At 42.4% G+C, this 130,980-nt stretch overlaps 1 protein-coding gene across 1 annotated transcript; it reads left to right on the top strand.

Annotated features, from left to right (window-relative positions):
- Window positions 1-30,519: 30,519 nt before the first annotated feature.
- Window positions 30,520-63,311, top strand: UGCG (UDP-glucose ceramide glucosyltransferase). Its single transcript, XM_042787973.1, has 9 exons — window positions 30,520-30,841; window positions 52,083-52,224; window positions 54,741-54,843; window positions 55,728-55,829; window positions 56,227-56,339; window positions 58,234-58,412; window positions 58,832-58,918; window positions 59,386-59,575; window positions 60,913-63,311. Exons 1-9 carry the CDS (start codon window positions 30,744-30,746, stop codon window positions 61,081-61,083), a joined length of 1,185 nt encoding a protein of 394 aa, XP_042643907.1. The 5' UTR covers window positions 30,520-30,743; the 3' UTR covers window positions 61,084-63,311.
- The last annotated feature ends 67,669 nt before the right edge of the window (window positions 63,312-130,980 follow it).

The following is a 130,980-nucleotide window of genomic DNA, read 5'->3' as shown; positions in this document are numbered from 1 at the left end:
CTGCTCCTTCAAGTTTTGGATTAGCTACTATAACTCAGAGTGGTTTTCTGTTACATTGTATATGTTTTTTTTGTTGCTGTTGTTGGTTGGTTGGTTGGTTTTTTTTTGTTTTGTTTTGTTTTGTTTTTGTTTTTGTTTGCTTGTTTGTTTTTGTTTTGTTTTGTTTTTGTTTTTTTTTTTCCCATTCCTTTCTGTTAATTTTAAATTGACACTGTAGCAATTACTGCTTCATCTAGTAACCTGTACAGATAGACAAGAACAAGTAACAGCTAAGGTCATGTGCAGATTGGATTTCTAAAACTATTTGGATAATAATAAGATGTAAAGATACTTACATGCAAAATTGTCAAACCTTCCTAAGTTTTAATATATAAGTGAGATATTTTAGAAAATCCCCTTCTAAGGATGCCAAGTTCTATCTGTCAATTCTTGCTGTCTATGTCAGCTGAAATGTTTTTGGTCCTTTGCACATAGTGATTGAGAAGATGTGCCATCAGTAAGTACAACCTCTAGAAGAATGTGAATAAGGAGCTTTTGTGCACTTCCATTTTACCTGAATTGACTATTTTATTGTGGACAGGGGAAGAAAAAGGAAAGGCACTGACTTTGTTTAGATATATACGTAGCTCTAAGCATAAAGGCCGTTTCACTGTTGTCCACAGAACTGGCTTTCAACTAAAGGGCTTATTTGAACTGAAGCCTGTATAATTAGATTTCATCAGCAAAAGTACTTTCTGGTGCAACTGGCTTGTAGTATTATCATGCAAATGATGCAGAGGTCTAAAACCGGATCCTAACCATAACATCACCAAGCTGGTTTGGTGTAGCAAACACATTGCAAAAAACAATTGTTACCAAAGGTAGGAGTAAACAGTGATTTCTTCCTATGTTTTGCACTGCTTTTATGCATCATTCTTCCTCTTAGCATGGTGCTGGGTTTTGGGAGGATTTTTTTTTTTTCAGAGATTTTTCCACAAATAAGATATTTTACAAAACAAAGAGAAGCCTGAACATGTGAGCTACATTGATGTATGGTCAAAAGTTCAAACTGAGGAGATTAAAAGCTCTGAATGCAACTAGATACCCATTTGTTTTGCTAAGAAAAAAGCAAACTTCATCATTTTTAAGCCAGATCATCATTTTGTTGTCCTGACTCATGACTTTATTGGTAAAATGGGGCAATGTATATACAGATGTATTTAACTACATGTCTTGATATTTTAAAAACAAATTAAAGATAATCTGCAGCATAGTGCATTTGGAAAAATTCCAGTTTGGAAAGTGTCCCGAGTATGAGCTTTCTACATTCTGAGTTTTGTGCTGTATCCTGTATACACACATCAGCGATTTTAATAGCAGCACAGCTCATATAATCATAAAGGTAGGCTGGTGTCTGAAGGGTGACAGGTCTGTGCAAACTGATAAGTGTCATTTGACATGATTTCCAAAGAAGACAGGTGAGAAACATGAAACATCCAATGTATTTGGCATTTATTATTTATATAATATCTGGAATTCATTATTATTTATATAATATCTTAGATGAAGGCAGTATTAGACAGGCCAGCACAGTAGTTTCACAGTCTTGTCACATAGATGCAACTTGGATTTCTAGGTGGAGAACTGATGAGTATCACCACATTCCCTGAGCCCAGAATAAGCACACAAGATCCAAATTTCTCCAAAATTGTCCACTCCATTTTCTTCTGCTCTTGGTTCTATTTTTTTCATAACTAGCAACTTGCTGATCAAAATCTTGTATGCATTTGTGCCCTACCAGGCTACAAGTGCATTCCAGAAAACTTTTTGCAATGCTTTTTACAATTAAGTATAAGAATGACCCTTACAATTTAAGTATTCCCTGGCCAATGTGTCCCCTGCTCAAAGGGCTGTTATTTACTCCCTTTATATTTCCAGAGTGAGTAAAAAGATGCAAGAAAACTACTGCAAAATAACATAATCTGACAATCTTTAAATATACAGATGTCACTGGGAAGAGCATAGAGCCTGCAGGACAGCTGAGAGATTACCTGGGTTTTCATGATAGGGTCTATCAGAAGCACAGCATTCATGTAATTTTAAAAATTATGTGCTTCAACTGAACAGAATTAATACAGGAGACCAGGTAGGAGACATGGACTCTTTTTTTCTCCTATAAATATAGCCAATTCCTCATGACAAAGAACCTCATTAATGAAATACTGAACCTTCATGTGCCGTGAGAACATGGAAAGCTTGTACTGGGAGGAAAGTGATCTGGAGAGTTATTTGTCATAAATATAAATTCTGATGTAATCAGGATCAGAGACGCATTGAGTCATATTTGTCCCTGGAGTCAAACCAAGGAAGAAATTTTTCTTATTAGCATGATCCTGCATTGGAGGTACATTTGCATGGTCTTTTCTTACTTCCAATACAAAGGTGACCAGGCAGCACAAAGAACTTCACAGTGTTGAACTGTGTAACTGTTGCTAAGAGAAAATAAAACAACATTCAATGAAACTCTTAATCTAACTGAGCCTTTGGTACTAACTGTTTACCCAGATAATGCTATGTAGCTTCTGCAGATGGTTTTATGTCTGGTCAGTTTACCAACATAGATGTGTGTATCTGGAGAAATGCTCATTTTGAAAAGAGCTATGAATCTGATTGGGAGAGTGTGGTCAGGAATTAGCAACAAGCAAAGGAAAAAGAATGCCAACATTTTAACATCTTGTATATATTCTCTCTTTAAGCCATAATTATGGGAGTGTTATAATGGCAGCAGATGAAGCACAAAGAGATGACAGATCCTGCGCAAGTGTGTGCCTGTGATTTGGACATCCCCGCAAACTGCAGAAAGTTTCAGGTTTTCTTAGGCCTTTTGGGAGATAGAAACTCTCCAAGGAAACAGTAAATATGTGATTGTGAAATACTTGCTGTAAAAAAAGAGTATTTACTGAAAACAAAGCAATGAAAGTACTAAAAACATACAGTCTTTTAGCCCAGACACTTAAGACATAAAACCTGCATACAGTTAGGAGGAAAAAACCCATGGTGGGAATTAATGAACAATGAAAAATACAAGGCATCATGTCACTGATCCTCAGCCTAACATTATATCTGCAGAATACTGCAGGAATCATCACAGCATGCTGTTTTCCAGGTATAAAAGAGTCCAGATGAAGATCACAACCCCTACTATTCTCAGAGCATCCATCCAGGATTTACTGAAAGCACCACTGAACAGCACAGTGAATGACCCCTCTGCTGAGGCACACTGATAAAAATTAACATTTCCTTCCAGTGAGAGTATCCTTCTCTGATTTTGCACTGTGCAGAAAGTTGCTCCAGCAAAGCAGTACATTTAGCATCTCTCCACCTTTTCTCCCATATTCTTTCCCATATTGTGGCAGGGAGGTTGTATGACAAAATAGTTTGAAGTGTTGTCACTGACTGTCGTGGTTTAGGCCAGGTTGGCAGCCAACCACAATGCAGCACCTCTCTCTCCCTTCCCCTCCGGCAATGAGAAGGGACAGAGAGCCAGGCTTGGGGTTCAAGATAGGACTGGGATGGGGAAAAATTCCCCTTTATGGGCACGAGCAAAAGGCAGACTCGTTAGGGGAAGAAAAAAAAAGAACATACATTTATTACAGACACTAACAACACATAACAGAGTAGGACAGTGAGAAGCATTGCCACATCTTGAGAACACCTTCCCCCCACCCCTCCCTTCTTCCCGGGCTCAGCTCTGCTCCCGATATCTCTACCTCCTCCCCCAGTGGCGCAGGGGCAGGGAATGGGGGGTGCAGTCAGCGCTGCCACTTCCTTCATCTTCCGTGAGGGGAGTGTCTGGAACTTGTTCCCCCTGCTCCATCGTGGTCCCCCTCTCACAGCAGACAGTCCTCCACAAACTTTCTCCGACTTGAATTCCTCCCATGGGCCGCAGCGTTCCCCACACTGCTCCGTCATGGGTCACTAACTTCCTCCGACTGGATTCCCTCCCACGGCTGCAGCCCTTCCCGAGCTGCTCCGGCGTGGGACTCCCCCGCATGCTGCAATCCTCCCAGCACTGAATTGCAGCAGCGGGGCTACCTTCTCCCATGAGACCCCGGCCTTCTTCGGGCACAGAACCTTGATTATTCCGAGCAGGAGCAACAGGCCATAAATCAATGTCTGCTCCACCGTAGATCTTCATGGCTGGCGGGGGGGGCCGCCCTGCCGTCTCACCACAGGGTACAGGAGGGTCTCTGCTCCGGCACACCTCCCCCCTCCTTTCTTCCTCCGTTCCTCCACTGACCTTGGTGTTCATGCAGCTACAGCAACTCCTCCTCAGAAGTCCCACTGCCCGTCACCACGTCCCTTCTTAAATACGTTATCACAGAGGTGCAGCTGATTGGCTCAATTTCCCAAACAGAAGTGGAGCTGACTTGGAGCTGGGGGAGCTTCGAGAAGCTTCTCACAGGGGGCCGCCCCGATAGCCCCCTCCCCTGCCACCAAAAAACTCCACCACTCACTTAACCCAGGACACTGACCATGCAACTTCTACAGTTTCTCTGCATGAAGCATTTATAGAAACACACCTTGACTTGAGAAACATCATGGGAAACTCTCTGACCACCTCTGGAACTTGGGCACTGTCCTGTACACCTGCATGCCCAGTATTAGGAAATGATTGTATGCACTCCTTGCAGACACCGGTATAAGGTAGTTGTCATTACCACCCCTCATCCAAGAAAGCCAGTGGTACAGATTTGGTCATGATTATTTGCACATTTGTGACCAACAACTCTTGGAGTCTCTAATGTGGAAAATCTCAATCTGGATCAGAATCTATTAGTTTGTCCCATGTGAGAGGACTGAGAGGCTCTCCATGCTCTGCTTGCAGCCTCAAGAAACACATGGTTGTGACAGACTGCTGATGATTACCAGCTGAAAGATTTGAAGGCCAGTAAGGACATTAGGGCCACCTCATTAGCAAACCCTGTGTAACACAGAATCAGAGGACCTCAGTCAGTGAACAACAAGCCCTTTTGTTTTCTGTTCGCACTTTCAGATCATTTCTGGAGGTTAACATGGGTGACTGAAGAGTTATTTTCCAAGCCCCTGACACCTGGGACAGCTGCACTCCTCAGAATAGGAAGAGAATGACACAATTCTGGATATTTGCTAAATGAAATTCCAGTCTGACATTGACCTAGCCTATCTCCAACAACCACAGATGATCTCTTACTGTCAGAAGATGGAGAGGGATTACCCCACACATATTAGACAGAGCCTTTTTGTAAGCACACAATGATGAAAACAATAGAGAGGAACGATACCTTCTCCTGATCTCTGAATTTAAAAAGCTGTTCACTGCTTCTAAGTGCAGCTTAGTCTCCTGCTTGAATACCAATGTTTTTTTTTAAGCTGTATTTCACAGCACATAGAGTTTTAGTGAAAATTACTGTATCTCAGATGAAAAGGAAACCCCATAGAATTCTCCCAGACTAAATTATTGTGAAAAGAATTACTTTTTACTAAAGCAGATAGAAACAGAAATGACCCAAGATTACTAACATTTTTTACTAATTCCCATTTACTTCTTAGGTCACATCAACAATTTGAACTTTCTGCTGTATCAGAAAGGAGGTGAAACACAGTGCATTAAGTTAAAACCAGGACATGAAAGAAGACAGATGCTTTTAGGGCTGAGACATTGGGCTGAGGACTCTGGGTCATATTCCAGCATTAGCTTCCTATGTGGCCTTGAGCAAGTCACACAGAGTGATTCATCCCATCCCGCTATTGCTGAAGTAATGTCTAATTCAAACTGTTTGTGTAAATTACTCCTGAAGAGAGGGATTATTCACACGTATTTAAGTCAGGCTGTATGCCCTTCTGCAGATGTATCTCCCTCTCCCTGCATTTACCAAAGAAAAAGTCCACTGGCTCAGTTAGAAGAGATATTTTGCTTGTGTGTGATCAGATGTTGGCTATATGAACCTAGGTCTTAGTTAATTGTATTATTTTTACATTTTAGTTTAAACTAAGTTTATTATCTACAAAACTGTGTGGTTAAACTATAGTTATTCTTTTTTTCAGCTTGTCTTCTCAATATGGCATGTGCGGTATCTCTCAAAACAAAACTTCTAAGGGGTTAAAGCACTAAAGTCAGATAAATATTGGCAACACTCTCTCTGACTCTTGTAATGAGTGCTGTTTGTCTTAAGTCTGAGGTTCTGTAGTCCTGTGGTTACACTGAAGTCTCAGCTTCTGCATCAATCAAAAGTAGGTTTATTTGTTGGTGGAGATCATTAAAAGATAAATGATCTGAAAGAAATGGTCAAGCTAAAAAGAATTTAGATGGGATCATTCTCTTTTTTTATTTATTTTTTGAATCCCTTGGGTTGGAAATAATGTAGTCCTCACTGAGAAAATAGATTTCAATCAGGCTCCTGGCTGTGATGACAATGTCACCTCATTATCACAGAATAGGTGGATTCCAGCAACTGTTAAGAGCCAGGGTAGGTGTGTTTGGAACAGATTTTTGCTTGTGGCTCTCTTCTTCAAGTACTTACTGTTATGAAGGTCACTGAGAAGGGAGAGTATCTTCCTGCTTTGACTGCTATCAACACTTAGATCAGCAGGGCCTTAGTGTCACCAGTAGCTGTGGGGAAAGACCATGTCAATGCAATAAGATGTCCATATAAATTACATATATGGCATGTGCTCTGGCATAAACACAGGAGATCTTATGGGAGCATATCTGACTGCAGAGCAGCTGAAGCAGTTCCACTAGCTAGCAACCTCACCTCTGATCTGCAGCTGGTGGAACCCTGTTGTAGGCACTGTGGCAGGATATACAAATCCAGTGCATTCTTTCCAGTCATCTGCACTTTGGGGAAAATAAAAGCTCTATAAAAATGAAATATTTTTACCCCAAGTCTGCTCCCTTTCACACTTACATACCCCATGTATTGTCTGAAGAACATCTGCACAGATTTTTACACCTGCTTTTGCAGTGGAACCCGCACAGAGAAAAGCGTGAGCTGAGAACCATTCTTGTGTGCACACCAGCAGCAGGTACATGCCTCTGGCACCACCAGTGCTCAGCTGCCCAGATGACAAGGAGTTGCATCCCAAGTCTGATTTACTCTTCTTTGTAATTTCTTGCTGTCTGGAATATGGCATTATAAACATTAAGCCCTTTACAGCAAGGGCTGTCTTTCCACCCTTTGTCAGTGCAACATCAATCATTGTGGCATCCCTATCCATGCTTGGAGTTTCTATTACCCAGTATGCAAATAGTAACTAAGAAGAACAGTAAGTGCTGCCTGTCTGTCTGTCTGCTTTCTTCCTGTGTGGCGGCAGCTGAGATTTTTTTGGTGTTTATGTCTGTAGTTCATAAAGAACTGTGGAATCCTCCCTTCTTAAATAGCACTCTATGACTCTCAAGTAATATATTTTTCAGAATTTTGCCCACTTTTTAACATATCATAGTTTTAGTTATGAACAATGGCAACCATTCTTGTCTTGGATTAATCTGTAGATAAAACTGAATACTACAGAGCTCACTCAAGGGGTAAGAATTAAGGACACCATGCACTGCATGGTCATCTGAGGCCACGGTGACAGTGATGACAGTCAAACCCTGGAGCAGTCCGTGACATAAACCTAACATAAGCTATGCATGACCAGTCCTCTGACTACAGTCCCCAGGTCTGTCAGAGGTGTTACACCCCAGGTTTACTTGTATGTCATATGAAATGGAAGTCACGTTGACAAGACTGTCATTGAGCCAGGCCCCTCCTGGTGACGAGCCAGCCCTGGTGCAGAACAGGAAGATAGGTAAGCTGCTATTCAGGGAAGGAGACAGAACTGAAGGATCCTAAGCTTAAATTTACTCACAGGACATAGACATGTCTGCGAGCTCAGCACTTAGAGCTGACATAGGTCCTGCCCAAGTCCTTGTAACAGCAAACAGTGAAGCTGCCATTGCTAAATTTATTTATATTGAAAACCATAACTGGATATATTTCATTATTTTCTAATGTTTTGACAGAGTAATGTAATGGCTGGAAGGAAGAGGTCACATTGCCCAGTCTCCACAGTATGTATCACATGAAGAGTAGAGACATAAGGACTACAGACTGGCTACTTCTTCTTAACTGTTAGTTTCAAAAGCAGCTATTTGGGTAAAAACAAAAGCAGCAATAAAGATTGAGCTCAATCTCACTAATGGGTGTTGCTATGGAAATGAGGAAAATACGCTTGTTCTTAGAATTACAAGGACACACAGGATAATGGCAAAAAAACATACAGTGTAACAACCTTCCTTAAGTGGTTCCACGATATTAGACAAAAATATGTAGGTCTGTGTATAATTCTTATCCCAAAAGCCGGTCTGCTGTCATCTGCTTGTTCTCTAACAGTTTAGCATGGGCACTTCAAGCATCAACTCTTGCACAATCATGACAGAACTGCAGAGCTCCTCTTAAAACTGGGGCTCAGGCAGCTCTCCTATAAGCTTTGTATTGTTTTCCCCAGTGTTTCCATGGGAATCTGTGACTGATGCTGGTAATTGAGAAAGGAAAGATTCAGAAAGTTCAGCTAAGCCAGTTTGAAAGAGCAGTTGCAAGCTCTTCGTGTAGCCTGGAGAGGACAGAACAAGGGAAGCTTTAGTAGGATATGGTGGGAGATATCATAGTCTTTTAAAATTAAATCTGTATACCACAAGAAATAAGTTATATATTTTTAGCATATTGGTCCCATCAGTCCATATAGGGCAAAATTCTGCTGAAAGTATGTAGCACACTTATGGCTCCATGCATTATTAAAACTGAAATATTAAGGACAAAATTTACTTTACTGGGCAAAGTGCAATAAATAGACACTGCACATGAAACTAAGAAACAGCAATGCATCCTAAGCTTTGGCCATAGCATGGAGAAACTGTGCCTGGATACAACCAGGTTTTCTGTTGCAATATACTGTATTTCTTGGACTCTTGAGTGCCAGGGATGACATCCATGTATATTACACTAGCCCCTGCTAGGTTGCTGCCAGTGCTAATGTTGGGCTTCCACATTAGGAGTACATTTTTGCCCAGAAGAAACAAAAGCTGGGGCAGGGCATTCTGAGGCTCTGTTTGCTGGCAGGGCTTTCAGTCCTACTAAAATTATTACCCAAATGTTGCCTCTGAAGTACAGAAAACAATGTATCATGACTTGACAATAGACAAGGACAAATCTGCAACTTGAAATGTATTCCTTTACTAAAAATACATACATAAATGAACAAACAGCTCCATGGACTGAATCATTCTACTAAAATACAAAAAAAGGGAAACTACTTATTCTCAAAGATAACTTGCTAGTTTTGTACAGTATATTTATTAAGACCATACAGTTGTATCATGGAATTTTATGAAGCACTAGTTATAATATGAAAATTGAAAACCACTGTTTTTACTGGTGAATTTGTTCTTGTAATATTCCTGGATAAACCCTACCAGGATTAAAGGAAATCCCACTAAAAAGGTATCTAAGGTACTAGCTTTCTAGCAGAAACTAGTTGCTAAGTTTTGGGGAATTATTTGATTTCTGCCTTCCTGGAAGGTCTCAACTCTGGCAGACATAAACTTCAGAAAGAAATATATTTGGCCAATGTAGTTCAATACATTCGCTACCACATGGAGTGACCACTGCACGCCTTTGTTCATTAGGCATGGCTTGGCACATTAACCTGGTTTTGCCATGAAACAGACTGTAAGGCAAGAAATTGCAGTTCTACCCTACTCTGTTGCTGGTAAGATGCAAAGATGAAAACAGGAGTGCAGAAGCTCACAGCTGCTAGGATTTCTTCCTAGAAAAGGGAGCAAAACATCTGTGAGAAGAGTGATGTTACTATCACAACTTCAAGCCAAATTGCTGTGCAGGTGCCTCTACTCTTCAGTAAGTGTCAGGTGGTTTAAGAAGTCCATCACCAAGGTAAACGGAATGATATAAGACAGGTTTACACTGAGTGAGGAATACTAATGGAAGACTTTGCACTGATACCATGAACTTGCTTTCAGACTAATTTAGAGTAAATCTTGTGCTGAATGTTGCTGTTGAGTGCCCCTCTCACAGAGAAGGATGATGGTATCGGGGGGTCTGGAGGGAGACAGCCAGACTGTTAAGTGGAATTTAACCAAGTGCTGATCTCACTGTCTAACATGAAAAAAGTAATTTTTCAGAGATCTCACTTACAGCTCTATAAAGCAGATTAAAGCTTTTGAGATTCCTTTCTCTGAATGTGACTTTCCCAATTGTTCAAAAAACTGTAAATAAAAATAAGACCTTAATTGTCATATGGCCTTAAGCAATCCATTAAATTTTGTATCTCAATTATACTTTCAGTAAAATGGTGATAATTGTACCTGCTTGCATCACAGAAGGGTTGTGAGAATAAATTATTGTTCATAATCAGCCTGGAGGCTGAAAAAGGATGCCTTTTAAACATTCTAAAAGGGAAGGGAACAGTTAATGTTAACATTCACAAAAAAAATGAGCAGAGGGAGGTAAAGATCACAGTTAAAACTTGCTTCCCCGGGGTGCTTTCTACTGTTTCCTCACGCAGCATAGTAATCCCTTCAGGACAAAATAAGCCAGGCACATGAAAACAGTGCTAAGACACTCCTGGCAGAATTTCCAGTGCAGGCCGGCACTGCAGTAGTGTCTGCTCATGGCTTGTCGGGATCACTACGTGAAATGCACACAAGAGTGGGGGTTGTTATACAAGTGAAAGAAGAGAAGGCAACTCATCTGTTTACTGTTGCTTAACATAGGTTTGGGCAGTATTCTTCCCAGGCCTCCTTGAACACACCCTGGTACCTGGGAACACTTTGATATGGAGCAGTTATGAGATACTGTGATCAATGTAGTTCTGCTAACAAGCTGTAGCAATATTTATAAACTGTAGAACTCTATAGATAGTGATATGCTTGGTAACAGGAAACGGGACACGATTGCTTCACCTCTGCAATTAGTGAAGCAAGTTTCTGCATGTTCATACACCCTTATGCAAGCAAGAAATGGATGGAAACATGCTACTGTCACCTGGACTCATCAAAATGCCATAGAGACAGTAAAGTATCACAAGGCACTGGACAAGATAAAAGAGCATAATATGCACTACCTCCTCTTTTTCTAAGAGCTAAGATTGCAAAATATATTGCATAAATACGATCATCTAACTTTTAAGAAGGTTTGTCAGAAATCAACTATGTATATAGAAGAAGGCGGCCATGGAGTGTTAGCACTAAAATATCACCTACCATCTGGGGTGGAGCTTAGGATGCAGTGAAAAAGCAGGGTCTGGGCATAAATTTGGAGAGCTTTCTTAAACATATTTAAAGGCCTGACTCTAAAGACACACAGACCACATAATTCCAGGACTCAGATTAATGGGGAAAAGCTTCTGTGGGGTGACAGCAACTGTGGTCATGGTGACAGAAAACCAAAGTTCTGCCCTGACAGAAGGATTGGAAACAAAATCTATGCCATTCTGAACTGACTGCAAATTAGTACAGCGTTTTAGTCCTGTCTGTTGTGCAAAAATTAGTTTTTTCTAGATCTGGTACACTTAAAAAAGAGAGAATGAAAGTGAAAAAAAACATAAATGGATATAAGTTGTAAGAAAAAGTAGGAAAAACAAGTTGAACCTTGGGGAAGGAGAGAGAGGTTTGTTTTCTGCCGTGTGTATTGCTGATGGCACGGTTGGCACAGCATGCATCATAATCACAGCCATTAGAGATACGCAAGTGTATTCCTCAGATATCCTCAGTAAAGCTCTTAGCCAGTAATGACTCCTAGTGCTGCACTTCATTACATATTAGCAGAAATATGTAATTCTGTGGGCCAAATATTCCTGCACATTGCTGTGCCAGCAGGCCCATTCATTTTGGTGAGAAATCCAGTTTGCAGAACAGTGATCTGGATTTCTCTGTTTGGTAAGATGCACACACAGTGCTTATTGCAAGCCAGACATACACATGGCCTTTGTAAAAAACACATGTCCCAAACCCATAAAACATGGCTATATTTCCAAACAATCTTGCCACATATTTTTCTGAACTATTTTCTTACAACATATGATTGTCAAGGTTTATAAAGGCTTGCACCTCCCTGACTTGATCCACTTTTCCTGTTGATTATTCTGTAACAGCATTTTTGGGTTTGTTTCTGTTTTGTTGTGGTTTTGTTTGTTTGTTTGTTTCTTAATCATAACATCTGCTTTTTGTTTTCATGCTTTACCACACTTTCATTTCATCCCCTTTTTTTTGTATGGTATCCCTTTTCTGTTTTCAGGTGTGTCAGTTGAGACCTTTGCTCCGTTACGGAACATCTAAGACAAAAATGATAAAACAGGGCTTGAAAAACTCCTGTGTCTAGCCAGGAGAGGATTTCTTCCATTCAGGTGCTTCAGAAGACAGATCTCTGAGCCACGGACCTCCTCAGAAATGCTGCCCTGCAGCAGGCCAAGGCTGGGGATGGTGAGGAAGCTGGGACAAGCTGCATGAGCCGGGGAGGGTCTTACACAGACCTGTAGCATGTAGGAACATGCCAGGAGGCTTTTTAGACTTCAGCTAGTCCTCCAGGACTAAGTACCTAGAGAGTTTACAGCTACCATGACCTCCTTTTTGTCTGGCCCACACCTATGGCAGACAATCTCAAACCCTGTATTTTAAGCATGACTTATGATGTACCTATTTTTATTGTAATTTGTACCACTAAGACTGGAGTGCCTTGGCTAGCTCTCTTTAAAAATCAAGGGCCTGCAAAGGGATCTTAAATGGGAAGTAAAAGAATAAGTTGGACTGAAATGGAAAAATTACTGGGTCATGTAACAAAGTTTAGCCAGTGCGTGCTCTTTAACATTGAACATGAACTCAACACAACACGACTGGACTGCTGGAAATTTCAGCATCAAGCTAGAGTGAGTATTGAGAGCACAAGAGTCTATGTGCCTTGTCAGTAAATGCACATGTAAGGTTCTAAAAGTGAATGCTGGCAACAAGAGAGTTGCTTAGACAGCAGGCTCACTGAGGAGAGGTAGGTATTGAGGTCCTCCAGGCTCTGAAGGTCAATTTAGCTCTTTGAAAACTTTGTTCCCCATTGTGATTTCACTGCTCAAGGTAACTACATAAGACATCAAACAAACTATGCCAAGTCTATCTTGCTGATTTATGGAATATTCAGTCTCATGTTTTAAAACAGGCATCTACTTCCTTCTTATTTCAAGCTCACTTATGCCCAATTCCTGAGGAATAGATCTCCTTCATCTGTGAGATGGCAGTGATCATCTGAGAAGCAAGACAGAGGACCAGATTCAGAGCATGGTGTTCACTATAGGGCAGATGTGGGGCAGCACAGCCAGAAGGCACGGGGTAGAAAGGCCTTTCCAAGTCAGACAGGCACTTTCCTCTTATATCCACATGTGAAAGGATTGAGGTTCATGAGGAAGAAAATTAGGAGTGCACAGATAGTACAGCACACAAAAAAAGAGCGAAGTGTTTGGGGAGCACTTACTTTGCTCAGGGACATCCCAGATATTAGGGGAAGGGAATCCAAAATTTTAATCCATAGACAATAACCTATGTATGATACAGAAAAAGATGTGTGGCTTTTGCAGTATCAGTATCTCCTCTCATATTACCTCTCTAGTTTGGGGATGTTCTCCTGGTGTCCCTCTGGCACTGAGTATGAGCACAGTTCCTGGGTGGAATGGGTTTTTAAAATATTGTTTCCCTCACGATTCCAAGGAGGATACACAGTGCCTCTGAATCTCTGTACATTAGATAGATTTGGTGTTTCACAAGAATGGGAAAGCTGGCTGTTAGACTCCAGTTCAGTAAAATGGGTGAATTAGAAAAGTAAGAAAAGTGCAGCAAGCTTTGGGACTAAAAGGGGAAGGTGCTTGCGATATCTTATGTATTTTAGAAAATAACTGCAGTTTTAGATAATGAACTAAGAAGCAGACCTCAATATAATAGAAGAAAATTATGCTTCATGTTTGTCTCTTAAAACCAAGGCTCAGTTCATTGGAGCTGGCAGGTAGGAACCACGCAATATCAGCAACTTTCTTAGAAAGTATAATAAAGAGATCCTGTTTTAATGAAAACATTTTGCAAAACACTTCAATAACCTTCAGAAACAGTAAGTGGCTTGAGTCTGTTGTAACAAATACTTAATATTTCTCATGTCCCAAAACTGTTGTTTTGCTGTTTACAAAGCTCTGTGAAGCTGCTGACAATCATTTCACTGGTCAGCCAATGCATCCACTAAAAATGCATTTGCCTTTCAGTTGGGAACAAACAGAAGAATGCAGTAATGTTCCCAGTGCAAATGGACATAGAGGTAGCTTTCTTAAGAAGGGTATGATTTAAAATTAAACGTTACTTTAATGGCGTATTAGAAAGTGATTTTGTACCTCTAATACAAAAATACCTCTATAGCTTTGTATGTTTTATATTTCTGAGTACACTGCTACTACTTTCATTCTTATTTGGCTTATTCCAGAATTATCATAACAAAACTGATTCACCTACCATGCTTAAGCATTTATCTTAAGATATGCTCTTGTATTTTATATTCTGTATTCAGAATATTCGTTATGTTGCTTTGGAGAGACTATGAAATGGATTTCTGATGGCCTCTCTGTACTCCACTGTATTAAAATTAACTGTAAGTTAGTTGTAACGTTAATTTCCCTTATTTATCTCCCCCTCTTTATTATATTTGTAGTATCATGGCTAAAATCTGACTAGAAGCTCCTTGAGGAACAGTCTGGTCTCTCTGTAGTACCAAAGCATACAACATACTGAGAGCAGAAGTGAAATGAAATTCTAATAAAGAATCTAGAATATTTTGCATGTAAGTAGCTATGTGAATTATAACATGATAAGATCACTGTCCTGGGTTGAGTGAGTGGTGGAGTTTTTTGGTGGCAGGGGAGGGGGCTATCGGGGCGTCCCCCTGTGAGAAGCTTCTCGAAGCTCCCCCAGCTCCAAGTCAGCTCCACTTCTGTTTGGAAACTGAGCCAATCGGCTGCACCTCTGCGATAACGTATTTAAGAAGGGACGTGGTGATGGGCAGTCGGACTTGTGAGGAGGAGTTGCTGCAGCTGCATGAACACCAAGGTCAGTGGAGGAACGGAGGAAGAAAGGAGGGGGGAGGAGTGCCGGAGCAGAGACCCTCCTGTATCCTGTGGTGAGACGGCAGGGTGGCTCCCCCCCCCGCCACCCATGAAGATCTACGGTGGAGCAGACATTGATTTATGGCCTGTTGCTCCTGCTCGGAATAATCAAGGTTCTGTGCCCGAAGAAGGCTGGGGTCTCATGGAAAAAGGCAGCCCCGCTGCTGTAATTCAGTGCTGGGAGGATTGCAGCATGCGGGGGAGTCCCACGCCGGAGCAGCTCGGGAAGGGCTGCAGGCATGGGAGGGAATCCAGTTGGAGGAAGTTGGTGACCCACACTGGAGCAGTGTGGGGAACGCTGCGGCCCATGGGAGGAATTCATGTCGGAGAAAGTTTGTGGAGGACTGTCTGCTGTGAGAGGGGGACCACGATGGAGCAGGAAGAACAAGTTCCGGACACTCCCCTCACCGAAGATGAAGGAAGTGGCAGCGCTGACTGCACCCCCCATTCCCTGCCCCTGCGCCACTGGGGGAGGAGGTAGAGATATCGGGAGCAGAGCTGAGCCCGGAAAGAAGGGAGGGGTGGGGGGAAGGTGTTCTCAAGATGTGGCAATGCTTCTCACCGTCCTACTCTGTTAGGTGTTGTTAGTGTCTGTAATAAATGTATGTTCTTTTTTCCTTCCCCTAACGAGTCTGCCTTTTGCTCGTGATCATAAAAGGGGGATTTTCCCCCATCCCAGTCCTATCTTGAACCCCAAACCTGGCTCTCTGTCCCTTCTCATTGCGGGAGGGGAAGGGAGAGAGAGCTGCTGCATTGTGGTTGGCTGCCAATCAGGCCTAAACCACGACAATCACATTCCACATTTGTGAACTGCATTAATTGTAGCTTTGGGAATGATTTTCCTGGCCCTCAGAAGCAGATAAAAACTAGGAACATTATATCTAAGGAAGGTTGTTGGTGTTCGTTGTGTTTAAGGAAATAATCTTTTGAGTAAAGGTTCAATTCCATATGTGTAAATAAAGTGGGAAAAGATTACAAACATAAATTAGTTCAGAATGATCAGATGTGAAACAGCCTATATTTCAGACACCACAGTGAGATTCATGAGAGACGCCCCTATAGCCCCCTCCCCTGCCACCAAAAAACTCCACCACTCACTCAACCCAGGACAGGTTTTGTTCTGTTTCAGTCTTTGCATAAGAAGGTACACTGAGGTTTCTTTGAAACTTCAGAAAGTATCTAGGATAAATAATGAAAATCTCAGTAACACTTTTGACATGCAGCATGGACTTATTTTAATATCAGGGGTTTTTTTTTGAATGTTGGGTATGGCTTTAGGCTGGTATAGCTGAACATAGCTCCATTGCAGTCATGGTTCAACACTCCCCAACAACTGACCGTGCATTGCTTCAGTCTGGAATCACCTTTTGGGACACCAGTTACAACAGTTGCTGACATGCTGATTACTCTTTTGCTTTAATGATACTTAGTCATGGAGTACTCTATATTTCATGCATATCAGCAAGTATGAACATGTAATAGCATCCTATTCACCCCTCAACCCAGGACCTAGTTAACCGTGCTGATACCCATCCTTTAAATCAGAGGATATTAACAGACATGGTAAAACATAGCAGAGTCATTTGTTTTGCTTTTCCCAGAATTAGGTAAATGTTGTGAAAGTATTCACAACCATAATTTAAAATTCCTTAATCAATTGACTTGGATTGTCACAACTTTTTACATTGCCTTGACATTTAACTGTCTCCATACAAGGTAGGCTACAAGCAGGCAACGGATCCAGAAGAACGGGAGTTCTCTTGCTGTAACCTTGATGGTAACAAAGCTACAACCTGCCAGTGTCTTAGGGGTCAGACTGGTACCACTGTGCCAAACTCTGTAGGGTACCAGTGGCCTGTGCTCTTACCCCCTACTAATAGGTTTCCCTAAAAATGCTCTGTGAGGTTGCATTCAGACCCTGCACAGTGTGCCTGTTCCCTGTGAAGGGCCTGGCACCTGCTCCCCATTGCCTAGGGATGGAAAGAAGCACTGTGGTCAATACATCCATCTTCTTTGGCCACACAGCCCTCTAACCAAATAGCAAGTTGCCATGTGAATATCTGAACCAGCCAGAGAAGTCTGAGTTTTTCTTTTTGCCTTTTGGGAAAACTGATTACTTCATGCCGTCCATAGCTTTATTGCCCAATGAGAGTTTGTTTACCTGCTTCACTCTCACAAGTAGATAACTGTGGAAAGACTCAGTGGTGAATAGGTTCCTGCTGGAAATTGTCTGGTGTTTCTTCTGAAGCCACACCTGTTCGTATAATATAAGCCTCTTAGGTGAGCCTCCTGCTCTCTCATGGCATTGAGAAACAGTATGTCACACCCCAATGAAAAGCCAGGTATGGCTGTATTGAGCACACAAATACATGTGCGAGAAAACTAATGTCTTTAGATTGCCAAGCAACATTGTCCATTTATCCATATCTAATGTTTGCACTCACACAAACATACACACAAAATATTTGTTGCCTTGGAAATATTTCTTTTTGCTTGAAAGGGAAAAATAAAGAAAGGGCAAAGGCAAGGTTTCCAGGAGGGAGTACATAACTGGTTTTGATTCCACTGTGATGCAGTTAGCTGAAGACAAAATGCCTACTGCTTTCTACAGATTCCTGGGTTCTTAAGGGTGTGATACACAGAAACAGAATATAGTATTTCCATATTCAAACTTACCACAATGACAGGCTTGTAAAGAACCCTTAACTGTAATAAAAACCAGAGCAAGTCATTTAAGAAATGGTTGAGAAGATACAATCTTGTAATAGCCCCTTTTGGAGGATGCAGCAATTTGTAGACACTTGCTTCCTATTTATCAAAATGATCTGTCACACCTTACACTGACACCACAGGGTTGAAATACGTGATGCAATGCAACGATGACTCATGATTATGAGTACAGAGAATGAACCTGTTGCAATTATTTCAGGTAATCCACCCAGTTATGATTTACTGGTGAAGGACTGAAGTTCTTGTCCTTAGGCAAAGGGCACAGCAGCTGTGTCTCTCAGACATGGTACCAATGCTTCGACAACGTCTCTAAACTCACTCAAGGGAAGACCCATTCAAGAGTAGCTTTGTCTACCACAAGGCTTTGTGGAACAGACAGATGAGCAGAAGGACAAAATCAAGCACTAACCCTGTGGCTTTCACTTTCACATTCTGGCCCGAGGCCTCAAACCTGAAAGTGGTGGAAATTACTCAGTCACATGTTTGTTCACTTTTTTCAATATATGAAACAGATCACGCTCCTGAACAGGGAAAAGTTTTGATTGATCTTGCAGCTGTTCCCACTTTTTATTCCTTGATGTCCAGGTTGATATCACCAGTGCTGGCACATCAGCAACTAGCTGCTTCTACCTCTGTTCCTGGCCAGACTTTACTCTTCCAACTGTAAGCATGCCTGATGACACTGATGGTTGCTACAGGCATTTGATTCCAGAAGAGACAAGTATATATTCCATTTCAGCAGCATAATTTTGGACACCATTCTGCCATTCATCCATACCAATTAAGATTTATTCCTGTCTGTACATCTTTATGTAAGTCACTCTCTGAGTCAATGTCAAGAACTGAACTGGGGAAAGAACTCCTGAGTAAAAGCAGAAGTCACTACATGAAAAGACCATGATGTTAAAACCTCATCTCTTCCAACTCGTAGTCCCCATACGTACCCAGTTCACACAACACCTAAGAACTTAATATTTACAAAAAAAGAAACAAAACCATAATCTGCTTAGGGAAAGGAAAATGTATGTAGAATTTTATAAAATTGCTATTTAAAAAACAGTTCTCAGACTTTTCTCAGAGCTGCCTCCTTTCTAATGCATCAAAGTTCAGCCTTCTCTCTCACCTGCTGTGTGCTTAATTATAAGAATACTCCATTGCAAAGAAACTTACAAGAACATTAAACTGTGAGGCTTTTGTAATGGGCTTAAAAGGTAACTGAAACTTGATAATTTCCCTATCAGCTTTCCCCATTTTCTTAAGGAGTAACTCATATCAGGCAGGACTTAACAACACAATTAAGGATGATCTTTCATTTGCAAAGAAGTTAAAAATGCTATAGAAATGTTGAACATTTTTAGAAACAGAAACTCAGATAGCATTGGTTATCTGGAGAGAAACTGAAAACACTGGTTTCAAACTGTGTCTGTCTAGACTTGATGTATATTAGTCTTCCGAGCCACTTAACAGCTGCTTCACTGTGAGAGTGGTAATTAAATAACCACAGAACAAATACAAAGAACCACAAAGACATCACAGGAAACTTGGCAGCTCAGACATGTCAGGTCACCATGCTAGTTACCTGCTGTCATTGCTTCCAACTGGATGTTCGTCCCTGTGCAAAGCCAGAGCCTGTAACTACTGTGGAAAATGAGCATAGCTCAGAACAGATGATCCCTGTGATCTAGGTGAGCATGGTGAGAATATCTGAAATGCCAGTCTGAAACTCTCTGCATGAAGGACTCCCCACTGTTTCAGCTAGTCTCTGTTGATCTCACTCTGTGCACCTCCCAGCTGTGCAGGAGTGGCTACCAAGGTCATAACAACCTGTTATCATTGCCCAGTTCAGCACGTAATTATGAAATTGTCTTTGCAACTGCAAGCTCACAACAAAAGAGTGGTAGTATCCTTCTGCGAAAATACATTTATCTGAAATAGCAGGTCTGGACTACACTATAAACACATATTGGGACAGCAGAGCTTCCTAGGTACGGGGGCTTGTTACTTCAAACTCCTTTAAGCAGCAGGTACAGAAATGCAGGTACTGCTTTTTCAGGATGTGTACCTGTATCTGACATGGTTAATAAGTGCTCCTGAGAAAGAGTCAGGAAAACTTGTGCAGGGTTGTGATAAAATATTATTTGCACAGCAGTTTTCATTATCTTCCTGTGAGCAGAGCTCTATTTTTGAGCATTTTTTCACAAAATAAGGAACTGGTATGTCAGAAAGTGAAGTGGCAATATGGAGAAGCAGCAATAAAAGCTAAGTGAGCAACTCTGGAATCATTCCTATTTGATTGATTGAAATATTGTGTTAACAACTATTTAGAAACAACTGTTTCTAATAACACTTAAAGTTAATAACACTTAAGTTTCTAAAACTCTTAAGTAATAGCCACTGAAATAGTTTTTTAAAAAAGCAGTCTGAAAAAGCCAGATGAGTTTTCACCTAACAATTTTAGCAGTGTATTTTTATGCTTAGGCCACACTGTCCTCAGCTTCTTTCAGCAGCACTCAGGTAAGAGACAGGACAAGTCAAGCTGTCCCTCCCAGTCACTGCTATGAATCTGTGACTCTCTGGGATGAGAACCAAGCGCGCAGGTAGAATGGATGTCTCGGGGAGTGCTGCCTACTCGTGCATAACCTTCCTTTCCATCTTCAGTCGGCACCTCCACTCAAACTCCGGGCGACTGCATGCAAATACTCGCAGATATCAGGAAGGAGATCTCAGAATGCCATACGGGAGGGCAGTGACTCCTGAATGCTTGGCCGCTGTGCAGTGGTTGGGAAAGACACAAATACAGCTCATATCTTTGCAGGCTATTGAGAAAGAGACATTCCTTAGGGATGCCTCTGACGAAGCTAGTGGAGTATGCTGTAATTCTAAACCTTGAGACATGAGTAGGAAACCCTGTGAGATGTCTTGATGACTATATTCAATCACAAGAGATCTTGTAATCAATGTGTTAATTGTGGACTTTGGAAGTTGCCAGGCGCTCTGCTTCAAGGCGGGGCTGAACCTGATTTCTAAGCCAGATATCTTTTTAAAGCACATATTTCATCTGCTCCCCTAATACCGGGGTGCTTTGATAAGTAAGGACCAAAACACCCTTATGATTTTGCTCACCTACCTGGCTAAGGTGGTTTTGCTCCCAGGCTGTCATGGCTGTGGTAATGAAAAAGAACTGGGGACTTTCCAAATGCTCCTGGATCTGCTTCCACTGAACACAGGAATCACCTCCCAACCCTAGCCACCATTTTTATACCGTATACATATATATATATATCTCCAGTGTTGGGCCCCAGGAGTGCACCAGTTGCTTTCTTAAGGTCTAAATTCTGTGTCAGTATCTATAGATTCATCTAGCTATATTATTTGTATCTATTCACATTCTTGGAGCATCAAACATCTGTTTATGGAATCATAAAACATTAATTTTAAATCTAGTGTCACATTCAGTCATGAAACATCACTGCTTAGCTCATGTCTTCTGTGGACACTCTGTTCCCCCTACCATGTTTTCCCTTGATTTCACCCTTGCTCTTGATCTCAGCTTAAAAAAGCATTCATATTTTTAGTTATCTAGCCCAAGGGGGCTCTCTGACCCCAATTTCTGTTCTGTTGCTCTCAGATCAAATTCGTTCCCCCAGTTCTAGCCCTTGCCGGATGCCTTTGGTTCCTAACTCCCCAAACAACTTTCTCTGTTTTGAATCCGCTAAGACTTTGAAATTCTGCTTGATTGCTCTTGACTGGGCTAATAAGAATGCAACAATTCCATAGCAAAAAGGATCACTAAATTCTAAGAATCAGGAATGTCAGCTTGGTCCAACATTTGAAAAAAGAAGCTTGACAATATGTTTCTATTGGTAGTATGCTTTTTAACTTGCACTCAGCATTTATTTATGGGAGATTTTTACTTGCAAGAATGTTTGGACTGATGGAAACTCTCAGAAACTCTCTCTCTGAATGAGTGCTTGCTCTTCCAAAAGTCCTGCAAGATTTACCTATCTATCTAATCAATTTGCAATTTTGTTTGGATCTTCTCCTTATCTTTATAAAATTAAATTGTCCACGCAGGACATTAACCATTATGAGGTGATGTCAATGGCCAACTGAGCACCATGAATAAATAAAAAAAATTATAGTCAGAGTGAAAAGTCCATGCATAGTGTGTGTCTGACTGGACACTGAATAAATACTTTTTTGAAGATACTTGTGAAAAGATCAAAGTTTATTCTCAGAAATATTAATGAAAAACATAAATTTAAAATATTATCTAAAGAGTAAAATGTTGTAAGACCTGATGATCTTCTCTTTCACTCTCTGTGTTCATATTCAGTTTTTTTCTAATGTATTTTTTGGTCATAAAAAAACAATTATATTTTGACATATATTCTGTTCAGCATGTAAAATTCCATGGACATACCTGAAAACAGATTTAGCTCTTAATGAGAAGCTGTTTGCTTAATATTCCTTAGAGGGGTGACTTTTCAAACACTAGAACACAGAGATTATTTTTTAAACAAAGCTAGCTGCCAAAGTGAGAGGATTTAGAGCTTTAAAGAAAAAAACTCTTGAGCCTACAAATATATATATAGTTTTCTTTTGTACCTCAGATATCATTGTCCATGAATGATTCATATAAATTCCATCTGAAAAACTTCAGATGTGAAAAGTATCACAGATATTGAGCTGTTTCCACCAGATGCTTTCACCCCTGATCACCACCCCTTTTTCTCAGACCACCATGCAGTGAGTGTCTTGGCCATCCTCCTTAACCTGTGGCTCAGCAATGATTGAAATATTGTGGCCAAATGGTTTTGTCTTCCAGGAGGTGAGGATAGCATGATATTCCCCAGAAGAGCATGTAATTTATATACAGGACATTTGTTATTATAGGAAATTTGTTTAAAAGCAAAAGAAAATACTGGTGTGTAGATACGACAATTTTATGGCAGTCTGTACATTGGAAATAAATGTCTTTTCACCATAAGAGAGATTACACTTGTCCTCAAAATGTCACAATAAGATCCAACAGAGACAAGGGAATATAAAAGTATTAAAAAAAAAAAAAAAAAAAAAAGGCAGATAAAAATGGAAAAAATGAGCTGTTAACACCTAGTTATAACAAATCCACATTGTTCTTGCTCACTGATAATTGGAAATTAAAGGGAGAAATTCTGGAGTACCTAACAGAGGAAAAGATAGAGCAAACGCATTTGGGGGTGGGCCTTGGAGAACAAACCCCTATGAAATGTGGCAGAGCATAGTCTAGGGAGCAAGCAGGGATGAAGTAAGTTTGAATAAAAAGAGACTCAGGGAACAAGAGGACAAGAAGACTGGGAAAGGCAGGAGAAAGATCCATTAAAATGCAAGGAAGATTGAGCTGTACTGGGCCTCCAGAGTGAAGAGGAAGAACTTCAAAGGAAAGTCAGGGGAAAATAGTAAAGAAAGGGCAGATATTCACAACATATGAAGGAAAAAGGTTGAAAAGATCTGCATGGATGAGCAAGGGCTCCTGACCATAATCAAACATAAAAAGGAATCTTACAAGAGGTGGGAATAGGACAGGCAACCCAGGAGGAATACAGGCACATTCTCTGAGCATGTAGTCCACCTGTAGCTGAGTCTGATGTGAAGGACACTGATGTGAAGGACACTGTGAAATCTTCTGCAAGTACCTTGTAGCAACAGAAAGACATAGAAAATGTGGGACCACTGCTGAAGGGGGAGTGCACCTGGTCACAAAGGACATGGAAAAGACTGAAGTACTTATGTTGTGGTTTGGGCCTGGTTGGCAGCCGACCACAATGCAGCACCTCTCTCTCCCTTCCCCTCCCGCAATGAGAAGGGACAGAGAGCCAGGCTTGGGGTTCAAGATAGGACTGGGATGGGGAAAAATTCCCCTTTATGATCATGAGCAAAAGGCAGACTCGTTAGGGGAAGAAAAAAAAAGAACATACATTTATTACAGACACTAACAACACATAACAGAGTAGGACAGTGAGAAGCATTTCCACACCTTGAGAACACCTTCCCCCCACCCCTCCCTTCTTCCCAGGCTCAGCTCTGCTCCCGATATCTCTACCTCCTCCCCCAGTGGCGCAGGGGCAGGGAATGGGGGGTGCAGTCAGTGCTGCCACTTCCTTCATCTTCGGTGAGGGGAGTGTCTGGAACTTGTTCCTCCTGCTCCATCGTGGTCCCCCTCTCACAGGAGACAGTCCTCCACAAACTTTCTCTGACATGAATTCCTCCCACGGGCCGCAGCGTTCCCCACACTGCTCCATCATGGGTCACTAACTTCCTCCGACTGGATTCCCTCCCACGGCTGCAGCCCTTCCCGAGCTGCTCCGGCGTGGGACTCCCCCGCATGCTGCAATCCTCCCAGCACTGAATTACAGCAGCGGGGCTACCTTTTCCCATGAGACCCCGGCCTTCTTCGGGCACAGAACCTTGATCAGGCAAGCAGAAGCCACAGGCCGCAAATCAATGTCTGCTCCACCGTAGCTCTCCATGGGTGGCAGGGGGGGCCGCCCTGCCGTCTCACCACAGGGTACAGGGGGGTCTCTGCTCCAGCACACCTCCCCCCTCCTTTCTTCCTCCGTTCCTCCACTGACCTTGGTGTTCACGCAGCTGCAGCAACTCCTCCTCACAAGTCCGACTGCCCGTCACCATGTCCCTTCTTAAATACGTTATCGCAGAGGCGCAGCTGATGGGCTCAGTTTTGGTGCAGAGGTGGAGCTGACATGGAGCTGGGGGAGCTTTGAGAAGCCTCTCACAGGGGGCCGCCCCGATAGCCCCCTCCCCTGCCACCAAAAATCTCCACCACTCACTCAACCCAGGACAACTTAGTGCCTACCTTCTGTGGAGGAGGATCAAGTAGGGAACATTGAACTAAACTGGACACACATGGGACCATTGGATCTGATGGGATGCACGCAAGTGATGAGGGAGCTAGCTGACATCATCATGAAGCCACTTTTGATTGTCTTTGACTGGTCAGGCAGAACAGGGCAGGTCCCTGAGGACTAGGAGAAAGCAAATGTCTCTCCTGTTTTCCAGAAGAGCAAGAAGTTAGAGCCAGGAAACTACAGGCTGATTAGCCTCACCTCAATCCCTGGGAACATGATGAATCAACAAATCTTGAAAACAATTTCTAAACCTGTGAAGAACAAAAAGGTGATTGGGAGTAGTCAGCATGGATTTATGCAGGTGAAATCATACTTAACCAACCTGGTAGCCTTCTATGACCAGATGACTCATTTGGTCAACAAGGGGTGATATGTGGATGTTGTGATTCTGAACTTTAGCAAGGCTTTCAGCACTGCCTCCCATAATATTCTTATAGACAAACTGACAAAGAATGAACTAGATGAGGCTATGGTGAGGCAAGCCTTGTGATCAGTGGCAAGAAGTCCAGCTGGGGGCCAGTCACTACTAAAGTGCATCAGGGGTCAATAGTGGGGCCCATGCTGTTTGACATATTCATTAATGACAGGGTGCACCTTCAGAAAGTTTGCAAATTATACAAAACTGCGAGGAGTGGGTGATAACATACATGGGTGGACTGTCAGAGGGACTGTGACAGGCTGGAGAAACGGGCTAACAGGAACCACATGAAGTTCCAGCAAGAGAAATGCCAAGTCCTGCCTCTGGGGAGGAGCAATCCTGGGCACCACTGCACAGTGAGGGCTGACTGCCTGGAAGGCAGCTTTGCAGAGAAGGATGCAGGGGTGCTGGTGGACACAAAGCTGGTCATAAGCAGCAATGTTCCCTTTTGACAGAGAAGACCAACAGCATCCTGGTTTGCATTAGTATGTGCATTGCCACTGCAGGAGAGGCATGGACATAGTGGAGTGAGTCCAGCTGAGGGCCACAAAGATGATGGGGGGACTGGAGCATCTGACATATGCAGAGGGGCTGAGAGAGGTGGCATTGCTCAGCCTGGAGAAGAGAAGGCTTAGGGAAATGTTACCAATGTGCACAAATACCTGGTTGAGGAGAGTAATGAAGATGAGGACAGTCTCCAAACTGGGCAAACTCTTCTAGCTGACCCTGCTCGTGCAGTTGGCTGGAAGAGGTGATCTCCAGTGGTGTCTTCCAAACTCAATTATTCTGTGACTCTGTGAAATTATTTCCTTTGGTTTTCTAAATTTAATTCCTCTTCATGTATTCCATAGTTTAATGCTGACTGCATAAGGGTTACTGTTTTCAGCAGCAACACTTGAGAGAAGGTTTATAGGCTAGTGTAGACCTGGATCAGTTTCTCAACACCAAGTAACTGAAACATTTGCATGGATCTTACAACACTGATTTTTTTTTTTTTTTGTGAAAAAGGACTTTCACGTTCTCTTACAAAAAGATTTCTGAAAAACAAAAGTAGTGAAGACTCATTTCTCACAGATTTGTACTCTGAGGTTTCACTGAAAGCTGTAGGTTCAACTTTTTCCATTCTTGGGTGTTTGTAAGAGCTCTCGGGTCTAATTTTTCTGGTGTTTGTTTTGTTGAGACACTACCAAAAAAGAGACAGCCTATGCTACAGCTAGCTTAGAACTGCATTTGTTAAATCTCATGGCCCAGTTTACATATGCTGATTAGTTTGTTACTGCCAAATAAAGAAGATACTGTCAGAGTTGTCTGATAAGTTGGGTCTTTTTCACCCCTGCTAGACAGAATTTTCCTCTATATTTACAAGTGCTCTAAGACTTCAGGCAGGGAGACTAACAGGCAGAGAGCAATTGCATACGTTTCTGTATCAAATCCAAATAATGACTGCATATGTTTTTTCACAATCTAAACAAAGGAGATTTTAACAAGAGGAAGCTGCAAGACAGAACATCTGTATAACAAATATACTAGCAGAAATATATTTAACTATAAGAAAAGGAACAAAAAAGATATTTTAATAAGAGGTTACTTATACATACTGTACGTCCTGCTTGGCCTTGGAGGCAGACCTTTCCAAGTTTAAATTATTAAAGCTTAAAACTGCATTTCAAAGACACACAATTCCTACCAACGTATATTCCCTTTATAATAAGGTATTTTACAAAGGAGTTTCCGAGTGTAGATACATGAATGGATCTAGTAATTATCCAAAGTGAAAACTTACACTGTCTGTCCCTTTACTTCCATAGTTTCATAAAGAAAAATGCACATAAGCAAGAGAAAGCTAATTTGTTCTTGCCTTCTATTTGCCCAGATCCTCAGTGATATCATTCTGAACAGCAACAGTAGTAGTATGGTGAATTGGGGATTGTACACTTCCAAATACTAACAAAGGCACACACAAGCTGTGAGATAGCATTTCTGTGGATTTTAAATACATTTTTAAATGGAATTTAGGTGACAAACTGTTTTGCCATCTGAAGATGGAGAACTAAAGCACAATTTTGCCTCTCCAAAGTTTATGCAAATGATGGTTTTCAACAGAAACGCTGATGGTTTAGGAAGAAACTGCAAAGTCTGTGCAAGGGTTAAAAGCTTCTACAGATACCCTGGTAAGAGAAACTTTTGTGGTTTTGGTTTCTACAGTCTTCTCAGAACTGACACCATTATCACTACAGGTTAATACACTTGCTCTTTTGCTAATAATCTAAATATACCTATCCCTTTTTATCAGTTCAAAATTACAAAAGACTGTTTATACTGCATCATTTTTGCTGTTGGAACAAGAAGTCTCATAATTAGGCCACTTAGGACCCATAGGAAGATTTCTATTGAAGTAATTTTTTCCATCCTGCAACAAAGCTACACTCAAACTCCATCAACTAAATGCATCAATATTTTGGCAAAATGATGAATGAACCAAGAACAGTAGCTCTATAGCACATGGGAGGGTTGTTTTTTTGTTTGTTTGTTTTTTATTTAAACACATTACACATTAACATAAGTCCAAAGCATTTGGTTGAAACACCAGGGTGTATCATGCCTCCGAGGCACGATGAGGCATCTTTGAGGAGGAGGCAGATTTGCACTATCTGAAGAACACTGCTCTCTGTGAATTGCTGCACTCCACACTAACAGGGGGAGACCAGGAGGGAGTCCTCTACCACTGAACTGTCACAGCTCCAGATGGCCCCTTGCTCCAGGCAACCTTTACTTTCTTCTTTGCTCCCCCACTAACCTTACTATACCTGCTTAGAGATTCCAAGCAGGAGGGTTTGACTAGACAAATTACTCAGGTTGAAGACCTTACCTCGCCTGACTTTCCTCCACCATGCACCCACAGAATCTCCTGGAAGTATATTGGAGCTTCCTATTTGAAACCAGACACCAACTTGAGCGTTGTGTGCTACAGCTTTTTACCTTAAACCCCTCATGAGAGAGAAGTAATTTCTCCCCATACAACAAAGCAAGCAGGACAGAATGCTCTCCTGGAGAGGATGGCAGAAGGATAGGTCCTCTGCTAAATCAAAGTTATTTAAGACAGCTGGTCATTTTCCTGCATAATACTGGTTGAGGACTGCTCATTCATCAGTGTGGTTTGCTGAAGTATAGGAGTCAGTAGCAGGTTAAATAGCCTTTTATTCATCTTATTTATGAAGAAGCCTCATCAACATTTGTTTGCATGAAGCCACTGACCCTAGCTATTGCAAAATAAGCAGACTGTCAACATAATCTCTCAGACAAACACCTTCTAGGACAAAGAATAAGCTTTACTGATTCAGCTCAATACCTCTTCAAAACCAGAAAAAGTTTAATAAACTGTGATTATTTGCCCTCAATCTTCCTAAATTCACTGTACTGACATATTTTAATACAAGATATAGCATAGGCTGTCTCTGCCTTGGAAGAGAGATGCAATCCAACCAGTTAAGTATTATATCAGCTATATTCTAATGATCCATATACATCAGAACATAATTCTCTGGCTAGACTAGTCTTGTGACAGTGCCAAAATTGAGCATGACAATTCAAATCATGGCTAACAAATGTATATAAAGCTCACTGAGATAATCTTAAATCAATATAAATGTGATTGTTAGACTAACTGCAGGAACACAGAAAAATGAAAAACCGACTGCTACTTTCAGTTACAAACGAGATACAGACACAACCTGTGATAGGGGAATTTTAATTTTAAGGAAGTTTTACTAAGAAAACACTGAAGCCAGTGTAAAGGTATGTTGCTGGCCACCATGAATTATGTGGGAACTAACGATAAGCAGGAACAAAGGGACTACACAGGCAGTGTTGGCTCTAGGACGGACCAATACCTTACCTGCTCTTACTGGAGTTATCAGTAGCTTTTCACTTTCAATTTCAAATCATGCTTATGATTTAAAATTTTTATTTAGTCACCACGTGAGATCCTAGCTTTTCTGACAGTAAGTTGCCTTTAAATTTCTACATCCTAACTTCTCATACACTACTAGAACTACCCTGAAACCTAATTCTTCTACAGTTTCAAAGCATTATGGTAACTAGAATGTTATACAGAATTTATGAACACTGCTTCATCTGCATTAATAGTTGACAGCTGGTGGAAGCAAAAAACCTATTAGTGTGCATACACTGCAATGTCCGGCTTGTACTACTTGTCAAGAGTCCTGAAGAAAAAGTGTGCCTTCTCACAATCTCTTATGTATGACTACGTTTCTTCCAGATTGGAACTAAGCTGCATATGGCAAACTCAGTATGCAGGCTCAGGTGCTCAAGTTATCTTTCTGCAGCATTTCTGAGATTAATGGAGTTAAATTTGAAATGGTTAATGCAATGCATGTTTGCCCATTACACAATCAGAAGAGATAATCTGAAGTTTCTGACCCCAGATCTAAAACACTCGGTGAACAGAAGCACTGGGAAATTTCTTCATAGGAATTCCCTCAGAAAGGGGGGACAACATCATAGAGGTTGATATGAAGACTGTAACAAAGTAAAGGCATGACTAAATGGTTGGTAACTAGATGGTCAGTAGCAACCAGGAGGCTCTTTCGTTCGCTGGTCACCAAGCCGGGCCTAGCCAAGGCGGGCAGTGGCCAGGCCGCTTTATGGCTGCGTGGGCCGGTGGCGGCTGGCCTGGCTCGGTGAGGGCCAGCACTTCCAGGTGCGCACCTACGCTACAAAGAGCGATCCTGCAGCACTCAAGGTCACCGAGAAAGCTCTCAGACTCAAAAAAAAAAAAAAAACAAACCCAAACCAATAAACAAAACAAAAACAAAAAAACAAAAAAAGGCTACGCGGCCCTGTAAACCCATCTTGTGCCAGACCAGCTCGGCGACAAGCGGCGGCTGGGAGCCCTACTTCTGTGGATGAAGGGCTGCGGTCTCCTCAGCTGCGGCGACACGGCCTTCGCGGGGCAGGGAGCGTTTCTAAACGCCTCCAGCGGACTCCGAGGAGAAGGAGCACCCGCCCCCGCTCCCCCTCGGGCCGGGCCGGGCCGTGCCCAAGGCCGCCCGCCGCGCCGCGCCGCACCCCACCGGCCCGCCCGCCGCGGCCCCCAGCCCCGCGACGGCGCAGCCGGTAGCAGAGCCGAACCCCCCGCCGGCAGGGCGCGGTAACGGCTCCAACCGCCCGCCCCGCCGCCGGCCACGTGACTGCCCGCCCCGCCTCCCCGGGGCCTGCGCCTGACAGAAAGGCGGGGGTGGGCGGTGGGAGCGGCAGGCCGGGACGGCGGCTCGGCAGTGCGTGAGCGGCTGGCGGAGCGGAGGCCGGCGGGCCGGTGCGGCGGCAGCGGCAGCAGCGGCGAGAGTAGGCAGCGGCGGCACCACCACCCCCGCCTCACCCCGAGAGCCCGCCCGCGGCAGCCGCCGCTGCGCTCGCTTCCCTCCCGCTCCGCCGCCGGCTCCTGCTCGGGCCGCCGCGCCCCGGGGATGGCGGTGCTGGCCCTGGCCCTGGAGGGACTGGCCATCTTTGGGCTTATCCTCTTCGTCGTGCTCTGGCTCATGCACTTCATGTCCATCATCTACACGTAAGCGCGGGCCGCGGTGTGGCTGTCTGTGTGTGGGGAGGGGGGGGGGGGTGGGACACGGGACGAGGGCTCCGGCGTTGCTCCCTCACCCCACCCGCCCGCCATCGCCCCCAGAGCGGCCCCGCCGCTGAGGAGCGGGGCACCGGGCCTCGTCCCCCCGCCGCCTCCTCCGCCACCCCTTCGTCCCCTCTCCCCGCTCCGGCAGCGCCCGCCGCCTGCCTCCCGCGGCCGCCGGCGTGAGGGCCGGCGCGCATCCCGGCGGCCGGGTGGGCTGTGGTGAGAGCACAGCCGACACCTTGCCACCGACCTTCGGGTAAAACCCATTCCCTCTCTCTAGGCTTCTGCCGCCTGGTTTTGCGCCGTGGTCTGCGCTCCTCGGCGCGTAGCACCGCTAGGGCAGGCTTGGGTTTTGTCCTTTGCTGATACACCTGTGAAGCGGGGCTTCCCCGCTGGTGGTGGGAGAACAGCGTACGCAGCAGTTATAAAATGTGAGCTTTTTGACTGTGCGAGTGTACAGCAGAACAACCGAAGTAGCATGGTACCCTGTGCTGACCAGACAGAATTTTATCTATAACTACCCTTTTTTTTTTTTTTCTTGAGAAATAATGGTAGTACTAGTAAAAAGAAGCGTAAACATAGTGTGTCTAGACCCTTTTTGGATAACTCCAAGGAAAAATGCTCAAAGAGTTTGTGAGGAGTGTTTGCATTTTGGTGGCTGACAAACAAAGCAGACTACTGCTTGAGCTTGGCAGAGGAATTGTCTCTGGGTATGTGAGGAAAGGATTAAGAACACACCTCTCTTTTCTGTAGAAGACCATGTTTTTACTCCCTTAAATAAAAGGCCACTGTTGCATCACTACAGGGATTAGAAAATATCTGAATTTCTGTTTGCTTTGCTTATCTGTTCTCCTTTCTTGCTGTTGAACATGTATCTGATAAAATGTAGCTCTTGTTCAATGCAAAGCTCCTGAATTCATGGATGCTAGAGACTTGCTTCTGCTGCCTATGGTCATGGTTGCCTTGTTCTTTTTTAATGTGAAATCACTTAAAAGCTCTAATAATTTTTCAGTGCTGTAGTTCAGTTGCCTTTAGATTTTATTTACTCAGATAATTATCGTCTTTCTTGAAAACTAGCTGTATGGATTGTCTTGGTCCCAAATGGCAGGATTTCGGTACAGGAGAGCTGCAAGGGTGCTTGGTGAGCGTAGAGACCATGGACTACAGTGGGCACAGCTGATTCTGGACTGCTTTGAAGCTCATGAAAACAGCCTATTACATGCTAAAACCCTAGCTGAGCAGATGAGTGTGGTGCTGCTCATAAATCTTTAAGAGTGGCAGCTGCGAGGGGCAGGAGATGCAAATGGAGATACTGGGGAAGATACGTGAAAGGATAAACAAGAGGAAGAAAGGACGAAATAAACGGAGATGTGAGAGGAGAGGACAGAGGAGAACCAGAGGAAGGGGTCATTGTTGGGCAGTCCATGCCACAGGAGCTACACTGGCAAGGGGACTGCCTACTGTGGAGTCTGCACACTGGAGCAGGGACACTGCTGAATGGACTGTGGGCAGCAGATAAATAGTGCCAGAGCAAGTATACATTACCCTTGAAGGGACTGTGACCTGTGGGCAAACCATGCTGGGGTGGAGACACCCCGAGGAGACTGCAGCCCATGGCTGACCCATACGGGGGCAGAGACTCTGCCAGAGGTATTGCAACCTGTAGGTAAGTGACTCCACAGCAGGTATACCTGCTGGAGCAGAATAACAGTTAAGAAGCAACCAGCAGTGGAGAAAAATGAGTAAGAAGCAAGGCGTGGCAGAAAAACCATTACAGATTGACCCTTGCCTCATGTGTTGCCTCTCTGAAGGGCTTGGGAGAGACTGAGTTTAAGTAGTAGTGGACATAAGAGCACTTCAGAAAAAGATGGGGAGAAAATGTCTCTGACTGAAGTAGAGCTTTGGGAAGGAAGACAAAAGGTGCTTCCCTAAAAGTTTGGTTGTTTTTTTCCTTAATACCCAAATCAGTAATTAATTGTCTGCTAATTGGCAATAATTCAAAGTAACTAGAATTACCTGATTTGAAACTGTCTATGACAGTAATTGGTGGGGGTTGTTGGTGGCAGCTGGACCTGGTGTGGCCTAGGGCTGGAGTATTTGCAGTCATGTGAAACTTGGAAGGAGTTGTTTTGTTGGGAATTTGTATTGCAAATGTGTTGTGTATGGGGAGTTAATGCAAACAATGTGTTAACAGGTGGAAAATTTGCCAGCTGTGAAGACGATGGGTAAGAATTGGGGTGGTCATGTCCCAGGCTATGAGACCTCTGGAGAGACGTGTGCTTCCAGCAGGGCTCTAGAGATACCATCTAGCAGGTCCAGTGCTAGGAGCTGACTGTGTCAGAGTAGTGGACTGGTGATAACAGGGGTATTTAGTGTTCAGTGCAGAAGAGGTGGCCTGTGGTTGGAGGTGAGAAGCTGGTAGCACTGAAGCAACCAAACTGCAAGCTGTGCTGGGTTTGCAGGATGTTGTAGAGGAGCTGCCCCAGTTGCAGTGATTTGGTAGATCTGTGAAAACAGGGCTGTTGCTCCCTGTAGTGTGACCATGCAGCTGCCCTTTGCTTGTAGTGAAATTAAAGAAATGCTGGATGCCTGCTGCAGCTATCTCAGGGAGATGTCCTTACAGTGGCTGTGGTGGTGCTGAGAAACTGGAGCTGGTGGGATGTTGCTGATGGCTGGAGAAAACACTGCTCTGGTGAGTTTGGAGCCTATGCCACTTGTAAGCACAGCCCTGGGCAAGTGAGAAGGGCTGTGGGGGTTGACTGGTGGAGTGCTGTGTGGAGGAATGGCCTGGTGATGCAAGCAAGATACGCCTCTGAAGAGAGTTAGCAGGAGGAAGTAATCAACTGTGTTTGCTTTAACTGCTGGAGTGCATTTATGGGGAAGGGAACCCCAGATAGATGGTGATTGTTAATGACATGGCCTGAAAACTCTGGTGGCTGGAAGCTGTTAGTAGTGCCCCTCATCTCATAGAGACTGTTTTGTCCTGGACAGCAGGCACAGCACACTGCATCCTTTCTTAGACCACTTGAGCTATGAAGGGATCTTCACTTACAGATGGAAACTCCTTTTGATGTCAGTGGGAAGATACAGTATTAGAGTAGAATTATGTGATGCTTTTCATACAGTGAAAACTGTTTACTCTGTAGCTGTTACAGGAAATGAAGAAAGGTGAAACTAATTAGTCTTCCTGTTTTCACTTTAGGGACAGTATTGTTGGTTTAACATTTTTTTAAAAGTCATTGGGGTAGGGGCTGTTTGTCCTTGAACTGCACTGTGTCTAGCAATGCTGAACTGGTGGGATGGAAGGCCTGATCTGTGCTACTGGAGTACTAAGATAATGTTGAAACATGTTAGCCAGGCTGTTGTGGCTGAGGCAGTCCTCTTCCTGTGGTTCTCTGTTGGTATTTTAAATGTTTGATTTGGCAAAATGCTTAGTTCACATGTGTTCTAAGTAGACAAATGGGATTATTCAAGAAAGTAAGCTTTTTTTGTCTTGAAGTGCTGTCAGCAATTGTTGAGGTTAAGGTCATGACAGCACTTCAGATGTGTTGGTTTGTGCTGTAATTGCTTTTAAAGATGTAGGGTTTGTATATCTAAGGTATTGTGGAAGGTTTCAGTTGAGGAAGAATATCTTTTCTTCCAGACTGAATTTGCAAAATATGGTTCTTGCCACCTCTTTCTCCTGCTACCCTTCCTTACTTGGAATGGTTTTGATTTGTAAATAAGTGCAGTAGGATGGGTTGATTTCATACTCTTTTAAAATAAACAGGTGGCTTGAAGCAATGAAATGCAAATAGCCACACTTAAGTCAAAAGGCCAATCTTTATAAATTGTCTAATGTATGTGATTATGAAATGGGTCTTGGTTTGGTGCTCTCAATAATACTGAGTCAGTGAAGTAAATGCAATAAACATGGACCAAATAGCAGGTTTTTATAGCTAGTAATTAGATAAAGTGCAGTTTGCATATATTACTCTGCTTAGTAAGGCTGTGATATTTGACCTGTTTGAGTTGCTGTCCTTTATACTGAAGTTGGGACCTTGACTAAGACCCTTCCTTGCTTGCATACAGGCTCTTTAGTTGAAGTTGAGCCACCAGCTGATGCAGTAAGAGGTGGTCAGTGTTGGAGATTCTGATGTACTGACTGATACCACGTGAAGCTGTGTAGTTGTATGGACACTAAAATGAACTTTGAGAACTAAAATGAGATGTATAGCTGTATCTAAAATAGAAGACCATGGGTATGATGTGTCAGTAAGGAAAAAGGATTTATAGTATTGGCTGAAGATTCAGGAAACTAAGTAGTGAGTTTTGGTATTTTAGCGATCTATTAAAAATAGTTATTTAATGATTCTTACTAACTTCTATTCTAAGGACATGCAAAGAGTGGAACAGAAGTCTTATGAAATCAGGGAAAAAGTAAAAAAGCCCCACACCCCCCAAATCCAAATTGGGATTTATGGTGCTCTTATACATCTTGTAACTCTGGATCCCTGGCTAGCAAGTTATGTGGCAGCAGATTTGCTGTTTTAACTGTTTTTCAAAATAGATGGTTCTAGTTTAATAATGATAGGAGCTTTCTGAACATGATGTGCCTCTTTCTAAAATAAAGCTGGCAAGCAAAGCCTGCAGAACCTAGAAATTGTCTTATTTAAGCATAATCAATCTGATCTCAATTTCCTTACTATGTCTTCAGGCATTAGTTTAAAAATCAATGAAAGTTTTTATATTTTTACCCTGAATAACTCTCTCACTTGTTGATGATTATTTCAACTTGAACAGCAAGTAGAGGTGTGTATGGTAAATTTATTCTGGGACTAAGGAGAGGCAGTAGAATGGCTTTTAAGTTGAGAAGGTCAAATTTAATTTTTGGTGGCTTGCACTCAGCATTGTGGCTGCCACAGAGTTCTTAGAAAATGTTTGGTAAATCTCTTAAGCTGTTTGTATCTTGCTGGTTTATTTGCCTGGTCCACAAAACAAGGAGTCATGTTCTGGTTTCTGGTTTTGAGTCTACATTGTTCTTGTAACAGTTGTCAGTGGCAATTCTAATATAATACTTCATGTAAATCACTTTAAGGCATCCACAGTCAGTTGATACTGAGATTGTTCCTTGTCTTGGTTTGCAGGTGTAAATGAGAAGGGTAGAGCATGTCATTTAATTGATAAACATAATGCTGGTTTTAGCTTTTTAAAATAATCATCTATAAGTTGCAGTAGTCAATGAAGAAATGAATTTTGCATTCATATAGCATTTGAATGTAACTGGGTCCACTGTGTTTTATCTGCTGAGTGAAACCCAAGGCTTTCAGAAACATATAAATGTAGTAAAACACCTAAATGTAACTAAAAGTAATTAATAGTCTTGGTGTAATGCATATGCATACAAGGAGGAAATTCAGTTTGCACAGATGCATAAAACTCAAGTTTCCTGAAATACGTCTGCTGAGTTGAAGAGCTTTCTAAACCTGAACAAAAAAACCCCACATAGCTGATATTTAATTTCATTTTTTTGTTGTGAAGCAATTTTGATATTTTGGTTAATAATCTATTACTGCATAGTAATTGTGGCCATTCTTAAGAAAATAACAGTTCTATTTCTCATGGCCCTATTTGATTTTCTTGTCACCCTCTTTACCTTTGTCCATTCCTTGCTGCTTAGTCCTTGATTTGTGTACAGGCTTACGGTGCTCTGTTTTCTGACCTCTCTGCTTGTCTTCTGTCGTCTCCTTTTGACCTTTTTGCTTGTTGGTGGAGCTGTTTTTCTTTGGGCTGTCTTATATTTTCCTCTGTCAGTGGCAATAGTTTGGCTAAAGTAGCTGTTAAGAGCAGTAGTAGCTATTCACTTTGACATCATAGAGCTGCTTTTCCTTTGGTTTGTGGAAATGCTTCAGGGGCAGTCTTGTCACAGATAGGAGCCAGGAGGGGATGTAGTGTAGATATAATTTAAAAGATAATCTGTAAAGCACTTACCTGTTACTATCAAGTGTTATCAGGCATAAGTGAACTAACATTTTGATAGAATTTGGAGATAATGCAAAGTCTTGTTTCTGAGATTAGAGGTACCCTTCCCTCTTGTTGGTAATCAAACTCAAACAGAAAACCAAGAAGTGTGATTTTTACTGGAGCTTCTCCAGGAAGCAGCTGGAAGATGTCTAGCACATGCAGAATGCTGCATCTGTTCTTGACTTTGTCTTCATTCCTTGAATCTTTATTGAACTCCAACCACTTATGCTGAAATTTTCCATACTGGTTGTCTACCTCAGGGTAAATAGTTTTTCCAGTTACGTAGTTGATGACAAGCTTGATGTAAAATGTTGGTAACTTTACCTTAGGTTGTTGTGTGTGATCTTTCTTTTATATGTGGAACAGGGAATGGAGCAAGCTCATGATATGTATTAGCAGTCTCTTACAGTAAAAATTCTTAGTGGGTTACAAGCAAGCAAAAAAAGGGACTTGGATGTTTGACCACAAACTGGAGCATTGGAAAAGCATAAAAAGTTGGGAAATTATCTGAGGCTTCTGTTTGATCTTATGTAACACTTTCATCTTCCTGTTCTTTCTCTCAGTAATCCTGTCTCCAATAATGTGTGCATTGAGGATGGACCCTACTTTATGCAGAAACCTTAAGGTACTTGCTGCAAGTGATACATCCATAAAACTTGATGGATTGCTTTTACTCAGCAAGTGAATGACAGCATTGTAGCAGAGGCAAATCTGAAGGATAACAATGCAAAGATATGGGGAGAAATACAGGAAAATCACAGGGTATGGGAACACACAAGTGGCTGAGGCTTTCTCTAACAACTTAGAGGCAGAGGTGAGAGTAATTTTTCCCCACTGTGAAGGAAATCGGAGTGGTTCAGGCTGGAAATGCCTGTTAAAGCTTCAATTCCAACCCCCTGCTCAAAGCTGGGCCAAATTTCAGCAGTTTGCTCTATGTATAGTGCATAGTTAGGATAACGATAGCTTGTGATAGAAGATGGAAACCACTGAAGGGATGTAAGTATGAGATAAACACTACTGGCCCCTGATGATTTTGTGTGACATCTTCATTAATGACCTGGAAGATGGGGCATATCAGCAAGTTTAGTGACCTTACAGAACTGGGAGGACTGGCTGATACACCAGGTGTGTGTGCTGCCATTTGGAGAGATGTTGACAGGCTGGAGAAATGGTCTGACAGGAACCTCATGAAGTTCAACCAAGGAAAATGCCAAGTCCTGCACCTGGCAGGAATAACACCATGCATCAGCACAGGCTAGGAGCTGACTGGCTAGAAAACAGCTTGGCGGAAAAGGACCTGTGAGTGCTGATGGGTGCTGGTCTAATTGTGAACAGTAATGTGCCTGCAGTGGCAAAGAAAGCCAACAGCATCCTGTGCTGCGTTGCTGGCAGGTTGAGGGAAGTGATCTTTCCCTTCTACACATGACTGGTGAGGCTATGTTTGGAGTGCAGTGCACACTTTTGGGCTCTCCAGTATGGGACTTGGATGTGAGCAATATCCAAATGCAAAAACAACATTAAGTGTGTCAAAACCACAGAACCTCATTTCAGTTAAAATGTAAAAATCCCAGTGGAGCAAATGGAGCTCTTGGAGGGGAAGTAAAGCATCAGGTCTTGTATATCAGCTGGAGTGGAAGAAACTGAACAGTGGGATGAGGAAGAATATAATCTTTTTGTCAGGATATGAAGCTTTCAGAGGAGTTGAAAGAAGCTGAGGCTTTATATGAACCATATTTCCATAAAGACATAACTTTTGATTAAGGTGAGGGGAGTGGTAGATAAGTGACTTGTGAAATTTGTCACAAATACTTTGTGGCATGCTAGTTGTTATATAACTAGTTTTACTGGTTTACTAGAGCATCCTTCATTATTTGTGTCCATCACTCCATGGGAATTGCATAATGTCAAGTAGTGGTGTCAGAGCTGACTAGGATTTTCACATTTTAATTGAAATGAGGTTCTGTGGTTTTGACACACTTAATATTGGGTTTTCATTTTACTGAAGACTGTGGTTTTGAATAAATGATTAATTACTTTATTGTGAGAAATGTTTTGACATAGATCAAAAAAAGCTTTTAATTTTGCTAATTGCAAGGTGAATAGTTTTGCATTTTCTTAAATAGGTTGCTTTTAATGACAGTTGATGAGGACCTAGGCTAGACTATACCTTCTCACAATTGGCCTGGATGAATTCATATCTTGAGTCAAATTATTGAAGTTGTAACATGAATACTTAAAGGAAGTCTTACCCTGTCATTTGGGTAAGGTAAAAACACTTTTACAAGTGTAGACAAGGACAGAAAGCCAAAGTGAAGCATTGTAATAAGTGAAAGATTAGGACTATCTTGGCAGTGCTACTTGTAACTTTCTGCTTTGGAATTCTTATATTTCTTAAAGCAATTTTTGAACACTTGATAGGTGCTTCTAGTAGACCAATATTTTTTCATTAAAACATCAGGATAACTAATAAAGTATCCCTTTTACCAATTTGTGCTGGTAGTTATTTGGGTCTGTTTCAGACTACTTGAATTATTGTCCCCCTCTTTAGAAGCATCTCTTCGTAAACCCAAGACTGTTTTTACTTGTTCCCCCTTCCCTTGGTAGGGCTTCATCTCACCTTTGTCAGCAGTACAGTCCATGAGGAGGAATCTGTATAAACATTAATTTTTACATTGTTTGCAAGTGTCCTATTTTTATTAAGTGCTTGTCTCCGTTCAATATGCCTGTATAGTAATGTCTTCCCAGGTGACTGCTGCTTTGGTTTGATAATGGATAGTGTGCTACAATTCATTATGAAGCAGATTTCTCTAGTTGCCTGCACACCATGTTAGACATAGAATAATCAAGTTGATGAAAACTAGATTTTGGTCAATGTACTGAGCTGTTCTTAAGGAGCTATTCTAAGCACTTTCTACTGAAATACATTTTTATCTTATATCAACCTGCATTTTTCTTGCAAGCCCTGCTAAAGGAAGATTCTGTGTTAAAAAGAGGTAGAAAACTTTCAGACTCATGTCCTTCATGAGAACTTATATTTTAAACTATTGAATGTTATTAACAGGAGTAGCAACTAGAAAGTGTGACATTCTTCCTGCCTTCATCTCACAGATCTCTGGGCTGGGGTATAGCAGGGAGTAGACAGGATTTTCAGACTGCAGGAGTATCTGGGTTTTTTGCTGCTTTTTCTCCTGCCTTCTATATTGCCTGCACAGTATGAGGTGGTACAGTGAAATAGTGTTAAGGGTTGTACCTGCTAACCTTTTGAAATACTAATGAGATGTTTCAAAATTAAGATATTCCACACTTTCTTTTAAGTGTTTTTGAGAGACATGTTTCATAACAATATTTCCAAGAAGATTGTTCTATATGGATTGTATAAAGGTGAGGGAGGTAAAATTTTTTAGAGGGTTTGTGAACCAAGTGTTGTGCGGTGGGAGTTTTCTTGAGAGATTTACCAAGTTAGTTTTTCTGGTTTGTATCTGTTAGAAACAGTAAAAAAAAAAAAAAAAAGCCCTTCTGAAATACAGTTGAATCTGGTGTTGGGTGTAAAAGTGTTAACTTACATCTAATGTTTTATTTTGAAGGCTTTTTAGAATTGCTTTCTTGAGTTTCTCATGTTCCTTATAGGAGACTTACTCAAGTTCTCCAAGTCATTTGCAGTGTCACTGTCTCACAATTGTGTAGTCCAGACAAGGTTTACAGCTTTTTTTATTAACCCAATTCGGGGGTAATAGGGCCTGGAACTGTTGGTTCGAACTTGTGTGAATTGATGTTTGAGTAAGGTTTATGCTTCAGCTGCATGCAGTTCTGTACTCTGGAAACACTTGCAGCTGAGTTAATAAAAATGGCCTGTCATCCACTGCAAATTAAGAAAAAAAATACTGCCATGGTCTATGCTTTATGATTCGTTAATGTAGTTTCTCTTTAGTCATTAACATAATTCTGTTGCTGGCAATTAAGTGTTTTGGAAGCTCTTAGGGAGAACGAAGCTGGAAAATGTTGATGGGTGGCAGGGATCTTTGGCACAAGGGGAGCAGCAAGGAGCAACCTAGGGTCTGTAGGAAGTGCATTATCTAATGTTCAGCAAATGATTTAAACTTGTGCCTTACACAATGAGTAAGGCTGAGCTATTTTAATCCTATAAGTTTGTAAAATAAAAGTCAGAAAAACAGATTGAATAGTTTCACAGTGTGAATGTTCTGAAGCTTTGTGTTTTAAAGGATCTTGTAATTTGAGGGGTTGATTCTGTACTAAAAGCTCTCTGCTGTGGTTGGTTTATCTTTTCCAGAGTTACCGCCATCCACTAGAGATGCTTTCATAAATGCAAATCATACTAGATGCAGTTCTCTGAAGTTGTGTAATGTTTGTTGCAAGGAGTCTATTAAAAAACATTTGTATTTATGCCTCAGTGGTTCTTGATTTGATGCTCAAAGGGATAATCCAAATCCTTTCTGACCCCTACACCTTTCTAAACATTTCTGCCATTCTGCTCGCTTTTAATGAGCATGTGGCTGTGTGGTGACTCAGATCAGCAAGTTCGCTTTTTCCAGGGGGATAGTTCTCTGTTTGATCAGCAGGCTGATCCAATTTATCTTGTGGCATTGACTGCTTTATAGCTGCCAGTAGGCTGAGGATGTGGGAAAGCAGAAAGAGGGAATGAATTGCTATTTTGATGGCAGCCTTCAGATAGACTACAAGGAAAAACTTTGTGTTCATTTTAATGCTTAGTATGATCCAGTAGTGGCTGTGTTGTAGGCAACTTGATGTGTTTGTTAAGCACATTTTATTTCAACTTGAAAATTGTAAACTATCTAGGATTTGGACAGTAAATGAATTCCCATTGCTTCAGGTTTAACTCCAATCTATTGTATGGGAGCCTGTTTGTTTCTTTTATTGTGCAGGTGTGGGGGCAGGGAGCGGAGTAGGAGAAGAATTTCTAGATTAAAAAGGGAGTGTTTAGTGGTTTTAAGTTGAGGTCTGTAATGTTTGTTCTTTCTTCTTCCTGAAAGATAAGGTCTTTTCCTACTCAAAACTTAAACAATTTAAACTCTGCCGTTCCCTCCTGACCCCCAGTTTAAAAAAAGGCTGTACCAAATTACGGATTGCATCTACTGAACATGACTTTTGTGATAACATTTGGAAGATGCTTCTTAAAGAATTTCAACTGTGCGTGAAGATGTCAAATTCAAAATGTCAGATAGTACTAGATAAGATTTCTACTATTCTGCATGGTATGACTTTTATCTTTATTACTAGCCACTGATTGAACTAGTACTTCCTAGAACTGGAAAATAAGATTGGTGTTTAGTTTTTGAGAGCCATTCACCTTCTGAAAAATAACAATGTTTACAGTCTAGGTTTTCTCACTCTTTTCTCACTCAATTCTATCTCGGGAACTTTAATAATTTGACTTTTTTGGTGGAAAAGCTTTGACTCTTGCTAGTTTGGAGCTTGTTTTAAGGTCAGGGCTTTTTTTTTAATATCATTCCCCTTCCTTCACTACTCATTGTGATTTTTTTGTTGTACCAAAATCTGGGTTGTCTCACCTGGCATGAAGTGAGCTGAAAACACAGAATCAAGATACTTAATTCATATCTGGGCAGAGATGTGTGTTAGATGGCAATTCCACAAAGCTAGCACACTTTGGTTAACACATGGTAAGCATTTATACATTCCAAGTGACAGCTATCAGTACTTCTTACTGATAAGTTTGTCTGTGCTTGTCCTCATTGGTCTTTGAGGTCTTGCCTCCATTTAAGGTCACAGTATCCTCTTTTTTAACTTCACATGTTGAGTGAGGAATGGGCTTTTCCTGGTAGGGGTCTTTTTCCTACTTGAGCAAGGGTTTTTACTTTGAAGAAAGCTCATTCATTGTTCATGTATTTTTATCCTTGGTTTTTATCAACAGCTTTTGTTCCTGTGTGCTTATCTTGGTCTTTCCATTTTAATCATGGTGTTGCTACCTCAGGGTCACTCTGTAAGCTTTGACAGTTCTTTTATAAATATGTGGCATTCTTTCACAATCTTCACTTGGTCGTTACATCAATTACAATGCAGCAATTTCAGTGCATTACATTCTGAGGTCCTTTTTTTTGGTCTGTGTGGTGTATATATAGTACAGGAGAAAGTACTCATTGAAAGTGAATGAAATGCTTGGCCTGCCTTCTGCCCTCAGCTAGCATGTGATGAAGCACTAACCAATTGCAGCATGCTGTTCAACATAAACTAGTATGAAAACAGCAGGATTACATTTTTTATTTTCAATTTTCTTGCAGACATGCACAAATCTATGACTTTTTCTCTGCTGGCAGACAGCCACAAAAAGTCTATGCTACAAAGTGGGCAACTGAATTTTACTCACCATTTCCTTCTTTCAGACTTGTTTGCTTCCCTCTATCTCCGAGCATTTTTTATTACAATTGCTGTTACACTAAAAGTGCATTAGGGTTTACTCTTAAATTCTTCCCTCTTATCCCCAGCTATGCTTTTCTGCTTCTCACTGTTGTTGGATATGATACTTGTGTAACTTAGGTTGCTGGGTAGATGGATTGACTTGCTGTGTGTCCATATGCCTGTTGAATCAGATGTAAGCAAGTGGCAAAAGTAGAGAATGGGGAAGACTGTCCACCTGAGAACACTCTGGTTGGCTGGTGGGATGAGTTGACCCAGGCTAGCAGCCAAGCAATGGTGTCCTGAATTGTCACCAGCACATTTCAGTGGGGTAATCTCTTCATTTCAGTCAGGAGAAATAGAAGTGTGGCATGCCTAAAGTATTACTTTGAGTCACTTGTGAATGCTGGCAGTGTTTTCTACTAGTAATTATAGTTAGCTTTTTCTGGCAGGCAGATAAGGGCAGGGAGCAAGCTATAAGGGAGTGAATGCTGTAAAGGAAAACTGATGCAGAGTTGGTTGTGGAAGAGTTCTGAGGCCTGACTTGAATCCTTATGTATGTTTTTAGAGGAAGGTGTTGTATCCCTGATGCTTCCTTCGTGCTGATATTATTCTTCCTCTGACTCCATGGTGAGTGGGCTTATGCTGTTCATCCATGGGCAGCTCAGCTCTTCCAGGAGCTCACTGAAGCCTGAGAAGGAAGGAGACTGTATTCTTCTGCTGTGATCGTGGCAACACATTCACAGCCACCCTTTTGAACATGCTCTGGAGCTTCTAGCAGCCTTCCCTAGGGTGCCCTCTAATTTGGCAGAAGACAACCTGAAGTGGGAATGAAAAAGCCAGATTTAAGTTTTTTTAGTGAGTTGAAGCAGGACTATATGGGTATCAGTACTGGCATGTCTTGTTAGGCTGGTGTTGATAGCAGCACAGAGGAGAAGGAACACTGAGGGATCTTTGCTAGTGAAGCTGCATGATCATTTTGCCACATCCTTTCAAACTATACTTGCTAACTTAAACTGGCAAAATGCTAATGTTACATATGGGGTAATAGTTATGTGGTGGTTTAACTGTCTCAACCAGGTTACTGTGGGATCAGTCAAATGTCACCACCGCTAAGAAACACAGTATATCCCAGAAAATAGGGGAAAGGATGAAAGAGGGAGTGCCTCTGAGCAGTAGCTTGTAGTTAAACTGGTTCAGCTATGCTATAAAGCCCCACTCTAGGTGGAGAAAAAGGTTGAAAACAAGATAAACATGTTTAGTTCTTGCTTTAAGACTAATTATGTCCATTTGCTAGGAGGCCTGTAGCCACAGGCGATGTTGGTTTTTGTTTGATCTGTGTTGCAATTTTCAAATCTGTCAAGCCTAGGAGGTCCCTAAATGGGAGTAATAGTGCAGTAGGTCTCTTAATGCACTGTAGTATGCCTGTGTACTTAAACCTGTATAGAGCAGTATGAGAAATAAGTACTTGATAATAGTGTGTTATTCAGCCTTTGTTGTGTTATTGCAGTGTCCTCCTGTGCTTCTCTATCCATGTTCAAGTGTCTTGTTTTTCTTCCTGGTGCTATGACAAAGGCTGCTTGTGCAGACATCTTCCCTCCTGCCTTCACAGGCAGGTAAAATCTTGTGCTGTAGCTCCCAAGGTAAATGCTGTCTTGAATTCATGACTCTGAAATACATACATATCTATATATATCTTATTCCATCTATTTTTTTAGAATCTTAGAATCGTTTAGGTTGTAAAAGACCTTTAAGATCGAGTTAAACTGTTAACCTACCACTGCCAAGTTCACCACTAAGTTATATCTCTAAGTGGCACATCTACACATCTTTGAAATACCCGCAGGCATTGTGACTCAACCACTTCCCTGGGCAGCCTGTTCCAATACTTGATAACCCTTTCAGTGAAGGAATTTTTCCTAATATCCAGTCTAAACTTCACCTGGCACAACTTGAAGCTGTTTCCTCTTGTCCTATTGCTTGTGACTTGCTAGAAGTCTGACACCCACCTCGCCACAATCTCCTTTCAGGTAGTTATGGAGAGCAGTATGGTCTCCTCTAAGCTTCCTTTTCTCTAGGCTAAAGCCCAGTTCCCTCAGCTGTTCCTCACAAGGCTTGTGCTCTAGACCCTTCACTAGCTGCTTTGCCCTTCTTTGGACATGCTCCAGCACCTCAATGTCTGTCTTGTAGTGAGGGGTCCAGAACTGAGGTGTGTCTTCACCAGTGCTGAGTACAGAGGGACAATCCCTTGCTTATTTCTGCTGGCCACACTACTTCTGATACAAGCCAGGATTCCATTGGCCTTCTTGGCCACCTGGGCACACTGCTGACTCATACTCAGCTGGCTGTCAACCAACAACCCCCAGGTCTTTTTCCACCAGGCAGCTTTCCAGCCACTCTTCCCCAAGCCAATAGTGTTGCCTGGGGTTGTTGTGACCCACGTGCAGGACGTTACTTAACCGTGTTGAATTTCATACAGTTGGCCTTGGCTCATAGATCCAGCCTATCCAGATCCCTCTGTAGACCCTGCTTACCCTCAAGTAGATTCACACTCCCACCCAAGTTGGTGCTGTGTTCAAACTTACTGAGGGTGCGCTTGATCCCCTCATCCAGATCATAAAGATATCCTTGTCTCTAAATAGGAGAGACATGGATTTGATGGATGGGCTACTCAGTAGATAAAGAATTTAGTGGATGGTCACAGTTGAAGAGTTGAGGTCAACAGCTCAATGTCCAGATGGAGAGTGGTGTTGAATGACTTTCCTCAGGGGTTGGTACTGGGACTAGCACTGTTTAACACCTTTGTTGGTGACATAGACAGTTGGATTGAGTGCACCCTCAGCAAGTTCACTGATTACACCAAGCTTTGTGGTACAGTTGATACACTGGAGGGAAGGGATGCCATGCAGAGGTATCTTGACAGGCTGGATGGTACCAAAACTTTTACTAAAGTCCTGGTAAAAAACATCCATAGCCTTTCACTCATCCACTAAGTGGGTTACCTTGTAATAGAAGGAGATCAGGTTAGTCAAGCAGAACCTACCTTTCATAAACTCTGACTGGACCTGATCACCTGGTTGTCCTGTGCATACTGTGTGATGGCACTCAAGATGAACTCCACCATAACCGTCCCTGGCACCAAGGTCAGGCTGACAGGCCTGTAGTTCCCCAGATCCTCCTTCTTGTAGATGGGTGTCACACTTGCTAACCTCCAGTCAAGTGGGACCTCCCCAGTTAGCCAGGACAGCTGATAAATGATTAAAAGTGGCTTGGTGAGCCCTTCCTCCAGCTTCCTCAGTACCCTTGGGTGGATCCCATCTGGCCCCATAGACCTGTGTGTGTCTAAGTGGTGTAGCAGGTTACTAACCATTTCCCCTTGGATTATGGTGGCTTCATTCTGCCCCCTGCACCTGGCTTCCAGCTCAGGGGACTGGGTACCTGGAGAACAACCAGTCTTCCTATTAAAGGCTGAGGCAAAGAAGACATTAAGTACATCAGCCTTTTCCTCATCCTTTGTCACTGTTTCCCCTGTGTCCAGTAAAGGATGGAGAGTCTCCTTAGCCCTCCTTCTGTTGCTAATGTATTTATAGAAGCATTTCTGTCTCTTATGGCAGTAGCCAGATTAACTTCTGGTTGGCTCACCAACTGTGTCAGGAAGTTATTTTCCACACACTTCAGGAACCTCTTAGACTGTTTCCTCTCTGCTCTATTGTATTTCCTGCAGACCTCTGGAAAGTTGAAGTGTCCCCCATAAGAACAAGGGTTAGCAATTGTGAGACCTACTTTACAATCAGCTGGGAGATTTCATCTGCTTCTTCATCCTGGTTGGGTGGTCTGTAACATGCTCTCACCATGATATATGCCTTGTGGGCCTTCCCTCTGATTCTTACCCATAAACATTCAACTCCATTGTCACTGTCATTAAGCTCTAGACAATCAAAACACTCCCTAACATACAGAACCATCCCACTACCTCTGCTTCCTTGACTATCCCTTCTGAAGAGATTGTGGCCATCCATTACAGCACTTCAGTTGTGTGAATCATCTCACCACGTTTCCATGACTGCAACTTTTATCAAAATTTTCCAGCTGTACCGTGGCTTCCAGCTTCTCCTACTTGTTGCCCATGGTGCATGCATTGGTGTAGATACACTTCAGTTGTGCTATTGATCCCACCACCTTTCTGGGCAGAGAAGCTGTTATTCCTGTGTGATGATTCTCAGGTGCTGCTGTGGTTTCTAACACATCAATAACCCTTGTGTCTTTGCTGCTGCATGGATCTCCCTCCCTACTTTCACTGAAATGGCAAGACCAAAGGACCTTGCTAGCACACTGTCCCTCAAACATTGGTGTGCTGCCCCCAGACTTATCTGTAGTGAGCCTCATTTTATACCTTTCCCCCTTCGAATCTGGTTTAAAGCTCTTTTAATGAGTTCTGCTAACTCCTGTGTGAAGATACTTCTCCCCCTTTGAGACAAGTATATCCTGTCTGTCACTAGCAGGCCTGGTGTCATGTAGACTGACCCATGATAAAAAAATCCCCAAATTCTGCTGGTGACACCAGTCTCAGCCAGGTATTGATCTACTGTTTCTTCCCTCATCCTTCCCTGCAACTGAAAGGTTAGAGACGACTATTTGTGTTTCTGATCTTAGCCAGTTCCAAGGCCATTATTATGCATGTTTTTTAATATGTATATAAGTACAATCTCTCTATGTATAGTATTATTGCTTACTTAATTGTAAAATGATCAGATAACTGTATAAAATGTTACTGCTGTGAGATACTGAAACTTATTTGGTAGTTACCTATGCCTTCTTATGTGGGATTGTCTTTATACCGTTACATTAATGTTGTAGGATTTTAAATGGGCTAATACTAGTCTTTGTGAAGCAAGGCTGCTGTTAACACTTTAATTAAAGGGTTGACTGTAATACTTTTTGAACTTCTTTGATCTTCAGTTGTATTTAATGCACTGACCATTGTGGTGTACCTGTACCAAATTTATTTTTTTTTGTGGATAAAGTTACCTACTTTTGGAAATGTTTTAACACAAGATATGTATAAAAAGTAAGGAAGGTATGGGGAACTCGTCCTTTTTACCCTTCTGATGCCAAAAGCAGGATAATCTTACATTTTATTTCACCTGTTGAAGCTGGGATCTCTTGTCTGTTACTCCACAGCAGACCAACATTCCACAGACACCCATGTGAGGTGGTTCAGCTCACTAACCTGAAAATGAACAGGGGATGGGGAGAGTGTGTAAATTCATAAGTAGAAACAGGAAAACAGCCCCTGTTCAGAAGTAATGATCTGCTAATTTATCTCAATGGCCTGTGGAACCATAGCCTTCGAGGGATGCCTTCAGTGCTTCCTGCATCTTGTTAGTGTTATCTTGCAATATTTAAGTATCTGTTACAAATTGCTGACCAAGAATTGCTTACCTCCACCTAATAGGATAATTCTCTAAGTAGCTGCTGAAGGAAGGTTGAAATGAGAGAACAGAGAGTGTTTAGGTTTTTTAAAAGACATATGTTAACTATTTCAGGTGAGAGACCCAGCAATCTGTCTACTATAGCAAGCTTTTTATTTTTGCTAGAAAACTCCTCTGTCCTTAATGAGGTGGGAAGAAGGAACTGTATTCTTGGCCTTTAAAAAAAAAAGTTTTGTTGCTTAATTTGGTACAGGCTAGCAAGAATTCATCATGTAGTATACTGGGCAGTAATAACTCAGTACCCTGGATTTTGTTTTAAGAAATATTCCTTGTGCTGAGAGAAGTCTAGGCTACAGTTGCTTCTGTTGGTTAATTATTATTGTGTTAAGGAACTGAGTTTGAGTAAAATTTTGCGGGTACCTCTTAAATGATATTGTTGAACTATAGCTTCTGACACCATCCTGCTGCTTTTTTCTTTCCCTACTGATGTATACCAGCATCAGACTTAGAAGGAATTTCCATTTCACTACTTACAAGATTGCAGGATGATCTGTTTAATATACATAGGTGCAGAAGTGCTTATAGGTAACTTGGTTACTGGCCTTTCATATACAATATCTGAAAGTGCCTTTAAATAGTGCTCTGCCAGCATGTGTTTTTATACATTCCATGGTGGTGTTACACATTCCTCTGTGTAGTGCTTTTCTGTAGCTTACTGCATTAGACAGAGGTAGAAAAATGCAGTAAACAAGTACATCTGTACAGTTATGTGTGTTTGACTGCTTTGGACTAATTTCAATGCAAAATAATATGTAATTCTATGTGATACACACTTTGTGAAAGGATTGCTTTCCTTTATAATTTTGAACTGTATGTGTCATACATGCTCTGCGGTAATGAAGACCACTGTGATCACAACACCTGTCTGAAAATTGAGCCACCATTAAGCACAAGTTAGTGCTCAAAAATACCAACTTACTGCTTCATCTTACTTCTACTTTAGTGCATGTTCTGTAACACACAATTTCATTTAGAATGTACCTGCATCAACCACGTTAATGTTTGAATTTATTCTATTATTTTGACTTCTATGTTAAATATTGTCCTTAATTTGAATATTGTAACTTATTTTTTACAATGCTTGGTCTATTTCTCTGGTGATAATAGGTTTTCAGTTGTAACTTTTTAATTCTTCTTCTGAATGTGCCACTGCACAAATAGTCCTTCTCCGTGTAAAATGATGTGTTTTACTGTTGATTTGCCTCTTGCTCCACAGTCTAACAGAGCATTGGAATTACTGGTGTGGAAAGTGTTTTACCTTAGTGTTACAATACCTCAGTACTTTCAGGATGGCAGATTTCTACTTCTGTGCAGCATTCTGAATAGGACATGAACTGGAGTCTTATTTTTAAGATGGCATGTTAGGGACAGTCTTACAATACTGAGCCCTACTCTGTCAAAAGTCTCAGTGTATGGTGTTTCATGGCTGAGTAGATCCTGATAATGCTACATGACTCATTTGCAGATCTTCCAAGGTTTCCTTCTCTTATACCATGTGTAGGCTTTTCCTGATGTAATTCAGTCACCTGGATAATCCCGTGCGTCAGCATGGTTTGTAATATGATGCCTTGCAAGATTCTGTGGCTTCATCACTTTGTGCTTATTCTTTATCACAGTCCTGCCTCGAGTCTGTCTCCATTCTTTCTCTCCTTACCTTTTTCTATTTACTCTGTCACTTCCTTGTCTTATTTCCTGTTCATCAAGGCTTTTGCCTCTGTACAAAGCTATGTAGCTATGTGCATTGCTACAGTCTGTTTTAAGTGGAGTACTATTCCCTTCCCACCTTGCATTATCTACCTCTTGTTCCTCCTGGTTGGCGTTTTATTCTTGAGACTCTTTCTTCTTATTGGCACTAAAGCCCTTGTTTGCCTTTATGCTTGTGAAAATTGGTAAGGAAGTCTTTCTCTGTTTGTGGTAGCTATCTGAACTACTGCTTTTCTTACTTTGATCTGACTGTCCCTAGGCTGTGAATTGCTCAGCAGGACTATTTCACTTTACCTTTGCAGTGCCCAGACTTGGACTCGGTAACAGTACAAGGACACCATCTGATTTGTACTTCTGTCTTTTTAGTAAGCCCATTATTTATTCTCTGTAACAGCATTATGCCCATGGTGTTCAACTGCAACCTGCATGGAAGAAGCATGCTGGGTTGAGGTGGGGGGACGGGGCTGATGAGGTAACAAATGTTATGTCACTGTCCTACTTCAGGAAAATGCACCTCTAAAAAACTACCGGAATATCTTCTCTTAGTGGAGTTCCTTCATGTTTCAGTAATTCTACTTGCTCGGGGACATTCTTCAGAAACATGCTTCCTAGGAACTTGACTTTTTTTTAACCATTTAACCAAGATGAAGCACTTCATGAAGCAATCCTATTCCCATTTGTGGGGTTTTTGAGGCAGCATCTTGTAAATTTTAAAGTGTGAAAGTTTATAAGTACCATTAAGTACATGCAATAAAATATTCTTTCAATCTGATTACTATGCATGTTAGAGAACTATAGTATGCAGTGTGTATACTAATTTGCAAATGTTAAGTTTCAGCAAATACTTTTTTTCCAGTTACTTACATATTGATGCAAATTTGATTGTATAATGGCCCATCAAGCTTTCAGAATTTTAATTTTGCATTCATTCACATAGAAGTGTAGGATTAAACATTCATATTACTGAGTTGGCATTATCATCAATTTACTTTGTATCTTCATTGCTGAAATACTAGTGATCATTTGGAATTATGTTCTCGTTTTATCTATGCTTCTGACCCAGCCTGATGTCCAGTTTCTAGGATTTTTATACTACAGATGATTGATCCTCATCCTTTTCTTGGAGATGTTTGTTAACAAACTGATCAGTAGGATCAACTATTTCCCCTGTGCTTTCAGCTTGCTCTAAGTCTTGCATAACTTAATGCAGGAAAAAGCACTTTACTGTTTTTTTGCCTCACAGTGAATTGGTGGTGTCTCTTATCCTGTTGTAATACTGTGAGTTTTAATGCTATGGAGGAAGGCAGAAAAATCTTGTCTCCTGTGAAGTCTGAAAAAAGTGATACTTTTGAAAAAGTTTGTTCAAAATGTATTAATCTTGCATAAGGTTGAATTTAACCTACGTACAATGCTACGGTTTTTTAGGCATTGCCTCTGACATACCGACTGTCAAATATAAAACCAGCTGTTTTTACAATCAAAACTATTTTTTTTCCCAGCAATTTTAACTCCCAAGCTTTCTTAGCTCTGACTGTATTTTGAATGGAATTCTCTAGCATATTTTTTATGTGGTGTTATGCTATTTTTCCTTACAGACGCCTTCACCTCAATAAGAAAGCCACAGACAAACAGCCATATAGCAAGCTTCCTGGTGTTTCACTTCTAAAGCCGTTAAAAGGTGTGGATCCTAACCTCATCAACAACTTAGAAACCTTCTTTGAACTGGATTATCCAAAAGTATGTATACTATTTAGTGTCTTTTTTTAATTCCTCCCATTCCTCCAGAAGTCAAATGAGCTTGGGCTGGAAGTATGCAAGTTGGTTATGTTCTTCTTTCCATGGCAAATGCGAAATTACAGGTTTTGCATGTTGCAAACAAAACTTACTCCTTTCTAAAAAGCTCTCTGTAAAGGAGTATGATCAATGCTTAGGGGGGAAACACACTATACCTCGCTAAAATTTGTTTAATCATTATTCCCATATTGTGGTGCTTGTAGTAGTATGAAAACTTTCAATCTATAAAAGATGATTTGAGAGGCCAGACACTCTCCCTAATTAACTACTTATCTATAACATATCCCCTAAAGGAGAACTGATAGGCTGAAACTTTCTGGTGGGTCTTACCGATGGCTTGTCTGATGAAAAATTGCTCAATGATGAGGTGGTATACCTCACCAGTTGTTGGTAGGTAGCATAGTCTCCCAGCCACTTACCGGTGCTGGGAAACAAATAGTTAATAAAAGCTTATATTTGCTGTTGAACACTGTTTGACTTTATAAGTAACAAGTGTGTCAGATGTTGTCCTTGCTCTAAGGAGCTTATAGTTTAAAGGAGAAATCTGCAAATGCTTGCTGCACCATTCACTACTTGGTGTATGCTCCTGTGGATGGAAAAAGGACTATGTTTTCTACTGCGTGTCTCCTGAATTCTAAAACTTCTAATTCACTTCTATTCAAAACTATTTTCTTAATCCTTTTCAAAACTACTTCTGACACTGCTGCTTCAGTTGTAAAAGGTCAAAGGTATGTGTAAGTTTTTTGGCGAGTTTTCTTTATGTATTCTGACTGAGAGCTTTAAACTTACTCCTAAGTAGGCAGGGTAAAACAAAACAAAAAAACAAACAAAACAAAACAACACAATTTGGAACTTATTGAAAGTTGGATAGTGTTCCTGTAATGAAGCTTGGGGCCTTCTGAAAACCTTCAGGTGTGAATGTTTGAATCATTTTGACTCAAGAGAAGTGCAATAAAGATTAAGTGTGGGCAAGATAAGTTTAAAGCATACTTGAGGTATGCTGTGTATCTCAATATTGCAAATAGTGCAAAGAAGCTGCAGCAATATCTTAAGCTATTTTATGACTATAATGAGCATCAAAACATTATGCAACTGAAACATTTTACTATAAATATAATTTATTTGAGACTTCAGAAAAACAATTATGCTGGATCTTGCTTTATGAGAGATAGTCTTGACCCTTACTTCTGATAACTTATTGGTAGCAATCTTAAATTATTGCTATTCCACAGAAATGTGAATTTTGGATAACAATAGTGAGAATCATTTTTTTCAAGGAGATTGAAAATTGAGGTAGGAGTGCTGCAGTTTACTTGGACTGAGATTATGTAGTACAAGCAAGATTCCCAAACTGTTTGAAAATAATTCTGTGCAATAACTACAAAAATACTTCATTTAAGAGATTTACATTACACCACAAAAATTAGAACTTTATTGCCTGGTCTTCAAAGTTCAGCTGTCCAAGGAAAAATTATTATGAAAGAAAAATCTTAAACTTATTCCAGTGAAGCTGAGTCCAGCCTGCAGTGATGCTGATTCTCTGATATTCTTCTGTGATACCCCATGTGTAAAATGATCTTGTCTTGCATAGAAGGAGGTTGTACAGCTTCTAAACTGCAGGAATTACACATAATATTTTTATCAGTGAACAGTTCTTATCTACTGTGCATGTTTTAATTTTGCAGAAATCTTTCTATTCCTGTTATGTCCAAATGAACCTGATTGTAATGTTTATATAGATAAGCATCTGTGTATTTCTTCTACGATGGATATATGGATATAGAAGTGCCATTGCAATTTTGGATTGAAGATTAGTTATTTAATTACTAGCAAAAATTAGGTGTTCTCTTACATATCTAATTGGATAAGCAATTAATAACCAATTTCTTCAGTTTATAATTTCTATGGTGTTTATGCTGTCAGTATTGTTCTCTCGTGGTGGAGGGACCTGTGTGCTTAACAAGACAGGTCTTTTACCCTTTAAATGCTATTTCCCGTGCTGGTAAAGTGATAGGAATCAAACAGTACTCACTCTAGACAAGTTGTCTTTGAGTTTGCATTCTGAGAGGTAGAGATGTGTTTGTCTGATAGTTTGTAGTGCTAGACCAAGTCTTAACTCCCATTTAGTGTTTAATGACTTTAAGTTTCCACAATTTTCTGAATGCAGTTAGTTATTGGGGGCTTTGTGTTTAACAGTAACATTTTTTCCTGAATGTATTAATGTCTTCTGTTGTATTAAATACTTCTTGCTGAACAAGAACATCAGAGATGTACGTGGTTGTGCATTATTAAATAGTCTTAGCTGTAAAGAAAACCCATTGATTTTATTTTTAATTCTATAACAGTCCTCTTAATTTTTTTCAGTTTGGTACACTACCAAGCTGTAGTCCTGAGACCATATTGATCTTAAGTGTGTGTGTAAATATATGTCTATGTGAATACATTTCTGTTTTTACTAGTATGAAGTACTACTTTGTGTACAAGATCATGATGATCCAGCTATTGATGTGTGCAAAAAGCTCCTTGGCAAATACCCGAATGTTGATGCTAGACTGTTCATAGGTAAGCAGTGCAACTTAAAGGTGGGACTCGGAAAATGTTTTTAGGTCTTAAACTCCATATACAGTATTCTAAAATAAATAGTCTTGTTCAGCCAGTGTTGGTTCTGTAGCTTAATCATTGTTTGGGGTAAAGAAGTAAGTTTGTAGTCAAAATCGGTGACATCCGTTCAAAAAAAATCTGGGAAGAATGATTTATACAACCCCAGCAGCTTTTTCCTTCTAAATCTGAAATAGTTTAAATCCTGTATTTGCACTAAACTAATTGTGTAGAAAGTGTCTTGGGAGTTGTGGTTGTATTCAAGCATAAGGTCCTGCAACAATACGTTTTCATCAGCTTATACTGTAGGTCTTTTTCTTCACTTTCCATTTGAATAAGAAGAGGGAAGGGATATTAGAACTAGGTAGTAGAGTGTAATTTTTCTCTCAGACATGAAACAAACTGGACCATGTCTGTCAGTTGGAAACATAAGTGTGTGTGTCACTTTATTCTGGTGCTTTGTAATTTTTCCGCAAAAATTACTGTAGAGCATAATGGTCATAATAAGTAGTCTTAAGAAATAAGAGGTAGGGAATACTTATGTTACAGAATGTAGTAATAAACTTGGTATTTCTAGTGCCCTTTTAATTACATTAGCCTTGTTACCCTGCCATTTTGAGGAAGCATTTGAGTATTTTTTCCTTTTTAATTCTCTGCATAATTGTAGTAAGATCTAAAATACAGAAGTGAAGGAATACCTAAAATTTAAATCCTTTTCTTAAAAGTGGACTTTGATATTTGATGGGTAAACTCTTCTTCAGTTAGCATATCTAAACATTTTGGATATTGGGTCTGAGTTCTAAAACAAACCCCATACATTATTTGTGCATGATGTTTGTGCTTTATAGGTGGCAAGAAGGTTGGCATCAACCCCAAGATTAACAACTTAATGCCTGGCTATGAAGTTGCCAAATATGATCTCATATGGATTTGTGATAGTGGAATCAGAGGTAGGTGTGTGTTGTCATGTGCTGATGTAATATTGCTCTTATTCCCTATAGGCCAGCAGTTTTTGGAGATTGTTTTTACTGAGAATACAAGTGGAAATTAAAGTTAAAATGCTGGGAAAGATGTTTTCAAGGTATAAAAATGTTTAATGGAAGGTGAAAATCCCATTTAAAAAAAAAATACTGTTCAAACTGTTTCCATTATATCTGTTGTTGATCATAATAATGATGTCAATCACTGTTGTTATTTTTCTTAATCATTGTTCCTCCATAATACTGTGCATCAAAGTATATGTGCTCTTGATATCAGTAATAGAATGAGAATTAGTGTCTATACAGTAGTTTGCTAATGATGGAATTGCTCAGTGAATGAACTATCTTTTTTTCATTTGTCACTTAGTAACACCAGACACACTGACAGATATGGCCAATCAAATGACTGAAAAAGTAGGCTTGGTCCATGGGCTTCCCTATGTTGCAGACAGACAGGGTTTTGCTGCTACCCTTGAACAGGTGAGTGCAGTCTTGGGCTTTTTGGTGATTATTTTTTTTTCCAAGACCTTGCTGGCTAAAAATTATATAATGCCTCTTGTACCTTTTGAGTGAAGAAATGTTTGTTTTCAGCTGCAGTCACACTTCAAACTATCTAGGATAACTTAAGTGCTCCAAGATTCTACTGTGGTGCTTTGAACATTGATTCAATATTTAAGTTTACAATACAAACAATAAAGATTACAGGATGAAAATGATGGATTTTGTTTTTTTAAAAAAAAAAAAAAAAATTGAAGAACTCTTTCTAGTGCTTAGTCAGAAAGGGCCATTAATCCTATTTTGAAGTTTGAAAAGGAACCCAGAAATGGCTATGACAAGTCAGAGCAAAATCCAGCTCACACAGCATCTTATTTCCAGCAGGGATTTATAAGCAGAGCCTTTGAGGAGAGTAGAACACAAGCAAGGCTTATGTCCCGCTTTCCTGTAATATCATCTCAACTTTCTGCAATTTTCAGCTGAGAGACTTCCTGAGCAGGAAGTAGACTTGTATATTTACTAATCCTCAATGTATTAGTACTTTCTTAAGAAGAGATTTCTTATGTGACCGTTTCTGTTCTTTCTTTGAGTCCATATAGATTTTGAACATCTATAACTGTCTTTACCAGGAAGTTCCATAGATCTCCTGTTACAGGAACCACCACCTCATTCGCTCTGACTCTTGTTCTTCTACAGTGCTACTTTGTGTCTCTTAATATTTGTTTTGAAGAGAAAGTGAACAGTTGATTCCTACCCACCACCTCTGTGTCACTCATTCTGTCCTATTCTCCCCTCTTTTTTCTCAGTAAGTTTTCTTTCGTAGAATTAAGAGGTTGAGTTTTCTTGTTTGTTCCCTGTGTCTTAAAACATGTAAATGAATCAACTACGTTTTATTCTAAGCTGACAGGTATGAGCTAATTTGGCCCCATGGTTAATGTCTGTCAAAGGCAGAAATATGAGAGATGAAAGTGCAGTGAAATTCAGTACTCCTTCACTGCATGGAGAAAAGGCAGTTTATGTGATTTTTTTTTTTGTGACACAATCTGAATTTCCTCTTAGAAGAGAGGAGCAAGGAGCTATAGCACAAAGCTCTTAATACTGCTGCATGCTAACATAGCAAGAATTACAGCTCCTGCTTCTGTATTCCCGGAAGAGCTTTTTACTTCCAGATCCAGTAAACTGCAAGATGAGCATGCCTTTTCTTGGATGAGTTACTGTGTTAGTAAGGCCGGTATGAAGGCCACCTGTAGGAAGAATAGTAGTGACAGGCAGTTGTACTCATTTTCAGTGTCTCTTTATAGGACACTTCCAGTTTTAAGTTAATGAATCTTGTCAAAAGACTTAAAATCTGAAATTTTTTTTGCTATTTCTGTTTGCAAGTACCTTAAGTAAACAAAATTCCTCTGCTTCTGTACAACCATATTGTAATTTTCTAAGAACATATATGCAGTAATGCAGTTAATATTTACAAGAGGAAGAAGACAGCATCTGTCAGCTATCACCAAATAATATATTAATCCTAATGAATAGTAAGTTAATTAACGGATTTTTAATATAAGTATTTGCTGAGAATGACCTATATAAATTAGAAATGAAATGCTAAATGAAATATGGTAGTTCGGTAGTGGATTTAGAACCTGCTTATAGATTTGTAAAAACATAGCCAATATCACAATCAGATTTCTCAGATTGGGTGACAGACTAGATTTCTTAGATTAGTGGTAGAGATCTTTCCTAACACAACATACTTGGATTTGGTCCATAACTGTCCACGTCTAGCACTTTTTCCCTTCTTCAAACATTTTGGGAGAAAAAGTTGTCAGTGGGTAGTACTTGCATAAATATATAGAATTTTAAAAGCCTTACTTTGTTTTGGCAGGTTTATTTTGGAACTTCACATCCAAGGTCATATATTTCAGCCAACTTAACTGGCTTTAAGTGTGTAACAGGAATGTCATGCTTGATGAGGAAGGATGTCTTGGACCAAGCTGGAGGACTGATAGCTTTTGCACAATATATTGCTGAAGATTACTTTATGGCCAAAGCTATAGCTGACCGGTAAGATGACTCCAAAGTAAGCTTATTGTTTTAAGTGCAGCTTAAATCTTTTTAAACACGTGGTACATACTATAAGTATAGGTGTTCAGGTCAGCTTCACATGTATACAGCAAAGTTAGGACATGTGCTTTGTCCTATTAGTATAGTCTTTTAGAAATAATTAATCCATATCATTGTCAATTCCCTTAGAAAATAGGTTGAGCAATTAGTTTAAGTATTATTCAAGTAGTATTTGTTAATTTCCAATGTAGAGACTTGATAAAATACACTTAATTACTTTGCTTATACCCTTTGTAATAACATGGTACATGCCAAAGAAACTTTTCAAGCCTAGTAAAATTCCTGGGCGTTTGTTCTCTAATTGTTTTTTGCATTTCTCATTTGCACATTTTTTTCTAATAATAAATTCCTTTTTTCAGGGGCTGGAAACTTGCGATGGCCACACAAGTTGCCATGCAAAACTCTGGTTCATATTCTATTTCTCAGTTTCAGTCCAGAATGATCAGGTAAAATTTCAATCTTTACTTTCTCCCCCACCCACCCATGTCACCTGCTTCTGATGTGGATAACATGATAATGAGAGAGAATACATTTTCCAAGTTATTTTGATATCCAGAATGATGAAGCTGCAATGCACAGCTTGATGCATGCTTCTTGTTAGTGTTGGGAGGGGCACTGACTTTCCAAAGAAGTATGAGTGATAGAAGTAATAAATAAAAATAAATAAATAAATAAACAAACAAAACAAAACAAAAAACCCCCACACTTAAAAACCCCTTAGTACCTTTTAAATCCTGTGTGTGCTATCTTTGAAAGGTAGAATTATTGCAGTATTTTATTTGGAAGTATAAATCAAGTGAGATTAGACTAACAGAGTCAGAAGAGACTGTGATGGCTCGTCATTTCATGATGTGGGGGGAGGAGGATATAAAGGATAATGCACAGTCAAAACTGATTTGTTTGTCTTTTCTAGGTGGGCCAAACTGCGAATTAATATGTTGCCTGCCACAATAATTTGTGAGCCAATCTCAGAGTGCTTTGTTGCCAGTCTAGTTATTGGATGGGCAGCTCATCATGTGTTTAGATGGGATATAATGGTATTTTTCATGTGCCATTGCTTGGCGTGGTTTATATTTGACTACATTCAACTAAAAGGTGTTCAGGTATGTTGTATCATTTTCCTCTGGAGGTTATTACAGTTACTAGTGCCATCTACTTCAGCAAAAAGCTAAGCCTAATTATAACAACAAAATAATTCTCTTGACATCAAGGAAATAACAGGTCAAATCCTTCTACTTCAGTCTTCCAGCTTCAATTATAGTAGCATTAAAAAAAGCGTGCTTTGACTGTAATGTTTCCTATATGTACCTGCCTCTGCCTAGGCTCTGAAAGTTTGCATATCTGTCCTCTTAATCTTCACATTTCCAGTCTGCTCTACGTAAGAACACCCAGAAGTTGTAAGCCTTTTTTTAACAGTACAAGAACAGCAGCTTTGTGGGATTTTTTTTTTCCTTAGTTGTCATTTTGTCTTGTATTTATGGAGGTATATACGTACTCTTAAGTACATTTTTCACTCTATTTTGGTAATAATGGACTTACAGGACAGCTGTGGCCTACTGCTAAAAATAAAATCTTCCCATCACTAGAAGTGATGCCTCATTTAAAAACTTTTCATATAGAAAGATGTCACAAGTCAGAACAGCAATTTTTTTCTTCTAATGCCATATGAACTATTTAGACTTTCTGCTGTGACCATATTCCATCCAAATCTGATCCATAATTACTTCTGTATTAAAACTTACTGAATAGTTCTCATCACACTGAAAAATATTATTTTGGTAGTCTTAACACATACTGGAAATAAAAAACAAAAGTTAGGTTTTGTGTTGATTCTGTAGGACTCCAGAAGGTCAATTTAACAATCACCTTTCTGATTACCCTTTTCACCATGCACAGCATGTAAAAGAGATTTGTGCTTACTCTTTCTCTTCAGAAATCTCTTCGATTTCCAGCTCTGCATGTAGCTGGAAATTCTCAAAGGAGCAGAAAATACAGAGAGACTATAAGCTTTTTTCACGCTTTTCCTGTGCAATAGACCAAAGGCTTATTTACTTGAATTTCACTCCTCTGGGAATGTACAGAAGTGTTCTGTGTAGATGCTGCTGTTCTGAGGTCTGTGGCCAAAACTCAGTGTCTGCTTGAACAGTTTTACCAAGCTTCAAAAAGAAAGTGAAATTGTCACACTTTTCCTTGCCTTTTGCTCTATATACAAGTCTCTTTTCAAACCTACTGGGTCATTCCGCCAAGCAAATTGTGTTTATCATGGGTAATCATGTCTTGAACAGGAAAATGTTCTTGCTTATAAAAAAATAATGCTATTGATATGTAAATACGTATAATAAGCTTTAGAATAGGTATATCTAACACAAATGTTTTAAATCATTTAAAAATTCCTTTTGAATAATCAGTATGTTTAAATACTTGCTTTTTATATTCCTAGGGTGGTGCTCTGTGTTTCTCAAAACTTGATTATGCAGTAGCCTGGTTCATCAGAGAATCTATGACAATTTATATTTTCCTATCTGCATTGTGGGACCCCACTATTAGCTGGAGGACAGGACGCTACAGATTACGTTGTGGAGGCACCGCAGAAGAAATTCTTGATGTATAGCCACAGCTTTGTAACTGAATGTCAAAAAGAGAAGGGGGGGGAGAAGAGTATTATAAATTGTTTATATAAATACTTCTAAGAAAATCTACCTTCAGTAGTTTTACTACTTGTATGTTTTGGTATCTGTTCTTTAATTTATTTTTGCATGGCACTTGCATCTGTGAAAATACATCTGTAGTCTTGGCCAAATGGTACCTTGCTCCTACGTACAAATAGAAATGGAGAGAATTGGTCCTGACATCTACTTTCTTACAGGAATGCTCTGCAGTAAACTCTTTTAAAAAAGAAAAAAGTATCCTCCTGGATATGAACAGCTTCTTACTCCATGGTGTGCTAGCCTAGCGAATTCAGGGTTCACATAGCTATTTTCCAACTGGATTGTACAAGGCTGTACCTAGTGAAATCTCAGGAGTACAGCTGATGTCTGTCTTACCCCACTAAATTGAGCTAGTAACAGGACTGTGGGAAAGAAGCTCATAAATGCTCTGTGCCTACCTCTTGCAGTTGCTGCAGAACAAAATGAATGGAAAAGGTAAAAACGCTTTGCAAAAACAAACTAAAGTAAAGCTGGAGTCTTGTGTTTATGTGTATATATGAAATACTTTAGTCATTGCAATGAACCAAAAGTGGACTGAGTTTGATAGTGAGTTGGAAGAAATTACTGGTCAGGCATGTATTGTGGGCATCTTTTGGCCAACTCTGATCTGGTTCTGTCTTGAACCTTGTTAAGCACTGTGCTTTAACTAGCCAAGCTGGTCCCCTTCAGTATTTCCATCCTTTTTTAAGGGGTGTTTATTTTTCCCTGTGAGTGAATGCTTTAATGGGGGGGGGGGCAAGGGGTGGTGAGTGTGTGTGGGACACAGTAGGGGTTAGAAGGGAGCATAAGTACATTTCAGAAGCATTTCACATGAGCTATTTTCTTACACAATGTCTTAAGAATGTAATTTCATGGTTCAGGTATTTAATATCTTTTAAAAGTGAACATACATACCCATACTTGTCATAATTATTCAATTGCAGTAGATATTGTGAATATATTAAAGGGCCAGGTGAGTTTGTTGTTACTGATTAAAACTAATCTTAATTTAAATATCAAACTAAAGTCTACTCTTGGCTTTTTGCCATCTACTGTTAGTCTAGCCTTTAAATTGGACTTTTGTATTCCAGTGGTATGACTAAAAGGACTAGATTATAATGCATGCCATGTTTTTTCTCTCTCTCCTCGTAGCTTAGTTTCCAATCTCATTGTGTGACTTCCTAATTTGTGGTGAACTGGACTTGTTTTCTTTGAACACTTGTTAATTAAAAAAACTGCAGCAAAGATAGAGAGGGATGTTGCATAAGCCTTTTGTTTTCATAATTGTATTTATACTGCTTTACTTTTCTTCATATGGAATAGCATATTGTCACCATGAATGAGAGCTGCTAATTAGAAGGCTAATGCCAACAAAGCAGCTTTAAAAGTTGGATGATAATGTGTAGCATATTAGCAATAATGACATGTACTTATAAAAATAGACATTTTTACCTTACTGAGCCAATCCCTTACCTGTCATATGCTACACGAGTGTAATGTGTATGTATATGTCATAAAACATACTCTGGGCCAAAATGTTTCATCCACCTTTATCTCTTTTGCCTTACGATACTGTGGAATTCATTTAATGGGTATTTCTGTATGAACAAAGGCTTTTGATGCATGCTTCATTCTTTTCATGTGAATCGGGAAGAAGCACTTTTCCTGAGGAAAGTTGCACACTGAAAGCTAGTCTAGTTGTGACCCACAAAAACATTCTGGTTTTAATACAGTTTTTTACATAGTTGAATTTTAACAATGTTTGTATCTTTCTTTGTTTCATGAAGTTTGCCATTCATTGCACTGCTAAAGTGAAGCTTAGCTTGCAGTTTAGCTTTATGCTGATTTCTATGCAGGCAATGGAACAGAACCAAAAAAAAAAGGCTGAACAGACTTAATTGTAAAAAAATTAGGTGGGGATAATTGTTTAACAGGTGCTTTTGTATTAGTAGAGCCATCTTTGCTTGTGAAAAATAAAGCTTCACTTAAGCAAATAGTTTCATTTGGGTATTGTTTGGATGATTATGAAATGGTGGAAACCAACACTGTCAAATGTAGAAGATGCTGCAACTGAACGTTTAAAAGTTAAAAACGGCTAATGTAAAGTTGTGTTGATCTACAGTTGTGTAGAATATACCATGTTTATTTAAAATCATTGTCTTGTTTTTTCCTTTATTTAAAAATAAATTTTTAATACAATCTGTTTGGAATACAGGGTTTTTTTCCCCTTTGTTCAATAATCCTGTAACATGACAGCTTTAAGTTTATGACAGTTTTGATAGATTTGATTTCTAATTAGTCTTCACAGCAATAAATAATGTGCCTTTCTTTTAAGTTTTTTTTTTTTACACCTGGACTATCTGTTTTGGATTTTATATTTTGCTGAAATTAACTCATATGTACCTAAATCTGATTTTGAGTTACTCTAAAAAACTTACCACTGAAAATATATTTCCCTATCTTAACTAGTCAGTATAGATTCAGATTTTAGAGATGGATATATTTGCCACAAAGCATATTGAAATTGAGGACTAGCGTTGATACTTTGCTTTGAGAAACTCTACCAAGAAAGCACTGTGTGCTTGCTCTGTCATCTGACTTGGCTTTTTCTTATCTCTTCCCTGACAATTAAGATTTTAATGAAAAACTTGAGGCATGGCAGAAACAACCACCACTGGAATCACTTGAAAACCAGTTACAGAAACTTAAATATTCCTGAGTGTATTTTGTGCTTGATGCATTTGCAACCACAAAGCACAATACATAAATCCCCTTTCCGGAGTCAGTTGATTATTTTCCTGTCTGATATTAAATAATGTTTTGATTTTACTCTGTGCTTTCAAATGAAATCTTTCCCACTTGAATTCCTTTCATTGCTGCTGTTCTGTCTCCTGATACTGACTACCTGCATTTCTTCTCAGTCTGTTCTGTCAGTTGGAAAAATTTGTATCCTAACCACCTGCTTTCATATATCACTTCTGAAAGCTGTTTCATTCCTCTTTAAAGGCATCTTTTGATCTTCACACCTAATTTCTGATCATCTAATTTTAAGGTGGGTTTTGAGCTTCAGCTGTTCTTGGGTTAAACTGGTCTCCCAACAGCTGTGACACTAATTCTGGCTATTGAGGCTAAGGAAATGTAGTTTTGTATGGCAATAGATAAACTTTTACAGTTAAAGTGACTTCAGCTTAAATACTCTGAAGGCTTATCTAAATAATAATACTTGGAAGAGAAGATGGCAGTGTATAGAATGGAAGTAGTTTCAAACTTAATCCAGCTTTTGGGTTTGAGAATGCATAAATTGAAGTTTTGAACTAATGATCAGATTATACTGCATGGGTATACTACTTGGATATTCAGAGTGAATGCACAGGTTTGTTTAAAGGTGCCATTTTTAATTCTTCAAATATGCTTCCTCTTCTTAATCACCTCTGTATTTTTCCCTGAACGTGACCAGAGATGATCACATTAAGAGGTGCAAACCAGATAGCTCACGATGGAGGTTTGTGGGTTGGTGCTTGTTTATCTCATCCCTCCACACATTTCCCCAGCTCTTTTTCTTTGTTGCTGACAGGAAGGAAGGGCCTCAGCCAAATCCATGTGCCAGCTGGAATTAATGGCCATTTTATATGTGGCCAACTTGTGGGTGAATGGGAGAGGTCAGGCTTGTGCACTTGTGTAGGAAGCCAGTAAACTCACTGGGAACATGAGACAGGAGCTGTCAAAAGAAATCTCTTCACTGGGCTTTGACGTGAAGTGAGTTACTGTCCTTGACTTGGGCTTTGCATCCTCTGGGTCTGTGTTAAACAGATCTGCTCACAGGGCTGCAGTGAGCTCAAATGAAGCTAAAGCTCTGCTAGTCTTCCCCTTGCCCGCCTCCCCCTTCCCTTACTGTATGATGAGTAGTTTTTCCACTTTTAAGTCTTGCCTGTTGCTTGGAAGAGTGTATTTTTACATATTCAACAGTAATTTATTTTTGGTGGCAATGTCTTCATCCTTCTTATGATACCAAGATGCTGGGGGAGGTGCTGAGCCATCAGAAGACCCATATACAGTACACGTATAAAAGCAGGGACACTTTGAAAAGTGACCCCCTAGCCCTGTGGAAATAAGAAAATATGGAGAAACTCTGAAGCCTTTGGGAGATTCTGTCAGTATATATGATTAAGTTCATTATTCTACTTGCACACATATACAATTATATATATAAATGTATATATGCATACATTTTCATTTATGAATATTTATATATAATTATATATGTACCAATACTGAAATAAAACCTTCTAGGAAGCCTTGAATTTGACAAACCTGATCTTTTCCTTAGGTGGACCAGACAGGTAAAATGTTTTTCTAATCTAAAAAGCTAGGAACTCAAAGTTAAATAAATCATCAGCCACTGGGGCTAGTATCCAGTTTCATTTCATCTCAGTAAGCAGGTGGAGGAAGGCTTCCAAGTTTTTTTTATGGACTCTGCTTGTAAGATTGAAAAATGTTTTATTTGCCTAGCCTTTTGGGTCATCTCAGTACCTCCCTATTGAGAGAGAATTCAGAGACTCTGCTTCCTTAGCTGGTAGCACCCCCAAAATATGAGCAAAGCAAGGTGGCACATGCTTTTGTCACTTGCCTCCTTTCTGTCCAGCTTCAGTGGCTTCTTCCCTCTTGGGACAACTGTTTTATCCCTGAAGGTCTTTATAAAAGTTTTCCCCTAGAACAAAAACATGAGGGACGAAAAGAACAGAAAGAGGGAGACAACTCTAGTGAATGCAGTGTTAATTTTTTCTGTGACTAAGCCACCAGAATGAAGGAGTATGTGTAAGTCTGGGTGCTTTTGCAACATGTTGGTAATAAGAATAACACAGCAGTGAAATCCTAGAAATGTTTGTAAGGGTTCTTGTTTATATAGAGGCCGAAAACTTCTGAGGTGTTCCTCATGGCTGGATCTCTGGAATAATCCTGTTTCCCTTGAATTATAGGGTGATTTCAGCAAGATCTCCTTTAGGGTTAATGTGGCGTGGCTGGCAAGGAGGAAAACAAGTTATCAGGAGTTGCTGCCTACCCTGTAGCTGAGCAGCAAGATGTAGCTGTTGTCTCCTGATTAGAGGTCACTTGGAGACCACCTCATTTCGGCTCTCCAGGTCTTAGAGTGTTCAGTCACATTTGAACTGCTGCGGATGGCTTGTAGGGTAAGGATGGCTTGTCACTGTTGGCCTGTTGGCTGAGCAGGGAGGGAGCTACAGCTGGAGCAGACAGATCTGGCCCTTACCCAAGTTCAGGAGTGTCTGCAGCCATGGGCTTTATTTGAGATGATAATGTTTACACTTGAAATTGCTGCTGGTGGATTTCCCTACTGTGAAGGGTCCCTGCCGATGCTGCGGGACCTGGGGAGTCCATTTGTCTAAAGCAGACATCATATCAGAGTGGGAGGAGGGAGCTGGCAGATATTAGAAGGAGCATTGTCCTGTGCGTACATCCTGTCTAACCCTGGTGGTATGGACCAGGAGCCCTCTTACTTTCAAGTACTAGAGCAGCACAGACTTAAAATCTTGCTGTGTTTCAGGCATCCTCCTGCAATTTATGATGACAATTAAGCAGAGTTGTATAGCATGTGGTCAGTGATGACTGCGTGTGAATATAAAGTGTATTTTGTCTTTAGGCAGACTGACACAAACAATGATCTCATCATAATGCGTCAGCAATATGCTAACTCTGCTAGGAGTGAACAGTCATATTTGATGTTCAGTGGTACTTTCATAAAGATAGTCTTTGTGCAGCCAGAATACAACTGCATAATATTTTCGTGCTTTGCCTGTCAAACAGATTGCTTTTGTGTGCAGCAGGTGATGGCTAAAGAGATTATTTCATTTCGCTTAAAGCCATAGCTGAAATGAGCATCAGAAATTAAATTTTACATTTCCAGCCCTCTATCTATAATTAACAGAGAAGCTGGTGGATTTCTGCCTCAGGCAGTCTGTTGCTGTTGAGCAGCGGACCCATTCTTCATCAGCGTATAAAGTAGTAGAACCAAGTCCATAAAACAGGGAAGACTGCACTTGTGCATAGGATCTGTCTCAAGGCTGATTTTCACAGTCTCGGTGAAGTAGTCTAAGCCCAGTAGCAGAGTTATGCCCAGACACTGTGTACAGATAGAGCTGTTCAAAGTAAAAGCACTACAAGTATCCCAGGGGAAATTGCCCTTTAAATGGTTGGCACAGGTGGTGATAGCTCTTTTGCAGGGCCACAAAATTATGCCATTTTTGCACTGCATAAGTAGCATTTCCTGCTGTTGCTTTAAGTCTAAACACAGATCACATTCTAAAAGAAGTATCTTACAGACTAAAGGAGACCCTCTTTACTAACCCCTTTCCTCCACCTCTAAAATCCAGTAGCTTTACCCTCTGAAAAAACACTGTGGAATTACTCCATTTATTACTCCCAAACATGACGTTTTTCCCCCCCTCTTGACTGTAAATTGTTTTGAACTTCTCACTCCCCAGGAAGTAGTTGATGTCATTATAAACAGGCTGGACACATTTTTCCTTCTTTTTTTCGGGCTGCTGGAGAATACACATACCTGAAGGGACTGAAGTTCTGCCATTTCATTGCTCTGCACCAGAGCTTCCCTGCTGTGTGCCTTCACCCGGCTTGCATTTCAGATGTTTGCACTTCTGATGTGTGCTGCATCTGTGACAGCCATCTACTGCCATTGCAACACTGCTGTTCACGGATTAATGTGTTTCACCTGAGAGAAGGAAAATAATTCAGATTGGCTAAATCACAGCCATCCTTTTTCCCCCTGTCTGCCCAATTTATAGATCCTTAAACTCTTTCTTTTTTTTTTTTTTTTTTTTTTTTCCTGGATGGTCTGTTGAAGTCTTTTTGTGACAAATTTACTTTGCTCAGTTACTTTGTGTGTCTTCAGAAGTACTCAACAGATGTCCACAAGTCCTTAGACAATGAATTGTAAGACACCAGTGTAAGAAAACTGTGTGACAAAGAAATTTCTACTCCCAACAAGAAAGGGTCCATGCTGCCTTAGGGATCCTCTCAGTAAAACTGAGAATTGGATTTTTCAGTGGAAGATAGCTGATCACTACTGCTGCTAACAACACCAAATAGCCTACTGTGACCATACTTGTAGCACACAACCTTCTTGCTCCCTTGTCCAGCAAGAGTAGATGCATGTGCTGCTGTCAGGGAGCCGCAGTGCAATTCTCCCCCACAAAGAATTAGGTGTAAATCTTAGACTTGTGGAGTAGCTGAGGTTGGGAGGGGTCTCTGTAGACCTAGTCCAGTCCCCCTGCTCAAAACAAGATCAGCTAGAGCAGGTTGTCCAGGACTATATCCAGTTGGGTTTTGAGCAGCTCCAAGGATAGAGACTCCACAAACTCCCTAGGCAACCTGTTCGGCCATTCTCATAGAAGAAGTGTTTCCTGATGTTCAGGCTGAACCTCCTGTGTTTCAGTTTTGCCCATTGTCACTGGGCACCACTGAGAAAACTGGCTCTATCTCCTTTAGTCCAGCCTCATCAGGTATTTATGCACATGGATAAAATCCTCTTGACCTTTCTGTTCTCCAGGCTAAGCAGTTGCAGCTCCCTCAGCTTCTTCATATGTCAGATTCTCCAGTTCCTTCATTATCTTTGGGGCATTTCCCTGGACTTGCTCGAGCTGTGGTCTCACCAGTGCTAAGCAGTGAGGAAGGATCACCGCCCTCAGCCTGCTGGCGTTACTCCTCCCTGTCCAGCCCAGGATACCATTAGCCTTCCTTGCAGCAAGGACACACTGCTGGCTCATGTTCAACTTGGTGTCCACCAGCACCTCCATGTCCTTTTCTGACAGGCTGCTTTCCAGCCAGTTGGCCCCCACCATATACTGGTGCCTGAGGTTGTTCCTCCCCAGGCGCAGGACTTTGAACTTCTCCTTCCTGACCTTCATGAAGTTCTGGCTGGCCCATTTCTCCAGCCAGACCAGGTGTCTCTGGATGACAGCACAGCCTCCTGGCTGTCACATGTGCATCAGCACCCTGCAAAAAGGGAGCATGTATGTCAAAGTAATGCATAACCAAATATATTCACATCTCTGATAAAAACACTTTGTAGCAAGTGTATTTGAGTCCTCTTGATGGCAAGTTTTAGTCATACAACTCAAGTTATTTTATTGGCTCCTCCTAAGTCCCCACAATTTTCCTTTGTACAGACTGGATGCATAACTGGTCTCTCAGTTACATTTCTTTAACCTTTGCCCTATGACTGCCTAACTGGCGAGCTATAACAAGGAGATATTTAAAGCATTTGAATATTTGGGCTCTTGCTTCTGCCATGCTAGTTAATTAACTACAGGTAAAGTTGGCTGCAGGAGAAGCAGAATGTTTTCTGATACTTCTTACCAGCAGGAATCAATGACTGCAACTTCTCATTTTTGCACCAGATTAAAAAAAAAAAAAAAAAAAAACGTAAACAAAAAACAAAACAAAACAAAAAACACCAACGAAACAAACAAAAAAACCCACAACAAAACAGAACACCAAGTCCAGATTTAACTCACTTAGTTTCAGGCTACTGTGTACTGTTTGATGGTCTGACTGGGCTTTGGGCTTGTAAGACTTCTAACTTCTGTTGATGAGAACTGGAACTGAAAGTACTCTAGGTATCACTAGTCTGCCCTAGTGAGGCTCTCCTGCCTACACGCAGACTTCAGGTAAAGAATACATTTGTTTTCAGGATCGTGACGCAGGCAGTCAGGGCTGCCACATCTTCATGTCTGCATTACATGTTAATGAACAAATAGGTGCATTCAGCAAGGGAGTAGTATTCAAGCCTCTCTCCAAGCATTCAGATTATGAATCTGAAATTATTTTACTTCAGTATAAATAGGGAAAAAAGCATTCTATTACTCTGAACCAAAAGCAAATTTTCTCCTTCTTGGTCTGAAATGGAAACAATACAAATGGATTGCTGATTGTAATCACTGGCTGTGACTGCTGGCTCCATCACTCATTCCTGAAATAACTGGGTGAAAAAAGAAAATAAATGGGTTTTGTAAATCCCTGATGTATGCATCTGGGCAGAGATTCTGAGTGCATTGATGGCGTTTTGGATGAGTAATTTTTTCTGGGTGAGGGAATCAACAAACTCCCCTTCATGTCAAGCATTCCCCTTTGCCCCTGTGCCCCCTGTCTCTCTGTCAGGCTTCCCACTTCACCTGCCCAATCTTCCCACGGCCAGCATGTTACCTCTAGGTTTGCTCTCTCTCCTCTTGCCTCCCGTTTCTTCCCTCCCAGCAAAGTGCAGACACAAGCTGCTGCTCCCTGCCCAGCACCATGTCTGTGGGAATGAGTTGCATGTCTTCCTCTGCCTGCCTGGTGCAGGGACTGACATTGCTCTCTCCATCTTTGCCCTTCTCCCCCATTTCCAGGAGGTACAAGTTCACGCAGAAGCCAACCATGCATGTGATGCTGGCATGCACACTCCTGGAGGATGTGCACATGGGAAGAGCCCACTGCTTGCTGGACCATGAACGGTGGCTTGACAGCCACCATCACATGGACCACCAGCCCACCCTGCAGCTCCCGTGCCTGGTGGGACGGTGAGTGATGGGAATGGGCAGCAGGTGCGGTGGTTGTAGCATGGCTTTCTGCTGGGTTCAGGGTATCTCCAGACTCTGTGCTAGAGCCTGCTGCCTGAAACCTGGTAAATGGAGCTAGGGGCTGTGGAATGGGGTGCTGAGTGCTCTGGAGATGCTTTGGAGCAGTAAGGAAGGCAAGCTGGGGAATAAAACAGAGGGTGAGCTGCTCTTTGGGTGTCTTCTGCCTTGTGCTTTTGTCTGGCTATCCTGGGATTCAGAAAGCTGGTGCGGAGAGTTGTGTGCCTGGCACCTATCGTGTGTCCCTGAGATGTGCAACTCTCTTGGTTTAGACAAATGTGCCCGGTAGTCATCCAGCAGGTCAAGGCATGGGGCATAGGCTCGTCAGCCTGACAAGACTGTGCAAGTTGTAGGCATGCCTTGAAACAGACCCCTAGCAGCAGAAATCTGAGCACCTTCCTGCTTCAAGGCATGGGAGCAGTTGGGCAGAGGCCATGGAGGTTGGACTGTTTTGGAATGCCCCTCCTTTGTGCTGGCTGCAGTGATCACTAAACTCTTTGCAAAGCTGTTTCAGCAAACTAAATCCAGTTGCAAAGCAGGCGAAGGAGTGTGGGCTGGGTTTGGGGGCATTTTGGGTGGGAATGTTTGTTTGGTTTTTTGTTTGTTGCTTTAGGGGTGGAAGAGCTCTGTAAAGGGTCTGGTGGCTGGCAGGAGGAGGGGAACCACAGCAGCCAGCACCAACACCAGTACCTGCTGCAGTGGGCTCACTCCCTCAGACAGTGATCCCTTTAATAGCCCAGGTTTCATTGCACATGCTGGTTTTTACATTTTGGGCTAAGTGATTTAGGTTTTATGAATGGCCATTAAAGCATGCAGCTTATTCATAAAATGTATTAAGTTGTGGCAATTTGAGTTGCCTATTGGATTAGGTTTAGCTTTAAACTAGCTAAGCAACATGAACCATTTGTGTATTGTATTTATATACAATCTATTCGCTTTCAAACTAAATATATTGACTTTCATATTAATGGTTATTTTTTTTTCTTTAGAAGGATGTGTTTTATGTAATTTTAAATAAACATAGGCCATGATTGTTTGTGCATGTAAATAGAAAAAAAAAAAAAAAACATAAAATGTGCTGCTAATAAACCTTCTCCCCTTTATTTTTTATTAAATATATACCATTTTTATTTTAGTGAGTGAAAAATGGTTTTGATTTTCATGCTTGCCTGTCTCCTGTTCGGAGGTGTTTGCAGTCCTACTTGCTAGAAAGACCTTTTGTTCAAACACAGCACTCTTCTAGCTGGGTACCAAATATTACAGAAATACAAGCAAACCAAGGTCTTGGCCTTGAATTTTTCCACAAGGTGGTACATCCTATTTCTGGGGAGATTTATTATTTATCTAGCAGCCACAGGGCTGGATTCCTTATCGTCGTCATTTGTTCCAGTGCAAAAAAAGAGGAGAAAAATATAAAATGCTGCCAGTTTGAAATTTAGTATCTTCCACCCTCTTTATTATGGTTTGACTGACATAATTATGCATAAGGCAGTGGATATGTCATCCCTACATCTCATTTGAATGTTTATACTGGTATTTGCCACCAGTATTATTTGGAATTAGTCTTTATTAGCTATAATTGCTGTTTCCTAACCAATGCCTTTACTAAAACTAGCATTTCTTAGGTCTCTGTGTTTGCAGATGTCTCCTTCAGATTTAAATCATTGTGCATGTATCTTGGACTTGCTAGTTCAGGCCATGTTGCCTGCTCAGGAAGAAGCACAAAGTTTTATGGCTGCCCTCCCGTCAAAACGATGCACAGAAAATGCCATATGCTGATATAGTCGGATGAAACCCCTGGGCACTGCCACAGGGGAAGATGAACATTTGTTTTCCTTGGAAACACATGTGGTAAATGCTTGTGTACCTACCGTGACACTGCACTCATGCCTGGGGCAAGGGATAGTGAGAAAACTGTGCTGTGGTATTTGCTGTGTGCCCATGGAGGCGGCTGCACCGTGTGAGAGCAGAGACCAGGCTCAGGACTTTTCAGGCTTCACCGATGTATAAGTAAATGCCATGATGGCCCAGAGCCTCCGCTGCATAACATCACAACCAGTGTGGTGTAACTTGCTCCTTGCAAACTCTGACCTGAGCAGAGGCAGACTGAAATGGAGAGCTTTTAACCAGTGCCACATACCATGTTGTTTTTCTTCTAGGCTGTCTTTAGTATTATCTTTATTCTGGATATTTACTGGTAATATCCACAAAAGGATTTTGAATTAGCTTTTGGGCTTTGATGAGCTTTTCAGACAGCACTGTTCCCTTGCCTGTTTCTTGCATTGTTTTTTTGGTAGCTGAACAGCTATTTAATACAGGAAGACTTACCGAAAGCCTGTTGTAGTAACGCTGTGTACTGTTGGTTTTGTCATTACTAGCCCTTTTCCCATTCAGCTGAGAGCATGGCCACGTCGTTGGGTCTGTGGTTTTGCTAAGAGCCAAGTCCAAGTGTGTGAAATCCGACCCAGGGGAGTGGAGCCCGTGCGACATGCGGTGCCACGGCCAGCACAGCACTGGGGACGTGGGCACTGCTGACTGGGTGATGGGGTGCGTGGCTTCAGCAGCCCAGGGCAAACAGCCATTCCTTGAGGTATGCCGCTTCAATGCTTAACTATAATGTAAGCCTTGTGTAACCTGGAAAGTGAGAAATCACAGGGACACGTTGTGCAAATCGGTCAACAGTGCCAGTTAGGCTGAGTCAGAGGTAGGTCTGAGGATGCCTTCTGCTGTTTTAAGTCATTCGTCATCCCCCATTTCAGAGCAAAGGAGACTGCTGTCCCCGAGCGCAGCTCCCACTGCTGCCAGCAGACAGACTTGGCTGGGCGCTGGGATCAGGCCTCTGCTGGGGAAATAACTCCTGCACTTAGAGGTGGTGCAACTATTTGGCCCACTTCTGAGTGAGCCAGGATGGATGGCACAACATCATACGCAGAGCGAGCTGCAAATGTCCTTCCGCGACAGCCAAGTAACATCTGCGAGCAGAAGCTGTGGGGAATGGGCTTTGCAGCAAATTCAGAGAAGAGCAGTGAGGGTGGATGAAGCTGGGAGGGCCACTTTCTCACTCTTAAAAACACTTATTCATCATTTCCTTCCTGGGGCTGGGAAGAAGTAATTTTTAAGGATATCCCAATGAGCCCTCACTTAACCCTTCCTGAGTTATTGCTGCACAGGCAAACAGAGGTGAGTGGCTCCCTGCATCGTCCCCCTACATCAGTGATGCAACTGAAAGCAAGTAGTCAGCATCTCTCATTTCTCCTTGTGATGCTGCAGAGATGGAGCCTCCCCTGTGGCCCACAGTGTAGATTTTGCTGCTGGACTCTCATGCTGGAGGAGAGAGTACAAAGAAGCAGAAGTAAGTGTCAGAATTGGTGCAGTCCCCCTTGCACTGATGCTGCTGCCTGTGCATGAGGTGCTGCCAGCCCTCCCGTGGCCTTGGGACCCTTGGGGCAGGATTGCTTAATTAGGTTTCATTTTCTCCAAGAAGCTGCTGCTGTGGGTATCTCTTTGCCATCCAAGAGGTGTTGGTGCAGCAGCCAGCTCCCCACAGCCAGGGCATCCCTGACCTTTGAGATGCCTTAGGGGGGTCCTGCATGTCCCTGTCACCTTCAGGAGGTGTGGAGCAGCCCGTGGGAAGTGTGGGCAACACTTGTGAGATGAGCTGTTCTTTAAAAATTTTGCAAAATCTGGGCTCTCTCCTGTGAGGCCACGCAGGGGAAACAAACAACCTCTCCTTGCAGCAAATGATGGACACTGTGACGTTGCACAACCCTTACCACAACTGGCTCATTTCAGTGAAATCACAGCAGTGCTAGATATTCAGTTGGCACATGCTGAATACAACAAAGGTCTGTTTTGATTTTTCTTGTTTTTCAAAAAGGAAAAAGGTGTTGCCATTTCCAGAAAACGGGGCTTTCCAAAGCACACTGAAGAGAGAGGTTTGTGGCAGAAATTCAAGACCTGGCAGTGCCACCGTTTAGGGGAAGCACACGAACAATATTCTATATCCTCTGCCTGACTGTTTTTGTTGTGTACACATTACTCACCTCCTCCTTGCAGTCAGGTCAGGAAATAGCAATGCTCAGCAGTGTTCATCCAACCCACTGCTAGATAGCACAGCTCTTTTGTTCAAGCCCAGTTCCTCTGGAACGCTGTGTCTCCAGAGAAGTGACAAGAACCTTTAATCCCCGTGGCTGGAAAGAACGTTCACACTTCTTTGGAGCTGCTGATCAGCTTGCAAGATTTCTTGGGCATTATAGACTTGCATTTTGGAGCATGAAAACTGTTTGCAAATGTCAGAGGAAATGGGATGTTATCAGCACTAAGAGAGACAGCATCTGACCACAGCCTGGAGATCAGGTATAACTGTGTGAAGCAAACGTCTTCCAGGTGTGTTTTCCAAGGATGCCTATTGGGCTGTCACCTGGAGGGCAACACCTCACATCCCAGGAACCTGCCGGTTACCAGGAGAGAGTTGAAGCTCAGCAAACTCAAGGGCACGTGAGCAGTGTCCCACAGCCAGCTGCACTGCCCTGGTAGCGATGTTGTGGTACAGCCCTTCTGTCAGTGGGCAAAGGAGTTGCTGTCCTGCCCCTGATATTACCTTCTGAACACTAGAGAAGGGGGATAAGAACACAGTAATAACTTTTCCAACCCTCACAACAGTCAGCCAAGACAAGCAGGACAATATCTACTCGCTGTCAGGGTTTCTACAGGCTTTTTACTGTCACGGAGCTGCTCTCCTGTTTTATCTGCACAGAAATGCATAATGACTAAGCTCAGATCCCCTCCATTATGAATGCCTGAGAAAAGAGGTGGAGATCAGGTCTGAGGCTCCAGTATAAAGTAAAAGAGATCTCTAAGTAGTGAACCTGGCTGGTGTAAGCTGATGGCAGTCCATGGTGGGTCATCGCTGTTGTTCTCTGGCAGCACTGATTGATTTCACCTTGCTGAATAGAGTAGAAAGGAAAAGGCAAAGGGGGAAAAACAACAACATAGTCTGCATGAGGAAGGAAGCAGCCTGCATGTCTATATCTTTAGTACCACTTGTCTTGAAATGCTCTTTGGCCCCTCCTACTGCAGTTTTACAGTGTGGTGAGCCATAAATGGCATCTTTGGGCAAGGGATGAAAGTAGGAAGTATATGGATTATACAAGCATGGATGCTACCTGCAGCATGATTCCTCAGGCTGAGATAATCTTACAAGGCAATTGCTTCAAATAAATGTTTCTACTAATTCACAAAAACAGCACAAAAAGCTGCAGAATCCTGGAACATCCACATAAAATCAGATCTGTCAAAAACCTTTGGATTGCAGCCCAAAAGGAAACTCTTGCATACCAAAGCATGTCTATGACTTAGGACAAGTCTATGGAACAATGCTTAACAATTCCATGTGGTAGAGGGACATGTCATAAAAAATTTCCTGAGAAAATCTGCGGATCAAAAAGTCTCTGGCCATAGTTGCACTGTGAATTTTTTTTCAGCATTTAATATCAGGAAAACCTGGGCACATTGCGGGCAGATCTTGGGGTTTCTTGCTCCCATCTCCAGGACTGTAAATGATCACACTGTTGACAATTTTAGCTGCTATATCAGCCATGTGGAAACTGACCCTTTATTTTGTGCTGCAAATTGTGGTGGAGGGTTGTTTTCTCTTGACACTTTGACACAAAAAAGATCACTACAGGCAGGCAGAAGCCAGGCTGCATTGAACAGCCTAGTTTTGGTTTGCAGGAAGGCCTCTGCAGCACTGGATGGGCTGTACAGGCACAGGCAGGCTGCCTGTCCTTTACTGCATTGGCATATCTTTGAAAACCACTCAGATATATTCCTTCCACATTTTATAGTTTGCTTGGGTGTGATGGCTACGGAAAAATTTGTAGGTGGTGCAGTTTTCTAATGGTGTAGCCATCATAATGTTGGTGCCTGGAGTTGGCTTAGCATACAGCTAGAGTATTAGTATTTTTATCTGCGTGTTGAAGCACAGTTGGGGTTTTGCTGGTTTGTAAAAGCGGAAATACCTTAGCCTCCTTGTGGTTTTTCTTCCCAGGATTTCTTCCTGTGAAGTAATGAGCATGCCTAAAATTCACTGCGGAGAGTAATTTAACAAATGGTTTCACTTAGAAGAGAAACATACGCATGATTATTTTGGAAAGGAGTTGGTAAAGTTGCTATTTTCCAGAAGTCTTGAAATTCCCTATTTTCCTCACCTCCCTCCAGAGGTCCAAGTAAACGCAAAGCGCTTAGGATAACTTTCTGGCTCCGAAGAGTTAAAAAAAGCATAGCAGGAAAGATCTAGTTAGATATAGTCAGAATTTTGACTTAACAAAGTGGAGAAAATTGCAGCTCCAGAAACACGGTGGAGATCTGCAGGCTGGTGGCTGAGGATGACTGGTACAAGGGGTAGGAGTGATGGGCAGAGGGTAGATCTCGCAGGGTGGGAAAAGCTGGTGGGAGGGCTGTGGTGGTGTAATCCCCACTCTCGTAGGGCGCTCGGTGCTTTGTGCAATTCCCCGCTCTGGGTCACACTCCAACCCAAGGTGAATAGGGGGAGGTAGGGAACCAAAGCGTAAAGGCACTCCCCTAACGCTCCCGATTCCCACCTCCCCTGTCACTTGGGGATGGACCACGTGCCACCTCAAATGGCCTGGGAAAGGCAGAGGACCAGAGCATTAAAGCACTGCCTTAGCTCACCTGGTTTCTGCCACCTTCTCTGACCATTTAAAGAAAAATAAGAACCATCGGTTCTTCCTGACAGCCTAGTACATCTGTACTTGGTTGTGGCCCAAAGGGGGTTAATAGCAGAACTCCAAGATCTAGCAAGTTTTGGGCCTGCAAAACTGGTAGAAAGTATCAGAATATTCCGTCATCTGAGTTGGGCTGAAATGAAAAAGTACCTGACAAAAGTCAATTATCTCGGACCCTATAAATAGCAATTCTAAGTGAGACCCTTTGAGCATTCCTGAGTCACAGCAGGCTGTGACCAGCATCTCCGCTGAGCTGGGACACCTCTCAGGCCCAGACTTCTTGAGGTTTGAAAATTGTCTGCCCACAAAGCTGATGGAAGGCCAGGGTGAAGTCAGACTTCTAAGTTATCGCCCATTGAGAAATACCAATGCATTGTGAATATTTGCTCCAAACTCAACAGGAGAGAAATTTTAATTATAAGCTAGCCTCTCCTATCCAACCACCTCTTTACTTACCCGTGTGCTTAAATACACACAATTGCCTTTACAATGTGGATGTCTATACATTTCACCAGATATCCTAGTGTTTTCATGCTCCGTGTGTGTTGTGTGTGTGTTTATACATATATATTTATTTATTTAAAATGCCTTGTAGTAAGTTAATGTGAATCTTGTCATTCTTGAAACTGCAATTAAGTTGCTATTTTAATTATAATATATTCTAACAAATAGCCTTGTTAATCTTTAAATTGGTCAGCTGTTAAATGTTGCTAAAATTCAACCTTTTGATCCACCTCACACTATTTATAAATCTTAAATTGTTATTAAATCATAATCATGTGAGATACTTCCATCCGTGACAAGAGAGCACCAGCACAGGAAACATTTTCCACAGTGCAGCCCTGAGCCATGCTTTCCTTATGAGGAGGGAGAAGCGGGCTGCAGCCCTGAAACCCAGAACGCAAAGACCTTGGGCCCTTTTACTACTGAATCCCAGACATCCTGCCTTGGTGTCATCATGCTTTCTGGTAAATTCTGAAGAAAATACATATTTTTTTTTAATGTCTGAGGCTTTCTAAGGGCTCTCAGAGGCCTGTGCCATGGGGCTGGGTGGACAGGATGGCTGGAAGTCACTTTGCTCAGCTGGGGCCAGGGTCCTGGCTCTGCCCCAGGGGAATGGGGGGACCATGCATGGCAGAAGGTACGGGTCCTCCTGCAGGAGAGGGAAGAAGGACTGCCGTCTTTGGCAGCCTGGGATCATCTCCTGGCTCATATGGAGGTCCAGGGTGTGTGACGCTGTATGTTGTCATATGTCATCACATGGAGGTGGGATGTGCTAGAGGAAGGGAACTAGGACATGGTTATCTGTGACCCTGAACTGCTTCTTCATATTTTGGATCTACTGGGAGCTTATGCTGCGGTTTCACAGTTTCAGCTGAATGGAAATAATGGGTTATATTGAAATCATGTGGTGCATGGTAATTAAAAACAGCATGAACTGGTTGTCTCCTGGCCTGGCCTTCAGAGGTTGGTCCTTGCATGTGTCCAGTGCGGTCTCAGAGTTACTGATTTGTCTGTAGAGAGGGGCTAGAAGTGCTCAGAAATGCAATTGGTCTTCAAAGCGTCTGGCTTGATGGTCTGAGAGATACATTCTGATTTCTGCCAGTAGTTGCCTACCCTTGTGCTGGGTTTACCACTTTTATCTGACTTTTAAATTTTCTTTTTATTTCTTCTTCCTATGTTATAATGTTTATTCTGAATTTTAGGATTATTTCAGATCATCTAACAGTTTAACATCTTAAAATTCTGGAGAGAATATATCTTCTAACTTTATGTAAAGCTAAATGCAGACGTATACCTATATTTAGGCATTTAATTTGGGGTATTTTAAGCACAGATAAAGCACTATTCATGTAAAATATGTATCTAAAAAGAGGTTCATGTCTCCTTAGTGCTCCAAATTATCTGACAAAACAGTCCCTGTGATTACTGGCTGATATTAGGTTTTTGCCAAGTTGTCTCAACTTTTTCCCTTCAAAAGGTTAGCACCAAGTTCAAGTGGAGGCTCAGTAGCTGTGTGTGGTATTTACCACAGCAGACATTGTGAAGGTGTGTATTTGCTCATGCCAATGTGCATGTGTGTGCAGGAGCTCAAACAATTGTGCAGGGAAATATCTAGTGCAGGATTATGAAGCAGGTGTGCTCAGAGTTACCTTGCTGTCCTCATCCCTGCTATGCAAAGCACTGGTGAGAAGGTAACTGTCCTGCAATGCTCCCATAGCCTCAGCAGAGGAAAGGGTAAAAGTCTTGATGGTCCTTTATTTTCCTCTTGCTCGCAGGGATCTGAGGATCAGTGGTATCTGGGGTCATGGTGCCCTGTAGGAGGCCATGCATTCCCCCTGCTGCACCGGTCCCCATTCTCCCACCCATGGGTAGCCAACCCTGGGGATACTGCTCAAAGGCAGGGTGCAGGACAGTGCTGAACAGTTATTCTGTCACCTATTTAAAAAAAGAGTATTCGAGTATTCTCCAATTCTGTACTGGGACTCCTGGGAGAACCTCCCCTGCTGTCCTCTTGCAGCTCAGGCTGTAGTGCTGCCTGTAAAGAACAGCAGGAGAGAGAGGAGGAAATAAAAGTTGAAAGCTGACTGGTTTCCTTAGTGTAGTTCACACAGTTCCTGTGCATTTATTTGAATACGTCACTGAGCACTGATTTCCACCTCTTTTATCTTCCCTCTCCTCTTCCTCTTTCTAATCTCCTTGATCTTTGCAGATGTATTTCTTCTTCCACAAGTATGGGAGCAGTTCAGAGGTGATTTATTCCCCATAAAGCACTTCCTGATACCAGAGGAGAGTGGGACCTTTATTTTGCCCTTGGGATACCCATGTTATGGAAATCCTGCTGTACCACCACACCAGTTCAGGTAGGTGGGGGTCATGGTGGCTGGCAAGCTCCCAAGTTCCCTTAACTGATATGTCAGATTCAGATTCCCACTTGCTCTATGTACATTGGTTCTAATCACCACCACTTTCAAGACTTCCCTTTGCCTTATTTCACAGCATCTCACCTGTCCTATGGTCTAAGTGAGGTGCTGAGATATACCCTTGCACCCTCATCTACCCTGCTGATTCCAGAGACTCTGACATATCATCAGGGCATGGAGTTAGTGGACTGATTAATTCTTGCATCGTTCCATTCCAGTATGGCTTGATTCACCTGGCCTGGTGGGCAGTGGGGTGGCCAGGACCTGAGATCACTCAGCACAGCTACATTGCATGTACATATCCTCTCCAGCAGTGGTGACCCTTTCAGGTTCATCTCTGCATCGGCAGCTCATATACCTGTGTTTTATCAAGGTGTAAGAAAGAGCTTGAACGGGTGAAAATCAATGTCTTTCATACAGTCTTTTATAAAACCAGTGGTTCATCCTCTCAGCAATGAAGTTTGCTGTGTATGCACAATGTTGCATGACTGTCCAGGGACCTGATCTTTAGCATCTTTCTCCTTAATGGGTGTTCACAGAGAATGTCTGAGGTTGGAAGGGACCTCTTCAGGTCACCTGGTCCAACACCCCTGCCCAAAAAGGGTCACCTAGAGCCAGTTGCTGAGAACCATGGCTTTTTAATATCTCCAAGGATGGAGACTCCACCACCTCTCGGGGCAACCTGTGCCAGTGCTCAGTCATTCTCACAGTGAAAACTTGTTTCCTGATGTTCAGGCCGAACCTCCTGTGTTTCAGTCTGTGCTCATTGCCTCTTGTCCTGTCACTGGGCACTACTGGAAAGAGCTGGGATCCACTCTCTTTGCACCCCCCTTGCAGGCATTTGTACACATTGATAAGATCCCCCCTGAGCCTGCTTTTCTGCAGGTTGAATAGTCCCAGTTCTGTCAGCCCTTCTTTATAGATGAGGTGCTCCAGGCCCTTCATCATCGTGCTAGACTCTCTCCAGTATGTCCATGTCTTTCTTGTACTGGGACCCCAGAAAGGAAAGGTAAAGAAATCTTCAAGAGAAACTACCAAAATCAGGAACCAACCAAGACAGCACCTGTGACCTTTTCTTTTCTCCTTTCAGTCCAGTGAAGAGATTCAGCAGTGATTCAGTTTTGATTTTAACATGCCTCTCTGCTGAACTCAGTTAAACCTTATATGGTTGAAGAGTTTCACCCTCAGTGCGCTTTCACTGTTCCATTTGCCAGTAAATTTCAGGTTGTGGTTTCTGCCACTCTACATTGAGCTGGTGGTTTTCAGCCTGCTAGGCCAGCAGAAAATAAATCAGTGGAAGAAACATATTGCTAAGGGCTTTCACTTCCTGGACATAGGTCTCTGCTTCTGTAAGAAAACTTGGAACTGTTGGAAATTAAAAACAAGTTGAAAACCACTACTGTAGCTTCTATAATTCCAAATTGATCAAACATTGCCAGACCCAGTTAGTACTTGAATCTTGTGCTCGGAGGTGTAATGGTGCTGCTTGGTGAAGGTGTTCATCAAAATGCAAAACAAAGAAACACTGTGGCTTAGTGAGGCAGTCCTGGTGTGAAGAACTTTGTCCTGAGCAGTGCCCCACAGGTAGGACAGGGGCTGCGCTTTGTTCTTCTTTCCACTGTGAGGGGAATAAGACTGAAGAAGAGATGTAAATATATGGTGTGTTTGGTTGTCTGACATCCTGAAACCCCTCCAAAATGCAGAAGTCTTCTGGGCTGGAGGAAGTTGTGGCTTATTGTGTGAAATGAGTAGTCTGACTTATGGTTTGTTGTATTATCTCACATGTAGCGTGGAGCCCTATTCACAGATCAGGATTTTGAGTGCTTGGCACAGAGCAAACCCATAAAAAAAAAAAAAAAAGGGTGTCTGAGCAAAACACAGGTGTTTTCTTTTATCTGTACTCTCTGCAAGCGCAGCTCAAATGCAGACCCTTCTTTCTGAGGAGCTCCTCTAAAATGTGCAGCTGAAAGGAACATTATTTTTACAATTAGCTGATGCAGCTGCACTGACACAGCTACCAGCCTGGCTGCCAGTATAAGCCACTTGTGAAGGTTATTGTAGCTAGCCTAACTTGTGACACACCCGCACAGGTGTAACCAATTTTGTACATAAAGGGATTGGTTTCAATTCACTTTATTGCATCCCGTTATTCCCTTTCAAGTGTCACCTGTCCTCCAGAACAGGGCTGCCAGCAGCATCAAGCTGGCCGTCACTACAGGTGACCTACCTTATTGAGACACACACTAAATATCCTCCTGCTGAAAGCTAAATCCCACGCTTTCGGACCTGGACCTGGCCGGCTCAAGCTAGCTTTAATGTACTTGAGAGTAGTTTAGATGGTGAATGCTCTGAATCCAGTGTAAACCAAGGTTTCATCTCATTTTGATTTTGTAGGCTCAAGAAATGTTTATGTCTATTTCACAATTTGGGAGTTTTCCACTGATTTAATGACGTGACTTTTAAATCACACTTTTTTTTTTTTTTTTTTTTTTTTTTTTTTTAGATCAGCAGTGACTTGGAATAAAAGAAGGGCTTAGATCTTCTGTGATGAGAAGCCAAAGGACAAACTGAAAATGCCACTTCTGATATCTGGAAATCTGGAATGCACAAGACTGTGGACAGTGCATTCTCCTTGGGGGAAAAAAAATGCCTTGGGAAAATCTGGTTTTCGTAGCTGACATTTCAATTTGCAATTCTGTCTCTGGGCATAGTGTCTAATATGTGCCTCACAAAATTCACAGGGTGGTAGCTAATTTGCTAATTTTATGACTACAGATGTCATTTGGCTCATTCAGGAAAGTGCTTCCCCAGTGCCTCGCATATTGCCTTTAAAGGGTCAGGAATGTATTTGCAGGCTGCTGTAACAATAGTTTAAATGACTGCTCTTTGTCTGATTCAAGAACGACTGTTTTGTCTAAGCAGAATTTACACATTTTCATTATGTTCCTTTAGAATAAATCACATTTGTGCTGGATTAGCTTTCACCTCCCAAAAAAGAGAGGCTGACAATGAAGCCAGCTTGGGCTGCATGCTGAACTGCATTTTGCTTGTCTAAATGCTCTCGCTGGAGACCAATGGGCTGCCTTGTCTGCTCTGGAGTAGCAGAGCTCCAGTGCCATTTACACCAGGGTAATCCATGACAGTTGTTTTAAACTTCAGGTTTAGAACAACGTCATTTGGAACTTGTTGAATCACATCAAAGACCTTGAAAAATAATCTTCAGGTCTTAGAAGTGCACCAGCATGGAAATACATACATACATACATACTTAACATGTATGTATATGCCCAGTTATATGTGTATTTTAGTTCAGTGAATTCCTCCTCCTATATAAAAAATCTGATCTGGCGGAGTTACTTGAGTCTTGGCCAGAGAAAGGCAAAAGCATTCAACCTCCTCTTTTCTTCAGTTTACATGGTGGGAGGTAGCTCAAAGGATGGGGAAATGAGCACTTGCTCATAAGAGCAGAAAGGGAGGTCTGATTTTCCTTTTATTTACTCCAGTTCTCTGACACTTTCATAGTATTGGGTTTAGCCCTGCTATACACAACACCAGTGATGCTAAGAGCCATCCTGCTGATATTCTGAATGACTGTGTTGTGTTCCCACTGAGTTTATGGCTCAGTAGTGTTCTGGTTTCCTTTATTTTTTTCTATATATTAGAGTATCAAGATGATTTATCCTGTAGTTTCAAGGAAACATGATAGTTGAATCTGGTAATACTCAGAGGGAATTAACACTGAAGAGTTAGCTGAAGGGAATTGCAAAGTGGATCTGAAAGGGAAAAGTAGAGGGAAGTTGGTACATAAAAGGGAAAAAGGGAAAAAAGCTTGAAATAGATGGAATGGGATGGAAAGTTCAGTGGTAAAGATGTAGCAATCAGAAGCTATGGTGATGTGATGGTCAGCATAGCTGAACTTCATTGGCTAAGTAGCCAGGGAATGTGGTGGGGGAGCTGTGTTTTAGTACGAGAACAACAACTTATTCTAGAGATAACTTTGCTCCAGATGCATTGTCTTGGTGACCTTATACCTCAGGCTGGGTGTTGTACACATTATGTGCTTGGGACAGAAGAGATGATAGAAATGTCATATCACATTTGCACAGGCGCACCTTTCCTTATTACCAAGGTTACATTGCACAACTATTCGGATTCATGCACTTTGCGGTTTAATTAAACCTTATCTTCACATTTATGATCATGTGCCCTGACGTGATTGAGTGCTGACAGCAGTTGTGCTCAAGTAATTTTTACTCCCAGAGTTGCCCCCTCTAACCTTTGACATGATCCAGGCAGTGACTGTCACCAGAGCCTTTTGCAGCATGGTGGATGCTCATATTACTGCAGGCTTTTCTTCTGTGGTGGCAGAGACTTTTGTCTCCCCTATGCTGTGGTCTCCCTGGCATTCCCAAACTCCCTTGTTCTCTGATGATTTTACTGTGGAGCCCTCCAAAATATCACCTGCAGATGCCTATGTTTGCCTGCTGCTCCTCTGAGGACACAGCTCCAAGACAGTGAGGCATTGGCTAGGTGACCTTAAGACTCCAACTGCATCTTATACTCATGATAGAAATCTTGTGTCTTCTGTCAAAAGCTGCTTTTATTTCAACAAGACACTTCTCAGTAAAAGTCAGTCACTTCCTTTTTTCCCTGTAAGTGACGATAACATTATCAACTATCAGTGCTGTGTGTGCAGCTCCTTTCCATACATCTGGCAAAGGTTAATGTAGTTCATGTACAGCTGGCAAAGGTTAATGTTGCTCACAGGAAGCTGCGAGATTTAGGCCTCGTCTGCTCCATTTGCTGTTTAGGTGTTGCTGCAGTTCAGAGGAGAATCACAGATTTTATTCAGCTGGCAATCAATGGAAAGTTTGGGTCTAATTTCCGCCAAGTAATCTTGATCTTTCCATAGTGAGTCACTGCTTAAGTCACGGACTTTTGAACCCTCATCGCGCTCTCATACTGATTTTTCTGCAATGACTTCTGAGTTACTGTCAATTAATGGAAATGTGGGCACGCTGGCCAGACTTACTGAGGAAATTAAACTCCTGGTTTTCTGGGCAGGGAATCCTTTGAAACCTCGTGGTGGGTGCAGGAGGCAAGCGTGGAGGAGGAGGAAGCTGAGAGGAGGAAGGAGGAGCTGAGACAGGTACAGAGTGAGCTTCAGGGTTAGGTCCATTGCTGGAGAGCAGTCACCCAGAGAGACAGGTTGATGGTGGAGCTGCTTTACAAGTTTTAACATCATGTGCAAAGGAGGTAGGACACCCAGGGATGAAGCCACGGGCTTTGGGTTTGCAAGTTACCTTACCCTGCCTCTGTTTCTTCCAGGAGCCTGCGGCATGGTGCCAGCTTTGAGAGACTAACCTGGCTGCATGTCACAGCACTGACTGCATCCTCCTCTTCACAGGGATGGGTGTGAGCAGCAGGGGAGAGGCTACCCACAAGCAGCAGTGAGCACAGCCCTGTGTGGGGACTGGTGGTGGACATGCAGCTATCAGTGTGTGCTTCAGGATCCCTCCTCATGTGGCAGTGGGCTTTGCTGTCTTTTTTGAAGCAATTAACCAACTCTGCCATCATATCCTTATGGTTATCCCATTCAGCACCTGCCCTTCTGCACTTTGGGGCTTGCCAGCAAGTCTGGTCGTGATGAAAGACCAATACTTGACGTGTGACCTTTAACAACTGTGCTCTGCAGCTTTATTCAGGCAAGACAGTGTTAGGTGTGGGTACATTTCTTCTCCTCCCTTTACAGTGAGCTGGGATAGTCTTTAGCCTCCCCATACCTTGCCAGCTGCCAACATCTGCATTCTGCAGGGCCACTTTCTGCAGCTCCCACTGCCCACCTGCACAGCGGCTGCCAGGAGCACAGAAAAGCAAGATAATGCTTCCATGAAGACACTTCTATGGCCACAAGAAGGACTGTGAGCCCCTGAGGAAATGAGTACCTACATTTATTATTTACCTAACACTGGCCTTGAAAATGAAACAGTCCCAGCATCTCAGGTGGTGTAGTGTTTCCGTGGGCAGTTCTTGCTCCCAGCAGGCAGGGATTACAGTCTGCACACAGAGGGACAGAAGTGTCTGGTTACAGCTAACAGGCAAAACCATTAGAGCATGTCAGAAGCAGTGCAGGTGTGATAAATATTGCATTAATGTTTTTGCTCTTTGCCCATGACCCTCTAAAGTCTCAGGAGGGAGGGCTTTCTAGGCCATGGCAAAACACAAAGTGAAAAAACCCCCATGCATCTGAAGAAAATAAGGACTGGGAATCCAAAATCCATAAAGCTGAAGAAATGCCTTCTGAGGTGAAGCAAGACTAAAATAGCTAAAACCTATAAAGTTCTCAATAATTATTTATTGATTAAAATTATCAGACTGAAAAAGGCAGAATTCTACCTCACCTGTTGTGACATCAAACAGCACAAAGTGAAATTATTGCCATATTAGACCGACATCATCCTCTGAGCATTTCCCTACACCTGGGAAAACATACCCCCCCTCTTTTGGTTTAATGGGGCCTTGCTCCAAATCCACATTTTCTCAGATAGCATTTTTCTATAATTCTTCTTCCACTTCTCAATCTCCAACCAGACCTGGACTGAGGCAGTCTCTGAGATGAACTTGACTCATCCACTGGCTGCTGTTTTAACAAAATCTCAAATACTAGATGGGAGCCATTGGGAAAATGCAGCTAAGTCCACAGCTGTGGTATCTCTGGACAAGGACACATGGACCAGACCTAGAAGGGGAGGACTCAGATTACTGCAGTGGCTGTGTATGATGTGAGTCTGTCTTGTCAGGTTTCTTTGGACCTCTGGGATCTCCTATAGGTTTTGTTTGAGACTCTTCTTCTCTGTGCAATAGTCCCTGTTTTTTCTAGGATGCCCCATGACTTCAGAGAAACTCTAGCTGGATTGACCTCACTGTATTAGGAGCAGACATAACCTTGTGCTATTCTGGAGAAATAGTTCTTGTCTCTTTTGCCTTTCTAGTCCCTGGTGCCTGTTGCCTGATTTCCCACTTTTGGAAAATCAAAGCATACTTCATTCTGCTGATCTTCTCTTCCACTACTGTATTGCCATGCTATCTTTTTAGTCTGATGTGTTTTGGAGGCAGGGTACATCTATTACTTCATGGCTGTATCACAGGGGGCACACTTTAGAGCATTTGGTTCTTAATTTACTGGTATTTTCCTTATCAAAGTAATACTATTATTAATAAGAACAGCCACACCAAGAGTCTGGATAGCAGAAACCTGGACCCTGCACAAGTCATCAACAACTGATCAAGCTCTCTTAGAGTTTTTGAGATTGAGCAGAAGAATGAAAGATGCTAACTGCCAACATTTGTGTGAAATTGCTGAGCATAAGCCAAGATGCTGTGAATGTCAGAGAACGCACATTGCGTGTGATAAGAACAACATTGTGTAATGTCCTTTTACTACAGGCCAAGCTAATAACAGATTATCTCACATTTCCCTCAGCATGCACACAGACTGCTACTGCACTGCAGTATGATCCCATCTGGCCTTCAGTTTAAACAACTGCTCTCTAGAGACAGAGAGCAGCTTTCACAGAGGTTCTACCTGATTGTGCTTGGACTTACAGTAGGAAGTATCAAACATATTGGGCTTTCCTGGCAATACTGGCATTACTTACAAGCATCTTAATGGGCTTTGAAATTAGCAATATTCATAGTATAACATTAAAATTGGTTTCAGATAAGCTTTTGCTTTATTCTGCCTAGCAGTCAGGAGAAGCTGTAAATGAGTATTTTACAGTATTAATTCTCTGCTTTTTCATTTCTTAGATTTGCTTCAGTAGCCTGACATCTCACCATGCCAGCATGCATGAGGGTCTGGGAGATCTCAGCTTGAAGAAATCTGGAGAAAAATGTCTTTTGTTTTTGTTTCCAAGACTGTCCTCTTGCACAGCCAGAAATCTCCGTGAATGGAGGAAGACCACTCACCAGAGCCACCTCTGAGTTAATGGTCAAGGAAATAAGGTCACTGTGTTTCGATTGAGAATTTTATGCTCACTGGATTAACAAACACAAACACTTGTCCAGGGAAGCAAGGTGTGGGTTATTTATTTATTTTTTTGAGCAATCTGACTCCCTTTGTTCTTTCCTTTCTCAGAAAACTCTTGGAGTGAGCAAAGACAAGGTAGGTTATTGTTTATATTATTATTATTATTATTATTATTATTATTAATAATAATAATAATAACAACATCAATAATAATAATAATAAACCAAGGATTTACTGCATTTGTCAGTCTACATTGATTCTGACACAATGAAAGCTGTAAATGAATGTTGAAGCCTATAAGCCTGATTTATAGGCCTACTTCCACCACTTTGACAGAGTAGGTAGACGGCAAATTGGGCATGTATGTGATGAATATCCACAAAAATAAATGTATGTGCTGACAAAATGACTTCAAGTATCCTTAATGCAAATGAGAATTGGGCTCACAGCATCTAGGAGTTATTCACAGCTCATGATACCTGCCAGCAGCAAAGATGACAAATCTCAGCAATTCAGAAGCTCATCAGTTCTTCCCCTTCTCACACTGGGTACCTGTTTGCACACAGAGCTCCTTAGAACAGAAGAAAAGGGACCACTGAATAAATAAATGTAAGTCCAGTTGAAACAGGACATCTACTGTTTTCTCTTTCAGCACACAGAAGCAATCTGAGGACTTCTGAAGTGCAGGGTTTGGTTTTGTTTGTTTGTTTTGTTTTGTTTTGTTTTTTAATTAACAGAAACCTTTTGTTCTAAACTATAAGGCAATGTAAATAAACAGCAGAAATAAAACAAGAAGTAAATAGATCCCTGGATCTGGGTGTTTATATCCAAAGGTCCCACTTCAGCTTAGCTGTTAAAACGCCTGCCTGCAGCTTGGTGGAAGAGGAGCAACCCGAGCTGGTGGTCCTCAGGGAAAGGGTGCAGTGCCCCATGCCCAGGTGCCTGTAGCAGGGAAGAAAGATGGGTGAGCAGCAGGCTCAGGTGACCATATGCACAGAGGTGGAAAGGAGGGGCTTGTCCCCTCCTCCACCCAGCCTTGTTTCCTCTCTGCCCAGGACCCTCAGCTTCCCTCTGCCAGTCTTCATACCAAATAGGACCCTGCTGTGGATCACTCCTCCTTCTGCTCTTCTTGCACAACACATCTCTTTCCACCTTTCCTACCTCACATGGGATCTCCTCATCCACCTCTACCTGACTCTGCATCTTGATTGGGAAACAGGGCTGGGTCTTTGCAGTGGGAGCCATGAGAGTGATGCTCACCCTGTAAGTCACACAAGTGACTTTTGTACCTGAATTTGTGCTTAGCAGTACTGGATTCTTGGTGGCACAGGCATATCTGGCCCTGAACACATCTCTCAGCCACAGCCCAGCCTCTGCATGAGCCCTGCGGGGCCCAGGGGGTTGAGCAAAGTCCACTTATTTCTCCTTGTCCCTCTCTCTGACAGATGCCACCATCTCCATTTCCCAAACAGCTGCAGACGCAGCAGTAATGTCATGGGGAAATGAACAGGGACTTTGAAACTCAAGTGAATCTGCTTTGAGGGGGGTGCAGTGGGACCCTAACGCTGCCGTTAAACTCACATGAGCATCTGCTCCCCCTTCAGCTACTTGCCTGACCCACGTTCACCCACATCTGAGGCTCATTGTGGAAAGTTTCACACTGAGCATGCACCTGAAAGGTCAAGTGGGCCAAAAAGCAAGGAAGGCCAAAACGTGCCCCTACACTCCTGTTCAGGACCCCCCTCCACTCCTTCCCTCAGGGCCATCCATGGACAGCAGGGCAGGGAGGGGAAAGGACACATGGATAGCATGGGAAAACATGGTACCAAGACCTCAGCCTCACATGGGCAGGCTGATGTGGAAGAGCAAACTTGCCAGATGAGAGCCCCGCATAAAATAATTACTGCAGGAGCCTGGAAAGGATAACATCTGAAATTACCTTCCCTGTTCCCTGCCTTTCAGAGGAGGGATGGGGCTGTTACTGTCTCTGCAGCGCCTGGCACAGCAGAGCTGCCCCGTGGCACTGCAGGACACCCACAAACCTGCCTGGCACCCCGGTGCTTGCCAGCAATGCCAGGGCTGGCTGGCTGGCCGCATGCTCCTCCATGGCTTCTCCCTGGTGCTCTCAGGAGCTCCTGAAATCATCACCCGTGCTTGCCGTGACCTGGGTGCCTTCACACAGTGGGGCTGCGAGACACAGACCTGTGCATGAGCTCCCCTGGCCACCGGTGAGTCCTGCTCCCACCCTTTTGTTGGTACGCTGTGCTGTGGCCTCTGGGCCTGGCGTCTGGGGAGTGCTGTGCTCCTGCCTCCTTGCAACCATTTCCTCTGCATGTGCTCACATGTCAGATGCCACCCCAGGGTGCCTAAGAAGTGTGTTGTAGAAGATGGGCAATATAGTGAAAAGTAAGTGTTTGGGTTTTTTTTTGGCTTGGCTGCCTCTCTATAACTACCACTCCAACACACCATGAAATAGGAAATCCAGGAAAACCTTGCTTTGCTCTTTACCTTTCCCAGAAAAATGGCTCTCAGCATCCTCTTTGGCTGTGAGAAAAAAATACTTCTTTAATGCAGAAACAGGTGATGCCAAGTCCATATAGAGGGACCTGTGACAGTCAGCTCACACCAGAGTGCTGAAAACAGGAAATTCAGTATCCCTTTAATCAGGCAAAACATTTTAAAACAGTCTGAAAAGATGGAAAAAGCTCTATTTATTCTCTTCAGACAACATCGCTTAACTTCTCACCATGGATGAGTTTTCCTACAACTCTTGATAATGATGCCTTTTTTTCCATTACTTTGATAGCACCCTTTGCAGACACCTTTGTCCCCACTGCTTGAACTGATACAACCCAGCAGACACGCAATTACTTCTTGGCACACTGCAGGAAAGTCCCATCTGGAAAAAGGACTTACCTGACTCAGACTAGTTAACTTAATAGAAATAGGAGTTGCTGCATTTGACAATATCCCTTCCTCCTCACTTTATTTTTTTTCAGCATCAGCATTTTGCATGTGCCTCTGGACACCTCTCTCGCAAGACAGATTATCGGTGGCACAACCTCTGTACTGGCTTAACATCTCCCCAGCATGGCTCAGTACTGTTGCTTAATACCATGGGGGCAGGATGATGCAACCTTGGCAGAAGCAAGAAAGGTATTGCCACCCATTTGCAGTCCTTGGTATGTCTGGAGCCCAAGAAATACTCTCTTTTGCTCCAGCCACTGGGTTATCAAAGAAAGACTGACAGCTTGAAGATCTCTCCAGGAACAGCAGCAAAAATTAATCCTTTGAGATCTCCTGAGATAGCCACAATGTTGTCCTAATTTCCAGGTGGGCCCTGGTATATTGGATAGATGGGGGGAGACTGGAGGTCAGCAGACTTTCTCTTAGCACCAAGAAATCAAGATTGTTCCTGGTGGCACAGCTCATACAGTATCACCAACCTGCAACAGCCAACAGTAATGCTGAGGTCTCAGGTTGCCTTCATTGCAGCTCTTGTGGAAGACCACTAGTGCTCAGATAATTTCCTTTAGTTATTGGACTGCAGGAGGCTAAGCAGCAGGAAACATCCATGCCATGCTTTGAAGGTATACAGCATTTGGCTGTATGATGCATCAGTGCTTTCCTCCCTGACTCCAGACATCAGCAACCATACTGTGTGTGGGTTTTGGTCCTTGTGCATGAACAGGTTTACCCAACTGACCTCCATCCTCCATTTCACACATGGGAAGCTCATGTCACTGCAGTGATGTGGAGGCAGAGAAGCAGCATGGTAAGGAAGAAAAGCAAAAGGGTACAAGGTGGGTTTTGATTGTTTGAAGGGGGACAGCTGACTGCAGCAGAGGTAGGTGCATGCTGGCTCTCAGCAGCCTCTTGTGCCCATCCCTGTAGACCCTCCGCAGCAGGGACTGCAGCCACAGTGTGCCTGACTTGTGCTCCAGCATTGCTGCTGGGGGGACAACACCCACACATCCTTTCCCACACATCCATTCCCATCCTTACCAAATACACCAAACATTTGAGAAGGAGAAACAAGAGCTAGCTTCCCCACGAAAACATGATGACTCAGTGCCTGTCCTTCAGACCCAAATGTCCTGAGGGTTTCACCTGCCCATTTGTTTTGGGTCTGCTCATCAGAGGACTCCCAGCCTCAGGGAAATGTTAAGCTCTAGCTTTGGTGCCCTTGCCAGGACAAACACCTCTTGCTTGTACAAGCACAGCAACCTCGGCTTGTGGCTTGCAGCCAGTTTTTACAAAAAAGCATGGCAGACCCAGGTCTGCAGCCCTGTGAAGGGATGTCAGTAAAATCACTTAATTAAAAATACTCCCTAAATCAATCCTGAAGGCCTCACCATGCTTTTGTTTAGTCCTTTTGTCAGGCAAGTACTTTTTAATACCTATTGGAAAATGTTGAAGTTCACATGGTATATTTTTTGTAGATTTTGGTTTGTTTTTTTGACTAGTCTTTCCCTTTTGTGGGTTTATGCACTGGAGGCTTAAGAGAAGTGTGCGGCAGGAGGAAAGTGTCTGGTAGTGGTTTTAAGTAGCAAGGCAAGAATTTGCTGGTGTTGCAGAGATTGCTGTGGATTGTCTGCCACTTCTCCCTGACCATCCTCCTGCTTGTGTCACGGGCCCAGGTAGGGCTGTGTGCTCCAGCAGTGCAGTGGCTTTTTGGTGTGATGCCTTCACCAGTGCAAGTTAGGGTGTCCATGGGGCTGCTCCAGCTTGTGCTTTGAGCTGGTGTTGCCCTTGTGGTCTGAAAAAGGGTGAAGAATGGAGAACGGTTATGGAAGGCTAACCACTAAAGGCCTCATGATTCAAACCAGCTCAGAGGCAGCAGCTGAAATCACAGTAGCTCTGCTGAAGAAGGGAAATCATATGTCAGAGGGAGGGAGAGATAGAGAAAAAAAAAATCCTGTAAGAAAAAGAGATAATTTTGTAGATGGAATAAGAAAAAGCAATTGCACTGATACTCTTGTCTAAGAAAGGGAGTTTTCTCGGATGTTTTTGTCATATTCTTTCCCCATCTTTCCTGTCACACTGGCTGAACAATCATTGCTCTTTTGTCCCTTACCTAAAGTGCTCTTAATTGATTTTCCGGAAAAGCCACAAGCAGCAGTATGGTGTGTTTACCTCGTGGGCCCTTCATCCCAAGTCATCTTCCCTATTGGCCAGGGTTTTGAAGCAGTTTTCTGTAGCAACAATGCACTACAGTGAAGGCCTCTTTTTCCAACTAATCTTGAAAAATCAACACCCTGGCAGGCAGATAGCATCATGTCCGAGTTGTGCAATAACCACTATGCTGAAAAACTGCGTCAGGTGAGCACTGGCATTTCATCACTTATGTGGGTATTTCCATGTCAGTAAGAAACCCCCTGGCCTGCCCCCTTACTACTGTGAAGCCCAGCCTTCAAACACATGCTCAGCTGGTGACTGGGTCGGGAAGAGTCAGGGCTTGGGGCTCGTTCAGTCTCTGTACGTTACAGGACAGTGATAAAATGAACCAGGTTCTGGAAATCCAGGTGGAGGTTTGGTCTTGGCTCCCATTAGTCAGCTCCCAGGTGTTGCCCTTCTTTCCCAAGAGACACACTGGGAGTTTTGGATGGGTGGGTAGGACTTGCTCTGATACAGCAAACCCTAGAAGAGAAAGTGCACTGCTCCCCACACCCCTGTGTCTCCTCTCACACCCCTGCTTCCTTGCTAGCACCGGGGCACCAAGGTTTTGCCTGGTGGCCTCCACTTGTCTTCCTTCAAATACTTTTTGGAAACTTTTTTTAACCTTCAGAGTGTCTTTTGAACATATGACAGAATCCTACTGCCAGCCTCCTTGCTCAGCATTGTGATATTAAGGACCTAAAACCACACTCAGAGACAGAGACTATGGCTAACAGGAACTCCAGTGTTGACTTTATGCATAAAGCAGTGCCAAGAACAAAGTCTTAGCAGTTACCATTTAGAAAAAGAAGTACAAGACTGTGCAGTCTTGTTGTGGGAACATCTTGTGTTACTGTTGCTTCAAAACCAGGAGCTTGAAATAAAACAGAAAGACAAATTTCTTCAGAGAAGTGAAGCCCATCTTTGATTTAGAGTGCTGGGGGAAAAGGAAAGGGAAGGGAAGGGAAGGGAAGGGGAAGGGGGAGGGGAAAGGGAAAGGGAAATGGAAAGGGAAAGGGAAAGGAGAAAAGAAAAGTCACTCTCTTGTTTTGGTGAAGATTTATTGAGCTGGAAGGACCCATCCCAGCCTGGCTTCTGATCTCACTTTTGATTGCTTCTTCTGTCAATCCTTTGATTAGTCACTGAGGATATTTTCCACCGCTTTAGTGCCTGCAGCAGCAGTGAGGGAGACTGGGAGAAGTTTCTCTGTCAGCAGTCATTCAGATTTTGGTTGTTTTCACACAGCAGGTTCCTGGAAGTTGAGAAAAATAGGAGGGAGAGGAAGATGAAGGAAAAAAGCTCAATAATCTTTGTCTCTCTTAAAACCTATGAACTATAGCATTGTACCCTCCTTCTCTGATGTCAGTAGTACACTCAGTTTTAGATTCAGGGACAGGGTGGTCACTAACAGCTCACCACAAATATGGTTATTCAGAGAATCCTTATGGGGTGTGTTCAGAAAACATATACTTGCAAAGTTCTCTTCTTGATTTTCCAATTATTTTTTAACAATACACAAATGCCATGTACATAGGTTTCAAAAGGGTAGCTAAAGTTTAGGAGAACCATCGGGTTCTTTAATAAACATCTTGGGGTCTACCCCTTTAATATTCTTTGGCATTTCATGTAAACACCAGGTTTTAGCTGCTTCTATGAAGCACGAGGATTTTGCAGAGCTGCTTCCTGTATGGATGAACGCAGTAGACATGGAGATGTTTAAAACTTATCTTAAAGAAACAGATAAAATAAAAATGACTGCCCAGATGATCTGAAATAGCAAGACTTACTGACATGCCATGACAGCGTGCAGCACTTGCAGGCCTGGCAACTTCACAGCATAAGCTATGTTGAGCTTGAGACCCACTACATTTGTCCTCACAGTTTCACTGGTGCTGACAAAGGGGAGAATGGGGGTTCAGCTGCCCCTTTTCCCCTCTGCCACCTCTAGTGTTTTTAGGATTGGGCTGAAATATAATCAATGAAAAATATAGTCTCTCCCTGCCCGTATTTATCAGCAGTTTCATCAGAGAAGATATCAAAATGGGCACAAGCGTCTTCCACTGGCATACAGTGCTTTCAGCAAGGATTCCAGTGAATGTGTATTCAGAACTGTGAAAAAGAAATGCAGACTGGAGCAGCTGATGCAGAGAAAGTGAGTGCCTTCCCGTTGGACCAGCTCTGACGTTGGCTGCCTGGCTTGGGGCAGCATGTCTCAGATGCGTGGGCAGATCTCTGGAGGGAAATCTTGATCACACAACAGGGCAGAAGTGCCCCAGGACAGCATCCCGAGAGGATGAAAACTTTCAGGAGGAGAGAGGAAGGATGAACTTCCCCGGCTGTGGCAAAGCTGCCTGACATGGAGAGCACGACAGGATGAGAATGGACCCAGGGAGCACAGCAAAACCGTTAGCCCAGCTTGATGGTGGCAGCAAGGGGTTGAGTGGGGTTATTTACAGAGACATGCATGCATGGCTCTGCAGCATGGTCTGCTGTACTTGGTCCACCCCTGCTGCTGCCAGAAATCTGGGTATTTCATGCTTCACACCGAGAAGCACAGCCACGGGCCCCGGCACCCTGGAGCTGCCGTGCATGCTTGGCACATCAGTGACATTCACCATTTCCAGGTAACAGCTTCCCAGGGTGCCTATGCTGTGTGCATCAGCTTTACAAAGTGAGGGGTGGGCCTTAATTGCCAGATTGCTGCTGGAAACTCATCTCTAGCTCTGTTCCTCAGCCAGCTAAGTTGTTTGGGGGGCATGAAGTTTTCCATGCCTTTGCTGAAAAGCGTCCAAAGAGGGGGAGAAAAAAACCAGACATTAATAGTTCATAATCAATTCTATTTATATAAAATGACAGATGTTATGAAATCAAACTATTTGGCTTTCAAACACATCAGGAGACTTGCATAAATCATTCTGACGTGGTATGTAAACACCGCCCTGGGCAGCACGAGGAGATTAGCTGTGTTCTGGTGCGTGGAGGTCCCAAGGGGTCTAACCTCCACAGGGAGGTTATCAGGCAGCCTTTGCCAGCACCGAACAGCAAGGTAGCAGTTTGACACGTGCAAAGGGGCAATGCCATATCTCCACGAAGTTTTTGACACGACAGTCTGCCAGTTAAGCATTTGAGCTGTGGAGGGACCATGGCTGGAGTTTTGAAAAGATGACCCCAGAAGGATAGTGTTTTGGGGTTCGGAGCTGGTGAGCAGCGAGTGCTGGGTGAGCTGGGCAGGATGTACCTGCTCTGCTCGGCCGGTGTGTGCCCGCCTGCTGCCCACCCCATCCCCACAGCACCTTCACACACAGTGCTTGGCAGGCATGAGAGAATGAGCAGGGATCTCTTGCGGTGTGGTCAGACAGCTCTGATATATCTACAGGGATTTTAGAGCACGCTGCTAGCTTAACCTTAACAGAACAGACCGTTTTCCATGTTGATGCTGGTGGCCGTGTTGCATCGGTAATTCTTCTTCTTGGTTAATTTATTTTTATTGCTGTGATTCACGAAGAAGGTAAATGCTTCACTGTGAATTGTGGTCATGACTCAAAGGAAACATAAATGCTGACAAAAAAGAGAGAGAGGCTTACAAGCTTAGCGAGAGTGCCATTTTCCATAGTTATTCAGTCAGGGGTTAGCTTGCACCAGGTTTCTGATTTCACCAGAAAACTTTTGGGATAGCGAATGTCCTCTCAATTTTTAAAGCATACAAATTTTATCTCAGCCAGTCTAGGCAGTGCTAAATATTTATAAGTTCATCCTGAGTTATACCCTGGATTGGCAAGCAAACCTTTCTGCCTGTAGTATTTCTGTTTTTCCTACCCATATGTTTTTTTCTCAGCATTGTTAAGTGCCAAATTTTAACTTCCTGTTTATAAAGTATGCAGTACAAAACAGATATTAAGGCCAAAAGGTTGATAGTTTATTAGCCCAAGAAATGTGAATTATTGTGTTAACATGAAAGACGTGATCTTTCTAAAATGATTTACTGTTTTTTTATACGGCATGTTTTCTTAAGACCCAATCCACTACTGTGATGAGATTTTTCAAATTACAAGGCACAGAAAAATAAAAAAGAGAGAGGCTGTGAATGGACTGAGGGGAAACCGTTTACGACACATTTCCCCATCTTCTCCTCTTTCTACTTTTGTACTTAATTGCTTTCCTTGTCTCACACACACATCTCCCTTCACAAACATGTGTCCCAGGATAAGCACAAGAGATTTTTTTTTCAATATGTTTTGTTTGAAAACTGGATATGGAGGGAAAGTTTTTTTTCTTCATAAATACAAATATAAAGCACCTGATTTACCACAGTGAGGTTGAAAGAACAAAAAGGCTTGGGAGAAACCAGGTAATAATTCTTCAGGATTTCAGGATTCACTTGATCTATTTCATGTTTGTATTTCTGTACTTTTTGGAGCTCCCTGTCTCCCTTTCCTGTTGCTGCTCTTCTACGTGCATCTCCTTCCAGACAGACAGGACTGCAGAGAGTGGGGCCCAGGGAGGGTAGCAGGCTGCACAGATTGGGACTGTTTACCTGGGGAGGAGGAGGAAGGTGTTAAGGGGTGTCAGAGCAATGCCAGCTCCCTGGGGTCCCCTCGTGCCACCACCAGCAGCCAGTGGCTCCCTGAGACCCCTGCCCTGACCCTCAGCAATGCTCCCAGGACCAAGGTGATGGAGAGGATGGTTTTGCAGGTGGAAGAGGGGACACAGTGTCTCAGGGCACACACGTCTCCCCATTCTCAGCAAGGCGGGATCCCTGTCCTGCCACAGAGCGTGGAGTAGCATGCAAATTTTAATTTTCCTTCTCAGGATACCGGTCCAGGCTCTCCTGTGTGAAACAGTGATAGTAAGGCTGCAGAGGCTGGCACTGCTACTCCTGTGAAGTGTTTGGTGGTTACCAGGATAGGACAGCAGTACCTGCTGAGCAAGCTTGACACAGGCAAAACCACGGCAGTCTGACCCACTTTACAGTGCACAGCCAGAGGCCCTGGGGCTGCCAGGAAGGGTAGGTCACAGCACAGCCACAAAGAGCTGCCTTTGAGGCAGAGGGTGGCTGTGGGTTTCTCTGTCTCACCGGTGCCTGTTCAGCTCAGGCTGCTTTCCCTCTCTCAGGTAGCCATGTGCTACAAATCCTCATTGCTCTTTCTTGACTGTAAGGAAAGTCCCGCAGGGAGCCGAGAGCACAAAAACGGCTGGAAGCCCCCTCCCCTGGCTGCTCCCTCAAGGAGGTGCCCAGCAAGCATGGGTGCCTATGGTGGGGGCACATGCGCTCCCCCAGTGCAGCCCCTGGACACACTTGCTCCCACAAGTGCCCGTGCCTACTTTCACCAAAGCATCAGCCCTCCTCTGCCTTCTCTGCACCCATCTTTCTCACCGAGCACACCCTTTCCCCATCCCCAGCCAGCTGCTGGGGTGGGCTCCTGCGATGCAGGGGTCAGTCCAGGACTGAGGTCTGTCAAGGGCTGTACCTTCACATTCAGTTCGCCTTGTTTCAGGTGGATCCCACCTCTGTGAATAATGCCCTATGGGCTTCCACACAGCCCACCTTTTGCCTGGCATGGTAGTGCATTTTGTAGAGGGTATCACTTTCTGAACAGCTTTAGCAACAGCTGAATAAACCCAGTCCCTGCAAACAGTAGAGCTCAATTTCCATCATCAGTGCTGAACAACAACAACAAAAAGATTAATCCTTCCTTCTTGGCTGAACCATTTTAAAAAACGGGAATTCAGCAGTACTAACTTCTGCTTTCATGTGCCACATGCAAATCCAGGGGAACTCCAGATCCTGCTCTTCCTTAACTTGACTATCTAAGGTTGTTACCTTACACGGCTTTTGAAATACTTTATTACAAATTATGTTGAGCCAAGCAAAGCAGAGCAGGGACTGGGAGATTTTGTGGTCCCCATAGACAGTCATGTTGATTTATTTTGAGTGCTCTTTTACACTTACAGCAGCTAATGCGTGTTACATCTGTGTATTAGTGCTCATTGCAGCTGCTAGCTGGGCAGAGGGAAGTCCCTGCTTTAGCCACAGAACTAATATATCACAGAAAGGGACAAAACAGTCATCTCCGAACTGCCTAAACTGCTGTGGCTGAGACCTCGTTAGGAGGAACAGCTATCTCTGTGCAGGGAGGGAGGTTAGCACTGGTCTCCGTTCAGCAAAATGTCTGACCACGTGCTCAGCACTGAATCCATAAACTGCTCCACTAAACCAGCTTCCATTACCGGCTACTTTGCTAGATCTGCCAATGCTGCTGCATTTTTGGGGGCTGAAAGCCAACATTTGGAACAGACGCACCCTGCCCTGGGACACTGTGAACACCAGCATGTGCTTGCTGCAATTTTCCCATCACTGGTCTACTTCCCTCATTTTCTCCCTAATGACTTTGCTCACTTGACTGCTTCTTGTAATTGTTTTGTTACTGCTTTTCTGTTTCTCCAAGGTCTTTCCGCACAGTGAGCACAATGGGGAGGTGTCCTGCCTGCTCTCTCCCCCAACACTAATACCCGGGGACATGGGCACATCTCACCCAGAGGCTTGCAGGTAGAGCACGGGCCTGCCTCCACAGCAGTGGCTGAGCACCCAGGGGTTCGCTTGCTGTGTTTTTCTTCCCAATTCGACTGAAAAGCTGCTGCTTTTAACATCACAAGGAAAGCTCGTAATTTGGAAACTTGGGATGAAGGATAACAATGGTGACCTGCCAAATACAGCTGGTGTTTGTGGAAGTATCAGGAATGCAACCAATGAGTTCAATTCATCTTACTAACTGGTAAGCCAGAACAGTATAAACAAGCAGAGAACACGCCTGCCCCCAAACATTATGGTTGCAGTTAATTTTCTTTTTCTTATAATACTTCAAGGTTTAAGGTTTTGAAGCCTACAAAGGACAACAGAGCTGCATTATGAGAGCTGCATTAGTGTGCTGTTAACTTAGAGATCCTCTTGGATTTCAGCTGGTATTAAAAAATTTAGAAATAAAACCAAAAGGGTGGTAGGGGTGGCTTTTTTCCCAGCATATCTGCAACTGTCTGGTTGCTGAAAAATGGTAATGGAGGAAGGAAAAAGCAAAGTGCTTCAAGAGAATACTCCTATTACTCCCACGGGGCTGTACTGCAACGGGGCAGTTCGTAGCCAGGTGATTACCATATTGGAAAGGAATGAACAGCTCAGAGAACTGGGAATGGCCCTGTCAGCTCCAGGTCAGTGCTTCTCATCCATCCCAGAGCCAACCAGGGCTCCCCATGGAGGACATCTCTACTGGTCTGGGAAACTCGTTGCTGGATGTGGCTACAGCCACAGGTAGCTGCAATCGGGCAGTGACTGCAGGTGATACAAAGAACCAGCAAGCCCTGTTTTCCTGGGGAGAACAGACCCACCACTCCCAGTATTACAGTGGCACTCAAACTAGTCAGCTCCATGCGGCATCCTCCTGGTGAAATCTGCAAGGCAAACAAGTGAAAAGAGCTGGGCTGCTTGGTGCACGGGGCTCTTCATGCTCACGTGAACTATCTTGGAGAGGCTCCTGCTTTTCCTTTGGATGGTTTTGAGATGCATATTGTATTTCCTATGTGTCCAGTAGCACTTGCAAGAGCCTGAGGGTCAGAGAGTGGACAGGTCTGGAAGCCTGCCCAGATTGTCCATCTGCTCCTAAAATTTCCAGCAAGGAGAAAGCGAGCAAACAGCAACAATTAAACTCACCATCCTGATGTCTGGGGACTGCTGCTCAGTGAGCACAAGCCTGGTTCCTGCCACAACTTTAGTGTGTCACTATTGTAAGCATGGTGTGAAACTCATTGGATGATTTCTGAGGGTGGACAGGGCTGTGGAAAACCCAGCTCCAATCAGAAAGTATGAACAAGAGCTGTTGTTAGCAGGTCTCTGGAGGACGAGTTCATCAGGCAGAGCAGGGAATCCCCTGTGGTGAACAGAGCAATCCAGCTCTGTTTCAGCTGAGACTACACAAAAACTGTTTGTGTGACGGTGGGTTACAGCCCTTATGGGAATGAGAGCCTGCCAGGACCACACTGGAATTTGTTTATGCTCAAGACAGCTAGGAGAGGAGGAACAGTATAGCTGTGTTATGAGGATCTCCCAACCTGAATTGCCCCATGATCCTGTGATCTGCCTCTTCTGAAGAAACCTGTGCAATGGAACATGCCACATAAGTCCACACTGCATTCACTTTGTGCACTGGTGCATGCAGTGTACCTACCAGAGATGCAGTGCAAGGGCTGAAACATGAAAGAGGCTTTAAGGAAGCTGTATTCAGGTTTGGCTTTCTCGCCTATTTTCTGGGAGTTGGTCCAATACCACAGGGAAAACCTTTGATTTACAGGGAAGGTACAAGCTAGTTGCCTCCAAACTTGGCCATCTGCTGAACAAGGCCATTTATCTCCACTGAAGTGATGGGGCAACACCAACCTGCATCAGGTCATGGTTTGGCCAAACATGACAGCTGGTGTCAGGCACCATGGGAACAACAGCAGTGGCCAGAAGACTCCAGCTAACACTATCACCCTCCTCAGAGAAGTTACTAGCAAACCCTAGTATGGTTTAGTTTTTCTACGGTGGCATGAAAGCTGTTCCTATTTTCCATATTTAACTCCAGAGAGGCTCTGCTATCAGGCATGCCTTCCAGTTCTTCAACTGGAAGCTCAACCAAAGCTGCTGTTTCTGATGAGAATTTAAACTTTCTGAGATGGCTGACATCAGCCCTCTCTGGCCCTTTTGTGCCAGTTTCTCAGTGCTTGGGACCGGTTGTTCTACCCTGACATGAAAAGTAGAGGCTGTCTGTTTCAAGTGTATGGAGAGGGCTTCAAGGCTTCACTGAGACCTCTTTCGCTCCTTGCTCAGAAGCCTGCAGACTTTGTAACATCCTGCTCTGAATATGGACTGGCATCTCAAGTTTGCTGCTCTCACACCATCTGGTCTCTCCACCTGCACGGGTCACACGACCCTCAGGACTTTAACTGGGATTTGCTGTGACATCAAGAGATTGAAAATTATACCTGCACCTCAAGGTTGGACTGGATTACCTGCTTACCACGGCCCATGCATCCTGTTGAAACCATGATCACCCACCCACATGGACTGACATAAGAGGTCTTCTTGACCTGCTTTTGGGAAAGGAAGGCCAAAGCATGTGCATAGGGCTCACCTGGCTTCACTTGCGCCAGATGCTTCAGGCAGCCTGAAAAAGCACTGAGTTTTCTTCAACCCTACCCACCAGCAGGGATTACACCAAGTCTACAGTGGCTTTGTAGGCAGCAGCTAGAGGAGACCTGTATGGGCCTTAGAGGGAAACAGAGCTGGGCCGTGCAGGGAATCCCTGCCTGGACAGGTCACTTCCAGCTCACAACCTGGCCACAAGATAAATTCTCATAGCCGAGGGCAGGAAGATCCAGAGGGCTCAAGAACCAGACAGGGACACTTTTTCCATGCCCCAGCTGACCTCAGTGGGGACTTTTTGTGCTCTGTGACCTATATTCATGTTATTCATCAGATAGGAAACAGATAAATAAACCAGCAAAATTTGTATGAGACACTAACATGGTGAAGATGATGTCCAAGCTGCATACTTCAGACATATCACCACTCCATTTTTTTTCTGTTGAAGGAAGGATTATGACAGCAGCTGTGCCATGGTCACAGTGTTCAGCAGTTTCACATTACCATTTACAGATCTGATCCGGCCAGAATAGAGGGTAGGTTTGCAGCTTACTGCAGAGCCCTTGCTACTTCACCACAGGGCTGCTGCTGTGTTAGGGTAAGGAGCTCAGGCATGCATGGGCCAAAATCAGAGGACAGCAGTTGAAAATACAGAAACACATGGAAGGAGAACAAAACCACAGAATAGCTATGCAACTTCTGGTGTCCAAAAATCATAGCAAGGCATTTTGTAAGACCCTTATTTAGGTTGAGAGAAAGGAAGCAAATGAAAAATCGAGTAGTGACTGCCTCTATGGGAAAAGCATAGAATACACTTTATTTCTCCAGTCTTAGCCAGTTAATCTTCCTTCGGAAGTGCCCCTTGAAGTGATGTTGTGCACAGACAGTAAACCTCAAGCAGTTCCCTAGCTACTACAATACAAAACACAACATTTCTTTGCAAAGGAAAAAGCATGATGGAACTTGAATGTGTATGTCTATTTGTATATTATTTTTGCATAAAAGCCACTGATTTAATATGTGCACTCTGGCACAAAGATGAGTATTTATGCACTTATACATTAAGTTTTCTTTTCTAAGTATCCTGTCTGTCTTGAGAACATTTACAATTCAGCACCCTTTGGTTGTGTATTGGACCAGGCTTTTCTAAAAGGAAACCATTTTCTAGACTGCATTAAAGAAACATTTTGACAATGTTAGGAATTAACTCCTTTCAGTTTCTGATGTAGGTTCTTTCCATTCTTGATGTATGTTAGAAAGACCTTCACAGCTGGAACAATGATTTGACAAAAAGAAATTTCCAAATTCCGTTCAGAAGTGAATGAAAGTGATTAACAATCAGAATGAAGTCAGACCTATTTAGATCTCTTAGGCTGTATCAACAGTAAGTAAAGTCAGGATTGATTTGTGCACTAAGTCTATCCTTTCCTCTCTGGAAGCCAGAAGATTTGCAAGACCTCTATCTCAAGGCAAAACTGGGTTTCTTTTTCTGTGAGGATGTGAAGGCTGGGTCTCAGGCTAGGTAGATCAGCATGGATTTACTAGTTTCCTTTTGTGGACTAGGAAAAAGTCCAGCCCAGTAGGAAACATCATCATCATCAAACATAACGTTTAATTACAGTTAGGGGTTAAGCAAAACAAGATTTTTTTAAAATGTAAATGGTTCTCAAGCTGTATATATAATTTTTGCATATGAAACACACCAATCTAAATACCTACAATTCTTTTTTGATGCGTTAGTTCTGGGTCCTGTGGTAATTTTTAGTTTAGCTGGTATTCAGAGCCTGTTTTGCTCAGGTTCAGTGCAGATTCGGTGCTGCTGTTCCCAGTGCCTACATTTACAGCAACATGCAAACAAAAAGAAGGGTTTCACCATCAGCTGACAACATAAATATACAAAGTGTAGATACACATGGGAGGTGTGGGCACAGATAGGCCCTAAGATCAGGACAAGAAGAGGTTTTCAGGAACACAGCTGGAAGAAGCCGTCCAGCACTCACCTCCGAGGTGCTCTCGTTTGCTCACCCACCCACCTCCCAGGGACAGTCGCATCTTCCATCTCTGGTTTCCTGCCCTGGTTTGGTTGTTGCTCCCCCTGAGACCTTCTGTGAAATGCATGCCAGAAATGGATTTACCTACTGTCTTCAGAGAAGGAATGGCCCAAGCACTGGCACTGCACTACCTAGCATAGGGATGAATTAAAGCCAGCATATCAGTTCGTTTTAAGAGCATGCAATACATGGTGACAACATGTCATCTACACTGGTTTGACCTCCAGACCAGTTCTGCTGGCTTTGGAAGAATTGGTCTTGAAGTATGCTAACATGCTGGCAACCAGGATTAAGCTGACATGCCTTGATATTGTCATGGACGAGGATTGCCTCTGAACTGATCAATAAAAAGGGCCTGAGAAATTCTTACTCTTCTTGGCCCTCTGTTCCACCATGTGATTTTTTTCCCAAAGCTGGCTATGTTTAATGCTGCATGCTGCAAGATGCCGGCTATTTGTTCGCACCATCCCTTCAGGAAAAGCAAGTCCTCACCCAAGGTGACACTTAGATGGATCACTTTCAGCCTGTTGTCAAAGGAAGCAGCAGATTTTGGTAACACTGATTAGAGCTTCCCTGGCCTTAGAAAGCAGGGATTTGTTCAACTGAATGTGTGTTTATTTTTTTTTTTTTTTTTTTTTGGTGGGGGTGATGTGGTCCCCTATGGGATTAAAGACTTCAGAAAATGCCTTTTCTGTTGCCTTCCCTGATAATTTTGTTGGTGCAGTAACACAGTAGGTCAAAGCTGGGCTCCAGAGGCCATACTGACACCTACTTCCACACACATCTCCATTTCCTTAATGCTTTGATTTATTGCAAGGGGGGAGTTCAGCAGTGCACAGTCATTTGCAGAGTGCAGATGTTGAGACTTCCCCTCAAAAGACAGAGGCCAAGATTTACAAGGGCTGAGGACATCTTTCCTTTGCACAAGGAAAGCTCTGCCATGCAGGGAGCTGCTCACCCATGCATGTGCACACAGGGACTGCGATCATCCCTCACAGGCACTGAAGGCAGATCCTGTCTGCACTGCCCAGGGAAGGAAAACGCAGTCAGGCAACAGCTCCTCAAATGGTCTCTCAAACTGGGCAAGCCCCTTCTGCCTGTTTTTTTGTCCAAGAAAATGCATGTGATTAGAGACCAGGCTTCATAACAATGCCCTCCCTTCTCACGTTCAGCTAGGGCCCATGCACCCATATGAATATACAGCTGGAAAGGACTTACAGTAAAAAAAGCAATCAGCATTGAGTGACATCCCTAGACCATGTTGGACAGAAGCTGGTCTAAACATACCTGAAAGCTGTCAGGGAAGGAGACTCCTCAGTGGCTGGGGCAGCTCTAGACAATATTTTTCTGCCCTGCCCTTGCAAAAGGCATTAGTCTACTTGCCATCACAGATCATACTTGCAGCAAATGAGGCTAATTACTTGTCTGACTTCTGATAGACCCTGGGAAGAAATGATTTATATCCTCATATATAACGGAAAACCAAGTGAAGACAGTGCTCATCTTTTCTCTCCTTAGTAAATGAGGACTTCTTTCAGCCTTTCCCCAGTTACCTGTATGTTTATAAGGCTTCTGTATGATGTTTTTTGCTTCCAGCTAGATTTTTCTCCAAGTGCCACATCTCTCGCATGTGCATGTCACTGCACCTGAGACCTACACAGCACTATAGTGACAATGACCTTCCTGGACTGTGGCATGCCTTTTATCATCCATCTGACAACACTGCCTTTATGCAGCAGCATCACCTTGCTAATACCTCTGATGTCTATTCCTCTCCTTCCACCCACAGCTCCTATGCTGCTATTAGAATATTCTCTGATCAGTTCCCATAGATGCATTTGATTTCTCTTCCAGATGCTGTGCATTTTTGCTTCACTTGGTTTTCATCCTGCTGACTGTTACTGTGGCCCAAGCACAACTGTTGGTGCAGACGGTTTGTCTGCTGAGATGAAGACAAGTTGGTCAATAAGACATTGACTGACTGATAGTGTTGGTCTTTCACAGTCTGTGCCCTTTTCATCTATTTCCAAGTCCCTGCAAGACCCTTCATTTTTTTTTTTTTCTTCTCAGCCCCTTTAGATTAACGGCTGGCACCTTCAGCAGGGTTTAAATAGTTTAAGGGAAACAGCTTCTTCCTTGACTCTTCTCATGAGATTAGAGGTTGGAGAATAGTTTACAGGGCTCTAGCACAGGCAGCAGCCAGATGCACTGGCTCTACAATATTGTTGATCCATGCTGTGATGGTAGCTAGAGCCTCTAGAGAAGGAGCAAAACGGTGTAGCACCAAGCAGCAGTCTGTCCCCACCCAAGAGAGACCACCAGCTCCCGTACGTGATGGGAGACAAGCAGAACTAGGGGAAGGTTGGGGAAAACAGAAATGTCAACCATTTGTTCAATGTCTCACTACAGTGTTGGGGAGCAGTGCTCATGGGACAAGAGAGGCTGGCTACTGCTAGCCACAGGGCATTCCCATTGCTCTCCTACGTGCATCACCTTGAATGGTACATCCCAAAGGAGATGTTGAAGAAACCCAGCTGCAAACAAATGGAGCTTGATGGCCTCCTGGGAAGCTCCAGGAGAGGGTGTTTAGCTCTCTGCCATGCCTAGTGCATGGTCCTCCCATGGAAAAGAAACAGCTTCTGGAAAAATGGTCATCCATTCCCCAAACTCAGCTATTTATAGACCTGTGTTGTCACTCTGAATGAGTTTCCTGTTTTGCTTCTGTAGATGCTGGGACAAAAATAAAATTGACTCAGCAGCCAAAGACTCTTTACCCTAGTATGGAGCAAATGGTTTGTTTGGATGTGCACTTCCCTTGTTAAGTAATTACCAGTGAAGCAGAGAGGAAAGCGGAGACTCCCATATGGGTAACTGGCAGTCAAAGGATGTCAGTGTCACCAAAGGAGCAGGTGGACCATCCATGCCCTTCATTGTGCTCTGATGACTGCCACAGTTTTGTGGTTTTCTAGGAGAAACCAGTGAGAGCTACAGAAGGTCTGTAAAACCAAGGAGATGGCACAGAGCCCTTGGCAGGGATGAGGCTCGGGAAAGGGCCCTGGCACAGAGGGGCTTTTGGTACAAATTGTCTTTCAACCCTCCCCGTGTTGGAAATGCAACTGATTTATCAAAGGTGCCAGGAGCAGGAGGGTCTGCAGAGCAACAGCTTACAGCTGGAGCATTGCTCCAAGGTCATAGTTTCTCTGTGATTTAAACCTGTTTACTTTGTTCAGAAGGAGCTTCTTTGTATGCTTTCCCAGCAGGCTCTCAAAACCCAGAGTTTATTCCATTCTGCCCTTTGATTACTGTGTATTTCAAAATTCAGGAAGACACCCAAAAGGGAGAAAGTGTGGCCTACATCACATGGTCTCTGCCACTGCAACAGAGTTTTTCTAACAAAGCCTGATAGCCAACAAAACTCTAGAGAACTCACACCTCCTTCTACTTGGAAACCTACAAAAAAGGATTACCCAATGTACTGGTCATTGCAGAACAGTTTTTTGCAAGCATATCATACAGACACCTTTTTTTCAGCAACTCATTAGAGGAGATACTGCCATTACTTTGCTTGGAAAAGCAGGAAGAGAGAGGACATTGCTGAGCACCCACCCTCTCTGCAGTCATGGCATTTGCAGAAGTACATGGAGCATGTGCTGCTGAACCTGCTCTATTCAAACGTGACCTGGCCACAAATGGGACGCAAAGCCACCTCCTGACCATCATTTCCTTTCCTGTCTCGTACAGGCTTGGGAAGGGACTCCCAATGACTCAAGATGCAATTAGTGCTACAGATAGACTGTAGATAAAACATGCCAGAGAGGCAGTCCCACTTTCCGTTTGCAAGTAAAGCAATGCAAACTCCCATCCAAATGCCCCAGGGGGGTTGCTACTGTCCCCAGGCACAGCAAGAGGCTCACATCAGGAGTAAACCTGCAAATAAGAGCATGAAAAGCAAACTAATTCTGTTAGCTTCCCATGTACAGAAGCAGGAGGAAAAGGAGAAGAGTTTTCATTTTACTGTCTACCATTGGATGAACAGAATAGCAAAGATCTATTGATGGTTGTCCCATCTCAAACACATTTTGCCAGTGTTAACTGCATTTGACCAAGGGGCCAGTGTCCCAAACAGTGTCAATTCTTACCCTTTTCATGAAAATAAGCACTTTAATAGGGTCCTCCTTCTCCACACATTCCCCACTTGATAATGTGTTCAGCCTATCTTAGCTGTAACAGCATTCACAGAGTAGCTGAACCAACAGACATTAATAATTCATTGATTCAACTTGCTAATTATTGTGAAGCCATGGAGACATCTGTCCTTCTGCCACCAGGGCTCTGTTACTTGGGTTTTTTTAGAAATCAAGTTCAGGAAACAGGACAAAATTACAACTGAATTATGAATTGTTCCACGCTGCTAATTAGATAATAACAAGCCTGTCCAAACACCTTGCATGCTGTTGCAGTGGGAAGGACAATGGGTTCAAGCACAGCTACAGAAGTTAGTGGCCATTGTTCAGCATCTGTCATTGACACTGAGATCTCCCAGTAAAGGAGGAAAGGTGAAAGATCCCAGAGGACACTGGCAGTGCATGTTGGCACTCTAGTGTGTTACCATCACAGCGAGCGTATTCTCAGGGGCTCTCCTTCAGTCTGCATTTCTTTGCCCTTGCTTGTCACAGAGAGAAGCGTGTACAGGGGACGCACTGTGCATGCATTGCTCTTGTGAGTGACCCACAAAAAATTTGTTCCCAAACCACATCACCACTGTCCTATGGCTCTTAGGTTTCCAAATGTCCAATAAGGGAGAAGGGGAACCCCAGACCACCCCACCTTCCCTGAAAGCATCAGATCTTAACTGCATGTCATTCATGGGGTTGGGCAGCTCCCAAAATAATCAGACTCAAAGAGCACGTAGTTACCGTGAATCAGAACTGTTTGAAAAGCAAGAGAGTAGTTAAGATGATCAGAATGAACATGAGAAGGCACTTGTCTAAACAAATAAAAGTTTTTTTGTTTTTGTTTTTTTTTTCCCCCCTTGAAAGAAAGCTTTTGCATGTTTCTAAAGAGGCATCCCACCCCTAGAGCTGGTCTTGTCAGGGAAACTGATTTCTGCTTGCTGAGTACTCCTGAAGGACACTGAACCAGATTGAGGAAGTTTTCTGCAGTATTAGCAAGAAAAATGGAGCTGGCACGTGGAGGTAGCAGGACCCCTGGGCTGGAAGTGTGGAGGGGAGGTGTTTCCCCAAAGGCCTTGCTTTCAGCTGCAGCCTGTGATCAGCTGAGGGCTGTTGTGCAACTGAAGCCAGCCATTGGGAAAAATTGCTTGTCTCATTCTCTAGCAGCCTTTGAGACCTTACACTGTTTATATGGACCTTGGCAGCTGGACCACTGTCTGTTGGTCACAATGTTAGTTAGACATCCATTTTAATACCCTCCTCATCCCTGCCCCGAAATCCCTTTCCAGACACTGGGGTTTTTGCTCTGTGTTCTCACTGCAGTGTCTTCCTTGCTGCTGGTCCTGTCACTGGTGAGTTTTCACACCCAGCCAGGTCCCAGCTTCTCATGCACAGACAGCAAAGCAACCTTTCTGAAGGGAAATTTCTTGGCCCTTTTAAAATATTTCCATGTTGCAATATAGCTGATGCAGTATCTATGTACAGACACAGCACATATACTGGGTGTCGTACAGGTCAGCCCTGGGAAGTGGCTAACTCCTCAGGTGAAAAAGGAGCAAACAGCCTTCCAGCAGGTCCAGCAATGAGCTGCAAGAAAAAGGCAAGTTGTATGTAATGGCTTTCAAAATCTGAGCTTTTGTAGTTGCCAACAGCAAAAAAATCCGTTTCAGCTCAGCTGCAATTATCCAAGCCTAGAGGTGTTTGTGTGTGCCATGGTGGCTGGAGGAGCCAAGCAGCCTGTGACTGCCCTGCACTGCTCACAGCCCCGCTGGGGCCGGGCAAAAGGGGCATGGAGGGGGTGAGAAGGGACCTGTGTGAACAGCTAGCAATCCCCCCAGGGGAGCCTTCTTAAACATTACTAGCTAAACAAAGCAAATGCCACCCCCACCCACCCCCTCATCCCCCTCAAAAAAGAAGAGACCCTGCTCTTCTGTGTAGGGGCTTTAGTATAGTTTGCAAGCACAGATCCCTGTGAAATGGGAGAAGAATTACAGCATGGCACAGAGTTAAATGCTTCCCACTTCCCCACATTTTTAGTGTGGGGGTTTGGGGTCACAGCTAGGAACAGAAAAGCAGGAGTGAGTTGCAAAGCCATGAAGCAAATACCACCATTTCCTTTCAGAAGCATCAGTGAGACCTTGAACCTTCTCCACCCACAGCATCCTTTTGCTCAGAGATTTCAGGACCTTGCGGCACCACTGAACCACAGTATCGGTGTCGCCTCCATAAGTCAGCAGTACAGTAAGATCTGGTATGCTGAACAAGGAAAAACAAATCTATGAGGAGCTGAGACTGATTAAGCTAGGGAAATAGTGTTATCTGTATTCTTTTGCTCTTTCAGAATAATTTTCTTGTGCAAACGAGGAGAGAAAACAAACAGGTGACTGTGAAAAAGAATAGGGGAGGGGATAGCAACCAGCATTTGGTTAGTAGAATTGCATTAATACAGCATGCAGAAGTCTGTTTATTCTCTTACCTGCTGTCAAAAAAAAAAAAAAAAAAAAAGAGAAAGAGAAGAGATGAAGAGAGAATGAGTATGTTTCTGACCCACTTAACAAGAACAATGTGGAAGCTAATAAAAAGCTTTGATTTTTAAGAAGCAAGGCTTGGCTAGGTGGTAAGACTGGAAAATAACCAATTGTAACCACTTTCTTTTTGCCTCAGAGTCCAATAAAGGGCTTTGGTCTTAACATGGTAGTGAAAGCAGAATGAACAACAGATGTCTTTCGTCCTGCTTTTGGTGACTGCTTTTAAGGTTCAGTCATCCTTACGTACCAAAGATAGACTCTACCTTGGCTTCAGGAAGAGCTGGTCTTCATGGTTCATTCTGATTGTCCACTATCATTCCTTTTATTATGGTTTTTATTATCTATTTATTAAGACCAGGCCTTTCCACACCAAAAGATGCCTGTATGTTGTGCCTCATGCTTTCTTATTCCCAGCTCTAAGGGTACATGCACTGTCCCCAGCTCAGTGTCACCTTAACACAGCCTGCCCCCAGGGACACTGAAAGCAGAGGGGTGCAGATAGACACAACAAAATCTGCAGCCTGTTTCAGATCTGCCTCAAAAATGGTCGGAAGTGATGGGTGGTCTCCCATACATTTTGGGCCAGCATTTTTGATCTCCAATACATTTCCTGCTGCTAATGCAGCAACTGCAAGTGGCTACGGAAATGAGCCAGCTGTGACAAGTGGGTTGAGATGTCCCTGGGCATGCCACATTGCTCCTTTATCTCTACCAGCCCGTCTCCTTTGAGCAGGGGTCATATGTACAGTCACTTGCTCAGGGTGGAGGCAGGGAAACAGGGCATTTCCAGTTTGGACTGGAGCTTGACCACTCCACCGTAAAATACACCTGTAATAACTTACAAATAGAACAGTTTACTGCAGCACTGCTGATCAACAAGGCCAAGTTGCATTTTTGAAGGGAACATGCCTGAGGCAAAAATCTGTTCAGAGGGCAAAATACTCAAACAGCAAGAGATAATTCTTTTGCAGCTTTCCACATCTGGACCTCCCACTAGGAGACAGCTCAATATCTGAGAAGCTTTGAGTAGCAGAAGGAAATAAATAATATGTATTATTTAATGTGTTAAAAATAGAAACAAAGTAAGACTTGAATATTGCTTTGCATATGTTTTTGGGGTTTTTTTATGGCGCTTTAATTCTCCATAAAAAAGCTCATATGGGCCTTGAAAAAATAACTCACATGCCTAGAACAGATATCATAGTGGGAAAATTGATCAAATTTGTTAAATGTATACACAGCGCACATCCAGCGATTGCCTGGTTAGTATCAAGGGTAATTTTGTTCACCAAGCATGAATGACGTCCATCTGCCAACAAGTATTATAATTTCCTGAGGACATAACATCAAATATGAAAGCTTTTGCCATTAAAGATAAGTGCTGTCACTGATCTGTAAGCATCAGGTTTCTTTTTGTTAGCTAGGTCCTTGTCGGTATGACCATGTGCAAAACACTGATTGATCTGTTTGAAAAAACAAGGTGGGAATAGGGCTGGGGGTCATTTCATGAAAGCTCAGGCAAAAAGCCTTCAGTGGGTTTGCCCAAACACCCTTACTGGTTACAAACAAAAGCACTGCAGTTCAGCTGACAGACATTAGGCAAGAAAGAGTGATGAAGGAAAGGAGAAAGGTAAAGAAATGAGTGAACAAAACATTACTCATTTTCCAAATAACATAGCAAAGAAAGCCATCAAACATGAAGGGCAGCACAGATAGATGCAGTTGATATCTACCATGAATGCTGAAGAAGATGTGTGGGACCTCCTGTGAATCCACATTTTCAGGTGAAACATTGATATATATATGTAAAGGGAAACCACAGTGGGAGCTGCCTTTTGAACAAAAATTAAGGGAGCATAAACTCACTCACATACAACCACTTTCCAGTGAGGTGTTTGGTATGTTGCCTTTAGGAGGAACAGTCAGTTACCTTGGGAGAAGCAACATGTGCCAGGAGCTGATATTTGAGGTGTCTTTGCATACATTTAATATGCCTTTAAATGCATGCAGTATCACTGATCTGTGGGTGCTTGTTCTGCATGAGTATATTTTAATTCTGTGTTAATTCTGGTGGTCACCAAGTGAGCTCCCAGCAAAGTGATCAGGGCTGGGGCATCTCAGAGTACTGAAACATGCTGTGCCCCCTGGGGATGCACCCAAATTCCTCAAGTTTCCCTGCCCAGCAGAACTACCGGGAAATCCTCCCCACCTCCAACCATTGCAGCTTTAGGAGCTTGTGTTCATCTAGCTGTGCCTCTGCTGAGATTTGCTTGGAGTGGGTGTCTGGTTTTCATTATGAAATCCTAAAGAAATAGTACCCCGGGCCAAGTTCATCCCCAGTGACGTAAATTCCCATAAGTTAGAGGCATTGCCCTATGACTGAGACTCACCCCAAATTCCTTCACAGCCACGTTTGCTTTGTTGTGAGTTAGTAGCCAAGTTATATGGTGCAATAAGCAGAACCCCCTCCCCCCACACAAACCTTCACAGAGTTGTGTCTTTAGGGGAGGAAAAATAAGAAAATAGCCTGTGGGAAGGGCAGGTTTATTTAGAACATTAGTAAACACTTTTGGGAAAGACGGGATTTTTATAGCACAAGCTTTTTATCGTAAAGATAAAAATAGGGATTTTTTGGGAAGAGAATACCCTACAGGTCCAATGTGTATTTGGGTCTTCCTCCAGAGATGGTCCCAGTCACACAGGTCATCCCATGCAACTGAAACTGACCTCCAAAGCTTTGCACCAGCAGTGTAAATGTAAGTAGGGCAAATCTTTGATGCTTGAGACACATTTTTCAGCCCTCCATATATCATGGGTGCCTGTTTACCCTCGCTGGAAGCTCAGCTAGTTGCACCCCTGCACAGTGTGACTACTAGCCAATGGCTAATATTCATGGGGCTTCAGATCCGTGTATGTGAACCAGGGCTAACATTGATTTCTCACCTGTATAGCAATCTAGCAATTCACTTTGACAGGTCAGGAGCAAGACAGAAGTATCAACTGAGCTAAGGATCATTGCTTTCCAGGGCACCATGTCCTACTGTCCTTGAAATAGGACAATTTCATCTGTAACACCGTGACAGTGGGTAGCTCCTTTTGTAATCCCCTCAGAAAACCTAGGGAAAACAGCTGTTCATCACAAGTATGCACCTTTAGGAGACCTGTATGCATGTGCTGTTGGTACCAGAGTAGGTAACAGAGATGGTGTAGTGACTAGGGTTTGTAAACTGATAACCTCAGTTCTCTTCCCCAGTTATTCCAAGTTGAAAGTGATCTTGTTCAAACCTCCCACTTTCTATATTTCCATTTTTCCTCCTGACAAAGCTCACCTTCCTCCAGAAGAAGCTGCCCTAGGCTACCCGATGAGGCTAGTGGCAACCAGGTCCAAAGCCAGGCAGGGGAGGTGGCTCCTTACAGGGTCGGTGAACGCTTCATCACAGGCTGTCATGAGCACCACCAGTGCAAGGGAAAACCATGGCTGCTGTATGGCTTCTTTCTCTCTCTCATTGTTGCCTTCACTGAAGGGCCACCACCACATCGGTGCAAGTCTTCCATGCCACAGGTAGCTGTAGTGGCAAAAACTGTACAACAAGGTGATGCCTGAAGCACCATCATTACCTTATAAATTGAAATTACAGCTGGCTAAGGACAAATATACATGAACAAGGTACATGGAAATGGAAGAAAAGAAGAACACCTTTATCGACCCAACACCATCTTCCTTGATGACACTGTGTGCTTGAAAGTGGACAACTGCTGCACAGGCCTTGGCTAGTCCTCAGCAAAGCATATCAGTCTTAGTTGTCATACATTTGATATGGTGCTGACATAGCTGAGCTGCTGTAATGTTTCCTCAAAAGACCCAACAGAAATCATACTACAATACTGGGAGACTGGTCAAGACTGGGAAATAAATTGGTGATTACAAAAGAGACAGAAACCACATCCATTACAGGAAATGTCTCAAGTGAAAAAGTTTGAGGCTGGGAGAAAACTCAGGGGAGATGCAGCATAACCTTTTGCAGTAAAGTTGCTGCTGGTTCCTAGACATCCATTTATGGCCCCAGCTGGAGACAGGATACTATGCTAGTGGGACCCATGATCCACACTAATGCTTTTGGACTTCTTCAAGCCTTAAATTGCCAAGTACCATTGTGTGAGTGACTTTATTGCCTTTTCTGTGCAAGATATCAACATAATCTAAAATAGCAATAACAAAGACGAGTAAATACACTGTTTTTGATTGGTGCTCTGAAATCACAGAAATCTTTGAAAAACTTTGAAACAACCACTTGCATAAAAAGAATAAGAGTGTCATCCTCCGACCTCCACTCTTACTCTTGTAGTGGGAAGATGTAAATACTCAATCAGCCTTGGATCAGGATGAGACTTTCATTATATCTATTTTTTTAATCACAAACTTACGGGGACCATGAATTATAACCATGCCCAGTGGCTTCATGTTCTTTCAGCATAACCAAAGACATTCAGAGGTTATCTGTGCTCTGAAAAGCAAAACACAAGTTTGCTGTTTTCTTTGTTTTTTCCTTTAGAGTTCAAGGTCCTTCTCCTCAGTTGTTGCTACTAAGTTACTGCCAGGCTTGATTTCATACTGGCATAATATTACCTACTTCAAAAGCAGGGATGTCCCCATGGGTGCCAGTGAGGAATGCACTCAAGCCTCATGTTCCTTTTCAAAGTCGGCAGCTGAATATGAAGATCTCCTTAAACCTTAGTGGCTTTCCTCAAGATTTGCTAGATAGGTGTGCCTAAAGGCATCCTAAAAGAGGGACTGCCTTTCCTGTTGGTATCAGCTGGCCTGGCCACAGTAACTGTAAATACAGAAACTGAACTACTGTTAGCTGGGCTGTTGCAGACAATATGGGACTCCCCTTTTACCCAATTACAAGTATTGTAAAACTAGTAGTGTAAAACTTGAGCTAAACTGGGATTGTAAAATCTTCTTGTCTTAACCCTCTGTACATAGCTATGTAGGTTGCAGTTTTAAGTAACAGCAGCAAAAAATAAAGCCCAAGGGTTTGGCTTTGCAGGTGGGGAAGTGAAATGGCTTTACTTCCCTTCTCTGTCTAGATTGGTTTGAATAATGGTGACAGCAAACTGAAACTTGAGAATGACCATTGCAAACTACAACCAGTGCAAGTCATGTTTTTTTTCTGTCTTGTTTGAAGTGATAATTCAAGTTCCAAGTTAATAATTGCTTATTTTTTTGTCCCTCCATTTTTACAAGTTTACAAAGTTCATTCCTTCAAGCAAGTCAGCATAGCAGCATAAGGGTGAGCTTGTTTTTTCTATTTCCCGTAGAATTTAAATAAATTATTCTCTGATCCATAAAGCAAAATAAAGCCCCTTTTGGAACCTCTGACACAAACCAACATGTGATCAGCCCAGCAATAATCTTACCAGACTGCCATTGTACTCTGCACAAGCTCCAGCAAAGAAGGGCAGCTGGCATTTATTTTTAAACTTAAAAATGATCATGGGAGATGGAAGTGCTTTGGGAGGAATCAGTCATGGTTCACAATGATAATCTTTGTTAATGAAGCTCCAAGCAGGCTTCTATGCAGAAGCGGCAAATGATAAGGTGCAGAAATGTTTACAAGCCCACAGAGAATTCATTAATGAAGACCCTCTAGTAAAAGAGCTGAAGGCATCTGCAGGATTTGAAAAGCGATATTTATACCAGAGACAATGTTAAAATGCCAGGCTGGCAGTACACATGCAGGCAGGGGTTCAGCTTGTTAGTGGGTAGCTGTCTATACTTGTTAAAGTCTTGCATTCCCCCACGTGCCCTCCTTCTCTGCCTGTTGAGGCAGGAGGAAGGAAGGCAAGCTTGTGGTTGAAGTCACCTGTGATTTGGAAATTTCTTCAATTTCCTCTGTGACAATACCACTTGGGGTCTCTGCAGGTGTCCCCCCAGTGCCAACACAAATGCACAACTTTATGTGCAATTGCAAGCCCACACCGCAAGTTTTCTCCCTGAGAGCTGCTCAATGACCCAGAAATCAAGCCATCTGTCAGACCCCAGCGACCACCACAGAAAAGTTATGGAGACGTGCCATCTGCAAATGGGTTATCACCTAGTCAACTGATCAGAGACATGTGTGAGTGGCTATTTCTGAATAGCAGAGGGGTACCCACCTTACACAGGCGTCACAGAGGCCAAGTGGACATTAACACCTGTAAAGTTAAAGCTGTAAAAAAAGCTATTTGATCTTATGCCCTGGGCTAACAATGACAGGTGGGAGACCTCCGTAGGGGACTCATGGAATGTGGGGGACAGCACAGTGCTGAAACAACACGTAGTAGATCTTGGACACTCAGTTGCTGTTAAACCACAGCACATAGCTATGGACTCCAAAGCCTGCTACAGTTATGAAGACAGAGATCCCTCAACGTTGCCTCTGTTTGTGGCTTTGAGAAAAACCCAAAAGCTGTCTGAAATGCAAGGGAATGCACAGATTTCTGTGATTTTTGATACTCAAAAATTGGATGTACTCAGCCTTGTTTGGCTGGCACAGACACGCAGCACTAACAAATGCACTGAGCTGCATTCCTTCCCCAGGAACAAACCCTGAAGTCTAAAGTTTTGTCCAAGGGCCAACCGTATAACTGAACCCCAACTTTCATGCAAAGTGCCATGCCAAGTCCACAAACCCACTCTCGCAGAAGCACAGTGATTTAAGAAGCTGGGCACAGGTCTGCCTTGTGCAGGTGTTGGATCCTGGGCAGGGCAGGCAGGGGAACATTGGATGCTGTGCAGCTCCTGGCCGAGGAAATGCCTTACAAGCAGCATTTGTCCTTCTCTCGCTCTTGCAAACGATCTGGCTGCACCTGAGCAGAGCTAAGACTGCCAAGGATTTGAGGGTTTTTTCCTCCTGTTCTCTGTGAAGCCTCTTGTATTTCATGGGCAGGAATGATCACTGTACACAGGTGACTGCTTAGTCTTGCAGGATGGGTATAGGGCCAGCAGCATCGTCCCCTGCTGTGCCCCAGCACCTGCAGCTCTCCCTGGTCAGAGTGCTGGTGCAGGAGGTCAAGGAGGTGTGATCTGCCCTTGCTCGCAGCAAGGAACAGTGTTGCTTTAGCATATGGACAGTTCCTCCATCCCTCTGAAGGGCTGGTGCTAGGGCTGGTGCTAAGCAAGGATGTAGATAGCTACTTCTAGTCAAGGTTTCATAATATTGCTGTCTGGACTTTCAGCTAAGTTTGCTCTTGAAAATCTTCAACAGTTTTATGACTGCAGGAGGGCTGCACTGTGAGGAAGGCAGCCAGAGGGTCAAGGGCAGTGATTACTACCTTCTCTGCTAAGCCTAAAGGGGAATTATCAAGAAGATGGAGCCATACTTTTTTCATCAGTGCACAGCAAAGATAACTGTAAAGAGTCACAGTAAAGGAAATTCTGGCTAGAGGCAAAGGCAAAATAATTTGAGACGAGGATAGTGAAGCAGTGGAGCACAATACTGAGAGAGGCAATGCAATTTCCCTCCTTGGGAGGTTTCAAAACTGGTCTGAATAAAGCCCTGAGGAGGCTGGAAGAGACGTTTCTTCTAGCGATCCCTTTCTGCCCAAACTATTCTATGTGGCTGCATTTTTTCGCCTCCTGAAATTCTGAGTAGCTGCAATAATTCTTCTCACGAGATCTCTCACACAGGGAGAGAGGCTTGTTAGGAAAGTTGATTTTAAAGTAGAAATGCCAGCTTGCAACAGATTTGTTTGTTTAGGAGAAAGAAATAAAATTCCAAAGTTTCACAAAGCTCTTTGGGCCATTCCCATAGCATATACAAATTCAACATAACCCAGCTGCCTTTAGTTTATGGTGAGTAGAGGTCTGGACCCCTGGGTTTTTTTGCAAAATTGTTTGCCTAGATCCTGTCTGAAACACACAAGGTTTAGGAAGTCCACCACCACAGCTGTCAATAGACAATTGGTCCTGAGTGAAGTATTTAAGGGAGTGATTTGCTTTGCCTTCTTTTTTTTTTTTTTTTTTTTTAATTCTTGTTTATTTTTTCTTATTCCCTTTCAGATTTCTGAAGTGGTTTCTTAGGCTTGATTAAATTTCAATAAACACTTAAAAAAAAAAAATAAAAACTACTCCTTGCAAATATGGGACAATTGCAGATGACCCGCAGTGGGAGAGGACCCGTCAGTATGCACAAGGGCAGGGCTGCCCTATGGAGGGGCTGGGACAAGGTGAGGGAGGCCGATGTGGCCCCATGCACTTGGGTGGGAGCAAAGCCCCGGGCAGGCAGAGCCCCTGCGGCGATGCCAGTGGGGCCGGGGGCAGCTCCGAGCCCTGGCATGCAGCGAGCTGAGCCGGGCCAGAGAGGCCGGAGGTAAGTGAAAGCTTTTTTCCCCACACAGACAGCACAGGCAGTTGGTGCCACCACTGTCCTTGGAGATATCCAAACCTTAGCTAGATAAAGTCCCGAGAAACCTTGTCTGATATCATGTCTGAGCCTGTTTGGAGCATGAGGTTCGTCTAGAGACCTCCCGGGATCCCTTCCCTTCCCTGCTACTTTTGCTTTATTTTTGTTCTCTTCTTTGCAAGTCTCTGGAGAGCATCATTGCATAAATACAGAAGATATGCAAGCCTTATCCTCAGGACGGGGTAGATGCTTATCTTTTTCAAAGACTTTGTTCTTCCAATGCTTTGTCAGGTGCTCACAAAGAACAATAAATTGAGAAAAAAAAAATCCAAACAGTGGTGTCCTTCCCCATTCACATATGGTTTGCTTTTGAATGTCTTTGTATTCCAGTACTCCTAGTTCACTGGATAGCTGGAAGCTGCTAGAAGCAATGGGCTACGCAAATTGAATTCTACACTTATTCCAGAAATATACAAAAAGTTCCATGTATAAGAAAAAAAAAAATCCATTTGCTTCTTCCTACAGGAGACCTTTAAAAGCTGCATCTGGACTTCTGTAGTGTTTGAATAGTTCTGCTCCCCAAGAGAATAATGTTACCTTCACCTTTCTATTTAAAATTAAAATTCCCTTTGCCTTCTCTCCCTTAGGATTGATGCAGAAAATCCTTCTTGCTGTAAATCCACTCCTACAGACACAATTTTTTGCACAACTGCAAGTTTCTGGAGCTCTGAAAGCATTTTAATATTATTTTTGGGATGTGATAACATTATTACCATGGCCTCTGTCAGTGGGGTCTTTAGGGAATTTTCAGAGCTTTATTCAAAGAGGGAGAATATTCCAACTCAATGTTACGCTATTAGCTGTTCCTGCCAGCTGAAAAGTAATAAGTAGCTCTGTTTCTGTTGTGTTGTGTTGTGATGTGTTGTGTTGTGTTTTGTTTTGTTTTTAAAGGAGTTTGTTTTTCACGGTTCAGGGGCTGAATCAGAGAAGAGTAAAAGGTCAGGGTGTGTTTCTTCCTGACCATGGCGAGTATCTCCAGTGCTACATCAGTTTCCCAAGGGTACCTTCTGCTCTGTCCTATGCACCACCAAACCCGTATCTGCACACTCTGGATGGCAGGGACAAAACCATGGTTATCTTCCAGGAATGCAGATACTTTGCAGCCACCAAGACACGGTGACTTTGCCTGCTGATGTGGGTGCTCAGAGCTGTCCTTGCTCTCTTGTGAAGTATTTAGCAATGCTACCATGAGGGCACTCGCCAGTGTGCTGCCGTGGTTCAGTCCTCCTTAGTACTTTCTACATGTCACAGCATTTACTCCTGAGATTAGTGCATGCCTGTCCTCACACAGCAAAACGTGATCAAGCTAAAAATGGATATGCAGTTTGTGTCAGGAGGAGGGAAAAAACTGAAGTGACAGACCAAAGCTAGAAATCTGGAAAAATCAGCTGGGAACTAGCTGAGTTAGCCAACATCTGCTGTGCTGCTGGGTGGTGGAAATAACACTGCTGAAGTAAACTCATGCCAGTGGATCAGCTGGTGTAAAATGGAAGCAGACAACGACTGCGATAACAGGATGCACCACTGGCATGTTGAGCTGTTGAGCAGGCAAGCTGTTGAGCCAACACTTTTCAAAGATCCAGCCATTGCAATCTTGTCTTCATGCCAGGAAAGGAAAAAGAAATGGCCATTTAATGAGGAAACATCAAAAATGTGGAGGCGGCTCACTCTTCTCCCTGATGGAAGCAATAGCAGCAGTGCTGAGACTCTGGCAGGACATAGGAATTTAGGAATTCATGGAAAAGCCAGAGGGGCAAAACAAAAATCCTCTCTCCAAGCCTGAGCTCTTCCTAGGTTAACAGCTGTCATGCCGTGATGGCGCACTGATGCTGAACTGGCATTGGATACTTACCATGTTAAATATATACTTTGAGATCACTCCACCAGGAACACACGAGTATCTTCAGCCAGCAAGCTGGGTGTTGATGGCACACAGCTGTTGTTCAAGGTCTGCTAAACCACTGCCTGACCATACCTACAGTTCTTACTTAATTTATTCTTACACGATGTAATACTAAGAAATAGAGTTTAAACAGCGGATCTGCTGACTCTCCCCTTCAGCCAGTTCAACAAAAGAGGAAACTGTGGACTTTTATTTACAGAGCTGAAAGTTCAGAGCCTTCATAGATGCTCCACAAGATAAATTAGATAATTCACATATTTTATGTTAATGCCTAATCTGCTGGCAGCTATCAGGTATTAATTTGTTAGCCTTTTAATATGAACAGCACTAAAAAGCCATCACAAGGAATATTACTACTGCCTCAGCAATTATTTATGCTTTAAATCTCCATTACTTCTGCAGAGGCAAAGTTTCTTGTTTTACCTTGATTACTCAGCAAGTGCCTTAAGGTTTGCCTGATCTCTATATTAATCCAAATTCTTATACGAGAGGATTTAGACATTTGTTATTCTAAATCTAATGTAGGGATGGCAGCTCTGAGGATTGGAACAGCTTCTTTAAATTTTGCTGGGAGTTTTTATTCTCTACATGAGACAACACATGAGTTTGGCCGCTAACACTCGGGTTTAAGGCAAAAATTTGTTAACAGCTTGTTCTAGCATAGGAAGTTACTTTCTGGTTAGCAGTCACAGAGTTCAAGCTGTCCTGAACATAAGAGACTTTCTCTTTTTCTCAGCACATTTATCTGTTTATCTTCACAAGACATGTGATTGAATCATTTGACTATCTGCAGACAGGAAAGACTGTCCAAAATACAGCATGATACATTACAAGAATGTCCCTCCTGGGAGCAAACCGCTGATCCTCAAATTGTTCTGTGCCGGATGTTGTTTGGAAACCTGCTAGCAAAGACAGGTCAGTTTTGGAGCAGGGGCTGCTTCCTCTTACGTGACCAATGGATTGTAGAGCTCATAAATTTATAAACACTGCAGTGCCCAGCTTGAGATCAAGCTATACAGTGTGAGCCAGAGCTGCCTGAAATTCTGCTGGATTTTGATTGAGGTTGCAGCCTCAACTGATACTGAGCAAATTTTGCCCTGTGTTTTCTAGAATTTACCTCTACAGAGCGTGTAAATTGAGCCACTGATCTATTTTATGATGGTTATCATTAAATTATTTAGCAAATAATCGGATATTAAATACAGAAATGTTTTTCTTGAGCTATTATTTCTATTGCTGAAATTATGAGATGTGCTATTTTGTTCATATCTCCTTGTTGATCAAGAGCTTTATGTTTTTCAATTTTACATGATACAGACATTCTTGAGCTGCACCACCAGAAGGAGTTCCAATTCTGCACTAGGTTTTTCCCAATGTCCTCTTCACTTGCATTGAATTTCTGCATTTTCTGTCAAAAGGAAATATCTGAATAACCTTGGACTGAATGAAACAAATCCACTATGACATCCTTACAATAAGGAAAAATACCTATGGTTGAGTGAATGTGAACTTAGAATCACAGAAAAATGTTAACATCTTTTATTAAAACTCCAGAAAAAGGAGTGAAAATGAAATATTGTTGGGGGTTTTTTTGTATATATTTGTTTATTTCTAGGATTGGGTGACATATGTCTTCATTTGGCAAAGCTTGTATTTAAGTCAAGGTCTCAATACAGGCTTTTAGAGATGGAAATGGGATTTAGTGCAGTTTTCATATCTCTCTGTACTTATTAATCAAAAATAATAAAATTGTAAATAAACATCTAATGTATAAGAGGAGTTTCTTCTTTTTTTTGACACAATTGTTTTAAGAAAATATTTAAATATGTACATTTTTTCTATCAGTTTTGTGTCTTCCTGTTAACAGAAGCAAGGTTTGGTCCTTTCCACTATAACATTTTAATAACTATTTTTTAGTTTCAGTACGAAGCAATGCAAATTAATGCTTTCTATGACCATTCCAGGAACTAATCAAGTTTGTGTTTGGGCAGCATGTATTTCCTTATGATTAAGCCTTTTCACACTAAGAAGGAATATGTTTAACAAAAGGTGTAGGTAAATTACAATACTGATCTTCCAAGAAACACTAATTCACTGTTACCATTTGCCTGCAGAATAATGTAAATTTCTTTCTATAGTAAAATCTCTAGTAAATCTTCCTTATAAATCTTTCCAGAAGGAGTGGTAGCCATAGCATTAGGCTGGCTAATAATTGATATCCCACCTGTAGACTTTCTACCCTTCTGCTTGAATTAGTCCATCATGAGGTTGATGTATAGCTGGAATATTTATTCCTGCTCATGACAGATGTTCTTCGGAGGTTTTCTAACTTCCATATTTTGAAAGGTTTAAAAGGAATGTAGAACACCTGACTAGTGAAATCATATTTAGCACAGTTTTGGATTTTATAAACGGTCTCATGTTGGATGAGAAAATCTAAAATATGATTTCCAGAAGATCAAAGCTCCTTTAGATGATCCTGTCACTATTACAAGCAGTGGTTACAACATCCTGTTTAATAGAAGCATTTTACAGGTACCACTATGGGTCATTTGTGCAATAAGCTTAATTACTTTTTTCCAAGTGAGTATATAAATTTAATTGAAAGCATTACACAGTTTGTCGACAGTTTTACAAAAGAAGCTAACCCAGGCTGTGCAGTGGCTTTATCAGATTAAGTTTTCCAAGTGCTGTCCCTTTCAATGCTTTTCAAATAATGATTAAGCTTTCTGAATGCCTCTCTTCGGTCTTTTAGCCATCAGACTTCTTGGAGATGGATGATTACTATAGAAAGTTATTGACCATTTCCAGCTCACTGGTAGCCAAAATACTCCAGCCCTGAATGAACAGTGCAATCCAGAAGCAGCAGCTAAGGTCCAGTAAGGACCTCAAAAATAATTTATCCTAGGACTCAGTCTCCAGACAGGAGGTCCCTGTTCTCACACCTGGTTTTTTTTAAACCTTTTTAAAGGATCCAGTTTGTTCTTTTTACTCTACCAGACCTTTGAAGTCAGTGAAGTATAGCTTTTCTTTGGTGCCCTGTAATTGTGTGTGAGCTGTACAGACATTTCTGACAAAGCATGACCTTTCATCAAAACTAATTTTAAGGTCAGAGTGCCCCTTCACTATAGGTGAACTCTAGGAATGACTTCTGCAGTAATACTTTTTAAGAGTAAAAGTTCCAGTCTATTTTTCAAGACTATCAAGTACTGGTTCCCTTGGCTGGTTTTGGAATTGGCTTCAGAGACCTGATCTGAACTTCAGCATGAAACTGGAAATGCTTTGGGTTTCAAGGGTGCATTACACAGTTACTGCAGCATTATTTTATACACAGATCACCAGTGACATTGTTTTACACTTAATTTTGTAATAGGAAGCTATCCTGCTGTTTTCAGTAGCAGCTAAATTTGAGATTCACACTGTTGGTACATTCTTGCAGTTTATTGCTTATTAGAGGCTCATCTATCATCTTTGTGCTTCTCTTCTTGGAAGTTCTGTTTCAGCATCGCCTATTCCCCAGGCCTTTTCAACACTTTTGGTATAACAAGCACTCTGTTCTGTAATTTAATGAGAGCAGCAGAAACTGGGTTAGCTTTTGATATTATTTGATTGCAATCTGTATAAAAACTGTTTGATTTCTTCAAGCTCCCTGAAAGTCTGTGTTTTGCCCTGTGATTTGCCACTTTGTCTGAGGTTTCGTGGGTTTTTCCTCCACACTTTGAACTAAAAAGTATTCTCATTTACTGTTATTTTCTCCCATTTTTTAAAAAAAGCCTAAGACAATTTTTAGCCAGTTTGGTAGAATGGTATTTGCACATTTTATCACTATACAACCAGAGGAGGTGAAGCTAATATATTACTGATTAGGCAGAAATGTAGTGAGTGCTTTGCAAACCCAATTAAAATGTGAAAATGGTACTGCTAGGTTTTGACATGCAACTGCATTTTTACAATACCCATCAATCAACTCAACATACAGAGGTGACTGCACCTTAGGTGATTTAAAATAGTAGTGAGTGCTCAACTTTCTAACTATATTTAATGTGCATACCATGCCTCAAATATTTTATTCCATCATTGCAATAACTCATGTTAACAACAGAAAACCTTTTAGCATAGATGAAGATCTGTGAGTGGCAAGTAGGACAAAAACGGGGTTTTTTTGATAGATTACTACTACCAGTGCCACACTGGAGAGGGATGCCACTGTATAAAAGTGCCCTTAGTAACAAAGATGGTTTAGTTTAGATTGGCATCATTTATCTGTATGTTAAACATGCCTTTCAGGAATACAATCTGGTGCTGGACACCAATCCATCTTTAACATTGCTCAAAATTACGTTTTTGATTGGACAACACTGAATGTAAGTGTTAAGTATTTAAAAACATTAGAAAAAACCAGCATGAAAGATGCATGAAAAAAACAACTGTAACACCACCATGTGTTAGCTATGCACCAAACTAGTGCTGGGGGATTAGCAAAACTCTGAAGGATCTTCCTTATTTTCACAGCACAGCAGACAGGAGACTAAACCTTGGAGACCAGGGACACTGAGTAAATTCCTAATTAGATTTCTACTTCTGAAAGCATTTTCTAGAGCTAAGGCATTGGCAGGTCTCAGCTTTGAGGTCTAATGTTTTATAGAAGTTTGGAAAGGCAGCTACAGTCAGATCAAGGACAACATCACAGGAATTGACAAGTGACACCAACCCTTAGTCTCCCATTATCTCCCATGAAATCATTTTGTCCAGCAAAACAGTACTCATAAGGGGCAAACTATACTTTTCCATACTTCCTTGCTGAAACAGTAATCCTGTTGCTAGGCTTCTAAATCCTTTGAGACCTGGTATGTGGTTTGGGATATACTGGCTATCTCACTGTAGGCTGTATGTGTATTTTACCACGTCTATGTATGAGTAGCAAAATCATATTAATTTCCTAGTTGTGTAATGATTCAGTAATGTATTAAACATATGCCAAGGAAGCTGATATCTCTGCTGCTCTTCTCTGTCACTCTCTGGAATGGTGAAAAGCATGACAAAATCCTTCAAAGTCATTTTTCAAACTATTTTCTGGCAAATTCTAGGATCACTCTGAACTTAGAGAGAAATGCCACCATCTCATGCCCTTTGTTGTGCTGGTGAAAGAGTCAGGTGTGCTTATAAACTGCATCCCCTCAAATACATACAACTTCATATAGCTGAATTACTACTTCTTCAGTGCAGAGGTTTTTATCTTAGATCTGCAGTCATGAAGCAATTTTTTATTTCATTATGCAGATCACACAAGCAGGTGTGGTCCCACTGGCTCTAAAAAACTAAAATCAACCTCTTAAATCTGTGCATTATTAGTTTACCATCTTTGCCCAATCTAACATAAGCTAGAGCATTATGTGATGCAAGGCAGATGGTGACACTGAGATGTTTGCCTTATTCCTGATGCAGGGAGGAAGCACACTGCTGTCCCAGCCAGGCACTGTGCTCATGAGACACAGGAGCCACATACTGGTCTTTCTCATGTGCTTATGTGGTTAATATCAGTTGCCTTTCAGCCCCACCCTCAGTTTACAGCAAACTGGAGCAGATGGAAGGCTGTAAACTGGAGGAAGTGATTGGAAAAAAATGCAGAAGCAATAACAATGTGACAATTAAACTCAACATGCTCCTGCTCCTGAGCTAGGACTTGAACTTCATCATTTGGTCAAGCCATGTGAGATGCCACTAGAGCCAGCATAATAGTGGAAATGAACAGGATCTGAAAGTCGAAAGGCTTGTTTATGAGGTGCAATGGTAGCTATCCTCACCTAGGGCAACGTTTCTTCATCCCTTAAAAGGACATTTTAGGTCTTCTGATTATACAGTATCTTTAAGATCAACCTTGCAGCTTCTATGAGGATGGATCAGTGCCCTTGTTTTTTCATAATCCTTTAGAGAGAGTAATTTTGAGGTGAAAGCTGCATAATTTCTATTTATATCTTTTGCTACCCTTGAAGGAGGCCTAGATTACTCTGGAGGGGAAAAAAAAAAAAAAGCACCCTTCACTCTGCTAGAAACATTCATGGTACAGGTTTCCTAACATTACAGCTAATTTTATTAGCAGAAAAAGGCTGAATGTTTTGAAGGAAATTGCTAGAAGAGTCTTAAGACTGAATTTTAGTTGAATCTTCTAGTTTTCAGAAATATTCTAGTATCTCTGAATATTCAAAATCTGACACCAGTGCCTAGTAGATCTTTTTATTTCAGAAGAGTTAAAGCTCTTTTAGAACTGTTTGAATGGGAAGTTAATTTGTCTATAATTGCTTCTAAACTTTCCCCATAGTTACTGTACAAAACTTAACTGGCAGCTAAAATGGCAAGTCTTGGGTATTGCTTTTTTCCCAAGGACATGATGTCAGAGTTATCAAATTTAAAGCATGATTTCTTTGTCTAATTCATAAAGATGCTGGCATGAAATTGCACTGTTTACAGAATCCAGTTTTTAGTATTAGTCACAAAGATTTGATAAGAAGTTTTTCTTCTGTCTGTGCTGAGCTATGTGCTGAGTTCCATGCTGGCGATTGCTCGATTGCTGTTCTAATAAAATCCATGAAATCTTGCAAGTCTGGGGATGGTGGGACTGGTACACATACCAAATTGGCTATCTTTGCCCTTTTTTCTGTTGTTGTTGTTGTTTTGGTTTTGTTTTGTTTTGGTTGGTTAGTAGGGTTTTTTATTGAAATCTTGAGCACCTGGGGACTGGGAAAGTTTTCTCTGCAGTTGGAAGGCACAATATCTACTGCAGCAATTAACCATAAACTTCTTCTCTATAGACTGACTGCTTTATTTCAGAAATTGGGATGGAGAGGGGAGATGGCCAAGAATTTAACTTGCCTGATTTAATTGGGAATGGTTAAGAGGTAAAGGAAGCAGAAATTGTCCTTTTTTCCTGTGGTAGTTCTTCTCCGGAGCTGAAAATATGACCTGCACTTCTAATGAACCTGTCTTGGATCTCCTGTGGTCTGGCCACCTGCCTCCACAGCAGCAAGAACAAGACAAATCCTTGCAGAAATGGTCTGGCTGGTACGTTCTGCATGGTGGTCTCTGACCCATCATCCTTCCCACTCAACACAGCACCCAGAGTCTGGGGAAATCTGGTGGGTCATAGATACTTACATTAACTCCTTTCTGCACTTTTGAGACCCATGCAGGTCTTGATTGAAAAGCAATTAATCGGGAACAGCCACTCACAGGGACCTGATCTAACTCACAGAATCATAGAATCATAGAATGGTTGGGTTGGAAGGAACCTTAAAGATCATCCAGTCCCACCCCCCCTGCCATGGGCAGGGCCCCCTTCCCCCAGCCCAGGGGGCTCCCAGCCCCGTCCAACCTGGCCTTGAACCCTTCCAGGGAGGGGGCACCCACAGCTGCTCTGGGCACCCTGGGCCAGCGCCTCACCCCCCGCACAGGGAAGAACTTCTTCCTTACATCTAAACTAACTCTTCATGCACCAGAGGCAAAAATGAGGAAGTTTTTTCATCTTGATTTGAAATAGGATTTAAGAAATCTAAACTTTTTTTTTTTTTTTTTTTTTTCCCCTTGGAAAACATATTTGTTTTGCTGTTCTCTTTCATTTAATGCTTTAATTGCTCGCAGAGTCAAGAGCCTTGATGCAGCTGGAGCCTGATCTGCTTGCTTCAGGATAAAGAAAGTCTACCACTGTCTGCAGCATGCTCCTGATCTTCAATCACTATGCTCAGGCATGAATGAGGAATGATTATGGTCATGAACTAAGCATAATGCAGTGTTACGGGCTGGAAATTGCTCAATTTCTCCATGGCATTTCAAAGCTACAATACTAACCTTCCTAAAGCACTCATTGAACTTCTAATCAGAACTGAGAAGACATTTTAAAATGGGCCTATTTTTCTACACCATGTTTCACAAGTTTACAGTTTTCTTTCTTTTCAACATCTTTTCCCAAACCGCTGCAAGATATAACTAACAAATCTGTAACATTCTCCAAGTTGACCATCTTTTTACTCCTTCATCAAATTTAGAAACACTGATATTGACAAAACCTTTGGACTGTGATAATTTTTCTGCCAGCATTACCTTGGCTTCCTAATCAGCATCATAATTTCTCACAAAACACTTTAAAACTCTAGAGTTTTTTATCTCTTTCCTATCTTTTCCTGAACTTTTCCTATGATGAGAGTCTTCTGTAAGGGATCATACTCACATGTCCTGCTCCAGTCTATTCCTGAATTGCACCTTGTATACTCTTTACAAAACAGGTATCAACTATTAACAAATACATTGTAAACTGATTTCATTTATCTAACTCAGGAAAAAATAACGAAACACAGGGCACACAGCAACAAGGACAAACTTCTTGATTTCAACTTAATTTTAGATTTGGCTATGTGCCTTGGCAGAAGAGTTCCTCACAAAGAGCACTGATCCATATAATACCTGATGTAAGAGATACTGTGATTAGCTCTGGGTCATTAGGGATTTTTGAGCCCTGCCTGTAGATAGATATGTCTCATCTCTTAAATCTGATTTCTGACACTTTCCCAGTTGTCATAGGCTCATAGAGTAATGGAATGGTTCATGTTGGAAGGTACCATTAAAGGTCACTTAGTCCAAATCCCTGCCATGGGAAGTGACATCTTCAACTAGATCAGGTCGCTCAGAGCCCTGTCCAACCTGACCTTCAGTGGGGCATCTACCACCTCTTAGGGACACCTGTTCCAGTGTTTCACTGCTTTTGATTTTCCTTCTAATATTCTAAATAAGAGTATACAGTTGCAGTAGTTCCTGTGTTTCTCAGCTGCTATTCTTATTGTTTTAGTTCAGGATATACCTTCAGGCCACATATTCTTGCATGCGTATCCTCTCTTCACATGAACATGTGAGTCAGAAAGTAGACTCACAAGCAAGGAGTCTAGAAAGTGACTTGAATTAGAAGAATTAATTCCATCACATACTAAGTGTAATCTTCTAGAGGCCTGCACTTTTGTCTTGGTGTGTGAAAAACGTACTACCTTACAGATCAGGTTGTAA

Source organism: Tyto alba, unplaced genomic scaffold, assembly GCF_018691265.1.
Source record: "Tyto alba isolate M040663 unplaced genomic scaffold, T.alba_DEE_v4.0 Super-Scaffold_13, whole genome shotgun sequence".
NCBI classification, from domain to species: domain Eukaryota; kingdom Metazoa; phylum Chordata; class Aves; order Strigiformes; family Tytonidae; genus Tyto; species Tyto alba.
The sequence above is the reverse complement of the archived record's forward strand: the minus strand, read 5'-3'. Positions and strand labels throughout refer to the sequence as shown.

Coding starts and splice junctions, on each gene's coding strand:
- UGCG (XM_042787973.1), top strand. CDS start 30,744: ATGGCGGTGCTGGCCCTGGCCCTGGAGGGACTGGCCATCTTTGGGCTT. Junction 58,413..58,831: donor GCCAAAGCTATAGCTGACCG/GTAAGATGACTC, acceptor TCCTTTTTTCAG/GGGCTGGAAACTTGCGATGG. Junction 58,919..59,385: donor TTTCAGTCCAGAATGATCAG/GTAAAATTTCAA, acceptor TGTCTTTTCTAG/GTGGGCCAAACTGCGAATTA.